At 46.4% G+C, this 144,179-nt stretch overlaps 2 protein-coding genes across 4 annotated transcripts in view; one reads left to right on the forward strand and one right to left on the reverse strand.

The window, feature by feature from the left end:
• Positions 1-479: 479 nt before the first annotated feature.
• Positions 480-71,198, forward strand: SCML4 (Scm polycomb group protein like 4). Of its 2 annotated transcripts, none has more exons than XM_033008466.2 (8): positions 480-604; positions 25,982-26,196; positions 34,001-34,130; positions 36,586-36,786; positions 39,726-39,920; positions 56,451-56,717; positions 65,526-65,671; positions 71,055-71,198. In XM_033008466.2, the coding sequence occupies exons 2-8, from the start codon at positions 25,996-25,998 to the stop codon at positions 71,178-71,180; spliced, it is 1,266 nt and encodes a 421-aa protein (XP_032864357.2). In that variant the 5' UTR covers positions 480-604; positions 25,982-25,995; the 3' UTR covers positions 71,181-71,198. The 2 variants fall into 2 exon arrangements, with proteins under 2 accessions (XP_032864357.2, XP_032864358.2); XM_033008467.2 differs by having other exon boundaries at positions 25,985-26,196.
• Positions 71,199-109,281: 38,083 nt separating this feature from the next.
• LOC104363607 (sine oculis binding protein homolog) overlaps positions 109,282-144,179 on the reverse strand; it is a 119,443-nt gene continuing 84,545 nt past the window's right edge. For both annotated transcript variants that reach the window (XM_033008451.2, XM_033008450.2), the window contains 2 exons: positions 125,909-127,863; positions 109,282-111,063 (listed from right to left, as the gene is read on the reverse strand). In XM_033008451.2, the coding sequence (XP_032864342.1) occupies positions 125,911-127,863 (1,953 nt within the window). In that variant the 3' untranslated portion in view covers positions 109,282-111,063; positions 125,909-125,910. The remainder of the gene's footprint in view (positions 111,064-125,908; positions 127,864-144,179) is intronic.

Genomic DNA, 144,179 nt, shown 5'->3' on the forward strand with positions numbered 1-144,179 from the left:
AAGGGCTGATGCTACAGTCCGGTTTCCATGGCAACAGAGGAGGGGTAGTGAAACCAGAAATGTTGCAAACACCCCTTCTGCTCATCTCAGCCCAATGCACAGTATTGCAAAAGATACCGCTGTTTGGGGGTGGGGGGGGGGAAAAACAAACAAAAAAATAACCCAAATGCCTTTACCTTTCAGCTTACGGAGTTTCTGAAATAAAAAGCAAATTTTTTTTTTTTTTTTTTTTCTCGGTGTAGCTGCGAAGAGAAAGGAGACCCGGCGCGCAGGCCTCGTTTTCTGCGTGTAAAATGTGTGTGTTCTTTAAAAGGCAGTGGTTGGCTGCTTTTCCGGACATGATGTGGTTGAAGCTGTCATCGTAATGGAAATTCATTGCTGTAGCTATGGTAAATCGAGTTTTCTGCCTGTGCTGAATGCATTAGTCTAATGAGATGTTTGCAGCTGGAGAGCCGAGCTGCCGGAGACTTACACTGTGCTAAGAGACAGGGAGAAGATGGCTTTTGCTGGGGTCTGTGTGACTGTGCTGAAAGTCCTCTGCCCTTTGGGTCCCAATGCCCGGGCTCTCTAAAGGCACTGCTCAGTGTTTTAACCTAAGCAATAGGTAAGGGGAAAGCATGCTTCTTCTTCTTCTCTGCCTGATGTTTGTCATCGAGCCTTGTCGGAGCAGTTCTCGTTCTGCTTGTCTGTTCGGTAACTTTACAGCTCCTCAGTTGGAGACTCTCTCCACCAAAGCACACCCTTCCTTCGTCCCGGGAGCAGCTCGTGGCGGGGGGAGAGGGGCAGCAGATCGGCGTGTGCCGCCGGCTCGGGCTGCGCGGCGGCGGGAGCCTGCGTTTGTGCTTCTGTGTGTGTGTGTGTGTGTGTGTGTGTGTGTGTGTGTGTGTGTACTAGTTGATGAAGACTTCGGACTACAGAGCACTCTGCATGCAGAGCAGCTTCGGGCTTTTCCAAACCTGAACCTAAGCGGGGGTTTTTTTGCTGCCAGGTAAAATGCCTCTTCCATTTTAAAAACAACTTATTTTGCAAAATACGTAGCAGGGCAGTATTTCTATCGCAGATTTTGAGTTCAGAGAGCAATGAGTTTAATTACAATCTCCTCATATCTTCAAACCAGATGCTAAGTTGAATTTTTATCCTTAACTGAAAACCAAAGGGAGCGATGCTGTTTGTCTGCCGGGTTTTTCCTTCGACACTGCCGGGCACCTAGCTTATGGGAGACGCCGAGGAGCGCACTTCAGCAGAGTTGTTTATGCTTGTCTTTCCAGGTGTTTTAAAGGTAACTTTGCGAGCGGGAGGGCAGAGCACGGGGGGTGAAAATGCATGTGTGCTCCCGGCTAGTCCCTGCCTAGCTCCCCAGGGCTCCACCACGGCCCCAGCCCCGGCCCCTGCCCACGGCTCGCTGCCAGCGGGTGAAGCCCGACGTGGTTCAGTGAGTAACTCAGCCTTTGAGACCCGGGCGCCGTTTCCCTTTCCGTAGCTGGTGAACGGCTGCGAGCGTTGGGTTCCTTTTCCTCGGGTTCATCTGACGGCAGCGGTCTGGCGGAAAGAAGTTTGCTTTGGGTTTTGGTGAGGGCGAGGCTTGTGGCAGGAGCATAAACTTAATGTGGTGAGCTGCAGAAGGAGAGTTGCTTGAATTCTGTGCTTGGAGGGGGATTTCTGTTTAATCTTGGGTTTATTTCAAGAGGCTTCTGAAGACGCTTTGCTCAAGGATAGACCAAGGGCTTTTCAAACTGAATAAAGGCAGAATGGGAAGCACGTAAAGGGGGGGTTAAGTAGCAAATACTTGGAAAGCGTGGGGATGTTGTTATTTGTGGGAGCAGGGCTGGAGTCTAAAAAGTGTCTTTGTGCTACAGGAGTACTTACAGCCTCCTCCACCCCACTGTGCTGCCAGTCCCCAGTCCAACTAAGTACACCGGGCTCAATCAGCCAGTGGTGTAAATTAGCACAGCTTCCTTGGCTCCAGCCTCATCTGACACCAGCTGAGGATATGCTTTAGAAATTTGCACGTTCAGGTTTTGTGATCTTATTTAGATGAGGTGTCTCCCAGCCTCTCCAGCTACAGGTGACTTTTTATTTTAATTCAGAGGTCACACTGATTTTCTTGTCAAGGCAGAGCCCACGTGCCCCATCATAAAAGTTATTTAGCTGATGCACATGTTCTTCAGATTAGAAAGACTGTCGGAAGCATGAGCTTTTTAATGATGGAGTGTGGAAGAGGGACAGAAAAAGAAATCTACCAACAGAAAATGTACATGTGCTGAATTAGATCAGAAACTCCGCAGAGGGTATACCTTGCTAAATGCTTTGTTGGTGTAGCACGGTAACTCCAATATTTCTGTTATTTTGTTTATTGGAAATGTTTGATGAGTAATTCCCTATGTTTTATGGAAAAGAGTGGGTAGAAAGGCAATTTTCTTTCTTGGGCAGTCAGCACCCTGTTCTGATGTTTCTCACCTGGTGGGAACACATGACTGTACAGGTGCTTGATGGTGGCTACGGTACCTAGAAAGAAGAAATCGCAGTAGGATGCTTTTCCCTCAGCCATTCCCTTAGCGCTGTGCTTGACACAAAAATTTGGCATTTTGAGACATATTAAAAAAAAAAAAAAAAAAGTTTGAGAGGGAAACAGCATAGAGCACCCCATCGTGGTATGTGGTTGAAACTCCAAGCTTCTGGAGGCTGAGATGTGACCTTACACAGATGTCTCCCTGACGCCTTCCCTCCCTCGAATTTAAGGTAACAACAACAACAGCAAAAAAAAAAAAAAAGCGAGAGAGGGCACAAGCCGCAGGATGAAGTGAGGGACCAGGGTGTGGGACGGCTGGCCGTTCTGAGCCTGGGAACGGGAGACAGCCGAGCCCTGCCAGCTGGGCTCCTGCCTGCTCCCTCAGCCAGCCCCCCCGGGACGAGGCGGGCGAACAGGGGGCTCGCTGTGGGACGTGGGCTGCCCGCGGTGGGGACGCGCCCGTCCCCCTCGTCCCTGGCCATGCCGGGACCTGGCGGCACCCTCGCAGCGTCCCCCAGCGCCCAGCGCTGCTGGGAGCCACCCCAAACTCCGCAGTAGAAAAGGGGGATGATTTAACCTATTGCCCAGCATCGCCCCTTCTTGCTGGGCTCTGCCCAGAGGGACCCAGGGGCTCCTTTCCTGCTGCCGACTGAACTCACGTCACCAAGGCTGGCCAACATTCCCAGCATCAGTTTGAGAACATCTGAGGTGCTTTAAACCAGAGACCGAGGCACGCTCTCCTCCTGCAAATGGTGGGGAACCCATGCAAGCCTGGCAAATAAATACAAGGCATAAAAGCACGCCTTGAGTAAGGAAGACCTTCAGGAAATAGTTGGTACGACAGCAATGATTTCTGTTAAAAATGTAATGAAACAAAATGTTTATCTCTGATAACACTGAAGTCAGCAAAGCCCTGTTAGTTTCAGGGGATTTTAGTTCACTTTCATGAAGTGTACTCAATGGCATCATGGTGTTTTTTGGAAGAAAAACATAACGATGAGAAAAAATACACCAATTCCCTAAAATCCTGCCCTACTTCTCTCCCTACAGCTTTAAAATGGTGCAAAGGAGGAGTCAGCTTTATTTACATAAAACACTCCCAGCTGAATTCTCCAGCTGACCATTAGGAGCAGCTACAGCATTTAACAGGTGACAGTCACCACTGGGCTCCCTGCAGTGAGAATGAACAATAATTGGTTTACTTATGCAAAGAAAAATATCCCAGGCTCACCTTAACGGGAAAAATTAATTATGTGTATTAATTCTGTTGTAACAAGTTGACTCATGAGGAATGGGTTTCTTGTGCAAAGGAATTTAAATTTTCTCTTTATTTTGCTGTATCTTAAAAAAAAAAACCTAATTCAAAATTGTGTATCAGGGGATTACACACTGCTCTGCCAGACAGAACCATGATATATGGGTGCACTATAGGTACAGGCTAAATTTGCTATTGACTAATAAAACTGAAAATAATTTATAATCTAAGCTAGCATCTTTGTATCAAGTTTTCCTATTGATGAGAATGAAGGAATTGACAAAAGAAAGGGTGATGTGCCGTGAAGGCGGGGTTAAAATTTACTAATTAAAGATTGAAACTTCTGATATTCTTTTTTTTTTTTAATAAAGCCTTATAAAGATGATGAAACTGTAAGTCGTTCGTTAAGATTGACTGCTCCCCTTAGGAGCTAGTGTAAATTTGGCCTGAATAAAGAATTGCCCAGAGAGAGTCTGGATGTGTAATTATGTTCCGCTGAAGGATGAATAATTCCTCTTGAACCGAACACTTTGCCGTTGCCCTGCAGTTTATCCTGACCCCATCTTTAAAGGTGATTCTCATCGTACGGGAGAAATGGCGCTATAAACGCCAGCCTTTTGCTCTCCACCTGTTTGAATTTGTTGCTGTGTTCAGTTTAGGGGGGGGGGGGGGTGGCAAAGGACGGGGTTTCCTTTCCATCCCCCGGCGGCAGCGGGGCCGGGAACACGCCTCTGGTTTGCTGCTCCTCTTACCTGGCACGCGCGCGGACGCCGGTGTGCTCGGCATGAGAAATGTCAGGCCAGCAGAAGCTTTCACAGGGGCCAGCTGTTGCTCTCGTTGCTTCAAATATTTATACATGCGGGGCTCCTGGGAGTATTCACCGGCGTTTATTTGATTTACGACAGGTGTGAGTGAAATGGAGCGTTCGGGGTGGTGCCCTAAATTGCTCTCGGTGCTTTGGTTACCTCGCAGAGGGGCTGCTTTCGTGGCGCCCAGGGACCCGGGGTGCCCAAGCAGCTCTGCTGTGGCTGGGGGCAGGAGGGAAGGGGGGCTGCCCTTGGCGCAGGGCAGGGGAAAGTCTCACTCCTCCATTAAACCTACTCCGAAAGCATGCCAGTAAAGACAGGCTTTTCTCCACATTCGGAACTGGGGCTGCACCCCAGGAGAGCTGCAGAGGGTTAATCCCACGGCGCGTGCAGCAGTGGGCGATTCCTCACAGCATCCTCCTCGCAACATCTTCTGTGGCTTCAAGCAACACGAGTAACTTGTAAAATATCAGCTATATTTCTCTTTGGCGTGCTTCTTGGACGCGAACAGCGCGTGTGCACGTGCCTTCTGCTGAGGGACCAGACTCCGAGAGCTGCCCTACCTCCCTGCTGGGTAAAACACCTTTTCCTGATGCTTGCCTCCATCTCCCCACACTTCTGTTTGCGTGTCAATGGTGTGAAGGAGGTACGACAAAATGTGGCACGTTTTACTTGGTGGGAGGTGCAGGGAAGCAATGAGCTCCTTTCTTCGTGCACCCCATCTTCCTGCTGGTGTCATGCACCCGAGGTTTCAATACAGAAGTGAATTGTGAGTGCTTTTACTTTCAAAACTGATTTGGATTTAATGGTAGGCGAGGACACTCTATCCCCACACCCCAAGCCTCGCAGGGCAGATTCCCAAGAGCCAGTTTCCCCAGAGCCAGCAAGACTACCTGCGGGCTGCGGTGACCACCTCCTACAAGGAAAATCTTCCCAAAACAGCTCCCTGGAGGAAGCGCCAGCCTGAGATGTCTCCGAGCTGAGCAGGCTGGCTTGCAGGCAGCTGTCTGTGTGAGGGGCTCTTGGTGGAGGTGTGTGTTATCCCCCTCCTGCTAGCAGAAAGAAGCTGCCACGTCCCCATAACTCAGGAGAAGTTCTTGGTGACCTGAAAGCCTCTAAGCAGCATTGGCTCCCCGTGATTTCTTCCTGCCCACCTGCCAGGGAGGACACCACAGACAGGCAAGTTTTTAACCCAACACCTTGTCTCGGGGCACAGGCAGTTTTGAGAATTATGGTCACTGTCATCCCAAGAGGCTCCAGTGACTGTTCAGTCACCCTATAAACTCACGGTCGGAGGGAAAGTGTCACTCAAACACTGCAGGTCTATCAAGGCAGGAGAGAGGAAAGGTGGGAGTGAGGGACCACCTCTGGTCCCATTTGCTGGATGTCTTGTTGTCACCTCTTGTTCCTTTGCCACAAAGTCAGTCTCTCGGGTACCCTCCTGCTCCCTGAGTGCCTCTCGCTGCTCCCTGGCCCCCAGCGCAGCCCGGATTTGGGGCAGAATGGGCACACCTGGGCCTTGAGCCCGGCACCGCACCCTGCAAGGGGTGGTGGAAGCTCTCCTGAGGAGACAGAGGAGGGGCACAACAGTGCTGGGATGGGCACAAGCAGGTTTGGGGTGGGGGGGCCTCCGTTTTATAGAGCCGCTGTGTAAAATGGTCTGATTTCTAAAGTACACATCGGGGGGTTGCAGCCATCTGCACCTGCAGGCACTGTGGGGAGAGAAACATGTCTTGGGGGGAGAGAGCAAAGATTTGGGAGGGGGCTTCAAACCTGGCCAGAGACGGTACTCGAACAGAAGAGATTTGGAAAGGAGAGGGAGTCACTGAACAGGGAAAAGGGGAGCTCTGGGGTCCTAGCTGAGGAAAACCCCAAAGCGCAATGTTAGGAGAGGGGATTTTAGTATATGTATCTGCATATTTCCATTAGCATGTATGTGCATAAGAACCATCCTATTGAACTGTGCAATAGAGACAGAGATTTCTTCCTCGTTTTCCATCTGCAAGAGTAAACAAGTGAATCAGTGTTAATTCATTACCACTAGGAAGAGAAGTCTTGTGGAGGACACATCCATTTGGCATGGCATCTTAAAAACCTTACACGGGGAACTGAAGGAGGACTTCAACAATACTGTATCTGATGCATTTTTAAGATCTGTTTTTCCACAGAAAATGTCTTTTGTCCGCCTCAGAAAAGCACAGACCTAGAGAGGGCTCTTGTTTTGCAGATGCCCAGTGCAGTACAAAAGGTGTCCCTCCCCTTACCTGCGCCAGGTGCTGTTAAAGGAAGGGCTCACATTTTGGTGCCAGGAAAAGAGGGAGCTGCAGGGGATGGCCCACTTTTTCAAGGTGAGCATGTTCCCTTCGAGCAGCTTAGGCAGCTGCACTGTCCCCAGGGGCCGGGGGGGACCCTGGTGCCACCAGCAGGGAACAGCAATGCCACGGATAGAGCTTCAGTGTGGATGTGTGGGAAACACATGCGCAGAGTAAAAATAAATAGAATAGAGGATGTCTTCAAGAAACTGTTTATGATCATTATTTATGTATGTGTGGAGACTCAGTATCCTTTCCCCTGCTGCCTTAAAAAATGTTTATAGCATTTATCTCCCGATTTCATCTGGCAGGCTCCATCTATTTTCCTATAAACGATGAATGAGAGATGTGCCTAGTAACTGTCTCTTATGGCTCAGTAAATACTTGAATTTATTTGCATATTAAGTTGGCCACGTTTATATTGCGCTCGCTAAATGTAGCAACACGAAATACTACACAGAGGAGACTAGCCGGCCATTAATGTGCCGAGGATTTATGTGAATGAATCCCTTTAACATTAATGGAAGTTATCTACACAAATCGCCTTCCAATGGGGGAATAGAACATAATGTATGTAAATACATATTACTCACTGTCGTTCAGTCATTCAAGAGGAAGCTTAGCAATCTAAAACACCGCTCTGGTGCGGATACTTGATCCGTTTTCCTTAAAATGCAGGAAGGGAGGATGCTGCTCGTGTAGGGTGTTGTGTCCCATCTGATCTGACACACACTTGGAGGTGGCTGCAGTCCCTCGGTCTTCGGTGAGACGTGGGGGGGACAACAGTTTGGCAGGGTCGAGTCTTTGCTGAACCAGTGTCCCATGTGGGAGTGGGGGCAGCTCTGCTGGGTGGGATGCAAGGGCTGGGAGAAGGTGGATTTCTCTGTCCTTCATAAGCTCCCGGTGTGGCTGGGTACGACGTTCCCTGTTTCCCACCCGAAGGCCCTGCTGTGCACCTTCATGCCGCTACCTTTCGGGAGGGGTTACATCTCCCTTCCCCAAAAAAGGCAGCGGTGTGCCTGGGGGGTGCAAGACCTGCCTCAACCTAGGCTCAGCTCAAAACCCTTGGCACAACCAGGGCAGGAAGGGGCTGCAGTGAGGGCTGCAGCCGGGTGCCCTCAGCCTGCCCCAGGGCGAGAGCCTTTTTGTTACCCACCAGCCACACAGCTCTGCCTGCTCCCCAGGGTGGCTGAGCCGAGGGGAGCAGCTATTTGCTTTACTTGTTTGCAGCTGGGTGCCTGGTTTTGGGCTGGGAACCGGGGCTTCTCTCTGGCTTCCCCGCAATGCCGAGGTGAAGCGCAGTGGCTTTGACTGAGTTTCACAGCGGATGTTAAAGGGAGCCCATGGTGCTAAAACTGAAAATCTTCAAGGCACGGTGAGGTGGAGCTGTGCTGTGTCTCAGAGATGTGTTTTAATCCGGACTTGCCCTTTCTACAGCTCCCTGTGCCCAGCTTGCCTCCTGTGCAACCTCTGCACTTTTAGCGTGGGTGCAGGTATTGCCCCAGGGCCAAAACGGGAAGCCCTGCTCTCGGCTTGCTGGCAAGGGCTGGGACTGGGACTGGAACTGAGTCTGGGACTGGGCAACCAAACTCCAGCTGCGGTTACCGTCCCCTTGGCTTGCTCTCTAGGGAGAGCAATGAGCTGAAAAAGATGCTCCTAGGTTTCTGGCCACGCTGTCCTCCTCGCCGGCCCTCCCTGCTCAGCCACAAAGCCCTGTGCAGGGCTGAGCATCTTATTTTCCCTATTGGCCAGAGGAGACAGAATGAAAACCTCGTGGTCACAGGACAAGCTCTGGGGGCATCTTGACCCTCGTATGGGTGCACGTGGCACTGCTGCCCGGCTGCTCAGGAGGTGCCTTGCAGGTCTAATAGTCCAGGGATATTTATCACTTGCTGCTTTTTCCTTGATTGTGCTTATTGGACACACATTAATGTGCTTTGTTCCTCATGGGATTGCTGTAGTTGTATTTGGCCACCGAAGCTAAGCCTGTGCAAATATTCTTCCCTTTCAGAACATGTGCTTTTTGGGTGATGCTAAAGAACAAAACAGAAAATGTAGCTCTTTTGTTCTTTACAGCTGACTAGATGAAGGTAAATTTGCTCTGAAACAAAAAAAATCAAGTGATTAGGCTAATGGGACCGATCAAAATGTGATTATTTCAGCCTGCTTCCCGTGCAGCCACAGCTACTGCTCCAAATGCCTGCCTGGCACTGGAGGTCAGCCCATTACCCGGCATTGCGTTAGGCAGCGTTACGTCCTCACCAGCCTCGTGGGGGTACCCAGCGCCCCTCACCCCGGGCTCAGGGCTGGGCAGCAAAATCGTTTCCCATTGCAGATCCAGCTGCGAAAACCGACACCATCAAAAACGCAGGCTCACTGCTGCAAGGCGCTTAAGCGCCGGGGTGTTTGCTCCTTGCAGCTCAGCTAAGTGGGTTGTCACGTCTCGCCCCATCCCCGCGTGGTCACAGCTTTGTGCGTTTGCTACACAAGTGCTCAGAAGCTGGGACGTGCCAGGGCACCCTGCAGCAGACACAAAGACATGCCAGTGGCCCGTGCTGGTCCTCTGGGATGGCTGGGTTTGAGCTGTGTGGTATGGGGGGAGACTCTTGGGAGAAACCTTCAACTTCAGAGACGTTTTTATTAGCAACAATATTAGAGATGGTGAAATGCTTGCAATCTCAGATGTTTCAGAACTTATATTAAATGTACCTGTCATGGTTGCTGTCTATGATTTCTAATTAGATGAGGTTGTTAAACTGGGAGACAATATTGCAAAAATTATGATTGATCTTTCATCCCTACCCATTATTTTTACACACTTAGCAGTGGCAGCCTCTGTTGACAACAGGGACCAATGCTGAGCTTGCAAAGAAACTCAATTACTTGTCATTGCTGAAAAGAAAAAACTGCTCAGGTGAGCTACCATTAACCTCATGCCAGGGCTTTTGTCTCTCCCCCAACTTAGATCGCGTGGAGCAACAGGGTCTGTCCAGTGAAGGACCGATGTTCCACGGAACGTCAGTGACATCAGTGGACTTGGCAGTATTAGGTTAATGGTTGGACTCGGTGACCTCAACGGTCTTTTCCAACCTAAACAGTTCTATGGTTCTATGCTTCTACAATGCAGGTATTTATTTACTTGGGTAGGGAGGAGGCTGCCTAACGAAGAAAACGAAGGGCAGTCAGGGTGTGAGGTATGGAGGGAGGCATGCAGGAACATCATCCTCTGCAAAATGGGGAGAGCAGGACTGACTGATGCTTTTGGTGGGTGATTTATTCTAATTAATTTGGAATCGGGGGAGTTTCCCCAAGCTCATTAATATTTAGCTCTGCAGATACAGACGTCTCATGCATAGGGAGGTAGGGGAGAGGGTGATGAGCAGAGAGGCGGCCAGCATCCTGCCTGGGTGAAAGCTTCGGAGCAGACAGGGAGCCGGGAGGGGGGAGATGTGAGGCTCCAACCCCTCCCGAGTGCCCTTGGGGACTCGGGGCACAGATCAGCGAGTGCAGGTGACAGCGAGCCCCACAGGAGGTTGTGCCAGGGGAAACGGTCCCCAGGGCCAAAGAGGGGGGAGGTCTTGCCAGAGCAGGCAAAAATCGCCATGTGTGCCCACCTGCGTGCTTTAGGATGTCACACGAGCTGGATTTCCCAAACATCATGAGAGATTATAGAAGTATGGGATCTATAGGTCCAACAGCAAATAGGGCCGTACTTGGCCCTGAGTTATTTCTACCATCAGTGCCAGCACGTGGATACATGTATAACTGTGGAGGCAGTCGTGTCTGGCACTTTAACAGCTGAGGGAAAGTTCAGAGGGACTGGAATGGAAATGATGGTCTTGCTGTGTGCTCAGCCTGTGTCCCAGGCTGCGGCTGCAGCCTTAATTACTGTTAGATTAAGAAGTCTTGTTAGTCAGAGATACTTTAATGATTATTGTGAGTAAGTCTGGGAGACAGTGCATTATTTTTTATGATTTTTTTTTTTTTGCAACAGAGAAATAAATGACGACAGAATAAATAAATAAAGTCAGCCTCTGAAAACGTCACATTTGCCTACAGTCACAGTCAATGTGCCACTTCCTTATGCTATTTTTGGGATAGTGAAAAGCTTGACACTATGGTCCTGCTGACTGGTGATTGCTAAAGAGGGCAGCTCAGGCTGGTCGGTGTAGGGGTATTAAAGCATTAGGAGAGAAATGATGCGCTGGGAAGGCCAGGAGAGCATGCTCCATAAGAGGACGCAAAATCAGAGGAAAGCAAAAAGAAAATTAAATAAATAAAGTCTGAAATCCCTCCAGGTACTTGGGAGGATCCATTCACCATGTGCTGTGGATGGCACTGTGCCACAGGCTCTCACAGGCTCTTTGCAAGTGTGGAAGATCTCTCTGAATGAAGTATGTTAAAATCATCCCTTCTCAGAGATGATAAAGGAGATAAGAAAGCTTGGGTGGAAAAACAGGATAAACTCCAAGTGGAGAAAATGGCTTCGGACAAAGAATTTGGGACATAATGATGATATTGATGGTGTTGGATCCCCTGTGAATTACAATGCAAGAGAGTAAATCTGACTTTGGGCTTTAAGGTGCAGAAGCTGGAGTTTGCATTGGGGCACTTTGCCTGTTCTACTGTGGGTATCTGAAACCCACCTGATGCACTGGCATTTAGAGACTGCCTTGGATTTTCAAGAGAGATACCAGGAGCATTTCAACCTGCCATTTTCTTTCCTTTGCAATTTCACAGAAATTTAATGAAGAGATATATACTAATTGACTCAAACACTGTACTGCCCCAAAGAACTTATAACACGTCCCTGAGTGATGTGCTCACACACACAAAGCAAAAAAAGGATGCCTTACCTCCATCCAGTGTCCCCATCCCCTACACAGGGGCAGGCAGAGTGAACTGTGACCTGCAGATATTTTATCTGTCTCATAATCACTTGTGCTTTCCCACTGGCAGAAGAAAGGGATTAAAACCCAAAACGTTTTATTGAAAAATTTTGAAGTTATTCTGCACCGGAGAGGCATGCCAGGAACCTGGAGGTGCTTTTGAAGGCTTCTAGTTTAGGGGGATTTGTGGCATGGGGGGAGAAGAGTGGACCACCCTCCCGATCGGGGCTCGCACAGGCGCCCTGAGCGCTTCTCACCCAGCACCCCCAGGTCTCAGGAGGTGGTGGAGCTCTCCCTGCCCGTAGGAAAGCTGGTGCCAGCAGTCATGACTGTGTGCTGCTTCCTTAGTGATTCACCTACCGGGACAGTCCCCAGACAGTGAGGGGCTCCCGGAGCCCCCGCTGCCACTGAACATGAAAACCTCTGTGCTAAATCACAATATGACGCAGAGGGTGGCTGTCGTCAGGCTCAGGCTGCCATGTGCCTCAGTCTGTGCACCGAGACATTTCTTCCTTGGCAGCCCCAGGTGTTTCCATAGAGCTGTGATGAGCTGTCTTTGCTGCTCAAATTGGTGTCCCGATTAATTGGAAGAAACGCAGTCAGGAATGGAAGACGTTGCCGTTCTCTGCCGGAAATCTCTTGCCAATTTTGTGATACAGGCATAGAAAATAAGAAAATAATGGCATCTCAAGAACCGGTGAACAATTCAATGTGTTGTGGGGGAAAAAAATCACCATGCGTGGGGAGTGAGTACGCCATACGAGCTCTTCTCTGGTCCCACAGAGTGCTGTTTTGGAGGCTTACGTTGGACTGCAAGAACACGCACGCCTTCTGCTAATGGTCTGTGTTCCTCTCACCAACTGGTGTAGGAATTACACGGGGGCCAAACTCCACGCTTAGTCTCCATTACATGCCTGAAAGCTTTCTGTTAGTTGACCTTGGAGCTGGTTTGGGAGTGTGCCTTCTACTGACAGGCACCTGCAAGCACAAACCAACTGAAAATTCATTCAACGGTACCTTTTATCTGGGGTGTATTTTCTTAAAGAGCAGTGAAAGTAGACATTTAATCAGTACAGTTGTGCATAATCTGTTGTCCAAGGTATGTGGACGATGACACACAAGCCAGCTGGAGTGGATTTGTTCTGAATATTGAGTTTCTAGGTGATGAAAAGAAGGTTGTTGCCAAACACAGTGTAAAAATCATCTAGAAAACAGGAAATGGCGGTTTGTTGGAGGGGGAAATGGATCAAAACAGCTCTGAAATTGAAGGTTATATGTTTATTTAGAAAATGAATTACAGACATCATCAAACAGGGGAAAACTTCACTCTTGGGTGCTGCGTGATTTAGTAACCAGCCCCAGGTAGCAAAGCTTTGCTCCCTAGTCACAGCGAGTCAAACCTCGCTAACTCGCCACATGGTGTTTACAGGTTTCAGTCTTAGGTCTGGGATATTTTGCAGTGTCCCAGCATGGTTCTATTCCACATGTGGCCACTCTGCATGTTGAGAGCCACCTGTGGCCTCCCCCCAAAGACAGATCCAGCATCCAGGCAGACAGCAAGCCTGCGAGCGGCCAGAGCTCCCTGTCCCAAAGAGAAACAAATCACAGCTGGTGGCCTGAAACACCAGCACCAACCTCTGCCAGCCTGCCCAGTGGCCACCGAGGCACCAGCGTTCCTGTTTCTGGAGTGGGAAGCAGTAGCAGTGGGTGACTGTCTAGTTCCCAAGCAGTCCTGGGTAACACAGCAGACTCTTGCAAGTGGTGCACACGCTTTTCTTGTTCCTGAACTTAATGATTAAACGAATATCCTTTTATTTATGCCGTCCAATTATAATGTTAAAATGTGGTTTGAATATCAACGTATCTCCCGTGCATAGAAGTGAAAGCTTTGGGCATCTTCAGAAGCTGTGGTCCCTGAAGTCTCTGAAGAAAGAAACATAAGAGCTACTCCAGTTTATGCCAGAAAAGGATGAATCTTTTATAAGTATTATTTCTCAAAATGTAATATAAAAGTGCAGCAGGTCCTTAAGGAATAAGGATAACTTTATGTGAGAAATGTGTGAAATTCCTGCCCTCTCTCTAAGAAAAGATATTTCCCTATTGACTTTTGTAATATCACTTCTTCAGATTTAGGGGGTTAATTTATTTCCTGGGACAGATATCTGTGGTAGGCGTATCAGCTGGTATGCATGATCCAGTCAAGTGTGTTGGTGCTGGAAAGAAATCATCCCAGAGTCAGTGGCTGGCTCTTACTGGTGACTAAAAGGGAGGCAGAGCACGAGGCAACATGGGACCAGGGGAGGGGACATGGCTGTCGACCCCCCCCCCAGAGGTCCCCAGCACACTGCTGGGGTATCACTTCTGTGGGATAGGAGCAGCAGTGGACTGCTTCTTCAGTGCTCAAACTGCCTCGAGAGCACACTTTAATGTAAAAAGGGGAGTGTCCTGCCCCTTTTTCCGAAACGAGTACAATAGCCCTGGTGATTTCACGCAGGAGACATAATTTGGCAAGGAAGGAAGCATGGAAGTTTTATTCCGTATTGTAGGCTCAGGAAAGGTAGGGAATAATGGCAGTTGTACGCAGGACAGGGGCTGTCTCTGTGTTAAAAACGTATTGGCTTAGCAAAGTAATTGAGGATGATAGTATATAAGCCATAACGAAACGCCTAGAGTAGCACAGGAGGCAATAAATGCCAGCAATAGGCATCCAGACCACCTCAAGCTGCTCATCACAACATTTTTCTCTTCTCCGCTATAAGGTTTGCTCATATTTCTTATTAAACTGCCGGAGGTCCACTGGATCTGGAGAACAGAGGCAGTTTTTCAACTTGACTCTAGTTTCTGTGCTAGTGACTTTTTCTGCTAATTACAGACGGTTTCAGGGATCGTGCCCAGGCCATGCAGCCCAGGCTGGTCCCAGCACAATAAGCCCTGGGGAAAGGCTGGGGCTGGGGGGGAAGCAGATTGTTGTCCTGACAGTGTTTTGGGGGTGAAAAGTTCTTTCTCATCCCACGCTGGGTTTAAATCACAGCCATTTCAATGTGTGTGGGAGAAAGTCACCAAGCCAGTGTCCTCGTATCCAGCACATGGTGTTGGGATCAAGTTGTTCTGTGATGAACACACACAACGTGGGAGAGCCGTGACCAGCAGACGGCGAGAGGCTAGGACCTCACACTGGGTAACAATCTGCCATCAAGGGGCCATCTCAGCGTACCAGAGCACCCCCTTTTACAAATAGAAAAGAAGGAGACCTCTCAACCTTCTCTGCTCTGGTTAAGATTAGCATCCTCCCTGGCTCTCATCCAGGCTGCTTGATCCAACTCTCCCAAGATAAATCTGCAGCTCTGGGGCCAACCTCAGCCCTGTGGATGCAAGCTTTGCTATGCCCCTGCGCCCTGGAGATGGACATTAGTCCTGCTCCTCTTTTTATTTAGTAGTATAGCTGTAGTTAGAGAGAATCCTGCTTGGTCCTGAGTGTGACAGGGACTGGAGTTTCATGCCTCTGTTTGCTGGGGAGTGCCTAGGCAGGGGGTGAGTGGGACTGGGGTGAGTCTACCTTTTTGGCTTCTTTCCAGCTCTTCCACCCTGACACAGCTTCTTTTGCTGCTTTCCAACAAAAGTGTTGTTGCACTTCGCTCTTTAGTGCAAAATGTTCACCTAAAAAAGAATTGTTATACATTGTGTTTTCCAAAAATTCCCAGCCAGGTCTCACTGCAGTGTGCACCTGGCAAGTGGGATATGCATCTCAAATTCTTGCACATCTGTTTGTTTGTATCACATTGGTGAGACTTTCTCTGTGCTATTTCTATTTGCTCTCCATCACCTTCATAGAAATGTGTACAAAATCCCTCTTCAGCTTGCCCTGTCCCAAGTGCCCCCCAGAGGGATTCTTTGTGATGAGAGGGCACATAGGATCTAGAAAAATGAGAAGTGTGGAGTTATTGCCTCGTCTCCCTGCCCATCTCCCATCATCTAACTTGAATACATTGACCTTCTCTAAGTTAGGTACCTGCTCCTTCTTCCTACTACATATAAATGTCCAACTTTTTTTTTTTCCTGCAGGAAGGACAATGCATACCTGGTTCAAGAAAACACTGGAAGCAGTTGAGGGAAATTTTCTAGATATTTGGATCCTTGGAATCATAGAATCATGGAATAGTTTGGGTTGGAAAAGACATTTAAAGGTCATCTAGTCCAACCCCCCTGCAATGAGCAGGGACATCTTAAACTACATCGGGTTGCTCAGAGCCCTGTCCAACCTGACGTTGAATCTTTCCAGGGATGGGCGTACTTTGAAGTGAGCTAGCAGCTTTGTGAGGCTTAGCCATTTATGGCAAACACCGGTTGAAGATGTCCCATAAATGTAAAAACTATAGAAAATGGGGTGGGGGTAGGGAGGGAAAAAGGCAAGCAGTTATAAAACAAGAGGCCAGAGTGCTGCCAGACAAGTGAGAGGGGAAAAAATATGAGTATCAGCCAATTACAGACTCAGCTGGAGAACTGAAATGGCCATAATATAAATGTTGCTCATTTCACATTCATTTGTTCCAAAGCTTTGCTCCTGAAAATTTAACAGAGAGCAGAAAGGATACGTGGCTTATGGGTGATGAAAACATCTTGCTGCTGCGTGAGGCACAGACGATGAGAAAGAAAGGAACTACATTCTAAAGAGAAGTTGGTGCTTTCTCTGCTGGTCTGAAGGTTGTAGATAAGTAAGATATTGCTTTGTGTGCCTGAAGTTCAAGGAGGGTTAGCTTGTTAGCTGCGCAAGTTCCTTGGTAACAAAGCTAATGGCAGGAGGGGACTTCTGGAAAGCGACCCGTAAATTACACTGGGCAAGTATGTGATCAGAAACCAGGGTGTCTCAACCAGGAATTGCTTGGCTGAATATGTGAAACAGGTTGTGTTAGAATACAAAGCCCAATTTAAATTTAATTGCTGGTTCAGAACCACAGCCTGAGTTTTACAGGCTGAAGCCCCATCGGTGCTACAAACATCCACGTATTTATGGAAAGATTTGTTCTAGCGTCATCTAATTAATTAATAATAGACATCCTGGGCATCTTTGCATCTCCTGGGCATCTCCAGCGCTTGGGGTTTAAACTGGGGAAATTGAAGCTGGAGGATCTTGGTGTTAGAAATCATGTCTGGTAGTTCAGGGAGAAAAGAACGATGTGCTCTGCATTACAGTCCTCCTGGCCGCCGGAAAAGTCACTCGGTCCTGGCCTGCAGGCGGCCAGAGGCAGGGCAATGGGGAAGGAAGTGAAGGGCCCATGGGACGTTATCTTCAGGTGGTTGCATCCTGGAAAGGTGGCAGCCCTCCGTTACACCCCCCCTACACCCAGGGGAATGCTGGTGCAGGAGGGGGCGCCCCATCTGCCTCCTGGCTGGGAGTACAACGTCCCGCAGGGGAGAGGACCTACCTCCTTCAGAGGCTCTGCAGCCTGTCAGCGCTCCGGGCAGGACTCTCGGATGTGGTGGGGCAGGTGAGGAGATGAAGTGGAGGTAGGCTGACGGGAAGGCTTGGCGAACAGGTTGCAAGTCTGCAGGAGTCGCCGCTTGTACAATAAATACCAGCTTACAAACACTCAGCCCTTCGCTTAAGCCCTCCATCCTGCCCCTCTGAGTTTGCAGAGGGAGTTTTGCACGGCTCCTGGTGTGCTCCACCAGCAGTTCACTACATGTTACCACCCTCGGGATTTCAGGCCCGGGGATTTTAAGAGGCTCTTTTTAGCAAACTGAAATGGCACCTCTGCATACCTAGATAGATGCTGAGGCAGGAGGCCTTGGGGTCGTGAGGGGAGGGACTCGGCTTGTTTTGCTGGCACCTTGTCTTGCAAATGGTAAACCACAGTCTGAGGCAAAGACCTGCAAGAGGAACTCCACCACTCCTCTCCAACATCTCGCTGAGGTGGGAGGCTGAGTCCAGGCACCCTTTTTCTTCTTGTTTCTCTGCAATATCAGAAGTGGTGCTACTAGCGCCGCGTAAGAGAGGGAGAAGGAAGGAATTGCCTTTATTTTCTCCCTTTTCTGTGCACATTTGGCTTGACCACCTCAGCAGAGCGACCCTTGCCACTCACGTGGCCTTGTCACATCCATTTCTCACATCTTTCCTTTGGTGCTCTGCCCGTGCTCGCTCGCTCTCCGTAACGTTTCATTTCCTCAACTCCCCACCACAGGCTACTCGTCTGCAACAAAAATGTCAGGCCAAATGAAGAAAGGTAAGATCAGGAGGCGAGGCTCGCCTCAGCTGCTCCTGGGGGTCCCATTCTTGCCAGGGTTTTCAAGTTCTTCTGGCTCATTAAGCAACCCTGAGTGAGAGGGGGCACGCAGCTACTTCTCTACCTGCTGTCACCAGGGTGCTATCCTTCAAAAGAACACCTCCTCAAGGACAGCAGTGTCACTGCTGCTGAATTTAACTTAAAAAAAAAAAAAAAAAAAAATCGGGCTGTAAGATGACACAGGGAACCATTTTTCCTTTCTTTTGCTCTTAGTAAGAAGGAAAGGAGCAGACACCATCAATACTTTTTGTCTGGATTTTGAAGAATCCTGTGCTATTTCCTACCAGCTCTCTGCCCGTTCATTAAGGCACCCAGATGGTGAGAGGGAGAAGAGGGCAGGGTACAGCACTGGGTGCTGCTTGCATGGTGCCTGGTCCTTTCCCACGCCAACGCAGCGACTGTGAAAATACCGATGGCAGCTCTGCAAGACTTGCTCTCAGCAGCTGAAGAACAAGTCTGCCCCAGGACCCTTCTGAAGGGGCTCTGCCACTGGCGAGCCTGGAGCACCCAGCAGAGCACCCATGGCAGGATTTTGGGGTTTCTGGGATGCTGGGTTTCTGCTGCATTGGGACACATTTGCAAGAGTAAATAGATGTTTTCTTGTTTGAATTACGCTTGATTTGGATCCTCTGGCAAATTATTTAATAATGTGCCATGCGATTGTTATTGCCGGGTAGCCTTTTGCAGCTGGAGACATGCGGGTCAGAATAGCTGAAATTAGGTGCAAAGAGAAAATGTGCTATTTCCCGAGATGTGAATAGCCCAACAGCGGTGTGCCAGCCATGTCCAGAGTGGCTGCTGCACCTCCTTTGGTACCCATGAAGCAGGGGACAAACTCAAACATGGAGCAATTAAAAGAACAGTCCCAGGTAGTTTCCTGAGCAGAGGAGAGAAGGACACTTGGTTTTCTATAGATTTGTGCCCTGTAACTGCCTGATTCTGGTGTCTGAGAGGGTGTTGGGTCTGATAAGAGTTTTTTCCAGCATGGAAGACTTTATATTCTGTCTTCTGCTCTCATTGTCTCATAAGACATGTGGCCAAAACTGGAGGAGCACAACTGGGGTCTCACATCTCTGTCTTTTAGCACCCCTTGTTTTTGTGTCCCATTAGGTCTGATTGAAATGAGTCAACAAGTTCAAAAGTCATCTGAGGAGTGAAGGAGAGCACACGTTTGTGAATACATGAACTCTTACTCTTCAGAAAAGTGGACTAAAAAAATGTACCACCTTTTTGCCATGCATATGTCAGACACAAAATGATGGCACTGAAGGAAAACTTGCCCATTTTTCCCTCTCTGGTGCTGTCATCTCCCATAGTCTCTCTGGCTGATACGATGGCTTCAGGGCAAGGTAGTCAGAGTCTAAGCAGTGACAGATGCTGGTATGTGTTGTTTTGGATGCTGCTACTACTTTCAGTTATATCAAGGAGAGTTAAATCTCTGCTGTGCTGTGGGGAGATAATGGTATATAGCTACCAGCTCTAACAGAATATTACAGCTCATTAGAAATCCATGTTTTTACAGCCCAGAACAAAAACGCATTCATTCCTCCTTGTACCTGCTTACAGGTTTTGCTGTAGCACTGCTCCGTGTGGGAAAATTCACAAATACCTCTTTTGAATACCTAAGGATCAGTATCATTGGGAGTGGCTTCAAGCAGAAGAAAAAGTGTTTGTATTTTCTCCAGTCTTTTGTATTTTCTCCAGTCTTTTCTAAACTGCTTGTGAGAACATTTAAAACACAGGACAGCTGGCAAAGTTCAAATACTCTATGAACTAAGAGGTGAAACACATTATTTTTTTTCCAAATGAGAGGTACTTAAATATTTTGTCCACTTTTCCTTGAGAATTGACATGTGGCAGTGGTTAGGGTATGGGGACCGTGAGAAGCCTGGACCCTGACATCAGTTGGCTTTGTCCCAGGCAAGTTGCTTTGCATGTTTGCTTGTCCTTCTGCCTCCTGGAGAGGATGCTGTGGGACATGTGGGAGAAGGGAGACACTGAAAGGGTAAGAAGTTCCTCACATGGATCCTCACAGGGAGGCTAGGACAAGCCCAGAAATCTCAAGTTTTTCTTACCTGTGAAGCTTGAGTTTCCAATTCCAAAAAGACAGTGCTTTCTTCTGCACTGCAAAGTACCATTAACCAGAAATATCCTGAACATATGGTAAGACAGAACTGGCCATTGAGGGTAAGCATGAGCAACCAAGGGTGGGATTCACCTAGGCATTGTAGGTATCTACATATGAGTTTATTTTCCTGGGCTTATTTTATAAACAGAAGAAACATGTATATGTAGGACATGATTAACCTCACCCTAATGTTGGGTATAAAATAAACAAGTCAAACCCAACTTTCAGAAATGGCTTAAGTTCTGAATTAAGACACCTAAATGCAGGTGTCCACAAGGAAGTGACAAAGCTCCCATGATCATTAAATTACACCTGGTGAGCGGACCCTAGAGCCACTGAGCCCACCACAAACCACATCGATACCTCACCAGCTGAATGACTGCACACCTTCAACCATGTTGGCCAGATCTCCACCAATACCATGGGAAGTCAGACATCCAGCACACACAGACACATCTCTGTATAAGGGTCTGAATGTAGGCATTTAGGTGTCTTAATCTGTTATGGAATATTCCCTATAGCTAAGTCTGGTTGCCTAAAGTAGTCATCTAGTACCACTTGAGATGATCTGAGGTGCCCAAGACATTTTGGCAGATGTGACACAAAGTGTAAGAGAGATCACATCTAAAAATGACCAGAGGCAGCTGTACTGAGGTGATGGACAAACTGAGGTTTGAAATTAGGTGGGGTGAATCACATTCTTGGCTCCCACACCTAGCACAGATATTTGTGCTGTTTGTTTCTTAACTGATTAGTTTGGGAAAACGGGCCTTTCTACTCAGATCCTGTTGGCAGGACAGTCTTAAGGGTTTTATATAGAAATTATCCCCCTGTGGTCAAAATGGGCAAGGAAGTCCCCCAGAGGAGCAGCTTCTTCTCTCTTCAATCCCCAAGGCAATAGGCAAGAAAAGAGAAGAGCTTTGCAGATTGCTGTAGAACTTCATGCCACAGCTGAAAATTATCCTGCCCTTTCTTTAAGTAACGGTGACATGGGTGTTTTCCGTGCAGTGCCAAGAGGCAAGCATATCCAGACATGCAGAGAATATTGGTTCAATGCTTTTATTAGCAAAAATTCCTACTGCCTTCTTCACTAAACACTTACCGTACTGTGCGGTGCTGCTTTGGTATTCATGATGAGGAGATGTGTAATGCTTCGTGTCCCTGAATACTATCCAAGAGGAGCACGCAGGTATAAAGCTTTGCTTCCAGATCAGGCAATGCCTCTCATCTTGCTCACCTGCTCCGCAGGTCATCGTCTCTGAGCGGTCACAGTCAAAGGGCTGCCCTGCTGTGCACAGAGGAGGGGAAAATAGTCCTGTAACTGGCTGAAAAGTATCCCTTCCCTCCCATTTAATAACGTGATATTCCCCTGCAGAAGGTGCTTTCCTGAACAACAGCTGAAGGAGAGACAGACAAGATTACAAGAAGTTTATATCTTTTCCACATACGGCTGTTCAATATGTAGATCTGGGAGATATGAAGCTCTTCAGGAGTCAGGAGTTGGAGGCAAGGGTGCAAGATCTGGCAGGGACTCCTGGGTCAGAGTCCTGCAGCTGGGACCAGTGGCTGTACTGGGAGTGAAGGGCATTCTCCTTCAGCTGCACTTTTGCACTTTCCTTTGGATTAATGCATGAGTAGCATGTTCCTTCCCTAAGCATCATCCCTGTGCCAGTCCAAGCACAGGTCTGTGTGAGACCTGGTGTAAACCAAGTTTAAATGATCATCCTCTGGAATTACTGATATAAAATTTAATGTGATATTTTTACCTTCAGCCCTTGCAGTTACTGGAGCGCAGGTTAAAAGCTGCATTTATTGCTGGCATTTATTTTTATTAAGAACGGATATTCGCAGTCCATCAAAACCACACATGGTGGGAGGAAATGCACTGTAGCTCCCTCCACTACCAGCTATAGCTGCCAGCACGGTAAGCTGTGCTGCTGATCATACACCGTATACACCAACACATGATGCTGGGCAAGCACAGTGCAAAGTACGGGCTGTTAGAAACATCCTACAGGTCACCAGTGCTGGACTAGGGCAAGTTTTTCCCTCCATCCCTGGCGTTTCATGGGGACAGACTGCTGTGCACAGGACCCTCTGAAGTCACGGCAGAACCTCTGCTGCCCGGAGGGGACAAGATTTTACCCTCCTTGCAGCAGTTGCCCAGGCGTCAGGGTGAGGAGAGGTGTTTCCCTGCTGCCTCCTCGCTGGGATCTGCTGGGGCAATCTGGAAGGCAGGGTTGGAAATTAAATTTCCAGATGGCAGTGTTTGAGAGACAAGTAAGGAAAGGTTGCCCTGTGTGTAGCCTTGCATTAAGTGATGAGAAGCCATAAATGTAAAGCGGTTTCCTGCTGTTATTTTTAAACTAAGAATAGGAAAGTGATAGACCCAGGTCAGACTGAAGTCGCATCATCCTAGGCTGTCCACAGCTAGTGCCTTAGGAAAAGTACAAGGACAGGGCAAACGCATACTAATTTCCCTCCCAAAATACTCTCCCGGGCTGTTTGTCCTATAGTGATTTCCTGAACTGAGGCGGTGCCTTTGTTAGTAGCCTGTAATTTGCTTCCTTGCGTTTGCCCTTAAATTGCATCAAGTTCTCTTAACTTGCCTTGAAGCCGCCCAGCTTTCCAGCCACCGAGCTGTGGGTCGAGCCCAGGCTGTGGCAGCAGTCGGAGCTGCCCCAGGAAAGTCCTTCTGAGGTAACACCCTGACTTTGTCGGGGCACAGTCAGACTAGCCCTTGCGTCCCTGTGGCCTCTCTGGCCAACCTGCAATTTGACTGCATGTTTTTCCAGGCTGCCCAAGAGCTTTCTCCCGGCTGTAAGAAGAGGTCATGCTGTCACCCCCCAGCATCAGACAGAGGCAATTTTTGCTTGTCTGCTGCCTTTCCCTGCTGCTGGGGCACACACTTGCCTTCCAGGATCTGCAGCAGCGTAGCACAGTACATGCCACCAAAGGTGCTCTCCATTTCCCTGAGCATACAAGAAAGGAGAATCAAGTCACGGTTGGGCTTGTAATTAAGTGTAATAGCAACAACGTGTATATTGCAGTTGACTTCTTGTCGTCGATGTATCAGTTCCAATATGTTACACAGAGATCGTTTTGTGCACAGCCCAGCTGGGTCTTGTGTGTCAGCACATGTGACAAGGAGTTTTATGAGGTTTTGCCAAAGCACAGTGTCACAAGTGTTGAGAGCAGAGAGGGAAGACCAAAAAATTGTGATTCCTAATATTTAGTGTGTTTCCTGACCGCCATGTGTTTAATACTTCACCAGCACAAAAGAAGACATTTCAGCCAAAGTAGTGCTCTAGGTCAGCAGCTCTTTTGCTTTGGGTGTTGTTAACTCTCAGAGTTTCTGAGGTGCCACCAGCTACCTTTACCATCAGATGAGAATATGATAAAGGCAGTGCAGTGTGATGTTCAGCGCAGGTCCATATCCTCTGTCTCCCAGCCTCATGACCACCAGTGGTCCCCACTGTGGGAACCACTGATCTTTCCCAGGCAGGGAAAAACCCTGGGCTGGGCTTGTCTTCCTTAGCCTCTGCCAAGCTCCTCTGTGAAAGTTTGTGTTGTCAGGCTTTGTTTAAAACAGACCAAAATGCAAAGCCTGAATCATTGGACTTTCACAGTGGGTTTTTGTGCCAAATCCAGTGTAATTCTTGCACTTCCCTTCCCTGTTGAACTCCCTGCCTGCAGCCAGCCCAGGAACATTTTGTTTTGGGACGTGGAAGAGACACTGAAGGTGTCCCTCAGAAAGCACTATGGGGTGGAAAATGCACACTGCTGAAGACAGAAGGAAAACAGTGATGCTCAGGATAGACAGAGCCTTTCCATTTGACTCCTGCTGTGGCAAGCCTGATGCTTTTAACCCTGAAAGTATACTCTCTGCAGTCACATGAGACTTGTGTTTGGTAAAAATCAGAGCCCTGTGGCGGTATTTCAGGTGGTTCCCAAGCTAGCTGAGCATGCCTGGAGAGGGCAACCACAGCGGCCCTGGATGATAGGGTAAATTAGGCACTGCAGGTTTGCTCTGATCTGATGTTAGACATTCACTGTTTGCATGAGAGTTTCAGACAACTGATGTTGAAGACTGGGGATTTTATAGTCAATCTGTAATTCCTGTCATATTAATGGATCTGTCTGAACTGAGCAGACACCCCTACTGTTATTTAAAAAACCCCAGTTTTTAATATATTGCAAAAAAAAATCATTTACTGGAAGGTAGGGCTGGGAGTGCTCTATTTTTCTTATCCTACAGGAGACTGTGTAAACTATGGACTGGGTAAGACCAGAGAAGTGAGTCACTTGTTAGTCAGTCATGCTTACAAAGTTTTAACTAGGCAAAATGTATTTGCCCTGGAAGCAGAGAAGCCCCCAGCTGCAGACACTCATTGCCAGAGGCCGCTCTCAAGTGGTACCCTTCCCACTCTGTGGGTGAGCAACCCCCATCTCATTCCCAGCTGTCAGCTCTGATCAATCCGATCAACACCGGGCTCTGAAATTGTGAGATTTGAAGTGTAGTGAGAACTTTGTAGATTTTTATATTCTGTAGATTTTGTAAAAATGTGAAGTTGTTTGTGGTAATAAACAAACCTATACCTGCTTTATGTTTTTTGAGCTTAGAGGATGCTCTCGGACCACATCTTTAGGCTTTTCTGTGTGGCTGAGAGGACTACGAGCCTGCTCTGTAAAAACTGATAGCAGGGAGTCTTCTGTTATCACTGGCCTGAGGGAGCATGAAATTGAAAACGTCAGCCATCACAAGGTTTATCATAAAAGCATAGAATTGCTTAGACCCTTATGTCTAGCAATGTATGCAGGCAGGACTGTGACTAGTATTCTGCCCACGCGCAGGAAAGCAGATGCCTGGACAAACCAATGTTTGAAAATGTATTTCTGCAGTCTTGGGTTTTTTTTATTGACCTTTGTTAGCATGAGACCCTTGCCAGAAGCTGTGAAGAATGCTACCTATTCCCTTGGTACTCTGTATCTTTGTATATTTGTTTTCTTTATTAAAACCTGGGCAGAGGAAAATGGACCAGATTCCACTCCATTACCCCTGCTCAACTTCATCAGCTGCATGGAGTTGTGGTGAAGTAACAGCTTTTGATGGAGTATGTCCAAAAGCCCACTACTAACATGCGTGGTAACAGATGCTATAAAATTGCAGAGAGTAAATATTTGGCAATTCTGCTCTAAGGCAGCTACCTCGTGCCGGCAGCCTCGTGGTCCAGTTCTGCCTCCCTGCTCAGGAGTGTGGCGTTTAAAGTGGAGGGAAGCCCGTTGTGGAATTGGTAGCACTTCTGAGGTGAGGGAGGATTTGCAGAACCACAGAATTTGAGAAAAAAAAATCGGGTTGAAAGGGACCTCAGGAGGTTGTCTACTCCAAACCCCCTCTGAAAGCACTGACTGATGGGTGCGTGCTCGTGCCTTCACCACGCTTATCTGCAGGATGCAGGGTTAAGGTGGATTCACCGTGTCTTGGGATTCACCTATTAGACATCTGCAATACAGCCCTGGCCACTGGAGCCAGCTCCCCGTACTGTATTCACAGTCAGTGGGGAGCAGCGGGGATGACAAGGGTTTTGTCCTGCTTTGAAGAAGATGAGCCAGCTGTGGTCAGGTGAATCCCACCTGCGAGTGCACACCGGTGGCGTAATTCTTGCTGCTTTATGGGCGATGGTAACAGGGGAAAATGACAGCACGAGAAAACCGCCTTGGATGAAAAACCTAAAATGAAAAAGAAATAAAAAGCTCTTTTTTTTTTTTTTTTTTTTTTCCTCTCCCTTCTGGTTGATCAGCAGCCCCGGGGCAGATGAGCTACCTGCCGTGCCTGCCCACCAGCCTGGCCCCCGGGGAGATGCAGTCCCCCCGAATGGCGGGGAGGAAGCGAGGGCGGCCCCCGCTCCAGCCCGCACCCATCAAAATGACTGTTCACAACCTCTACTCAGCGCCGGCCGGTGCTCTGCCTGTCGTGAAGATCCCAAAGAAGAGAGGGAGAAAACCCGGGTACAAGGTAGATACATGGTTTTCACACTCCTTCTCCACCTCCTGCTGGCTTTAATACATTGCCTCCTGGAATTTCAGGTGAAATGCAGGAATGGAAGCACAGTTGAACAAGGGTGGGGGCAGAGCAAGGCAAAAATAAGTAAGAGAAGCCAGGTTCTCTTCTACTGGAGCTGGTGAAAAATAGAGGGAAATTAATTTTTTTTTAAAGTTTACAGTTATTTTAATTTGCGTGGTTTGAAAATAACTTGCCTTCCACAGTGTTGTGTGAGATGGTTGTGCACCTTCTGGGAAGTGTTTCTCTCTCATTTGTCACTTCTTCTCTCTCACTAGCAGCGATTAGGAATGAAACAAAATGAAAGGAAAAGGAGAGGAATATGGGGGAGTGGGAATAAAAGGAGAAAATAAAGCTAATTTCCAAAGGAAAAAAAAGGGACATTTTAGAAAGTAATGAGTTTTTACTTACTGAGGGGAAGGCAGTGTTGGTTATTTGTCTTGCTCACTTTGGGGGAAAATCATGCCCAGCTCTCAGAGTAACCCTAGTGGGGAGGTAGGGATAAAGAAAGAAACCCTCTGTGCCTTAAACCCTAATTTGGCAGTGAGCTGGGGCTCTCCCACCCTACGTCACCCCCACTCCTCACTGGCCCCTGGTGGGCTCAGCACTGACAGGAGTGGGGCCACTGTGATGCCTTAGACCAGGCAAAAACGGGGCTGTGATGCTGAGGGGGGGGGGGAAATTTATTCTGGGGAGTGAAAATGAGCTACACTGTAGTGAGGGGTCTTGTCGTCAGTAGATTGCTCCGTTATTCTCTCCATCTCTGCCGGCACCCAGCTAGGGGCACCGTACTTGCTTCCTGTGCCCGTGCCTGGTTTTTAACGGGAACGGGTACAGACATGCGGTCTGCTACACAGGGAGGGCAAATTGCTGGCTCTTGGAAAATAACAGCTGCTTAAATTCCTGATGTCCAAACAAAAAAAGCGAGTAACAGGCGCGGTGCAGGCACAGGGTCTGCCCCGGCCTTCCCTGGAGAAAGTCTCAGCCCCGGGTGTTGCCCGGCGTTTCCCGGGGTCTCTCCCGGGTCACGGGAGGCAGCAAGGCCCCCCCCCCCGCGCAGTGCTGCCGACTGAGCGCCGGGCACAGGCACCAAACGTCTCAGGAACTGGGGTTTGGGCTTTATCTAGAGCAGGCTACCCTTATTGTTGCCCTTCCCCCCCTTTCCACCTCCTGCCAGACCTTCTTCTTCCTCCCGTCCACCGACCTCCCTCCTCCTTCCTCTCTCTTTTCCAGGCAAGCCACCCTCACCACCCCTCTGCATCCCATATCCAGAATCCCCCCACTCCTCTGCATCCCCCTGTGCAACACCTACTGCAGCAGGCATCAGTACTTCAGCCCTTAATGCTTCCTCCTCATCTTCTCCCTTCTCCCGCACCTCTTCATCCTCTCCCGACTTCATCCATACCCTTCTCTGCTATGGGGGCGCATTCTGAAGTGTGTTTCAGGCTGTGCTGAAAACAGACCTTGCACGGCTAAGAGACAGTTCCAGCTGCAGTTTCCCATTTCTTCTGAAAAGCCTTAACTTTGGTATCGTGAATGATGTAACAGCAGCAGCCAAACAGATACAACCTGACAGCAGGCTCAGGTGTCCCTCTTGGGATTACTGCAGAATTTTATAGCGGTAGGCCAAAATAGAACTGCATATCCAAGCTAAGACTGGAGCAAATACTCTAGTGTTTTGTAAAATGTCAGATATGGAAATACTTATTATTTTTCACTTCAGTATTAGGTTAAAATTCTTGAACACAAACATCTGAATTGTTTTACTCAAAGTACTTCTTATAAAAATTTTATTATATATTATATTTTTCTTTATTTATTACAAGTAATAATTTAAATTATTATCAGTCAAGCTGGGTCACTTGTAGGCTCTTTTGATCAAAACCATCCAAGGCTGGGATAATACTACTTTGGAGATATGGTGAAACTGAGTCCCTGAGATGATTGTATGCAGAGTTTCGGCAGACCCCATCCCTTCTGCCCCTGCTTTGTCTTGTTGACCACCATTTCTTACTCCTGCATTTACATTTAATTTGTAATTTGACAAAAAAAACCCCAAACCAATGCTGGGGAGTATGTTCTGTTCCACACCAAACGCACCCATCCATCTGTGACAAAGCCTTTCACTAACTACCACATATCCGTAAGCGGGAGAAGCGAAAAGGGAGACTCAGGTTTCCTAAAGTGCTGCAGTAACATTGTGGTTCGGACCTAGGTGGCCGAGAACTTGATTGCTGCTTCCCCCTCTTCTTCCAAGGGGGGAAGCTTTTCCCCCTGGCTGGGTACCACACACCTTCTCCTCATCCCCAGGAACTTAGTGGGGAGGCGGCAGCGTCCCTCCTTTGGCAGTGAATCTGGGATGATGTTACTTCTTGGTGAGGGACAGCGAGTAAAAAGGCATCCTTTTATAAATGATGGCTTAAGTTTCTGGAGCTGACACTTGTGAACTGTAGCATCCGTGGCATCTGGCCTGGAGCTGTTTATTTGTGCTATAGGATTTGTACACCAAAGCAACGTTTTCTGTGAGGCACCTTTGTGCGCTGTGTGCTCAGCTGAAGTGAACCCCTTTCCATCAAAAACGCTTCCCCAGCGCGAGTCAAAGATTACATTTTTTGATGGGGAACTCTAGCTTGATTTAATTAGCTCCCTAATTGTATGACTTTCAGATACCATGAGACTTAAACGCATTTTAAAAAATGACTCCCTGCCCAAATGGCAGACAACCAAATTCTTTATAGCAACCAGATAGCTGAATTATTACAGAACAGATGGAAAAATACTTCTGAATTTTTAGCAAACTAGGAATTTACAGCCTAGATTTAAATTTATTTTGACCGAGATGTGAATAACAGACATTTTTAATCACATGCTCTTTATAGCCAGATGACCCATTGCCTGTTTTCATTGATATTAAAGCAAATATCTATGTCTTCCTAAAATGACTTTTCATCACGCTTCAGCACCAAGCAAAGTCCTTTTCCTCGCTATCCTGTTTATTTTTTCACAGCTTTGGTTATAAAATTTCATCGGCTGTTTTTCCAAAAACTGCTTTGTACCTGATGTGGAGCTATTTGCCATAAAACTCTACATTTTCCCTAAATACAATATTCTTTCTGACTGTCTAAAGCTCTAGGAAAAAGACTGTTCTGGCAGCCGAGGGGGAGGTTAGTAGATGAATTGGGTTTAATTCCCTGGCTGTCGGTGAGGGGCAGCCCCAAAGAGCTGCCTAGAAAGCCTGTAGGACGGAAGGCTTTGTTAGCTTTGTGGAGGGGTCCGCAGTGTCAGAGGACATCGGAGCGCCATGCTCGCGGGGCAGTGCTGCAGCAAAGACCACCACATCCCTCCCAGAGTGCAACAAAGCGCTGGCCCCATCTGAGCAGCCCGAGAGGGCAGTTTGTCCCCTCCGTGCCACCTCCCGGGGAGGTGGCTGCAGCCCAGGGCGAGCGGTGAGCCAGGAGCTTGCAAGCTCCTGCCAGGCGTGGTGGGCGGCGAGAGACGCCCCCGCTGAGGACGGCATGTGGAGTGACAATTTCCATTACAGGGCAGAGGTTCCCCCGCTGCCCTGGAAGTCACTATTAATGATGACAGATCAGCAGTCAGGACTCGGGCACACCGGGACCGAGATTGCACAGAGAACCTTAAAGTGCCCTGATTATTCGCCTGTCCTGCGATACAGCTTTGGATTTTAAGGTTGCATACGCTCCTCTTGAGGTTGCCTGCCTCATTCACTGGAAACCACTTAGGGGGTGTAGGAGCCTGCGTGCAGACTCCCCTGCATCATTCGCTGTGCAGAAGAAAGGTATTGCACAGCACAGAAGAAAAGGCAGGAATGATCTTGGACTGTGTTTTGCCTTTGCCAGCCCAGGGCTGACCCCTCTCTGCCCCCGCGACTGAGCCGAGCCCTGACTTGCCTCGTGCTGAGCCTCCTCACCCCCAGCCAAATGCACAGAGAGGGCGAGGTGTAGCCAAGGACCCCAAAACACGCAGCTGGAAGCTCTGTGCTTCCCTGGTGCAGGTTTAATGGCACCTTTCTGCCCAGCCATCAGAAGCCCACGCAGCGGGACCAGGCTGGCCAAGGCACTCACCTTGGCGCACATCTGCAGGGGCTGGAGTTGGTTTCATCTCCAGCAGTAAAAATTCTTGTGGCCAGGAGGCGCCTCTGCCCTCCTGGCTGGAAGGACACAGGCCCACAGAAATGGGGTGAACCTCAGCCTTTTCTAGCAAATATTTTATCGGGACAAGGGACAACTGGTACAGGGGAACGAGGAGCCATAAAGATGAAGACTTGTGGTCCAAGTGGTTTAAGAAAAGTACAGAGAAAGTTTGCATCATAGTTCATCTTGTTTCTTTCCTGTGTATTTTATTATACAGTCTGGCAGAGAACTTCAGAAGAAAAAAAAAAAAAGCTATCTGGGAAATGTTCTTCCCTGTCTTTCACTTCTTTTGGTGTGGGATGACAGAAATACCAGCTAGATGAATCCTGACTGCTCCAAAGGAGTGTGCAGATTGTAACAGAAACGCCCGGACTCAGCAGGGTCCTCCTCGTCCACGGCCACTGCATACTCAGGCAAGCCTGTAGCTGGCATCAATGGCACAAAAGCCTGCTCTCTCTCTGCATCTCATGTACTGTGATTTTGGTCAAGCAGACACACTTATTTCCTACTCTAAATCCCTGATCAGCTTTCTGTGATCTCTTTCCCATGGTAGAAGGTCCATAAGAGTGGGGGGATTGGTTGTACATCTTGTTTTGAAGCAAGAATTGCCTTTTATATCTCATGCTTTGCATATTAAAACTTATGACATTTGATACTCAAAAGCTGATTCTAATGCCTTACTGCAGGATATCCCAAAGTGCTCTGACAGATTTTCTCTGTCTTCTTTTCTCTCTCTTTTTCTCTCTTCTTCACTGCTTTTTTTCACTTTCATGCATATGTACTCTCTACTGCCAAGCTTTCAGTCAGTCAGCTGGTTGGTTGGGTTGGTTTTTTGATAGAGAAGAATCCGTCCAAGAAAAGACATCTTTGAATGAAATACTTTGTGATTTACATTTAGTGATATTCAGGGGCTACTCAGGGTTTCAGTGGCCAGGAGGTATTTAAGCCGTGTTTGCTAGTGTACTGTCTCTTGTAATCAGGCATTGTTTTATTTTAATCTAATGAAAGCACATTCTCTGCTACCCCTAATAAAATGGCATTTATCTGTATCCAGAGGCTGTAGAGCACATATTGTTGCAATTAAGATTGCAGTAAACTGTTTGCTAAAACAACAAACTGCCAAGAAGGGGCTTCCAAGCTAGAGAATTTACACAAGTCTTGCCCTCTGTTTATTTACTCTTTAACATAAGCCCGCCTGGGCCTCCAGGAGCCAAGGAAAAGGCAGAGAAAGAGGCCTACCCAGCACTGTCCCACCTTCACCGAGCTGATGGTGTTGGTGGGTCAGTGTGAGCTGAGATGGTGCACGAGGTTCAAGGGTTGGAGAGGGGACTTGTGCGCCTGTGTCTGGGGCTGCAGGGCTGTGAGCCAGTAAGGACATTAAGGAGCCAACATGCAAGTGAAACAGAAGTTATTAGCTGTTCTGTCTCCAAAACAGTATCTATATAGATGTGTGCATGTGTGAGTGCACATATATATATTTATATATACATATATGTAAATATATATACACAAGTATATATGTACATCTCTATATAAATGTATATACCTTTCTATCTGTGTATATACCGTGTACAAAACATATGTATATATGTATTTATTATATATACATATATGGGTATGATCAAAAGCAAGCCAAGAAGCCTAGTATAGGGGCTACCCAAAGTTTCACAGTCCACTTCACCATAGAAAAGCTAGTTATCGACATGTTGCTACAGAAAATAGCAAATCATGCTGCTTCTCATCTTCTCACATGGGATAAACCCCAAACTGGATGGGGACATCGGTTTTTGAAACACCATTTTCTTCCCATTTATTTTAATCGCTTGGAAAATGAACTGACAGCACTTTGCTGCTGGTCTTTCCTGATCCTAACCTGAAGGCAAGACAACCCTATAAAAACAGGAGAACACAGGCAGGTGAGGACTGGCACCAGGCAGGGGCCAGCTCAGGGTCCCTAGTGTCCTACAACTGCCATACAGCAAGAGGTCAAATCCACAGTTTGTCTTAGATTCACTCATTGAAGAGTTTCTCCCTTGTTCAGCCTAAATCCCAGGGGCGGGGAGGCGATGGCATCATGTGGAGGTGGTGCCTGGTGCTTCTGGGGCAGGTGGGACAGTGCCCTGAAGGGGATGGTGCCTGGATGAGGAACCAGATTTTATGTCCATCTGGGCTTATCATGTCCATCTTTCTACAGAGGCTGCTCTGAGGGAAGCTCTGGGCTGTGTAAAGGAGCAAGTCCTGGAAGGGCATGCAAAGATTAAACCCATCTCGACCAAAATGACCTTTTTGTTTTGATGGTTACCATCTCAGCACAGGCTACTGTGCTCCTGAAAGCAAAAAAGACCCTGAATTCCCTCTTAGTGAAGCCCTTTCTGGCATAAGCCAGTAACTGGGGAATGACCCAAACTCCCAAAGATTTAATGATTAAAAACTCACTTGAATGGCACTAAGTCCAAGAGCCTTCCCCCTCCCTTCCCCAGCTTTCTGTTTTTACCGTTACCCTGAAACAGTGACCAATCATTTAGACAGCTATAATCATAATCACGGATAACATGAATCTTTATCCAAAATGACTTCTACTCTCCACCAGGACTTGCTCAAGGTTTGGTTTGTAGGTAGCGGTCTGGCTTCATTTCTACCTAAAATAAACTTTGAACGTTACCTCCAGCTCGGACATAAGCGCTGAGAGAAGCAATACTTTGCAAATTTAACAGGGCTAAAAATTCCTTCTCATTCTTACACTTGTCACTTATAGCATTTTTACCTTTGGCCACTGAAAGATAACAACAACAACAACAACAAATCAACTGTCAGGAGGCCAGCTTGGTGTAGTATATGTAAATTTATAAATCAACCAGCTGTGTGCTTGGCTGTCTGCTTTCACCCCACTTCCCTTTGTAGCAAAAGGAAAAGCAAGAGTGGTACCTTCAGGTCACATCCATCACATCAGCCTCATCACTTGACTGGTGAGACATTGCCAGGTACCAGAAGCATAAAGATGTAGTGATATTGCACCGTAAATTCCCATCGCATTTCACTTCTCCAAGCTGGGCTGCAGGTCATGAAGATTACTGGGTGCAACAGTGCAGCAGTTTGTATTTACTACCTGGTAATATCACACTATGGACCACGGTCAGAGCTTATTTACATGGGTATCTGCCCAAAGTAGCCTCTTGGTGCCACTGGATTTACACAAGATTTACACCCTGCAACCAAGAGCAGAATTTGGCCCTAAATTATGATGTAGTTAAAGACCCCGTGTTTCTGAGTTGTGGAGAATTGTTTACACCCACATGAAATGGGTCGTAAAATGCCATTGCACTGATTTGTTAGAGTGTTAGACCCAATTTGCTCAGGTGTAAATAACTACCCGGTGGGTGGCATAATATTTGCATCCTGTAACTTAAGGCGTTGCTGTCTGCTGCAAATCAGTCAGGCTTCAGGCTCCAGCATCCTCCTGGGAGCAGAACGGATGCTCCTGGCCTGGAGAAAGTGATGCAATAGCAGATTGCTAATGAGGGGGAGTTCATGGGGCGTGACATACACGGAATAAAATTGGAATATCTTGTGTATACTTTCATTACCCAACCGGTTATTTTTTGCAGCTGAAGTCTCGCGTCCTGATGACTCCCTTAGCAATCTCTCCGCCGAGAAGCACACCGGAGCCGGATATTAGTTCAATCCCGCAGGATGCAGCTACGATACCCAACTCAGCCACCCCACAGGCTCTCACAGGTACCCAGCCTCATGTGCTCCTTGGCCAAGGGGTGAGCAGGAGCCAAGGGTTGACAGCCAGATGCTGTGCTTTCTAGAACAGGCAGAGCTCATGAAAACGGGGTGTTCGCAGATTAGACTGGAGATCAATGACAAAGAACAGAGCCGCCCTGCAAGACTATATTTTGGTTGCCATGTGTCAAGTTTAGTGGAGATGTCAGATCCATTCCTCTTGAAATGCGGCCATCAACATCCCATGAATGCTACCATTTCATACCCAGCACTCACCCCATCAAATGCGTTGCAATGACCAGACTAAACCCCGGTGTGAACATGAAGCATCTGTTACAGCTGTGGGGAGAAGGAGGATGGAGAAGCCACAGTCTGACTGTAGTCAGGGTTACCAGCACATAAACCCCAATGCCTTATCACAACAGCAGACCTGGTCATTTTTGACTGTAGTCAGGGAAAACACAGCCTTACTATTTTTTTGCTTATATTACCAGAAGTAACATAGGTCAATGTTTTTCGACTGATGTAAATGAGAAGGAAATCAACAAGGCAGTTGATTTACCCTGAGATTTCAGCAGAGAAACGGATTAGATAGCATTAGAATCTAAACACAACACATAAATCCCATTATTTCTTAGCTGGGATGCACAGAGGAGAAGTTTTCCATCTGCTCTGGTAGCAGAATGATACTAAACGTAGTGATGATGACGATAATAATATATTTTATTCTCATTTATCCCTTCACATTCAAAGACTGCAAAGGACTTGGCAAACATCAGCCGAGCGGTGTTTCATAGTGCTGTCCCCAGAGGTGTGCCCGGTGCCGCTTTCGGAGGGGGACGGGGAGGCACAGTCCACCAGCCCCACCACATCGCCGGGGTGGCCGCAGAGGCTCCGTGGGTCATTTCAGGCTCTGCAGATGTAGCACCCGGTACCTCCATCTGCCTGGCACCTTTTCTCCCAGCACCTCCCCAACGGTGCGTGTAGGCTCCACCAGAGCAGGGTTTGCAGGAGGCGGAGGCAGGCTCAAGTCAAATTTTACCTCCCTATCTGCACTGAAAGGAGCACAGGGACCCCCGCTCCCCAGCGAAGTACCCAGCCAAGCCCCAGACAAAACCAGTGGGTTGTCACAGCAGAAGCCACATCCTGCAGATTTGGGAAGGTTTGGCACGGTGACACCCTGGAACACCCTGGCAGCCCCCTGCAATTCATGCATGCTGCTGCTGTCTTTCGGTGTGTTATCCCTTTGTTTGTTTGGCACTTAGAAGGTGTAAAGTGCTATGTAATGATAAGTATGATTGCTATTATCCTCCTGTTTACCCAGGATAAACTGCTTGAGCCCCTTCTGCCGTTCAGTGAGAGATGGGGTAGCCGAGTGCGCTGTGACAGTCACACTAGATTTTCATTACGGTGATAACTGTAAATTATTTCCAACTTTACACAGCTGTCATCATGTCCTCCACTCCGCTTGATGTTTTTTTTGTCACATATCTGATTTCTGTCAGAGGATAATGTTATATTGTCTGAAAGATGACAGCTCGAGAACACTCAGCCAGCTATTATAATATGTCTCACTTTAGACTGACTTTAGGCTGTGTCTTAGTCACCCTTAGTTACCACAGCGTTATCTCCGCTTCCTCCAAGATGCAGTTAGTCTCAGCCAAGCTTAAAATAAGTTCATGATAGTGAGAGGAGAACACTGATTCTTTGGCTATTGCTGGCAGGCCTGATGGCATGTAGAAAAACTGCCTTTGCAGGCAGTGGCATACGAGAGGAGGCATGCGGGGCTTGGCTGCAGAGAGGCTGAGGCACCCCTCGCAGACTCCCGGTGCGGCACAGTCGAGTGGCTGTGGATTTAGCACTGCACATGATGTACAGTTTCCCAATACAGGTTGCTGAGTGCTGGGTTGGACACGGAGGGTCAGAAAGCTCCCTGTCAGGGCACTGTGAAGCCCAGCACACAGCATGACCCTCCAGAAATTACAGCTGCGTTAAGGTCAGAAGCAGCGAGGAACCAAAGTCTTCCAAAACTCCTCTCAGAGCAGGGCTTCTCAGAGGGCCTCTCAATGAACCAGTCTGAAAACACGTGGAGAAAAAAAAGAAACCCAAACCACACCTCAGGCTGGAGTTTAGCCATTGCTGTAAGGTCACCCTTGCTAGTCATGGTTCTGCACTCCCTGGGCATTTTTTCTGGTCTCCAGCTTCAAGAGAGCAGACCCCAGGCACGTGCAGGAGCTTCTTCAGTTGCATGCAGCTTACCCTCACCTGTGACACCGAACAAGGGCTAAACTCAGCTCGCTGCACTTAGGCAATGGGGGATTAGTGTGAGGAAGCCTGGCTGTGCAGCAAATTCACTGGCGAATGGAAGAGCTTGTGACAGAAATAGAAATGTATAAAGCTAGCGTTTGCTAGGATGCTCTCAGGGCCATTTTGTAATAACCTTGTTGGGATTTTGTGCCTACAGTCTGCATTTATGTCAACAAACAAGCGAACCTGGGGCCATACCTTGACAGAAAAAAGGTGCAGCAGCTCCCAGAGCACTTTGGGCCCGAGAGACCGTCGGCGGCCCTGCAACAGGCTGTTCAGGCCTGCATCGACTGTGCCCTCCAGCAAAAGGCGGTCTTCTCGCTCATCAAGCAGGGCTACGGAGGCGAGACGGTGTCAGGTAAAGCGTTTTTGTCAGGGGTTTTCCAATTGGGAAGTGCTTGGAATCTTAACCTGGTCCCCGGTTCTGACTGTCCTAGCTGTCCTGTTCACATCAGCGGGCCGGCTACCAGCTTTGAACATCGCTTACACCTTGGTAAAATGAGCTGCTGCAGGACTTGCCTTGGTGTCAGACGAAAGTACATCGGTGAAGAGCAGTGGCAGTGATTCAGGGGAGGAATAGGGCTAGCTTCAGGGTCCTGCACTCACCACTCTTCGAAACAGTGCTAAGGCCAGGCCTGCGAGCTGAGTTTTTCGTGCAGCCGTACAAGGACGCGCGGCGCTGCAAGCCCACTTCATTCCACACGTTGCCACCACGTGTTGCTCTAAAGGACAACGCGCACAGAGTTCAGCTGCTGGTGCGTCCTCTGCCTGCAGTTCATGAGCCAAATCCACTCTCAGCTTAGGAACTGCAGAAGTCCCGAGGCAATTTGTCATACAACAGGACCATAGAGATATATCAGAGAATCAGAGATCTTAGGGAACTCCCAGGAGTTCCTCCCACAGTGACACTTCTCGCTGTGTCCTGATGAGTCTCCCATTTCCCATGCTGAGTCCCCTGGCCTGGCTCTCAGACTGAACACGAACTTTTCTTTTAATCACAGCAAGAGTTTTGTGTCACAACGTAGCCTTAGCCCATGGGGATGCAGTGTGAATGAAACAATGATGGGAATATGGGAACGATGCTCTCCAATGAGCTGCCACGGATGAGTCAGGCACGGACATGAAGCCAAGGACCGCAAGCCCAATCAGTTTTGCAGGGATCACAGCAGCTCAGCTCTGCCACTGGGACCCTCTTGCATGGGAGTGCAGGCTCTGGCCCTCTGTGCAGCATATAAATTCTGCTTCCTCCCTCTCCTTTGCTTCTCTCCAGCCACAGGTGTGCCTTCCCTAAGGGACATCAGAAGTACTCTAAGAATGATCCAGATTCATTCACAGAAACAAAAGACCGAAGCAATTTAGTACAAAACTTTGTTTTTGTCTGGTTCTGTATTGCATATATGATTTTCAGTACAAGCAGGAGAGTCATGTTTTGCACCAAGCTTACCAAACTCCTTGGTCTCAGTTTCTCTGAGCCAGCTTGGCTTCAGGTGCCTGAGCTAAAAGCACCTGGTCAACGTTGCTCCAGCTTCATACCTCTTCTAATCGTTGAGGAGTGGTGAATGCCCTCCTAGTCATGGCATGGCTCTGAGATTGCAGCTCACTCCCAGCCTAGCAGCAGCACAGACAAATTTTGTCATGGGCTTTCCAGTCTTCCCATGGTTTGGCTCACAGATGCTCAACCGGCTGTGGAGCATGATCCCTTACAGCAGCTCAGGCCAGCAGGAAATATCTGAAGTTATCCCAAAGATTATAAGCCTAGCATTGCAATTTATACTTGTTAGTAGTGACTGGAGGCCGTAGGGCTGGAAAAAACCTTCCAGGTGGTAGAGTTCAGGCAGCTATATCATGTATTCCCCCCTGCAAACCTGTTGACACCTGAATGTATCCTGCTACAATTGGTCCTGGTGGGTCTTTTGTGACCCCTCCACCTCTCTCATGGCTGGGACCTATGCCCTTTTGGATTCCTGGCTAAATATATTCTCTGACAGCTTTGTCCAGGAATTTTAATTGCTCTGCTCTCACCTTTGAGTTCAATCGTAGATGTATTTTTAGAGAGCAGTCCTCATCCCACTAGGCTGAAATACACATTCTTTCAGGTGCTCTCTGCATTGTGAGGAATATTGCTGGATTAGTGAAAGAAGTGCCAGTGTCTTCCCACAGCCCCACATAGCAGAGGTGGTGATGGCTGCTGTGCTACAGGGAAACTTCCTCTTCCCTGAATGTCACTGTGGCCTGCCGGTGCACCTCGTCAAGTGTGAATTCACCCTTCTTGAGTGGTGCCCATTAGTCCATCTCAGGTTTCACCAGGACTTTATATAGTGGAACTGACACACTCTTGTCTCTCCTATAAATTCTTTGTTCAATACCTCCTTCAAACATATCTGACTTTTTCATTCCTGTGTCACCTTGGTGGCTCATGGGCATCTGGTGAGCCTGTCCTATCATTTCTCCTCCCACCACATCATGTTGAGCCTCCTGAAAAAAATATGTATCGCCATGTATTTTCTAGTATTTTTTTCCACCCGTTTTTATTATTGCAGAACTCAAGACCAGCCAATCCTTTCTGTGCAATCTCCCAATCCTCCTCTCCATTGCTAATACCTCCTAGCTTACTGCATCAACAAAATCTTTTTGTGCCAGCATGGACCACTGCCGGTTCCTCTCCAGTGCTCGGGGTCTCCTGCCAGCAGAGCCTGTTGTCATCTCCTGACCCACCTTTCATATGCAATCATTTCCAGTGTAACGAGAGATTTCTCATACTTCACCGAATTCCAGATAGACAACAACTGCCAACCTTCCATTGCCTATAAATGCAATTAAATCAGTAAATAAAGGTCCATGATGAAGCTGGTAGCCCCCTCTTCGGTTCAGTTTTGGTACCTTTTATTCATTCACAGCCATGTCTTTAATTCTTGTCTCCCCATTATCTTTTAAAACATTGGGTATTGCTGAAGTCAGCCTAATATCCCATCACTTTCTTTCCCCTTCCTTAGACCTGGGAATCATAATGGCCTTTTTCAAATCATACAATACAGTTTTCAGTTGAATGCATATATTAGAAATCCTTGCACTGCTGGCCATGCCAGTCAACATCTTTCAGACCTCCAGAGGGAAGGTGAACTGGGTCACACAAACTCAGTTCCTTAAGCTCCTCCAGTTTGTTTTGTACTTCAGGTGGGGTAATTACATAAAATATTTTAAAACATACAAATACTTGCGTGAAACCTTTTCCCCTGCGCTCATTCTTCCTCCTGCCGTGCAACCCCAGGTATTGAATTGTTCCTGCTTGCTTTCCAGTTTCAGCCTCTTTTGAGGGGAAGCAGCATCTCCTGAACCTGCTGGTAGTGAACAGCATCGGGTACGTCCTGCGCTTCCTGAAGAAGCTCTGTCGCAGCCTCTTGTGTGACAATCTCTTCAGCAACCAGCCTTTCCAGCAGTACGGTGCCGTGTCAGAAAGCCCAGAGGTGTATGAAAACAGACGGATGGAGGCAGGTAGGCTGCTTGATCACAAGATTTAGCCTTGGACACAAGATTTAATAGGGCTGAAGAAATGACTGTCTTTTTTGGTCCTGTACTGTACATGCTAGAGAACTGCAGATTTCTGTGGGACCTTTCCAGAGGGAGGCAGTGGGCTGGTTTGCAGTATTTTTCCTAGTGGCTATAGAGGAGGCTTTTGGGTGAGAACCACTGTGTTAAGGAGTCCCAGCAGTGATAGGGGTAATTTTTTTATTATTTTATATCTCTTTGTTTATTTTATCTGTTTTTCTCAGGAAACAAAGCTTGTATGATCCCATTGTCCTTGTTTCCATCAATTCTCTCCCATAACTTTTGACCTCCTCAAACATACTTGGCCCTGGGGTAGAAGCCTCAAAGGGATTAAGTTGCTTCAAGTTTCAGGCCGGTGGAAAGGTAGAGGGGAAATTTCTCTCTCTATCCAACTCAACCTCCATATTAGACACTGCAGGATCCCCACTGACTACCAAGCCTTCCCTGCTGGCAGATCTGCTGCAGAGTGTTGCCTGTCCCTGCTCCCCGGACCCCTCTGCTCGGGCACTGCCTTGGCTCATTGCCTGCAGTGAGACGGGGGAGGCCGGGTGAGCGCACGGACCCCAGCCCAATCTTTGGTGTCACCGTGGCATGGATAGGAAATCACTGCCGTAAGGGGTGTGCTCTCACCTGGCACTGCCCTGGCACTTCATTACCTGTGTCATTACACTGCTCGTTTTAAGGATCACCTGCAAATCAGCGCGGTCTGCCCTCACTCGAGGGGTCCTCTGACTGGGCGAGGGGAGAGAGCCGCTCACAGCAATGCGTTTTTGGGTCAGTGCCATTAGCATAAATCTAAGGTAACAATATCAGCTGCGGCACACACACAGCCTGGATCCCGATCTGTCACCTCTACCCGTCAGCATAAACCTTAAATGCTAAGGGATTTGCTTTGCTACTTGCAGGAAAGTTTCTCCTAGCTTAAAATGCCCGTGGGCAACCAGCAAGGTCCCTGCCTTAGTGCTTGACCATGTGGGGTGAAGCCCGGAGGGGCTGTGGTGTGGAGCAGATGCACCCAAGGATGGTGGTGGTCCAGAGAGGCATCTGCCCGGAGCAGCACCAGGCTCCCAGGTGGGTGGCATGTCTGGGCTTCCTTCTTGCCCGTACCCCGGCGTGCTGGGACGGGCGGCTGGCCCCGTGCAGCCCCCACGGATCTGGGCCATGCCCGCAGCCCCCACCTGCAATCACTGGCTGGAAAGCTGCCCTGGGGCCCTACTACGGACATCGCAAAAGGAACTTTAGAAAAAAAAAAGAAAGATGCAAAGTTATGGCCCTGAACCTCCACTTCACCTGCAGGCTTCCTCCTGACTTAAATTATTTTTCCTTCTCTTTTATTAACAACACTGTGGGTGTTTGGGGAGCACACTGTCTCTCATGCATTCAGTTTAATGGCAGATACATGCTGGCAGCTGAAGAAGGTGCTTTAGTGTCCACAATTATGATCCATGAATCGCTTGTTTGCCAGGAGGACCCTAAGTGTGTGCTTTGCACACCAAAGCTGGGAGTGGGCTGTGCACGCAGTGCAGAAATTGCCTTCTTGTGCAAAGAAATCCATCTGCCACTCATACACATAGGGGAGGAAAGGCAGGAACCCAGGCTGAAAAGTAATATTTTTTTTTCCTCTGGACTAAAATATTTGCAGCAATCTGAATGCTTCTGAGAGGTCAAGGGATTTCTGTAGCACTGAGTGAGTGCAGCCCAGGAGGCCTGGTATTTGCATTTTCATTTGCATTTTCATTTGCATGTACATTTGCATTTACTTTTGCACAGCAAGGCTGTAGGTGATGGAAAGCAACTCCACAACCAGAGTTTTTACAGTGGCTATTATGCTCTGAGCATCTCTCTCCCTACATAATTTCAATGCAATGTCCCTGACACCGTTCCTACTGGCTCTGCCCAGTCACTGAGGAAGGGGCAAAAATAATATTTTGCCCCAGACCAGGCAGAAGATGTGGATGTAGGGAAGGATTCTCTTCCCTGGCTCTCCCACTGCTTGGGGGCAGCTATTAATTACTCCCCTCTGGAGGCAGCATGGGATGGGCAGCCTGGGCTAGTCTTTGGCTTCCACCAAAGATTAACAGATATATGGTGAGACAGGATTTGAGGACACTTTCAGCATTCTGCTGGCCACTGACCTGGTGTACCAAATTTGGTGAACGCAGGTTGCTCTGCTGAAGCCTGTCCATGGGCCTGGGGGTGGCTGGAAGGGAGGGGGGGGAACGGCAGCAGCTTCACCCTCTAACCTGCTGTCTGCATCGCTGCAGGCCTCAGGATGCAGGCTGGAGAGATGGGGGCTGCTTTCGGTGCAGCCAGGTGGCTGTTTGGAAAACCCATCTGCAAGATTACTGCTGGGTCCCGGAGCTAACACGAAGGCATGGAAGGAGAAATTAACTTTGCCACATAAAGCCATTGAAATAGGGAATTTTGGAGAGGGGTGTCCTGGTTTGGACTGGAACAGAGTTAATGTTTCTTCTTAGGAGCTAGAATAGTGCTGTGTTTTGGATTCAGTATGGGATTTGGTATGAGAATAATGCTAATAACACACTGATGTCTTCAGTTGTTGCTGAGATTTCAAGGACTCCCCAACTCCCCGTGCCCTGCCCATGTGCAGGCAAACAAGAAGCTGGAAGGGATCAGAGCCAGGGCACCAGACCCAAACTGGGCAATGAAATATTCCATATCATGTAACATCATGCTCGGTATATAAAGGAGGGGAGGCCGGGAAGGAGAGAGTTCTCCCTCGCTTCCAGGATTACGATCGTGGGATCTTGGTATTTTGGGATTACCAGCTGGGAACAGGCTGGGTATCAGTCAGCGGATGGTGAGCAGTCGCACTGTGCATTGCCTGTTTATGCTCTCTATTATTGTTATTGTTTTATTTTATTACCATTATTAAACTGTTCTTATCTCAACCTACGAGTCTCCCTTTGCTCCTCCAATTCCCTCCCCCATTCCCAGGCAGGTGAGGGTGGGCGAGTGGCTGCGTGGTGTTTGGCTGCCGGACGGGTTCAAACCATGACAGGGGAAAAGCTGCCTCTTCCCCAGGGCAGCTCGTGCCCGGCTCAGGAGCTGTGGATTGATGGCCTCGCACCCTTCACGCGGTGCTCAGCTGGAGTCGGGCAAATACATAATATTCCTGTTCATCATGTCAGGCTGTATTCAACAGCTCTGTGTGCATCAGTGGAACAACTCCAGTTTTAGGCACTGGAGCTTGAGCCGTTGAGTCTGTGTTTAATGCTGCATTGCTTAAATCTCCTTCCATCTCCCTAGGAGCCAGCATTTCTCTGCAGCAAGGTCAGCACAGGGGGGACCTCTGCTACACAGAACAGAGATGGGGTTTCCCTGTAGCAGCAATAATAAGGAGGACAGTAGGAGCTCTTCTCGCAGAAGGGTCTGTGAGGGTGCCTGGTGGGATAGAGCTCGCATGGAAAGAGCAGGGCCATAATAAAGCACCACAGGAAGCCATGCAAAGCAGCCACATTTTTCATTGTTTCTGTTCTACAGCTTGTAATCGAGATGTTCTTTCTTTTAAAACCATGTGCTTTTCAGCCCCTGTGTACCAATGAATTTAATACATGTATTGACTTTGGTGCAGTCACTCTTGATTTACACTGGCAGAAGTGAGAGGAGAAGCCGGCATCGTGTCCAGTCATATTAATCCACTTACACCATACAGGAGTCACCTTTTAACCTTGCCCCGAAGCACATGCCCCTAAGCCATTATTCACCTGTGCTCACGGCAGACTGCCAGATGCTAATGGCTGCCTACAGGCCAGGTGGGATTTGCTGATATATGCATATATCACTTACCATGATGTTTTACACGCCTAAGAAGCGTGCACTGGCTGGGCTGTGCCCAGCACCAGCCTCTGCAGTGAGCCTCGATGGCCGTGCGTTACCCTCCCTGCACCTGAGCCCCCCCCTGCCCTGCCCGTCCTGCCTCTCGCACCAGCACCCAGCAGCCCTGCACGGGGGGCGAGGGGCCCTCTCCAGCACTCTCCCAACGACAGTGGCTTCACTGCCTCGTCTTGGCACATTGTCTTAGTTTGGGCTGAAATAGAGTTAATATTCCTTTTCAGGGACTAGATGAGTGCTGTGTTTTGGATTTAGTTTTGGGTTTGGTATGGGAAGAATGTTGATAGCACACTGGTGTTTTCAGCTGCTGCCGAGACTTCAAGGACTCTCCGACTCCCCATGTCCTGCCCGTGCGCCAGGGCACAGGGAGCAGGGAGGGAGCACGGCCAGAGCACCAGACCCAAACTGGGCAGTGAAATATTCCATATCATGGCACGTCATGCTCACTGTACACAGGAGGGGTGGTTGGGAAGGAGCTCTCTCTCTCTCTCTCTCTCGCTTCCAGGATTGCGATTGTGGGATCTTGGTATCTCGGGGTCGCTGGCCGGGAACGGGCTGGGTGTTGGTCAGCGGGTGGTGAGCAATTACGCTGTACATCGCCTGTTTATATATCTCTTTTTGTTTTCCCCCATCATCGTTATTGTTCTCATTTTATTGCCATTATTAAACTGTTCTTATCTCAGCCTGCAAGTCTCCCTTCACCCCTCTAATCCCTCCCCCATTCCCAGGTGGGGAGGGGGAAGGGAGGGTGATTAGCTGCGGGGGTTGGTTGCCAATCAGGCCCAAACCACAACACACATCTAGGGACATACATATCCCCACGGTTCTTTCGCAGCTGTGAGGGGACCTTCTGGCTCCTGAGAGCAATTAGTGGGGAGCAGCTGTTGGGATGGCTCCCAGGACTTCATCGAGGAAGTGCCTGGCTTCAGGTCTGCGTTACAGCAAATCCTGAGATTGCCTGTCCCCTGGTTCAAAGCACCTTTGGACCTGCACCCCAGAATTTCCCATGAGAGCAGTAGTGCATTTTGAACTAGAATGATGGCAAGATCTGGGTGAACTCTGCAGAAAATGCCGTGAAGTGTGCCAGGGGCTACACTCCAGAAGTGGGAAGCAAACCCTGTTGGGAAGCCAACAGAGATCCTGTGAAGTGCCTTCATCCACACCCTCTGTGTTCATCTTTCATTAGTGCTCCCATGCTGAGCTAATGGAGGTTTGGATGCCAGCATGAGAAAGGGACTTTTTTGGAACACCTACATACTGTTGACATGCACTTATGCAATGTTAGACTGTTATTTATAGCATGTTTATAGATATACATATATAGCATGTTTGCTATAAAACTTCTTGCCAACCTGATGGTGGGCACAGAAACTGAAGTAATTTCTTGATAAGCATGTTCTTCTTTCCCCTTTCAGTCAATCCTTTCCTTGCTCTTTCTGTCCTGAACCTTGAGTTTTGGTTATTTTGTGCAGTTAGACAACTGCTGTGCTCCACAAAGAGCATGGCTGCATGTAGCTGCAGCAAATCTTTCTTTATGCAAGGAGTCCCGTGGCTACCCTGTATTCTTGTCCTCATCAGGGGGAAGACAGGAAGGTCTGTGAATAGGGTCCCCAGCCTTGCTCCTCTCCCCATGTCAAATTTGTATGCGTGGATACCATACGGTGTCCCCTACCACTGCCCACAGGAGAACAACACCTCTCCTCGTGGCAGTGGATGGAGGAAGGGCCCCATATGGAGCAGAAGCACAGTTAGGGGCAGGGGTACCCTATGCTACATCAGTGCCTCTCTATATAGGTAGGTGGGGTCTTCCTATCTACAAGCACTTGAAAAGCTGGTCCGAGAAGTGCTATAGCAATGCACTACAAGTGTGACTAGTAGGCAAGACAATAGGCTGGGAGCTGGATTTTGTCAGAGACATTGATTGTGTGGGCAAGTCACCCTTCCCTGCTGTGCCTTTAGTTGAGCATCTGTCCAAGGAGGGCAATAATTCTTGCCACCATGTGCAAAGCCCTTCTAAAACAGCTAGGAAAAAAACCCCAATATGATAGAAACCCACATATTATTACAATCAATATTTTCTGTTCCAAGCACCAAATAAACAGCAGCTCAGAAATTTCAAGCCCTGAGAGGGCAAGAAAAATGTTGTCTTTCCCCTTTCTAGTACAGCGGCTTGTTTAATCTTGTCTTGTTGCATGCTGTGAGGAACAGTGCTCCTGGTTTCTAAGCACACTCAGAATAAATGGCTTTTACGGCTATCAATAGCCTTGGCTCTCTTCAGCATTTAATTACCTGCAAAGGCCATTTATTGCCTCATATATTCCTCTACCATGAACGTTATCCTTTAAACAATAAATAAAATATTAAGGTCACTCTTAAAGAGGGATCAGAGAAACTGCACAAGCCGTCCAGCCACAGCAAAGTCTAATATAAAAAGTTTGTCTGGTCTTTGAGGCATTTGAATTGATGGCAGAGCCTGCAGTATAGCAGAGAAAGGGTGGGATGGCTTCCTTCCTTCCTTCCTTCCTTGACCTCTCCATCCGTTTTGAAAAGCTACCCCCCCGGGGGTAGGCCCTCTGGTCCCAGTAGGGGATGAGGAGAAACCCAAAGGTGTGCTCAGAGTCATGGCACAGGCAGTGCTGGAGACTGCCTGGGCTGCAGCCATGGAGGTTAAAAGAGAGAGCTAAATTATGAAATTGAGTTTGAAGAAGGGAAAGAAGATGATTTTTTTTTCCATATCAAAGGGTGGGCATAAGGAAAGTGAATGAAGTGATAGGTGTAAATGCACTAAGCATGATGGGTGAGATCATATCCACTACAGAAAAAAATACCCCCGGGTATAAGTATTTAATTCAAGCTTTGCATGCGCAGTCACGTGAAGGAAGCACAGACACTTTTAGAGCCGTGGTCAGGTAAACCATGAGATTGTAACTCTTTCAGCTTCAGTTTTAGCTTTAATTTTGTTTTATCTGGTTAAGACTTTTCCATAGAGCTATATGATTCCTTTAGGAGATGTCTGAAGTTAGGAGTCCAGGCTTTGATTTTAAATAGTTTAAATTAAAGTTGAAACAAGAACTTCTACTCCTGAACTTTTAAAATATTGATACAAATACCTGTGATCTAGTATACCCATATTTCAAGCAGTCAGATCAGCAGGCCACAGGCCAGAACTGATGATGAAAAACTTATCCCCCATCCAAGTGCCATACTCATTAGCATGACCCACCAGATTTTTCATAGATGCGAGGGGGTAGAAACATGATCCTGGGGTTCCTTACCTTGTGCCAGTTCAAGCCACGTTAGATACCATGGCTGGGGAGCCGCATGCGATGTGTCAGTGTATGCTCTGACAGCCCACGAACGTCGTGGGCAATTACATGTGCAGCTCCTTGCTGGTGGGCTGCTGGAGCAGCCAGGGTCATAGGCTGGTGATGGCAGCGGTGGGGCGGGGGAGGGGGCGGCTGTGAGAGATAGCAAAGCCAATGCTTACTAACTAAACGGCAAAACAAGAAATGTTTTGGAAGAGAGATGAATACTTGCACATGTTTTGTGACCATTGATCCAGGCCCTTGATCCTGGGACTGCCTGGTGTGTGGCACCTGCGGCAGGGCCTGGGCTTGCGCCTCCATGGGAGGAAGCAGAACCAGCCGAAAGTGGGGGAAAAGGGGTCTTGTGTTTAAACTATTTCCATTTGACAGGTTTCGAAGCAGATTCTGAGTTTTTTTCAGGGGATGTTACTGAGTTTTGCTTGGGTGCTCTTCAGTTTTTCAGCTCCGTTTTTCTCCTCCCCCATGCTGCTCTCTTTTTTAGCCTTCTAGATTAAAAGATTAAAAGGCTCTTCCTCCTTTATCAGTCTTTATCTACCTTCTGTTTCTCTCTATCCTTCTCCAGTTCACTCAAAAAAACCCCACACAATGGCATTTCCAGTTCCATGGAAATAAAATATCCATTTTTTTTTTCTAGAAAAGTCTTGGCCCTTGTTTAATCAACAGTGCTCCCCAGCTCCTTGGGGTGTATTTGTTTGCGGTAATTATACAAAGAACATCAAAGCATCTTTCCAAAAGGAGTAACGTACAGCATCCATCTGAAGAACATTCATCTGTTGGCAAAATGAGTGCAGAGCAGGAGACTAAAGCAATTAAGAGAGTAATGGAAGCAAACTGTTGGTGGTGTGCAGTGTGGTGTTTGTGCAGGGACGATGCTGGCCACGGGCAGCCGTGAGAAAGATAAGGGTGCAAGGCAAGGAGTTTAACCCCCAGCAGCTGGGCAAGAGAAATATGTCCCCAACTCTCACTGAAAATAAGATGCAGATGGAGGTTTGGGGAATAAAGTACTTTATGGTGGGTTTCTTCATGGAAGAGATAAAGTTACATAAGGGATTTAGACAAAAAGGCAGCAGTGGCTTGCTAGGCTTCAGCAGAGAAGCAAAAGTTAAGGAAGATGCAGTGAGGCGGGGGGTGAGCCCTAGGATGGGGTCCCGGGGCAAGCCCAGATTCCTGGTGGCACGGCACAGTGCTGCACACCGGTGTGAAGGGAAACCGACTCTGTGGGATCATGGGGAGAGAAGGGTTTAAAAAGACATGAGAAAGAGGAATTGGTGAGCTCCTAGTAGTGGGGACTGAGATTGGCCGGGGAGGTCAGAAGCGGCAGCGGAGAAGGCAGGAAAGGAAAGGATTTGTGAAGGGGAGCTGAGGAATTAGGGCCCAGCTATGCTGTATTTATATGGCAAAAGAAACCCCAGGAGAAATATCAGAAAGTCCAGCAGAGGCTGTGTCACTGGGCAGGAAGAAATGAAACAAAGACTTTATAAGAGATCTTATACCTATGTATAAGCACATGCACAGGCTCACGCTTTATATGTGCTCTACCTAATCTCTGGATTAGTTATTAATGGCGAAGAGCAGCTTATTTTGCAGTTACTGCAATTTGCTCTAGACATCTCACTTCTTGTGTCTCAAATTATTTGTTTTTCAAACAAAAAATTGCTGTTAAATATTTTAAGCCAGTACTAAACAATATAATTCAGGGAGATTTATCATGGTGGTAGCGGAACAGTAATGCACTAAGTACTTCAGCTGCAGAGAATCTCAGCATATAAGACCTTGAAATTTTCAAATAACACAGTCTTTTTCATCTAGTCTATTCTATATACATCTTTTTGTAACTTTTATCAATGCTGATTTATAAGCATACAGCGTACATTATAAAATACCTGGGTAGAAAAGCCCCTCTAGGTACTGCTAGAAGCTGGAGGCAGAAAAGATCGATCGCAGCCTCTCCCATCTCCCTCTGCTAGTGCAGAACTATTGCTGTGCTAAGACACGAAACTATACAACCTCGATAAATCTCCTTTTCATGATGTACACTTTGGAGTAACATAAAGGCAAGGAAGAGGGAAAGAGGATGGAGGAGCAGGTCTGGGCTTTTTCTAAAGGCTGGATCCCTATGTCACTGAAATCCTTTTGCCTTCACTTGTGGGTATGCAGTGTCTAAACAATTTGCCTATGCTGTAAGATATGACTAAAATCTCTCCATTGCAACACAAGACATTTACTCAATCTTCCCGAAGAACTTAAAAAAAAAAAAAAAATCCTCAATGCGTTATTTATTCACACGAGCACCTTTTATTATTGAATCTAATATATTTGTCAGCAGCTGGCTTGTGAATTTACTCTACCTTTTTACTCAGTTTGGACAATAAAACCATGCTGATCTGTTCCCAGCTGGTTTCATTCCCTGGTTCTACTGCATTAAACACAATGTGGCTGTTGCCTCGGCTGCAAACACTCAAGGGAAATTGTTTAAATAATGAAAAAAAAAATTGGCTATGCTGACGTCCTTGTAATCAGGACAACATTGGGTTTTGGAAAATTCTCTAAAAAATTTAGATTCTTGATGTTAACTGACTGGCAGTTTCTCCTTCAGGGATTTGGCATTTCAGCTGCTGCAAAGTATTTTTTAGTAGCTAGGACACAGTGAGATGATACATGGTGCAGTAAAGCCTCAGACTAAACCCTGGAGAATTCACTGCAGGTTTCATCTCCACAGTGTGACCATAGTTTCAGTGTTCATAATATCTACATTCACAAGTGGATGAGGCTTATTTACATTTTCCTGTTCTGACTGACTAGTACCCCCCGCTTTTTCTCCCCGTGGATGGATTGTGCATTCGTACAGCCCATGTAAAAGTTATCCTGCAGACCGAAAAACGCAGGCGTGACAGCCCTGAACCGCTGTCGGCCGATGCCCTGGGCAGCCTGCTCCCTCGCTGCCTCTCCGCAGCAGCCTCAGGGATGCTGCGGCTCCTCGGGGACGCGTCTCCGCGCCGCTCCGCCTCGGCGAGCCGCGAGCAGCTCGGCTCTGCTGCCACAAACCAGACGTCGCATCCCCCGGAACGCTTTCCGTGTCCGGCCAAGCCAGGGCAGCCACGGGCTGGTGTGGAAAAGGCCTGGTCCTCGCCCAGCCGTGCAGGTGCACGAACCAGAGAGCGGTGTTGACGCGGTGTAGAAACACCGGCTGAAGGGTGACATCCTATTTTCATGGTGCTGCATGTCTGGACGGGGATTGGAGCTAAATGGAATGGGCTGGTGCTGTAATCCCAGAGTAAACCACACCGGGCAGAGCTGGTAAATCTTCATCCATCCTAGGAAACCCTTGTTTTTGGATAGATGCATGCAGGCTCAAGTTACAAGAAAGATAAGGTCCATGGTCTGTTTCAGACTGGACAGAAATGTGTGAGGCTGTTTGGCAGACACAGAAAAAGTTATTTTTTCATCTTTTAAGAGCTGATGTTAAAAAAGAAGATAGTAGTTCAGAACCAAGGCATATATTTCACGCTCTTAAATACTGTTTAGCTCTCTCTGTTCTCTCCCTCTCTGGTTTACACTAGGTTGACCTGATAGTTAAACTCACCTGAAGTATTTCCTTCTTCATTTCTGCATTCGCTTTTTGTGTTTCCACACTTTCAGTTTTCCTTCCATAAAGGCTGAGATGCAGGGTTTCTAACCTCCACAGCTGCTTAAGGCTGTCCCCTCCCACTCCCTCCCCCTCCCTGCCTCCCAGACTGGACAAATGCCATCCCTGAGCAGGGAGATGGAGCCAAGCTCAGTACCTATAAAATACAGGCGAATCTAAAACTGTACAAGGATTCTCTTGATATGGTTTTGACACTGTGGATGGCTCCTCTCAAAATGGCTGAGAGATGAGAAAAAGGCTAGTCCTGGATGGGGGAGAGGAGAGGTCTGAGGAAGCCATGATATCATGCCACTTAAAATATAGAGTTCACATCTGGTCAACCCATTATAGAAAATATATGGTAGCACTTAAAAGGGTACAGGGAAGGGTCAGAGGGCAGAGCCCATCACTAAATGATATGAGGAATAGGAGACAACACAAAAAAGGGAGGGGGGGGCGGAGAAAAGAAAGAAAAAAAACATCTATATTGACTGTGAGGAAAAGAAGTTAACAGGGACTTTAATTAGAGCAAATGCAAATGATCGAGCATTGCAGGTGGTGGAGTAAAAAGTTATGATGTGACACAAAAGTATTGGCCTAGGAGGAGGGGCAGGTGTCCTGGGAAGCTGCTGGTGTGTAAAAGAGGACCTCCCTGGTTTAGGGATCGGTGCCTGGCATGCTCAGGTGTGTTGTGGGTTCAGGTTTGCACTGGTGCCCTGTGCAACCTTCACCTGGATGCAGCCACTGTGCAGGACATGGCCGATTAGCTGGGAATGGGGACCCTGGCCCCAGTTCACTGCCCTGACCTCAGGCTCTGCTGTCCAAGCGGCAATCTGGGGACGAACCCAGAGAGAGGCATTGGGGGGTATCACGGAAGGGAAAGCTGGATGAATGGAAGTGTGAGATGGATGGAAGGGGAACAGCCTGGGGAAGGAATGGCTATGCAGGTCAGCGGTGCAGGAGGAGGGAAATGAGAAAAGGAAGATAGGAAAATAGCTGGCAAAATGGGAAAAGGGTGACGCTGCCGGTGTGGGAAAGTAGCATTAGAGCAAGGTCGCGAGATGGTGGAAATATGACGGAAGAAGCAGTAGGGAGAGATGATGGGGAAGAATGGAGGGAGGAGCAGGTGGGGGCTATAAGTAAGGGAGACTGAGACAGGTAAAGGGAGAGAGGGATGTAACACAAGAAAGGATGTGGGAGCAGCAGCAGGTGAGGAAAGCTGCCCAAGACATGCCTGGCCTGGGAGGAGAAGCGAGAAGGCAGAGTAGAGAGTGTCTCTGGAGTGCAGAAAGAGCTTTTACCTATAGGAGAGATTTTAGCAGAATAAGTTCGTTTGATTTTCTTTTAAGAGAAAGAGAAAAAAGTGAGAGACTGGATCTGCTTGGGAAAACGTCAGCTAAGGATCATCTTTCCTGGGTATACACTCTTCATTTCCTGATTGACTTTAAATTGATTTTCATTTGCTTTCCTAATGCACAGTTGGAGGCATAATTTTTTTGTCTGTCTGGGGTGTCTCTATTCCCACATGCTGCCAAAGGTCCACTGTATGTGTTCTGCATTCACACATGCAGTATGCATCTATGTGGCATGCTGTAGTGGCTTACAGATACTGCTGAGGCAAAGGACTTAACATATTACAGATGTGAGAGACAAAACAAGTATTTTTCTTCATCTTAATAGAGAACTGGGGTCTCTATTAGAGAGAGACCCCCATCTCTGGGGTCAGAGATGACAGATAACCTGGCCAAGGTCACTTCAGAGGTCTGCAGCAGAGCTCGGATGTGAGCTGCTGGTTCTCATGCTGTTTTAACTCTCTGCTGCCCCATCTTCAGGAATTTGGCTAGGAACCATATAGTTTGCTACTTTAAAGAAACTCAGCTAAAGAAATGTGCATTTTTAAACTGGGAAAGCAGCTGTTTTGTTTTGTTTTGTTTTTTTCCTCTCCTACTTTGCTGCATTTTGACGTGTGCTGGTTGTAACAGTCTTGGGCTTTTCAATCCCGTTGCCTGTGAACCATTCATGGAAAAGAAGACTGTGTCAAAATCGCTCAGGCATCTCAGGGGGGTGAACAGTTGTAACAGAGACTACTGTGCTCAAAGCAAAGGCTCGAAGCAGCTTTCTCACAAGTCCTGCTTTAAAACATTGTGTACTAATTTCTCACTAATGTGTGTCCTTCTGCTGACTACCTAGAAAATAAAATACACAAGCACAACAGAATACAGAAGGGCTAAGCTACAGATTTATGAAACTGTTGCATTTTAAACCTCAGTAGAGAGGTATGTATTCTTCTGTTGTCTTAGGAAACATGTTTTTCCCTAATTGTCCAAAGTGGGATTAGTAGCTGTGAAAGCCATGCGCTTTACAAGGCCTTCTGGGAGCTTACAAAATGCAGATATTTTCAGACACATCATTGGTGGAGCCCGAACCCATGCAGCTTCTCTGTGGTACAAACTAACAAAGAGCTGGAAAAATATGACCAAAAGAGCTTCCACAGTCTTTTGTAGTTTTTGGGCAGTGGAGCCCATCCCTCCTGCTGCCTCCTGTGACATTTTAAGGGGCCTTGGACCCCTCATATGAGTCCTTGACACAGTTCCCCATCCCCCTCATGGCTGCTTCTTGGAGTGGAGAAGATGTCACTCATAAGATCAGAGGGCAATTCGCAGGGGAGAGGGACCCCAGGAGGTCTCTGGTCCAACCCCTTACCCAAAGCAGAGTCATCTATAGGGTCAGACCAGGTTGCTCAGGGCTTTGTCTAGTTGGGTCTGGAAAAATTCCAGTGCCAGAGCCTGCCCAGTCTCTCTGGGCAACCTCTGCCACTGACCCACTGTCCTCACGGGGAAAAGGTTTCTCCTTGCATCCAATCTGAAGTTTTCATTTCAATTTTTGCCTGTTGTCTCTTGTTCTCCTGCTGTGCACCACTATGAATAGCCTGGCTCCATCTTCTTGGTGACATCCCCATGGCTTCTGTGGGGCTACTGTTGGGTTTCTACCCAAGCCACCTCTCCCCCAGGCTGAATAAGCCCTGTTCCCCCAGCCTCTCCTTGCAGGGCAAGTGCTTCAGACCCCAGGAATATTGATGGCCCTCTGCTGAACTCACCCATCTGTCCATGTCTGGCTGGTATTGCAGAGTCCAAACCTGTATGTCTCGTTAGATCCCTGCGGTATCCCACCTTTTACTGACCTCCATACGATCCATTAACTGCTACCCACTAAGCCTGATCATCCAACCAGTTTCTCACTCATCCCAACCATAACGTTCTAACTTGGATGCAAGAATACTGTGGGAGAAGGTGTTAAAAGCCTTGCTAAAGACAAATGACATCCACTGCTCTCCCTTTGCCCACAAATCCAGTTGCTTTATGCTAGAAGGCAGTCAAGTTGGTCAGGTGTGACTGATCCTTAGTGAACCCACAGAGTCCCCCATCACCTTCACCTCCTTCTCTGCTGCTGGGACGGGGGAGTGTCACGAAACACAGATGTCTCCTCCTGCCCTGAAGTGTCACTGGGGACTGTGTCACCTCTCAGGGGCATAACGGATCTCTCTGTGCCCCGAAAGTCCCCCAGGCCTGCCTGAATCTTCCCTCCCACATATGGGTTTCTCCTGGGGGTGGGCAGACTGTTGCAGGGCATGAGCTCATGAAGACATGGTGGCTCAATGTGCATCAGCTCGTGCAGTTTTGCAAAGCAGCCTGCACTCAACAGCAAGCACAGAAGCTGCCCATCCCCTTTTAAAACTGTATCATTTAAAACCTGTAACCACACATACTTGAATGCACATTCTCCTTCTTCCTGTGTTCCTTCTAACCGTGACCTGCATTTCATCATGAGCTTCTTTTGGTCAGGAGGAGGTTACTCTTTGCTCTTGCAATCTACTGACTGCTCATGTCAACCTGAAGATCAGGAGCTCTGAAAAGGCTTGCTTAGAAACCTGGCTGCTTGAGATGATCCCTGCCTTCCCCTGTCCAATGGAGACGTAAATACGACTTTTCAAATTCCCAGAGCATCTTCCACTGGGGCATGTTTCAAACAGTAATGAATGGAGGCTCCTGCTTGGTCTGTGGCAATAGGCATCATTACTCCTATTTTGGAGCACAAAGCAGAGGCAGGTGGAATAAATTGATCTAGATCAGGAAAAAAGTCTTAGGCAAGGTGAGGAACAAAACTGGTGGCGTCTGGCTCCTTGACATTGTCTTGTACACAACTCACGGGCGTCCTTCCACGGGGAGATTTCACCCGCACATGTTTTGTTTCACACAGAGTACTGAGAGAGTCTGACATTAGTCAAAAAGTCCCTGGTGTCTGCTCACAAATTTTGGAGTAATTTATATCCATAGTTATAAAAGCTGTATGCTGTTTGTTTAGCAGGGCTCTTTTAATGTACTGTTTGCTGTTTTGATAGTCTGTGTCTTCTTCATATTGTAATCATATTAAAAGAGTGTTCTTTTCCTGGAATAAAGAGGTAATGATTCACAAGAGGCATAATTATTCCATGCGGTGCAGGCAGGATGCTGCAGAAAGAGCTGTCTTCTTTATGCGTAAAAGGCTTTTATTGCAAGTGTTCTACACAGTAATTAAATTCCTTTGAATGAGGAGGCTTGATTGGATTTTCTTTGGTTTATTGGGAGGAGTCTGAAAAGCCAGGTATTTAGCTCAATTACCATAGAATTTTGGCAGCTGTTGGAGGTTAGGGAGAAAGGTTCAGAGTGCCTGATTCCCATTTCTCTTATGCTAGTGTTAAGTTAGCTGAACTCAGTTGAATTCAGTTGAATTACACCCTATCTGTATTTGTGTGAGAATTGAGCTCAGAAATCCCTGGTAGAAAACAGCAGGATACCTGAGTGAATGCTGTAAGAATCCAACTTATCTAAGGGAAAAAAAGGAAAGTTACTTGCAGCTGCAAAAGCAAGGGTCCAAAAGCAAGGAGCTTTCACATTTACAACTGTCCTTCAGAGCTGATGTTTGCCTTATGGCAAGTCCAGCCTTGGCCCAGAGTGCGACAAAGTTTTAAAAGACGGCAGCAAGAAAATGAAAAGCCAGTCAATCATGTAACAAAAATCTGTGCTGTGGCTTGACACACAAGCCAGGATGCTGGCATGACACAACTCTTGAGTATCTGAGTTGTCAAACTGAATCATGTTTGTTTAACATCAACTACTGTACACAGCTGCCAAGTTGTTTCTTTGGTTTTGTTTTTGTTTTTTTTTTTTTTTTTCCAAGGGAAAAGAGTAAAAATTTAAATTAAAAGGAAAACTCTATTATATACAGCCTCAACATCTATTAGCAATGGGGCTTGAGTCTCGTAGCATAAATTACAGCATTAATTCTTCCTGTTGCTCAGTAAGGCTACACAATACATCAGAAGGAGAGTGTTGCTGAGGCCGGGAAGGAGATGTGCAACACCACGGAGGTAATTTCACCCTGCTCCGATGTCTCTGGAGGGACACTACGCATGATGAGGAAAGTGGTATTTTCAACAGCTCAGAGAAACATCATGGGGCAATGGGAGGTACTTTCCTAATCTAGGGGCTTCATGCCTGCCAGATATTAAACTTGTTGCCAGAAAAAAAGGGAATTTGGGCAATATTTTTTTTTTTTTTTTTCCCCCAAGGGCTTAATTAAAATTGGTTCTGTTTTACTGAGGTTTCTTCTGTGTCTTGGCTTCCTGAGCAGAAACAGTCATACCTGAGGACTACCTGGTTGATTCTGCGAGCATGAAGCGGTACAGCGTAGATCCTGTTGATTCTGCCTTCGGTTGCGTGGGCTCCATGTACACCACGAGGCAGAGTCCTGCAGACGGACGTCCTGCTGGAGGCTCCTCTTCCTCCTGTAGCCATCGGCCTGCCCAGATGTCTGCAGGGGGCTCCTCGTCTACTGGCCTGAGGCAACAGACCTCCAGCCCGACGAGGAACGGGACCTATCTTGAAGGAAACAGAAGTGGTAATATAATATCTTCAATTTAGCAGTGTGTGTTGCTATGCTGGTGCCATGTTGGAGTCTTAACTCACTCCCGAATTCCCAGGAAAATTAGTGTGGTGGGTCTGGGTTGACATCCACCCAGACTACTCACATTTCCATTTAGAAGGAGAAATAATAATCTATGTAAACACAAAATCAATCTGTTTGTCATTAAGTAAAAAGGTGAATGTTTTCTAATGCTGTTATTAATTATGTAAACATATGTATTATGTATAATTGTGTGGCAATCACAACTGTTATTATTGACTTACATATATAAATATTAATATATAAGGCATTCTTCCCAAGGATTGATACTGCCTACAGGCAGGTACCTGTTATTTGTGGGACACCAGCTGTGTGCAAGATACGATGCAGAGCAAACCCAAATATTAGTGCCTACCTCAAAGCATTTTAGCAAAAGGTTTTGATTTCTAGTTGTGTGGCCCATTTCTGCCCCTTTGATTACGAACCAAGCCAGATTTTGCTTGAAAAAGACTGCCCAGCAAAACATATATTTTTGGAAATCATCCAGCTCACTGCTCAAGGCTCTTTTATCCTTCAGGAAGCAAAGTGACAAGAAGTTTATCTGCAAATTCAAGGGATGCCATGGGAACCAGTGCATTCAATAACTCTTCTTCTCTCTCTTTGTATTTTTGTCCAGTTACCCTGCTAGGATTTACGTTTGCTGGGTCAATCACTCTACCCATTAGCTATATTTCCTATTAGCCATGATATTTTTTTCTCTAGAAATTACCTGGGTTCATCAAACAGGTTATCTAATTCCTTGAACTTCCGCTAACTTTGTTGGCATTTTCCAAGTTCTCCATTAACTGGTCTTTATCAGTAGTGATTCCAACAGTGTCTTCACCCCTTACTAATTATTCAAAATTCATTTATGCATTTTTCATCTTGAAGATAGATCTAACAAAGGAGTTGAGTGTCTCAGCCATTTTTAAGTAATTAATTTCTTTCCCTTTCTCATTTATTAATGGAATCTACTGTCACTCTAGTATTTTTTTTTTTTTAAATCTTGATATATTTGCAGAAGCCTAGCTGATTCCCCTGGCCCCTTTGTCTACCATTAGCTCATTACAATGTCTTTCTGCCCTTGCATTTCCCCTGGAAACTGCAAGTGATTCTGCATATTCTTGCTTGGTAGCCACTCCAGAGCCTCTTCCTTGCAGGTGCAGATCTTTGCATAATTCCTTCACATCCCTCCCCAATGCCTGTGCTATTTCTCGTCCCTGAACTTTCACTATTTAATATTTTAGAACATTATTCTTCCAAAATATGTATTACCAGTATTTTTATATATTTTTTTTTAATCTAAGTTTTCTTTCTGCAATGTTCAATACCTACCCAAAAGCATCACTCACTTTTTGCTATCATTTTCACACACTTGTTTCCCTGGTTTACCCCTGTGTTACTCTATTATACAGACTACAGATAAGCATTCAGTTCCCATCATTAATTTTTCTTTACTTACAGACTCAACTTTACTCAAAGCAAAGTGGATAGTATAGAAATGTACTACTGCAAACAACTTGTAAAAGGTTGTCACTAAGAACTGGGAGCCTCAGTTACAAAGAAAAGGAAATGAAAAGCCCTTTCTTTCAGATCTTGTTCAGTGTCTCTCGGGTCGGCATAATCAGGTGCGGGGAGGACAAGAGGCTTACTGTGCACAAGATTCATTTTCCCCTCTCCCACTGCTTCCCTAGAGCCTCCCAGCAGAACTGGGACCTTTTCGTCAAGCTTTTTAGTTGGCAGCTGTGAGGAGCCAAGATTTAACAATGTTGTTACTTGCTTGCTTTGAAAATCTTTATCATTCTGCTTGGGATCAGTCATTATCTCTTTGTATAGGGGTCAGAGCAGTTCAGAGCAAAGGTCTGCCTAGCCTCCATCTCCAGCATGAGACAGCAGCACACCCCCAGGAAAGAGATAAGTGTGGTGATGTTGGTGCTTCCCCACTACCCTCTCCGCCTTCAGAAATTTGTGGCTCAAGGGTTTCCTGAACCAGAAGTGGAAGATTCCTATTTAGTAACCCTCCATAGATTTTTTTTTTTTTTTCCCTGAATCACCCAATGGCTTATTGAACACTTTGTCCATTTTCAGCATCCACAAAATACCACGGTAGAGTTCCTGTGCTTAAAAATGTGTTGTATAGAGAAAAGCCTTGGCATCAGGGGTTTGAATCTGTTCAAGGGACTGAAGTGTAAAATCAGAGCTCCTTAGGCTTGCTCATCTGAATTACCTTCCCTTCTTGTTTCTGACTGTGAATGCCACTGTTTCCCTGTCTCCGAAAAGTCATAGAATGGTCATGAAATAGGCTTTGTAGGTTCCTATATTCCTCTACCTTGAAACATATCAAAGCACTTTGAGGAGCAAAGAGGAAGAGATTGCTTTTGGACCGGCACCTGTGGTACCTGGTTGTCTTTGAAGCACTTACAGGTGACATTAAGTTGCTACATACGACATTTCAGGGCAACAGGACTCATCCCCAAACTGCTTAGTATGTTCTATGTGACATGCATTTGACACTTGCAAATTCTAGCTCATTTGGGACCTCTGGAATGTTTGGCCAGCTAAACACTAAAGGCTCCCTAAAACTGACAGCTATGCAGTGAACATGATGAAAACAGTTATTAATTTGTTGATATTGAGCATTTGCAATTATTGTCAGTTTATTAGTCCAGTATCACCCATTGTAGCTTAGAGTCTGTCATAAAGGTACACACATTTGCAATTATTGTCAGTTTATTAGTCCAGTATCACCCATTGTAGCTTAGAGTCTGTCATAAAGGTACACACATTTGCAATTATTGTCAGTTTATTAGTCCAGTATCACCCATTGTAGCTTAGAGTCTGTCATAAAGGTACACACAAACCCATACGGAGATGAGTTTTCTGTCAGGGTCTCCAACGGGAGGAATAGCAATCCCCTGTGCTCTACCCATACGCACCACTGTACATATGGCCAGTGCACATTTGTGCCAGCACCATCCAGGACATTTACTCTGATCCACTCAGCTGCTTTCTGGAGCCTTCAGCAGAGAGTCCCCCACGGTCCACGGCAGAGCCCAGGCCCTCTGAGGCAGAAGGGAGCCGTTTGCTCTCAGGCAGAGCCTGGCACTTTTTCAGTGGCTGTGTGATGTGCAACACAGTGACATCCATGAAGTCAAGGTGCCCACAGATTCAGTACGATAGCTATTCTAGCGTTACAGAATCTCTGCTGTTCCCAGTCACAGCCTGGCTTCATCTCCTACTCCATTTGCGGTAGCATCAGCCCTGTAACACTGGAATTCCCACTGTAGAGTCCTACAAAGCGTGGCGTGCTCTTCCTTAAAGTTTGAGACTGTATTTCTTCACAGATATCATACTTTCACCCACCACGCTGCTTCCACTTCTGCTGGCAATCCCAGCCTTTTAAAATGCACATCTTTCTGCCATTGCCTTAGTGCAGCCACATTAGAGTTCGCTTACTGTCTTTGCAAAATCTCTCTTGCAAAGGTCTTTGGAATCTGTGCTCTCACTGTGGTGCTTCTGTGTGTGCTTCTCTTCTTTCTAGGGATAATTTATATGCTGCTGAATCATAAGCGAGCAAAGATGAGTAAGTGGTGCATGCCAGTCTCTGTTCTTATCCTCCTCAGTTTGCATACTTCCAAGGCAGGGGTGGGCAGGACTCATTAAAAAGAGGAAGAATTTCTCTCTGAAACCTCAAACCAATCCTCTTTATTTATGGATAGTTTTGAAAAATAGCTTGCCTTATTTGTCATGGTGGGCAAATATCATAGAAAAAACCATAACCATAAAACATATCACTGTGCATAGCAGAACATGTCTTTCAAGCGGAATGGATGAGATTAAACCTCAAAGCTCTCATTAATGCGATTGGGAGCTTGATGCCTAATTCTCCATGATTATGCTAAAAAATTCCAAACAAACAAAAAAAAAAAATCTCATTTCAGAAAGCCAATTGGGGCTGCTAACAGATAAACACACACTTTCCTGTCATCATTTGCCAAATTGAAGCTCTTAAATCAGGGAAGGAATAGTCAAGGACATCATAAACCTTTCCAAGCCTGCTTACATAACAAACAAAGCCTTTATTCCCAGTATGAAGAATTGTGTTCTCAACCACAATATAATAACCTTAACCTTGCCCTGTAGCTTGTTATTTTTATGTAGATTTTATTATCCAATATTAGCAGGTAATTATTATCACCTGAGGGCCTTCGTTAAAGAGGCAATCCTGCTTGCTAATACATTTATTTCCTGAAAACATTTGGGGGGTGCAGGGTTTGAAGTTTCTCTTTTTTCCAGAATAATGCTGCAAGCACCCTGTGGGGGGGCTGGATCCAGCACCTCCCCAAGGCAGTGGCAACGGATGTGCTGACGGCATCACGGGGCTCAGCGCTGGGTACCACTTCTTCAGCAAACACAGCCTGCCTGTTCATTTCTGAGGACATTAACAGCCTGACAGTTTTGATGCTTTCACTGAGCCGCGTGTTTTTTTTGTTTGTTTTTTTTTTTCCCCCCCCCCCCTCTCAAAAGAGAGGCAAAGCAAGAGAAGCCCAAACAAATATTTAGCGCCAGCCCAGGGCTGCATCTCGCACAGCTGGATTTTGGGCTGCTCTTGCAGCGGGCAGAGGAGCGCTGGAGATGCTGCATCCCCGGGCAGTGTGTGCCGTGCCGTGCCGTGCCGTGCCGGTGGGACAGGGGCTCTGCCCTGCCGCGCCGCAGGGCTGAGGCCACCAGCCAGGTGGTGCACAGCATCTCCTGCAAGTGCCTGCCAGTGCAAATCTATGCACTAAGCCCAATCTTACTTCCAGAGCTTTCTGCTGATTGTGCCTCCTCAAACCCCTCCACACCCATAAATATCCTGTAACTGTGTTCTCCCCCACGCATGCTTTTCTCATGCTTCTCCTCTTCTCCTGCTTGGTGTGCCCTAGACTTTTAGAAAAGTGTCTTCTACAAAGTCTTCCTCCTGTCCTTGTTTATAGTAGGAGGCAATATGCTTTTAAAAACAATTCCCATTTCTCTGTGCCTTTGAGGGTCTGCTACTTCTGCTTAGTTTCAATAGAACTGCTGCTCCTTATTATCTGCTCCAGTGCAATCAGAGAGAACCTTTTAAAATTTCATTCCCACCCCCTTCCCCTGAGGCAAAGAAATCATTTAGGCCTGCAGCAATATTAAAGTTCATCTGTCATTCACTTTCCACTCTTATCTATCAATGACCGTACTCCCTCTGGGCTTTGTTTGTTTGCCAAGAACATATTTAGGGAGTCTGTTATTTATCTTTCCTTCTTTCACAGGTTTAACTCCATTTTAGCATTGGATTTTCCTGTCATGCCTCTGCAGCCATTTGGCTGTTGGATTTCTCTCTCTCCATCCTCCTCCTCAGGAAGGTTCCGAGGCCAGAGGTGGAGGCAGAGAAAAGCCTGCATGGGGTGAGAGCTCAAACTAAGCCAGGCCATGTCTTTGCATCAGCTTTGACAGGCTTTGGCCACTGACCGGGTATCTCCAGCCATCTCTGCACAGGCAATGGTCTCAACTGGGATGCCCTGAGACCTTCCCCTGCAGAGGAACTTCACTCTCTTTCCCTGACACCGCTTCAGGCAGGAGGGGGAAGCATTTCCCTCTGATTACCTAAATTTCCATATCCCATTCCATTAATTTGACAAATTTTTGCCACCTGTCAAAAACAGGAAATTGGATTTGACCTAGATTACGATCTCTAAAAATAATTATTGGTCGCGAGCACTCCCATCTCTTTGTAATCTGAGTATTCATTATCATCTTGATTAATTCTGATGACAGGATGGCATAGGATACCCGGGGGACATGAAACTTCCTCATTTATCTAATTCTTAGGTTAAGTGTGAATACCTTCAGATAAGAAAAAATGCATAGTACTTGCCCTGCTGCCATCAAACACTTTTGTGCTTACTATAATATTTCAGCAAAGTGACGCTATTGAAATAAACCCCATGTCTTTGTGTAGACATGAAATGATTTATCTTCTTTTGTAAATAAAGAGATTACACTTAAATGTGTAAACTACGATGTTAAAAAGCCAGAATAAATCAAACAAAAAAGTACATTTTAAAAAATATGGAAAACCAGATTGTTTCCAGGCTCACCAGCTGCAAACTGTGTCCCTGGTATTTGTCTGCAAGGTGATGGTACCCCAGTTTTACTAACAACATTTAGAGGTAGCCCCTTACACGCAAGTAAAATAACACATCTTAATTCATTAAAAAGCAGCAGAGAATCCAGGACTTGATTATAGGTAGGTAAATAAAGTCAAAACAATCTTTGAAGAGTAAGTATCTGCAAATAATTCTTGTTTTTATATTATTGTATTATACCTCAGGTAGGGATTTGAAAGGGTTATCTTCAGCTGATAGGGCCTAGAAGAGTTCTTGACATGTGATCTCTTTAGAAAGGTCATTTATATATTTGTCTTTAAAAAATCAGATTTATGCTATTGATTGCTAGATTGCGAAGGAGTGAATATAATTCCCCTGTCATTTCAACCTTTTCTCCTCATCCCCCTTCCTTTCATTATAGATATTTCTGATACCTGTGAAGGCTCCCAACTGCTCTTGGGGCTGTCTGCTCCCCTTTGCCCTTTCCTGGCATTTCTAGAAGCAGCAGGTTACAGGCAGGAGTCACTGGGCCAGGGGCTGCTCTCTTTGTGCCCGGTGTGAATCCCAGGCTACGGCCCCTGGGCTTTCTTTACATTCATACAAATTTAAGGAAAAAAAATGTAATCCTCAGTAGTGGCACAACATCTCCCCCGACCACGTTATGACAGTAGCATAGAAACTTCTGCAATCCTTCGGGCATGGCCAAACCTTTCTGTCCTCCCTCCATTTTCCAGCTCATTTGTGAAAGCCTGGATTTCTCCCTAACCTTTGGTGTGAGGTGCTGAGGTGCCCAATAACTCCACACATCAGCTGGCATCCAGACCATCAGGCAGGGGAGAAATATTCGCCCCTCTGCCTCCAAGACAAGTGTCAGTTCTTCCACTTGTCCCTGACAAAGTTATTTGATGATACCGATGATCCAGGGGTTGGCCAAGATTACCCTGCTCATTTTGCACTCTTTGTCTTCATCGTTTCATGCCAAAGGCTCCAGATGGTCTCTGTACCATTGTGTATTTCATTTATTCTGTGAGCGGAGCCCAGGGTCGCCTGAGTCCACACGAACACCAATCCTCGCTGTCTAATTAAGAAGACCTGCGGCTATTCCTTGTCTTTTATATCCAGAACAGTGACTTAGCAAATGAGAGTGTAATTATCATGATATTTACATCACATCCCATTATGAAGCCCATTGACCAGATTTGCACATTCATAGCACTGCTGCTTTCTGGAGTTCATCCTTCATTACTGCAAAATATACCTCATTACATTATGCCATAAGATGAGCATGGTGGCAAGAAAAAAAAGGACCAATATGCACATAAAGCCATTATTGGGCATATATGGGCAGAGCCCCAGCTAATATAGATCAGCACAGCTCTATTGAAGTCAATGGAACGACAATCTACATAAGCCACAAACCCAGCCCACTATATTCGCTCACACGCATTAAGATTGTGTCTTGAGTCATGCGTGGGGATTCTCACACATTTAATCTGTCCCTATAAGATCAGTATTTCCCTGGAGAGCTCAGCCCTTCTCTTTTCAGCAGCTCTGACTGCCCTCTTGGCTACCTGGGGCTCCTCCAGACTCCAGTTTAGGTATGAGTGGTCTCACTCTACTCGTGCTCTTCTATTTCATTTTTCATCTTCTGCAGTGTCTGCTTGCTTACCATTTGCACCTCTCACAATAAAAACTGGGCCTTAACAGAAAGAGAGGAGCGGGTCTGGGCAAGTTAACATTTTATACATCTGTGTGCTGCTGCCTGCTAATGCAATGTTTGCTTGGTGTGGATATAAACAAATTTAAACAGATTTCCTGTAACCTAGCACAATATAGTTCTTGTAATAGTGAAGCAGCTTAAGTGGGAGTGCAAATTATATTCACATGGAGGCTGAGATTTATAATTCTGCAGAGACTAAGAATAAAAACATAAATGCACTTCCATTCCAATGTGCCTTTATTCACTTGATTTAAAGCTACAGCAAGCCAAAGTGACCTTAAATCATCCAGGGTTTATACCATTAAAAAGTCACACGTGCAATGTTCATCTTCGCATGTTTTAGTAGCTTTCCAAATAGGCATTCATTGGGGACCATCAGCTTCGTGAGAGCCTAAGATTAGGTGGATACGGACAAGAAACCTTCCTTTAAGCTCTAAGATGAGTCTGAATATCTGAATGTGAAGGAAAACCCCTGTTTGCTAAATCCTGATTTTATCCTTTAGCCTTCGCATTCAATGGCAAACTCCTTTGTCTAGTGCTGAAGCGTTTTCTCTCCAGGTGGGAGGGTGGTGTCTTCTTGAGCCAAGATCCCCGCTGCTTGCAGATCAGACAGCAGGGGCAGCTCAGTTGAAGAGCCTGGCAGCTGGCACATTTTTCCTTCCCCAGCAGGAACCTGAGGGTTTCATGCTTTTTAACGCAATTCACCAGCTGGGATCGTGTCTCCTGATAAGCAGTCAGATCGGAAACAGCTCCAAGTCCCCTTCCCTCCCCACCCCACCATCTCAGGCTGATACTTGCACACACAGATCCAACACCCAATGCTGCAGTGAGGCTGCCAATAGCCCTGCACACTCACAAACCAAGGAAACCGCTGCGTGCCATTGTAATGAGCTGTTGTGGGCTTTTTTGTACCGATAGCCTCAAGTCCTTCACCAGAACAACAAGACGCGGCTCGGCCATCAAGCAAGAATCCTTTGACCTGGACGGTGGATGATGTGGTTTGGTTTGTGAAGGATGCAGACCCTCACGCTTTAGGTCCCCACGTGGAGCTCTTCAGAAAACACGTATGTAGAAGGCTGCCCTTGTTGCTTCTGGGTAATTTAAGCCAAGTACATGGGCAGGCCCAAGAGATAGCCAGTACACGTCACACACCCCGCCTCAGCTGCCTTTGGCTGCTGTAGGCAGGGTTTGTGCTCAGCCAGCTTGAACACAGGGCCCTGCTAGGGGTTCAGCACTGCTGGGGGGTTTGGGGCTGAAGAACGTTCACCTGTCACTCGAGAACATCATCAAACACTACAACAGGCTTCCTGGGGAGGTGGACAATGACCCAAGCCTGTCAGTGTTTAAGAGGCATTTGGACAATGCCCTTAATAACGTGCTTCAGCTTTTGGTAAGCCCTGAAGTGGTCAGGCAGTTGGACTAGATGATCACTGTAAGTCCCTTCCAACTCAAGGTATTCTATTCTATTCTATTCTATTCTATTCTATTCTATTCTATTCTATTCTATTCTATTCTATTCTATTCTATTCTATTCTATTCTATTCTATTCTATTCTATTCTATTCTATTCTATTCTATTCTATTCTATTCTATTCTATTCTATTCTATTCTATTCTATTCTATCCTATCCTATCCTATCCTATCCTATCCTATCCTATCCTATCCTATCCTATCCTATCCTATCCTATCCTATTCTATTCTATTCTATTCTATTCTATTCTATTCTATTCTATTCTATTCTATTCTATTCTATTCTATTCTATTCTATTCTATTCTATTCTATTCTATTCTATTCTAAATTTTTCCTTCAGTGGGGAGACCCTAACAATGTCTTTAGCAAATGCTTACTATTTGTTCCCAACTACGCCAGTGTACATTGTTTCTATGCCAAGCCTAAGAGAAAGCACTGAGGATCTGGTGCTCATTTTTCATTGTCTGATTGATGCAAAACAGCCTCATCTCAGTGACAATTTTTTTTCCCAGGATACCTATGATTCTTCTCTGAAGAGCATTTTTTATGTGACTCTAGGTATTTAGCAGGAGAAATCCAAAACAGACAAACTTTTAATCTTTTTCCCCTCAGTATTATATAGCTACATAACCAAATGTAACAGACCTGCTGACTCACTGGAGAATATGATAGTTGCCTTTGCTAGGCAATCTCCAGTAGTGGAAATATTATCTTTAATTAGTAAAGGGGAAGACTGTAAACACACATCTGATCTACAGTTTCTTGTTCTGCGGCTGTATATGGAGTTGGCACAGACGCACCTAACAGAATCTTCAGCTTCCTCCTCCTCCATCTCTCCTTGATCAATTCAGTCTGGCTATGAAAATGCATTTCACCCTAAAAGTGACTCTCCTGTGTTCAGCTGCAGGTCATAGCTTTGGATGTAAGAGCCTGGACCTAGGTCTAAATGAGAAGAGCTCCCCAGCCCTTCTCCTGAGCAGCACCTCAGGTTACAAAGCAAGCGAAAGGGCTTGGTCAGCGGGTCCCCCTCCTTGCCCGTGTGCCAGCAGGGGCGAGTGGGAACGCGGGGTTGCAGGCAAGAGCTGAGGGACACAACTGATGGGCTTCTAGCTACACCCTGGATGCAGGGTTTCCAAATACTGAGGAGGTGACTGAGGAGCAGATGAAAATGAAGAGCAGAGGCCTTGGTGCCTGCTCACCCTCGGCAGGTACTGAGGCCATCTGCCATTCTGCAGACAGGCCAGTGGGATGAGAACAAGGGAGGCACAGTGGTGCTAGGACCAAATCTGCTATTACAGGACATGTGCTAGTCCACTTTCCCTGCCTTCTGCAGAGAGGTCAGATCTGCGTTGTAAAGTGATAATGAAAAATGGCCTATGTTGGCTAAGTGGGTAACCAGGCAGATAAACAAGCCACCTTCATATTGAAAGAAACTTGCTTTAGCATGAAACTTTGAGACTATCAGAAGGGGCTGTGCATCAAGGGAAAACTCTTCATGCAAAGGAGAGAGAATTGCCATGGTCTGAGGCATACAGGTACACCCCAAAGAAAAGCAACATTTAAAGTTCATCTTGTAAACACGGACAGTGCAAAAACACTGGTTGTATCTAGTTTCCACTTATAGCAAAGGATGGCACAGTCTGCTTTTATCTAGCAACAGGGCAGTGACACGCTCCAGGCAGTCACCGGCCGGCTGCACTGGAGCATCCCACGATACTACAGCTGCTCTGTGACCAAAGAGATCAAGCTAAATTGCCACTAAAGACTGTCCCTGTCATCCTTTGTTGAACACCCGGCATCCATGGGCTCTACTTATCATTGGTTTCCTTGTAAAATATGTCATAGTTGTGAGAACCTGGGTAAGATTGCCACACAACTCAATTCAATTATGCCTTTGAGTTATATATGTCCCTGTAATTTTTCAGCCTTCAAATCTCATCTGGATTAGGATGGAGACCCCAGGAGTGAGAGACAAGTGATTAGTCCATTAACCTTAGCCATATCTTCCAGTATGTTCAATCTTTCTATGAAGCAGGTGCATAATTTACTTAGAAGCACTTACTGTCATTGACAACACCCAGCTTTCACCTGAAATCATTGCACTGGCAATCAGCTCATCTGAGCTATGACACTGGGAGGAAGAGGGTGGTGGGATCACCAGGAAGAAAAGGCTGGGGGAGGTGTCCTGCATACAGGCAGTGCTCTTTCCCATTGCTATATTAAGCCATTTGAGTGCTGACCGTGGTTCCTGGAGCCGGCTCTCCCAGCGTACAGTAAGGAGGTGCAGCCACTGCTTCAACAGGCACTGCAGGATGAGCTGGCTCTGGCTCTGCTCTTCCCACTATGATCAGAAGCTTTTCCTTTTTCCAAGACACCCAAGGAGTTCTGTCGCAGGTAGCTCCTGAGAGTTCTCACAAAAGACCATGAAATTGCCTACTACCTCCTCTCTGCTCTTCCCTGCTCCCTTGGCAGGGCTGCGTGCCAAGGAGAGCCGAGCCCGGAGCTGATAGACAGCTGATAGATCTTCTGGCCTCGTGCAAAGGGGCTGCCGGCCTGGCAGGGACCTCAGAGCAGCACCGTGTGAGAGCCCCATGCAGTGCTCCCTCAGCAAGAAAGACTTGGTAGAAGGACTGGGGGAAGGGAAATGGAGGAGGGGAAAGAGTTACACAGGGAATTAGCAGGTAGAAAACCCAAGCTGGAAGGGATCGAAGCAATGTTATGGGCTGACAGTTTAATTATGGCCAGTGATTGGCAAATGCATTTATGAAAGAGACAAAAACCTCTGAGTTTAACATAATTAATCCAATTTATTCAAATAGCAACCTGTCTCTGCCAGTGCTTGACACCAGACTTGTGAGCACGCATCTTTCTCTAGACCTTCATCTCGAGTGTTTGAGCTTCCACTCACTGCACTCCTGTCACAGGTGCTGGCCTTACTGGGGTTGGCATCTGTTCACGAGACTGCAGAATACAAAAGAAGGGATATATATATCTCCCAAGCAGAATATAGATCCTAAAGTCTTTGATGTTACTCGGAATTAAGTGCTTAAACACCCATGAAGATGGGGAATCTCATCTTTCTCATTAAAAGCCTCATCCTAGGGGACATCCACCACCAGATGCAATTCTTGTTCGCATGGCAGAGGGCTTGTTTAGGGGCTACTGTGCTTTTTGAACAGTATCCTCAGAATAAGTGCCACAGGAAGCCAGCACAAACACAGTAATACTCATTCTTGCAGGTGGAAGCTGTACGGTTATACTGCCTGTATCGTGACCTCACAGCTCGTACATTTGCTGCTCCTATTCCCTTGCAAGAACACAGCAATGTTCTCCTGCAATATTCTAACTTGCAGTGGGCCAGATCTCGATTCTCAACAAGTGAATTGTGTTGATAGCACTGAATTTTAACAGCTCCAGATCTGGTTCAAAGTATTCTGGTGGGACTATTGCCTACTTGGAGACCATTCTATAGAATCCCGCTTTTTAAAATTATTTTTTAAAAGGGCTGACACAGTAGTACTGTAGAGAAGTCAAGCCGACAATCTGCACAGGGACATGGCTAATATGGGATATTTAATTGGATATGAATGCTCCCTCTGGCATACTCTTGTCATGGAGTTCAATTTTGACCCCTACCCAGTAATAATAAAGGAAATAATAAAATGCTGATCTCAACATTTAGAAACAGCTGCCTCCGCACCAAACCCTTGACAGTATTTTTACCCTATGGCATCACAGTTCCAGGAGTTTGTTTTTCTTTCTTATGCAAATGTTAATGTAATACTTATTCTTACTTTCCCTTAGCTTCCTTAAAATAATGGGAAAGAGAGGGGGAGGGTGAAGAGAGTTTCTATTATGGGTAGAGCAGGGGGGGTTGCAAAATGAAGAGCATTAATTGATTGAGTTAATCAGAAAGTGACCTTAACTGCTCATCGGCTAAATCACCTACTGAATGGAATAATAATGATCAGGGCAAATTAGGATCCATAGTATTGCTTAATTAGTAGGTGATGGATCACAGAGGAAAGGCCCGACCATCCAAATCATAGAATACAATATATACAGCATTAGTGTGTGTGTACATGTGTATATACATGCACACACACCATAGCACTAATTATGTTTTAACTTTGATGATCCAAGTATATGAATGTGGTGGAGACTGTGGGGAGGGGTAGTGTTTTTCAGCAGATCCACTAGTATAGTCAGGAAAAATCAGCCAAGCTCAGGATCCAAGGAAGGACGGTTGAAAGCTTCTATGTTTTCCAGTGCATAGTAAAACAGAGTCCCTGTGCACCCAGGCTACTCTGTGCTCAGTACAGCATTTTGTAATTTCAAAAGGTTTACAAGCCAACAGGTCTGGGATAAACAACTGAACTTGGTGGCGATTTCCTCCACTTACGTGATGGTTAAATTAAAAGTGAACAAGTTTTATTAATAAATGCAATGATATAAGCATGTTACTACTATCTTCAATTTAAGAAAAAGAAACAGAGATATATATCACTGCATATAAGCATAGTGGAGATATGTGAAAGATGCAGATAGGCAGGGACAAAGCTGAAGCTGAGATTCAGAGGTGCACTATTAGTAGTTCATGAGGCCACATCCCTCTGTCGCTCCATCACTCACTCCTTTCTCTCAAGGCTGACTAGCTTTTCTCAGAATTGAGCTTAGAGCAACGCTGATTTTTAAAATAATCCTCATGTTTTAATCGCAACGTAATTGAAAACCTAGACAAACCTTATAGTGCCTTGAAGAATAAAACATACTATTTAATTAACCCCTCCTTTAGAGCTTCACTCTATCCAACCTCAGATTTCAATTTTTTAAATGAAATTTCAGAATGCATGACATTTCTGCTAGCTCTACTCTGAAAGATATGCTATTTCTGATTTACCTTGCTTAATGTGTCAAGATGCAGCACTGGAAGGGGGGTTAACACATCTTGATTCTCTTTCTCTCTTTTGAAACCAGGAGATTGATGGCAATGCTTTGTTGCTGCTGAAAAGTGACATGATCATGAAATACCTGGGGCTGAAACTGGGACCTGCGCTGAAACTGTGTTACCACATTGATAAGCTCAAGCAAGCCAAGTCCTAAAAAATGCTTGAACAACAACAGAACCTGCCCTAAGTCTAGAATGGAAAACTAAAGGTAACATGTTGCCTTACAGAAATGCATTCATTTGCAGATTGTTTTTCCTTCTTTTTTGAAAAAGACTTTGTCTTTTTTAACATTTCTGCATCGTCACCTTTTTTTAATCCAATGGGGTCTTTTGGGCTGCTTTGTGTTAATGATTTGCCAAGAAGTATATAATTACAATAATTATTTTGTACCATTAATATTATTATTATTATTATTATTATTATAGTAAGTCCTATTTTTGTAATCAGAAGTGGGAAATCAAAAACAAACAGAGCTATGGTATATGCTGAGGACTGCTGGAAGACTAAGCAAGAGTCCCCCACTTGCCACGGGAGGAGTAACCGCTGACCTGCGTCGGCTGGGCTCCAGCTCCACCACCGATGCTCAAGGGCCAGAAATCACAGTGTTTGGTCACCTATTGTCTGATGGGGACTGCCCCATGTCTTGCACTATCTGGAAAACTTGAATTCTTCAGTTTAAAAGAAAAAAGAAAAAAAAAAAAAAAGAAAAAAAAGAAAGGTTTTAGGTTTGTTTTTTTTTTTTAAAGAAAATAGGGGAAAAAAAGGGTTTTTTTGCAGCTAAAGTACTTTTTCCCACTAGAGGGAGCAGCCCTAATATACTTGAGGCTGGAGCTCTGGTGCCATGGTGCTTTCTGTCTGATGAGCTTTGACCATCACGGCTCTCCTATCGAGCGTAACTATAAACACCGACAAGGAATCGCAGGCTCCCAGCAGGATAAACCCGTCATCGTTTACAGATAATTAATTCAAGAAAAGTCCAAATGCAGAGAGTGTTTCTGACAGGATGTTTCCTGTTACGCCGAAGAGGGGGTGGATGGCTCCCACGGTGTCTGGCATGCTCAGCTGTCGGCTCCCTTCCCTGAGCCGTTTCTGTCTGGTGTACAGTTTGTGGCACTCTAAGAAAAAGCAGAATTTCTGGTTTTGGTTTTGTTTTGCATTTTTAAAAAGCGAGGGAGCCGGGTGGGAGCCATTCCCCAGGTGGAGCTGGCAGTGCATCTCTGCACTTTGCAACGACAGTCAGGTCCCAGCGTGGATGCTGGAGGGTTGGTTCCTGTTTGTGCCGTGGCTTTCAGCACACAGGCAGGTGCGCCGGGCTTTACTTCTCAAGGGGATTAAAAATAATGCTCTTCTGCCTCTTACACAAATCTCATTGATATTCCATGTAGCCAGGCAGGAGAGGCCAGGTCTCAGGCTGAGGAGGTAATTTGTGTCAAGGCTAAGCCCTCATTTTCATCCTTCACAAAGGGGGATGATGAAGGGACACATCCATACAGTTTAAACCCTTAGTGCATGACAAGGAGTGGTAGCAAGCGTTTGTAAGTCATGCAGGTTAATTTAGAGCTATCCTCAACTGAATTGAGAAGCGGGGTCCTGGTAATATGCAAAGACGTCATACTGTCCAACCCTGTTTATGCAGAACAGAGTATTACCAAAAATACCTCATAGAATAAAATTCAGCTTGATGCATGTTGCTAGACTAGAACTCCTACAAAAAGATATCGGTTCAAGACCTAATCATGAAAATCCTTAACAATATGAGAAACCATATCCCGCAAGACTTTCACTAAACTCTTGGGGACTACTCCCCCAAATTAAAAAAGTTGTTTGCATATACTTCCAGGATTGGATCTTTTCAGGACTGACCAATTTTCAGCAAATCCTGTCAGCACGCTGAAACACCTGTAATAGGAATAGCTGAACAAGTGTGTTAAATGAAAAATTGTATATTATCCAGTGATGTAATATACTGCACCCTAAATGTGCCAGTGCTTGGAAAGTAACACCCACTTGCATCACTTTGTGTCCATGGTGTAGAGAATGGAAATCTGTTCAGCCAGCTGTCTGGTTGAGGCAGAGGTGACTTCCCATCAACATGACACCTGTACAGTTCATTTTTCACTCTTACATCTTTTATAAAATTAATCTTTTCCCCACAAAGATCCCCCAAATATGTAAAAATCTTGCTATGTTAGTAATGTAGTAATGTCACCTTCAGAGAGTCCTCAAATAAACATCCCCCCCCCCCTAATTTTGAACTTAATTAACCCGTCCTTTTTTTCAAAAGGTGATTTTAATTCCTTCACTTAGAAACCCACCTGGATGTAGTATATGATAAGTCAGAGCTCGTTAGAATTTATCAGATGGCTTCAATGCTAGAAAATCCCACTTTATCAAAATCAAAACTCCTCACAAAAGCATGTCACTTTCTAATGTAAAACTCTATTTAACTGAAACTACAGCTTTTGGTAATGTCAAAACATAATTTTGACATTTTGGAAATGGAACATTTTTGTTCCAAGAAGATTTTTGCATTTTATTGTATTTTTCTGGAGAATCCATAGCCTCACATTTTGTTCTGAGAGCGGGAATAAAAACCCCACAACTACAGACTTTCCTAAGCAAGAATCCTTCCCATTCAGCTTTATGTCTCACCCTTTCCCTCCACCTGTGCTGCTCCAGACATTACAGCTCTGAGGGCTGATAATACCAACAGAGTATTTATGGACTCCTTAGAGGCAATGATGTTTCTACATTTGATATGCTGAAATTGTTTTCATGTATATATTTGATGTATACAGTCAGTGGTGCTATCTCATTTGATATAACACTTGTAGGTATGACAGGATTGTCCAGGCCATGATATTTAACGTTCTGTTTTTCACAGGGGAGGCAGTTAGTGGATTCATTTTACATGTAAGTAACACTTATAACAAAAATTCCTCACCACATGTTTGTTTGGTTTGTATTTTTTTTTTTTTCCACTAAAAGGCAATTAGGAGGCAAACATTGCTGCAGTAAAAAACTGGTAACTAATTTTTCTCTTTCAAGTCTTGTTGGTGAGGGTAGTTAAGCAGATCTGCTGTGCTGAGGGTGTCAGGCCATTTCCTCAGAGCAAGCACTAAAGAGCCAGAACATGCATGTCAGCCGCTTCTCCATTAGCTGCTGTTTTAGGCATTGCTTGTACAAATTACTTTGCTTGCTATTCTGTTTGCCATTCTGGGTTCAGACTGCAGCCAGCCCAGTTGCATTTTTGAACTGTTCCCAACACGTGGGTGGATGTGCATATCCTTCAGAGCAATTCGTGTGCCTCTTTTCTACTTCTAAGCACTCATAGCCGGATCAAAATGCATGTTGGTTCCTTCAGGCAATTTCAATACTTTGTGAGTATTCGCTTTTTTTTAAAAAAAAAAAAAAAAAAAAAAAAAAAAAAAAGGCAAGCAGGCAAAGCCTTAGGAAGTGGGGAGAGCTCTCCCCTTGCCAAAGGGCCAGGGGTTAGGAGCACAGAGCCAGCGGTCCCAGTTAGAGCAGCTCAGCCTCCGCTGCGACGCGGGCCAGCCGCGCTGCCTTCCCACTCCCTGCCCGCTGTCGCCGCCTCTTCTCTCGCACCCACAAACGCTCCCTTCCCCAGCCAGACCTAACTGGGTGTCAAGGAAAGCCTGTGAGAATGCCTCCACCTCTCCGAGCCCACCGTCTTGCTTGGCAGGCTGAGGAGCACGGTGGCCTTTGCAGCATTAGCATCTTCGCTCAATGTGATTAAAGCAGGCAGGCTCCCTTGGGACTGGCAGGTAAAGCACCACTCTGGGCTGTTACTGCCCTTAAACTGATCACCAAATTTCTACAGGTTGTCAGCAGCCTTCACGAGCTGCACTCGTCTCCTCCTTAAAGAAAGGATGGCTGTGAGAGATTAAGTAGAACATTATTAGCAAACCCAGCAATAATCAGCAAAACAGTAAGAAAACGGTCAATGAAGTTTTGGTGTGAAAAGATGCCTCTGCTGGATTGGCAAGAGCACAAACCATCCTCTGGTTCAGCCAGTGTCACTTGGGCAAGGCAGGATGAAGGGACAGCGCGGGGGCAGCGGCCTGGTTTTAGCGAGGGAGCCGCTCCGAAGCCTGGCCCCGACTCCGGCAGCCACCGATGGCCTTTCCTCTCGCCCTGGCACAGCCATGCCACGGCTCCTTCCTGCTCACGGGGTGCAGCAGCCTCCCCTTTGAGGGCTGAGCAAGCTCAGGGCAGGACTTGTCAGCTCTTACCTCCCCGAAGCATACCGCCAAACCTTCAGTTAATTAGAGTCTTCATTTTTTCCTTCTTCATTTCTCTCCCTCTCCCTCTCTCCCTCTTTCTCTTTTCATTTGAATGGCATCTATTTGGAAAAAGACATCAGGAGGGGGGAGGGAGACGCTGGGTCTCTCCAGAAACCCCTGGATGATCCCCCTGGATCATCTTGTGGAGAGGCATCTCTGGGGTCAGACATCCACCAGGCTGCAACTGGTCCTGCCTTAGCACTGGGGAGAGAGGAGAGAATTAAATGCCCCCTTCTTATTACTTAAAATTAAATGTTTTTCCGACAGTCTCCCTCTCTGAACTGCAGCCTGCCTCCTCAGGGCTGGTTGCTCAGCTCTTCCCCGTGAGGCAAGGCGGGAGGCAGAGGAGGTGCCGGAACGGGCTGCCCGCTGCCGGCTGGCCCGGCAGGCATGGCAGGACCAAAACCAAACAGGTTTGGCTGGAGAGAGGTGTCGTGCCCAGGGTTTTGGTGAGGGGTGATTTTGCTGTCAGTTGTTCACAGGCTGCGCCCCCTGCATTTCAGCCTGCACGTTCAGTCTGTTGCTGTGAGGATTTCGTCTCCACATCCACGCTCTTGAGCTTGTGTTAGGGGGTTGCTCTGCTGGCACAGGCTGCTTCCACATCAACAGGCTTGGGGTTGCTAGGGAAATAATTCATAATAAGCACTTTTGGGGGGCAAAAATTCAGGGAAATGGCAGGTCAGCAAGAGCCTCCCTCTCTTTCCAAGCACTTCTGTGCACAGAACTTTACTGTGGCAGCTCCAGAATGGGGCCCACACACCACCGCTCCCCGTTGCTGGTAATTGGGTCACATGGAGCCATACAGATTTTCCTTCTCTCGCCAAGAAATACGGTCCCAAATTTGCACACCTTCGCCAGAGAAAGCAGGCAAGTCGCTGCACACATTGCCTCTGATGCCTTGCAATAGTTGCATGCCTCTCTCTAATCCATGCTCCCTTCATGGGCAATTGGAAACCGATTCCCTTAGAAATCTAAAATTTTGCTTGAAAAAGAATCACTTTTATTCACTGCCATGAGTTAAATATTATGGAAACATGTCTGCTAACAATTTGCCTTGTGTAATTTGTACTAATGCTAATAAGCAACAGCTGCAATGCTTCCTGTTGTAAATTCTTTTGTGGTTGCAGCGGTATTATCACATCTGTACTTCACAAATCTGATAGACTCTAGCACAACTCGCTCATTCTGGCCCCAGCTCCAGCAAATCCCCGTGCCTCAGAAGTACGGCTATGCAAACGTGAATTTACAGTCCCTGTCTCCCTTTGCTCCCGGAGCCTCCGCTCCCCAACCAGGTGCCTGGAGCTAGAAGGGGTGGTGGGGAAGTGATAGCTGGTGCACGCATGGTGTGGTTGGAGGGGAGTGCTTCCAGCAAAGACATCACTGACCAGCCAGGTTTACTGCAGTTCAAGCAGACACGTTTTGGTCAGGGGCTAAGTGCAGGAGAAATGTGATTTATTAAAGAAAAAGAAAGAAATATGAGTGTGCAATACACTGCCACCATAAGACTCAAGCTGAAACCCAAGAATCTTTCAACTGTAATCTAAAGAAAAATGTTTCCCTCACTCAAGACGCTAAATAAAGCATGTTAGGCCAAACCCAGGTCCCACTGAGGTCCACGTAAGTTTTTCTATTGAATTCATAATACCCGGGCTTGGCTCATAAACCAGGTCAAGCTTCAGCCGTGTCCCACAGTAACTAGAGACTAACAGGCTATTTCATCCTCCCTTACAAAGAGTGGAGACAGCCGCTGCTGGCCAGCCCCCTCTCCTCTGCTCCCGGGAGAGCTGCTGGCTTCCTGGTAGAGAGCTCTTCCAGCTGCACCTCTACCTGATCCCGACACCTTCTCCAGTTAGCTTTGTGTTTTAGCTATGAGTTTCATGGAGGGCGGTTTGGGTTTTCCACTTCACGGCAAACCAAAGCCCCTGCACCGAGGATTTCAGCCCTGCCGCTGGGCAGAAACTCGCCCCGACTTGAACATGACTTCACTGGGAGATTTCCACATGTTCCTGAAGCAAAGCCCTAGCTGGAATTTAAAAATGAATCTTTTCAAAATCAGTCCCAGTGACCCACAATTTTTGGCTCCTTCGGCATCCGTGGCACTTCATCATACTTCAAACGGTTCAGTCTCTTGGTAGTGCCATAATCGGACAGGAATAGCTCACAGGACTCCAGAAGAGGCTCCATCTCTGATTACAGGGTCTTTCTCCTCTTGGTGTTCCAAAAGGCACCATTTGAGGCTGGACAGGAGAGTGTGTGCGTGCGTGTGTTGCTCAGAGAGGCTTGCCTGGCTGCACAGACAGGCTGTGAGGCGAGTGACATAAGAGCAGGGCACCGCAGCTACTAAGGATGGGCTTCAAAAACGGACAAGTGCCAGGCTTCACTGGGGTTTCTGTGGCGTTTGTGCCCTTTCTCCAGGTTTGTGTTGAACTTTCCCTGCACAGAGCAATATCTCTTTATTACCCAGAGTTTTCCCTTGGTGTTATGTAAAACTGGCACCATGCTGCCCTTTTGGTTTTGAACGTGAAATTTGGGCAGCCAATTTCCTGTTGTCAGAGATGTCTAAAAGAGTGTGGAATGGGAAAAACCTGAAGTCCAAGCGGTAGAGGAATGAGGACATTTCAGAGTGGAGCAGCTTCACAGCTTTCGGTGTCTTTCAGCTGAAACATAGGAGAAGAGGAGAAAAAGGACTTCTGAATTGCAGAGAATTCAAGCCAGTGGAAGACTAGTGATTAATTTTATCCCTTACTTTGATGGTTTCCTGATCTGTAATGTGTTTTATGGCCCTGAGCATTTGCTGCAGTGGCAGTATTGTGAATTGATCCATGTATTCAGGTTCCACTGGAACCAAATGACTGTCTCTGAAACCTATCTGTCTTTTTCATGGCTTTTCTAATGTGCTTTAGCATCCAGAAGGCTTCTGATCAGCTTGGTAAGAGTCAGCATTTAAAGAAAAACATCTTTTTTTTTTTTTTCTTGTGGCACAAAAACTTCAGAAAGTATCTATTGCCATAGCTGTGTAGCAGGTCAATATACATCAGCTTTTCATTTTATGCTTCCCAACTCTAGTAGTAAAAGAAAGTCTCTTGCTTGCCCAGTCTATATGCTTACAAGATGCCAACCTAACTTCCAGTCTTCTATTGACCTTGCTGTAAATTTAGTAGTTATTCCACATTTTTCCCAGTGTAAATGAGATCAGTATCTGATCTACCCTCTGACAATACTAACAGCTCAAATAGAAGCATGTTTAGCTGCTGTTATCAAAACTCATTATCAGTATTTGTGTCACAACACGTAGAGATTGCGTCGGGTGCTGTTCAGGCATACTATGAGACACGTGGCCTGCCCAAGAGAGTTGAAAACTTCATGATGCAAAAGGGACAAGCCAAGGAGAAGGGTGTCCTAGAAGCAGTTTTCCTTCCCTGTTGCAGATAAATGCTGAAAAGTGAACGGGATGGTTTTCCCACAGCCATGCGAGGGGAAAGTAGGAGAACACTGAGAAAAATGAAGCAAAACTTCCATGAAGGTGAACTGTATTGCCACCTTTCCAACAATGTTAAACCTGACCTTTGGTGAAACCAGTAGTTTGAACCCAGACCTCCTGGTCTGAATCTAGTGCCTTACTCACAAGACCACCCGTTCTCACCGTTTTCCAGCCTGTCGCCCTGTGCTGGCCACATCTGACGTACTCCTCTCACAGCCCTTCACTACATCTCCCTTATGCACCTGAAAAATAGCACCCAAATGGACCTTTAAAGGCCAGTTAGTCCTTAACCCTGCCCTCATTCTTATCCATCTTAGTCCTCCTCTGTTCTCTCGTCGTTTCCCCTGGAACTTCCTACCTCTTTCCAATCCTATCCCCCCACTGTAGTTACTTCCATTTTTTCTCCTCTGTTCCTTTCTTGCAGCATTTCTTCTTTTCCTTCCTTTCCAACTATCAGTGACCATGTATGTGTCTCCTTCACCCCTACTGCAACTCTTTCTCTGCCTTTCAGCTTTTCCCTCCTCTTCCACTTCTCTCTGTCTTCCCTCTCTCTTTCTCTGTGGTTTTCTGCAACCCTTTCGTTCCTTTCAACCAAGTGCCCTTCATAGGACAGGCTAGTACCAGTTCTGCTGTGACTACCACGCGCTGACGAATTTGAATTAGGTTGCCTGATTTTTTTTTTTACGTACTCTTTATCTCACTCAAAAAACCTTCCACTGCTTTCATTCACCAGCATGAAAGGCACTTTTTGAGAATGTTTTTTTTTAACTAGTTGGCTGATGACTATTTGCAATAAATACCTCATTAAAGGCTCCGCACTTTTATGCAGGGTGAGTGCCATTTCCCCCTCTACCTTCCATCTTTCCCTGCGCTGCCTCTTGATATTCAAGCTGCTTGAATGCTTATTGGTCTGAACAGTCCCAGTTACACCGCTCACTGGGCCGAATACTTGGCTCCCGCCCTGGTGCTGGTGGCCCCATGGGCCAGGCTTGGCCCCGCGAATGGCACACCACCAGGCAGGTGCGAGCATTGGCGCCTGCTGAGCACAGAGCCACCAGCGTCACCCCCCCAGACCTGGAGAAGGTCCAGCTTGCCTTCACAGCCAGCATCAGAAAGTCGGTTGGAAAGAAGAGGTGCCCCTTGCCAATGATAAGGACAACAGGAGGTAGGAAAGAGTCACCCGGCTGGAGGAAGAAGAGAAGTGGTGCTGGCCGGCTGGGAGGCGGCTGTGGGACAGACAAAATCAACAGTGAGGGAAGGCCACGCTTGTAAGCCTACATCAAGAAAATCCGCGTGGCAACTGTCACTGCAATATTTACAGCATCGTCCTTCATGCTGAAATACGTGCAGTAACGCAGGGCAGATTCACACATGGATGCACAAGTGTGAGTTTAGAGTAATGACTGTAGCTTCTGTGGGGCTACTGCATACTTCTACTAGTGAGAATGAGATCAGGTTTTGGCTCTGGGTCTCTGTTTCCAAACAGTGTGAAGGATGAGAGCAGAACAGTTTCTATCCAGCTGGAAAGTGGCAGCCTTAAATCGGGCCACAAAATAGCGCAACTCCTGCTCATACTTTTTTTTTTTTTTCAAATGCTGCTCTGAGCTCTATTCTAACTCCTCAGCATTATCTCCCAAGGCTAGCGAAGCACGTGCAGGACTTTTTTGATGTATGTGCAGCTATCAGTTTTTGTATTGCTAATTGGGCTCAAAGTGTGCTAGCTTTGATTTTGAATGCTTTGTAATTTTCTAGATTAGCCTCAGTTTCTGCAGCAACTGTACAAGTAGGGCTGCTTTCATCACATCTTGCAGATATTTTACCATCTTGGACTTTTTTACATGTCTACTATATATTAATCTCACCCTCCTTGAAAGGTGAACAACATCTCTTTTCCAGTACTGTACAACCTTAGGAGTAGACATTTTGTAAGGGACATGAGATATCAAGTGACTATATAGTTATTTTAATTTTTTCAAGCATATACAAAATCTGCCAGAGAGAAAAAAACCTGAATGTACAAGCAATCTTGTTACAGTCGAGAGTTCAAACTCACACTGTCTTGCATTCAGTCACTCCCAAATTTATTACAGCCTGTAGCACTTACTACTGATAGACGCAACATCACCACATCTCACATCATTAGAAAAATTCATTTGTGATTGCTCTCATCCAAATCCCACAGGAGCTAACAGGAGCCTGTCCAGCACGTGACACAGACTTCTTCTCTGTGATTGCTCTCGAAACAGAGAAATCAGCTCGCGTACTCTAGCTCACCAGGCTTCCTTCACCTGCCAGAGTGTATATTAAAAGCAGAATGTAAATAATGAGATTTCATTTTTAATAAAAATGTGCTGCTGTGATGAGATTATGGGCTTGAATTATGCCGACTTCAGCCTTAGGTCTCGATATGAGGTGTATATAAGGCTGATGTATTTTGAAAGTCCTTGGCTCAGACTGTCCCACTTGTTTTCATCGTTCCGCCTGGTTTTACTCCAGCCAGCACTGCCATACTGGCGTCACCAGGCTCCTACTTCTCTTCTTGATGGCAAAAGGCAGCTGGGTTTATTTCACTGGCAGTATAATATTGTCACGGGCAGCCCCACGGGCTGTGACACAAGTGATGCTGCCTGGGTGCTCCCTTGGAAAGAAAAGACCGTGTCAGCTCCCCTCAGTGCACCCACCACTGCTCTCCCACAGTGCCTCCCGCCCCCTCCCCAACGCACCACACCACCCAGCTTTCCAGCGTGTTTTGACCACATCCTGCTGTGTAAACCTTCCTAGGCTGCTTCTTTTCTGATGCTGATATAAATCCAGACCATCCCTGCCAGCCTCAGTGAGAGGGTGCCAGCGTCACACTCGCTGGTGAGAGAACAGTCAGGATTTCTGTACTCATCTTTTACACATCATTGCCTTAGCACTGTTTTGCTTTGCTTTCCTTCAGTGAGAGAGGAACAAAAAAGGCATCTTACGCTGTGGCCACCCTGAGGTCCCAGTGCAGTTCTGCGCCATTTGATGCCAAGCCTGCACCTCTGCATCACTGCCTTGAGTCTTGAGCTTTGTTTCAAGTTGACTGCTCAATGTGCTTTTCTCAATCTAGGTAATTTCTAGTTCTGTGAAGCCTGAGTAATTCTTTCACTTAACATTCATTACGTTGTCCATTCATTTTACTTAGCACCACATTTTAGCATTACTTTATTTTTCTGTTATTGTCAGGAAGTGATAAAACAAATTGGGCTGCTTAGATGCCTACCTAGGCTTAGATGCCTACCACTTTTCTTAATGCAAGCCTTCTCCATTTTCAACCAAGAATTCTTACTAAGGATGACATATAGGATATATTATTAATTATACCAGGATCACCATATGATGGTAACAACAATCAGGAATAAGACATCTGCCCCTTAGTTCCGCTTACCAGAAAAGCAATGCAAACCCTTTAATACTTTGATGTTTCTCAGCTACCAAAACCTTCCCTAATAAATCATCTCCAGCAGTGAACATTGCATTATATTGAACAGTTTTGTATTCACTTTGCAAATATGCAAACAAGGGAGAGCTGAGGTAAAATGAATGCAGAACTTACAGGTGAGAATAACAGGCAGATAAAATGCCTGGAGTCCCAGGAGCAGCACGATTATGACAAACAGTGTATTAGCATTGCTCTCACCCTGCCTCAAAGGATTTTATTGAAGTGATTTGTCTTCAGCTGTGGAGGTGTGTGCCTTTCTATGTGTATGTACGCACAGGTCTGATGTATGTACACAGATTAGCACCTGCCCACCATATGTACACCTCATACATATTCACGCATCCAAGCAAAATAATAACTGTCGATTTAGCATGTTTTGTATGGGTGGGTCCAATATATTCATTCTTAATATGTACAGTGTTTCAATACATGTGCAACCACTTAGCAAATATAGTGTCAAACTGTGATTCCTTTTTTATTTCTTCAGACATTGTTTTTTATTATTTGTAACTTATTCTTTCCAGTGGATTCTCTGTCACTATTTAGAGGCATGTTTTAATGTATAGCTGTATATTGACTGTTCTGTGTGCCGTATGCTACTGTTTGCATCTTAATTAAGCCGAGTATTACTGGTCTAAATGTTCTTTATTTTGTACAGCAGACTTTTTCTTGGGTTTCACAATTTGATGCAGTATGTTTAAGAATGTAGTACGGAGGGAGACCACCTGTGATAAAGTAAAAGGTCCCAAACCTTCAGATTTATGTTTCATAGAAAAAGCCGGTACTTTCTTTTACTATTGCAAAATTATTTCTGTATTTTTAATAAAGAATCGGATTTACTTGGTTCTATGTATGTTTTATCTAATAAACTGTATTTTTTAAATAAGGGCCTGGTCTCAGTCTTCACACACCTGAAGCGTTCATGGACACACAAACCATTTTTACCTACCAAGTTCCCTGTGGCTGAGCCTGCAGCTCTGCTAGTGCCAGCATTACCTCCTATCCTGACCAGTGCAGAGCTAATCTCACATTTTTATTCACATTTCTCTGCTATGCAAATAAGAGATGGATACTGAGGTGTCAGCCTGTTGATAAATCCCCACTGCAATACATTAGCATCAATGCTTATTTGCAGGGCAAGCAGTTTCTTTGGTTCTCTGCTGAATTAAGGCTAGAGTGTCAATTTGAAGCAAGGGTACAACACACAGGCAGACTCCTAATCCGTCAGGCTGCATCTGCATGGGCAGACCCTGCTCTCATTTCTGCTGATGTAAATCTGAAATGGCTCAGCTGAAGTCATTACTGTTATTCGGGATTTACACTGGGGAGAAAACAAGAGCAAAATTTGTCCCAAGACCGTAATATTTCAAGGTTGATCTGCCCACTTTACACACTGGCAGCTAGTGGAATACTCTAGCAATGTCTCAATAAAAAGCGTCAAGAAGAGCCAAAAAAATCTCAGCTCAACTACCGTTAAAAAACTTCCCCTAGAAAATAAGAAATGCTTTCCTTGTTATGTAGAGTCAGCTCTAGCTATCCAAGAAATACATTGCATTGAATGATTCCCCTCTTTTTTGCCCTTTAATTACACTTTCTTCCATGATGCTATCAACACTACAGCACGATGAAGTTTCCCTTGAAGTCAATTTGCCATCCACGTCAGCGAAAGCGAGAATAGGCCCCTGGATAATAATAGTCTTTGGGTCCTATCTTCTCATTGCTCTTTGTAATCGGATAGAAATCAGCTGCAAAACCTAACCTTACAGAAAAGGTAGATGAATGCATCCAAGGGACTCTAGTAAAGAAAAGCGGGTTCGGGTCACCACTCGATTTCATTGATTCCGGCCCCTCTTTACGAATCCTGAATTTAAGGAAGACTTTACAAAAATGTTTTGAAGTTGTTTCTTATTATTCCTTCCCACACTAAGACCAAAAAGGAAGGCTTGTGAGCTATTTAGCAACCCACCTGCTGTTCATCCCCAGCTGCGGCTTGTCGCTTGCGCCTCAATTCGAGGGACAGAAGAAGGGGCAGAAAAGTACACATCCCGGTGCTGAGTGGCCAGGCCTCAGCAGAGTCAGCACGAGGCCCTGGGCCAACTCCTGCTGATGACGGCAGGGCCCTCTCCCCTGGCATGGGTGCTCTCATTCCCAGTGGGTCACTGCATTAGGATCCAGTTCGTACAACAAGCCTGACCTCAGCCCTATCACCCCCTTGTGCCCCCAAACAATCGACAGCAGCATGCTGGCTCTTCTGGATAGGAGAAATTTGCCTCTATTTCACCAGACGGTTCTTTTATCTCCAGACTTTAAAGCCACAAGGAAGTTTTCCTTCAGACTGAATATATTTAGAAGCTGTCTGAAGTCATTTAGAGTCTGGTTTCTGAGGTGAAGCAATTTAACTTCATTGTTGGTTTATGTGTCTGCAAAGTTCTCCGTCGCCTTGGTTTGAAGCTCAGACACTGTCTGTAATATATACTAGGGGGAGGGAGAAAGCTTCTTCCTTTGATTATAAGAAGTCTATAGAGTAGACTGGACTTCAGGAAACCAGCACTGATCTTGAAAATCACTGAATAACATGGGTCACGCAGCAGTTTCATTTACTACTCTGTCTAAAGATCCCAGTTGGGGCTCACGTCCCAGCTCCAGGAGGAATCACACAAGGAAATAAGACATCAGTATTCCTGCCTTGCACAGCTCACAGACCAGGATCTAGATCTCAAGCAACGAATGTATGTACACTTCTATATACATGTATATAGAAAATATATACATGCATAGAAATAGAGAGAAACGCTCTTTGCCAAAACTGGTAGTGCAAAGCAAAGAAAAGATCTGGATGCACTTTGTAATTGTTATGCAGACATAGCAGGCTCTTTTCTTCCCCTAATTACTTGCCGTGATGGCAAGAGTGGCCTGGCTGTCCTTCCCCATACAAGAACTCGCCCTGTCTAAGGCCAGTCAGTCACTTGCTCATACAGCTGTCTGCCTCTCGCACGTCTGGCAGGAACCTATGGTCCAAGAGCTGGGATATGGTAGGTGATGAAGTTTTATGCAGCCCCCTGTATAGACTGTTTATCTGGTATCACCAGACAAAAGGAGGGTGTGATGCAACAGGGGTGTTTCAGCCTTTTCAGATGTCTGGAAGGAAAGCCTGCCCACCTTTGCCATTGTCATTTACACTGAACATGGTAGGGAAGGATTTTAATTTGCCTGTATTTTGAGGAAAACTGGTTAAAAATGATGTCCAGGCAAGCTGAGTTATTAGGCTGGAAGAAGCTGTTGGGAGGTAGGAGTCACTTCCCATGCCCTTGACTCACCCTGCACATCCAGGAGGAGGATCAGAGAGCTGCAGTTTAGCAGAGATTTACTCTGGAGGCAACAATGCACACTTTTCCAACCCTGTAAATAATTCCAAGATCTGTCTGTGTGAGAGCTCTTAGGGAAAAAAAAAAACAACTCTCCATTCATGCCCTGGCAATGAGACTCATTGTAATGAACACATCTATCTGCCAATGCCATCTTGACTGCACACATGCTACTGATGGCTGAGCAGGAGTTTCCTTCCCAGCTGTGGGTAGACCACTGTGACATCTGCCACAGAAGCTAAGAGGAAGAGCATACATATCCCTTGTAGACTTGTGCAGTGCCCTGTTAGTGCCTAGAGAGCATGAAGGAGAAAGATGCGGTCCGAGCAGGGCTGGAGAGCTGGGTCTGAGGGCAAGGCTGGTAGGAGAACAGACAAAAGCCTGCAGATAACTGAGAGATTGGGAGCTGGTGGCAGGCTAACGGTATTGCTTGAGAAAATAGGAAAGATGAGAACTGTAAGCAAAAAGGGAAAATGCTGGAAAAAGGAAAAAACAAACAAACAAACAAACAAACAAAAAAAAAAAAAAAAAAAAAAAAAAAGAAGAGGAGAAAATGTGAGACAAACAGGTGAAGTAACTACAGACAAGGAGAGAGGATACCGTGACTGTCTGTGAGAGGACAAGATGCTGGAGCTAGGAGTTTGGGTAAAGCACACTCTCTGAACCTGCAGGGACGTGGAGCGTGGGTGAAGAGCCGTGGGCAGCAGCACCTGCAGCAGCATAGGCTCCCCCCGCCAGCACTTCAGGGGTAGCTGCAGCAGGGCACGAAGCCCTGCCACCCCGCAAAGACATGATGTGCTCCCCGTGCCACCGTGCGTGCCGGCCACCGCCTCGGAGCGCCGGTAGCCCCCGGGCACTGCGGTGTGCCTCTGGCCCCCCCTGCTCCCTCCAGCAGCCCCTCTCCCGGCCCCACTCAGACCTCAGGCCTTCCCTCTCCATTGCCGATTTTCCCATTTTTCTCTTGTGTTCATTTTTATCCCTTTGGCTTTTCAAACTGATGGGAGCTCTTTGTTCGAAAATAAGCCATCTTTTGAAATAGTGTTACTTCTCTCCTTGAACTTTTCCCGGTGAATGACTTGACATTAAGCTGATAGTTGCTCTTAACTAATTGTTAACCTATTAGTTGAGACCATAAAAATTATTGAAAGGCCAAGGCTAAAGCTGTTTAAATGAGAAATATTTCTACAGAACTCCCCCGAGATGAAATAAAAAAGCTCCTGCCGACAGAGCGGCTGCCAGTTTCAGACTAACGGGTTTGAAGATGATGTTTTGCTAACAGCAGTTAATCAGTAAATTCCCATTACTAATAAGGCCATCACTCTTGGCTGAAGCTGCAAATTACATGTTATGTTTCTCAGTGCTGAAGATAAAGTGTTCTTTAAATTTTGCATCTGCAAATGTAATGTTTAGCACAAAACACCATCAGGAAAAACAAGGGGAAAATTGAGAAAGTGTCACATACATTCAGGATCAATTTGCTTCTCTGTCACTAAAATTACATATCGTTTTTGTTCCAGTATTTATTACCACCTTAAAATTTGTATTTAAGTGGGGAATGGGAACCTAGAGGGCTGAGTTTTGATCTCAGGCATGCTGCTGCTGCCATGAGAGGCACCCTAAAGTCAGCCATAGCCTGATGTAAGTGAAATCAGAACGCAGCCCAGTCACTTAGGACAAAATTAAAAAAGAAACCACCCCAAAAGTTTCATTATGATGTTGCACCTTGATTGTGAGCCAGATCTTTTGCTCGCTTACAGCATTGCAAATCTGGCTTCCTTCCACTGATGCAGTCATCATCCCAGATTTTAATTCTCTTACTAGAGAGCAGGATTTTTGCCATCAGTGTCCAAAGAAGAGTACAAAAATGTGTTTTATTATGGTTAGAAAGCTGGAGGTGCTCCTTGATTACCAATCCCTTTTGTACTGCTTTCCTTGTCCCGGACACAGCCAAAGTCAGAATTCAGCCAGTTGCTTGGAAATGGAAGATAAAAAGTGCCAATAGCTAACTCAACAGCAGGGCTTTTTTTTCCAGTATGAAATGGTCTTCATCTACATTTCCAGAGATAGTTATACAAAAGTCAGCTGCTTCAGTCACAGCTCCTCCCTCCAGTGCCAAATAATCTTTGCAAGGATGCGGCAGCCTCACTTCTGCTGACCATTTCATATGAAAGCATCTACATGCCTGGCACCCCCCCCCCATGACCTTCAGCAGCATCTCCAGACTTACTTGGCTGTTGATGAGAGCAGGATTTTGCCCTGCACCCTTAATTCCACACAGAAATGGGTGCACACATCCGGGCAGACACATGCCAGCCCTGCAACAGTGACCACAGGTCCCACTTAATTTTGGTGGATGCTGGTTTGACTGTGGAGCACATTGTTCAGCCTCTATGCCAGGGTGGGTGCAGGCAGGCAGCCCTCGGTATTTGTGCTGATGGGGGTGTTTCCCTGCTCTCCTCTTGGTGCCACTAAGGTTGTGCTGGGGACCAAACCCACATTTTTTTCCAATGCTCAAGGGCAGCCCCTTTCTGGAGCATACACAGAGCCGTGGTCTCCTGGGGAAGAAGAGATGGTGTAATGGCGTACAGGCAGGAGACAGGAAATACTGTGCTTTGGTCCAAGGGAAGCTTATTCCCTCACAGGGAAAAAGCTGAAAGACAACAGTTGTTTTGAAGGAGAAGCAAATGTGGCCCAGGAGAATACAAAATATGTTGTGCGCTCCACGGTATCCTTGCTGTGGCGAGCAGTGCCTGTCAGAAGTTGGGAAGGGCTCAGGACCAGGGGGTCAGAGCCTGACACCAAAGTGCCTTTTAAATTCCCAGTGCTGTGTTTTCTTGGCATTGAAAAACGCGCCTGTGAATTTCTCCGTCAAGATGATGCCGGCTGGTGATGTCTGGTGTTTTCTTCTTCACTTTCCTTTCTGTTAACACATCTTCTGCTTTCTCTGGTATGTCTTAGAGCCACGTACAGTTTCCTGTTGGGTGGAACTCTGTATATTTTGGCCGTGCTCTACTTTCTACATTTTCTGCACATATTTTCCCACTTTTGCTTGCACCTCTGTATCCTTCCTTCACTTAGCCGCTAACCTTGTTCTAATCATTACTTCCCTCTCTCCACTCTCCCCAGTTAGAACAGCTTGGTTCCTCTCTTACAACTTTGTAGTTTCCACCATAAAAATTCACTTCCAGGTGGATCCTTCTTTCAGGATCTCTGTTGATAAGAAACAGGATGTCAGCTGGGAGATTTTTGCCTCAAACTGGGAAATGTTGACAGGCATGAAATTCAAGTTCCAGGGAGTGGGTCTAGAAAGCTGGGAACTAATTTTGTCACAGCTGTACAACATGAAAGGCTGTATGTGGCCTCAGAGCAGGCCAGTGTCTTCCACTGCAGTTCTTGATTTTTCTGTTCCTGTTGCCAGGGATGTTCTCTCAGTCACGCTACCTCAGCTTTACCTCAGTCCACCTACCTGCAAAGGGGAGTTAGTGACAATTCTTCCCTTGATGAGTAATTTTACACATTATTTCTCATGTGCTGGCATCCACTTGAAGTCTCAGCTGCTATAAGCTTAAACCAAGGCATAGTGAAGTAGTGCAAGTTGTCTTATATCTAGACCAGTGAAGTAGTGCAAGTTGTCTTATATCTAGACCCATATACACATATATATGAATGCTTATCTGTGCCCAGCCCCTGAGCATTTACCACCACGTACAGCAAACTATGCATCCCTGAGAGACAGGAGGTGAGCCTGGTTTGTATTTGAAGTCTCCCCCAAGCACCCTGGAGCTGATCCGTGAGGAGTTCAGCTTTCCAAAGCCTCTGCCTCCATGTGTTGCACTGACAGAGCTTCAGTCAGACGCATGCCAGTGAAATTCTTTCCAGCCTGGCTTCCTGAGGACGGGACAGTCTCTCCCTGTCTATCTCCTTTTGACCTTCTCCCTTAGACCAACTGACACAATTCAGTCAGTGGGAAGAGTCTCAGGGATGCTGCGATCCTTCAAGTTTTACCCATGGAGTGCCCACGATGACACAACACCCTTTCTCTGTGAGGGAGCCAGCCTTGCTGTCGTTATGACTGATGTGTCCATTGCCATGAACATCTACTTCACTTTAGGAACAAAGGTCCCAAACTATGATCCTCAGAGCTTTTTTTTTTAATGCTACCTCCACCAAAAGGTGACAAAAGGACCTCAGCTTTCTCTAGGAAAGTTCCCTGGAGACCCTAACAGCTTGGTTTTGAGCATGGGCAGCAGTTCCTAAGCCCTCACTAGGATAAGAATCTGCACCTTGTACTTGCAGGATGCACAGAATAAGCACCCTTTGGGCTTATCACCTGAAGGATCTCATCTGGCAGGGCTTTTTTTAAGCTTTCTCTTGGGAGATGCAGATTTTAAGTCCCTCACTGGGGCCGAAAATTTATTATGGCTTGTTCCACACCTCAGCAAGTCATCTAGCCACCAACCTGCCAAATAAAACACCTGCCACCATGTCACCAGGTTGTCTTTTGGAACGACTGAGCTCCTCTGAGCTTTTGAACAAATGGGCTTTGGCCTTTAGTTCCAGGAGGTTTAGAGCTGTGAATCCTGATTGAAATAAAGCACATCCTTCAGCATACAGAGCTCATCCACCTTGGGGGCAGGGCACAAAATTTAAAATGAGCTCTTGTCTGTGATGCTTCCTATCAGCAAGCTTCGTGTGATCTCTGCCTTTACACACCCACAGATGAAGGGGTGCTGGCATCTTGTGCAGCAACCAGGAACATAAAGTCAGATCTTACAGTTTTGAGTACCATTACGAAACGGATGGTTTACAGATGTCCTCCTGAGATCTTAGCCAGCTAAGCCTGGCTGAGTCGGGAGAAGGCCCTCATCAGAAAACAGCAAAGCGACAGTGGGCTCGAGGGAGGAACTGGATAGCTTTTCTCTAGTCTTTTTCTTTCCTAAATTTCCATATCTTGATTTTCCATTTCCACACATGAAGCTGTCTGTCTCCTGTGTTTTAATTATCCAGTTTGAAGTATTTCGACTTGGTCTTGATTTTATTGACTTGGGTATTTTTGTTGGCTCCACCATACATCATCAGCAGGGACTGAGAATGGGTCCTTCACAGCCAAAACCATGTCCTATTACTGCTTGTGTTCAAGAAGCATCACCAATAGTCATGAGCAACAGTGATCTTCTATCTTCTCCAGTGAAAAACTACCCAAAAGAGGATGCAAACCTCCAAGCCAGCGTGTTACATAAGAAGAAAAAAACTACCTCCATTAGAGCAAATGGATTACTCTGCGTTTCCTTTAGTGGTTACTGGAAATGTTAATGAGATGACTGGTTGTTTCTTTTGCAGAGAACTGTGAAGCGTGGGTTTTCAAATGTGAACTAGTGCATTTTAAGCCAACGGTATAGCTCCATACACCAGCTGCAGAGACCTAGAACTGCAACACTTATTTAGCTCAGAAACAATTTCAAATAAGCAATCTGGGGAAGAGACTCTCCAGTTTAAGAAGTAAACTGAATTAAAAAGCATGATTAATTGCTACAGCTTATTTAGCTTCAGATTTTTCTGCTTTGCACGCTTACCAGAGAAATCACAGCACCTACATTTGGTGCTAATAAAAACTCTATTAATGCTAATTTATTTTTACATTGTAAATTTATTACTTAGAGTTTCATGCTACGTGGCCACGTGGTTTAACAGTTTACAGCCTGCAGCCTACCGTTCAGAAGCGATACTTGTATTGAAGCTCCACACGGGAGAATATTGCAACTTCCAGACCCACCCCAACACAGAGTCCAGCACAGAGGTTTCCAAATTTCACCAGACCTCTGCTCAGGTGACGAAAACATTCACGAGGCTGGCAGCAAAGGTGAGCTGGGGGAAGAGCCCAGCTGGTCACAGGAACCATCCAGGCCCCAGCCCAGTGGGTTTGTGAGGAGTTTCAGGTGGCAGAGCCGGTGTCAAGCCTGGAGCCATGGACAGAGAGCAGAGGGAGCGGGAGGAGGGAGCTGGAGGCTGAGCGGCACAAGGCAGGCAGCACTGCCTGAAGACACCCTGAGCTGAAGGAAAGGATGCAGCAAAAAGGCCGAGTAAAAATTAGCTGGATCTCTTAACATAAAATAATTATTTGGAGATTCATCCAAAATTCAAAGTGTCCGTCATTTCTGAGGTTGCAATAACACTGTTTGCTTTTAGTAAATTTTGTTTTCTTAAATTATCACCTCTGCCTGGATGCTGCCATTTCATGCAGAGCAAAACCATTTTTCTTCTCTCTTCTTTTTTTCTTTCCCCCCCCCCCCCCCCCCAACTTTCCACAAAACGCTTCACCTCCAGTTAGAGAGGAGGCCTGGAAAATGTCAAGCCTTCTAGGTGAAACTTTTGGATAGTGACAAGCAAGTGAAAACACGGAGATATAACATAATGGAAACACTTTGGCAGCCTTAGTCGTAGCTGTCACCAGTGCTCCAGTCCTAATGAAAACTTTCCTGAAGTAAGGCTGGGATAGATGCATTAACCCCAAGAGGGCCTTTCCTGACCTCACTGTGGTGTGCAGGCAGGCTGGGCCCCCTGAGATGGAGAGGCCTGTTCGGGTGGCCATGCTCCCTATTGGAAGGGGCTTGTGTGTGTAAATCAGACGGTTATTTCTGCCCAGGGTTTAATCCCCTCCACCTCAGGGTGAGAGGCCACGATGACTTGCCCAGGACAAGCGCTTTCTGCATTCCTGGTTCACAGAAAATCCTGTCTGGTGTTCCCCAAGCTCTGGCAGCGCTGCTCTGGACAGCTTCCCTGGACCTGCCCTCCTGCTGCCCGCCAAGTTTCCACGGAAAGGACACTCAGCCTCGCCTGACAGGAGACAGAGCGGTTGTGTGTGCTAAACCGCCGGGCTCCCGGCAGGGCCGGAGACCCAGACAAACAGCCCTCAGCTCCTGGCTCGCCTTCCCTCACGGGGCAGCCCTGTGCCCTGCGAGGGCAAGAGCGTGAGCCGCGGTGCAGCCCCCCCAGCCAAGCAGCAAAGGGTGCACCAAGGCTTCCCCCACCACAGCTCTGGCCACAGCAGCCCCAGCCAAGGGGACAGAGCCGCACCATGTCTGGGGCAGCCCTCTCCAGGGCAGGGAGTGGGCCGCAAAGGCCTCTCGGGGCACCCTTAGCCCCCCAAAAGCTCTGCATTTGCTCTAGATGTCCAACTGGCATTTTTGAGAAAGGCCCATGGTGTATTATTTGCAACACTGGTTGCAACACGTAGAGGCAAAACGTGCTTTAGATTATACTCCACTGGCAATGCACACCAACTGTATGGTCTTGAAACTCCACAACACTATCCCAGTGGCTCCCAGTGACAGCAAAACCCGACCAGCGCTTTACTCACCATCACCCATGACTCTCTTACCTGAGAGTCTCATTCAGATAAAACCAAGACGCTGGATTATTATTTGTCATTTAAAATCGTTAATTTTGGGCCCAGACTTTTACTGCGTTTCACGGCTGCTCAACTTCAAGGTTTCAAATAAAAGGGCTTTCCTCATTACTTCACAAGGACCTGAACCTGAGTTGGGGCAACCCCTGCTATCAATGCAGGCTGGGGGACGAAGGGATCGAGAGCAGCCCTGACAAGAAGAACCTGGGGGTACTGGTGGGTGAAAAGCTAGATATGACACTGTAATGTGTGCTCATAGCCCAGAAAGGCAACCGTATCCGGGGATACATCGAGAGAAGTGTGGCCATCAGGTCCAAGGGAGGGGGATTTTCCCCCTCGACTCTGCTCTTGTGAGACCCCACCTGGAGTCCTGTGTCCAGCCCTGGGGACCTCGGTACAGGAAAGACGTGGACCTGTTGGAGTGAGTCTGGAGGAGGTCCATGAAAATGGTAAGAGGGATAGAACACCTCTCCTATAAGGAAAGGCTAAGAGAGTTGGGGTTGTTCAGCCTGGAGGAGAGAAGGCTCTGGGGAGACATTACTGTAGCCTTTCAGTATTTAAACGGGGCTTATAAGAAAGATGGGGACAAACTTTTTAGCAGGGCCTGTAGTGACAGGACAAGGGGTAATGATTTTAAGCTAAAGAGGGTAGATTTAGATTAAATATAAGGAATAAATTTTTTACAATGAGGGTGGTGAAACACTGGAGCAAGTTACCCTAAGAGATGGTAGATGCCCCATCCCTGGAAAAAATTCAAGGTCAGATTGGATGGGGCTCTGAGCAACCTGATCTAGCTAAAGATGTCCCTGCTCATTGCAGGGGGCTTGGACTAGATGACCTTTAAAGGTCCCTTCCAACCCAAACTGTTCTATGACTCTACGATTCTGTGATTACTTTCTTATTATGTATCTAATTGTCTTATAATGTGCCTAATTTCAAGAGAGGCCCGAGGGCTGATTCTGAAGAGAAATGGCACACTTCCCTGCTGCTGAAGTGCCTGAGAGGTGAAAGACCTCTGCTGCCAACACAGCCAAGTGATGGACTTAGGCAGCTGCTCCATGAATATGCCGAGTACCTTTCCCTCTTTTGGGGTCTCTTCTCTACTCACATATTGCATAGGGCCCCTCTACCAGTCTTCAAGGACCACTGCAGGAGACTCACAGTGTCACAGCTAGAGGGGATGCCATTACAAACCTGGGGTAGGTAGGCACAGTCCTGAGCTGAGCAAGGGCTGAGCAGCCACAACTGCTGATTTCTGGTCTCCCCGTCATCAGAACATGAAATTTTATTCCAGCTTTCCAGGACAAAATGGCTGCAGTGCAGGCACAGAGAAATCTGTACACACACCACAGCCTCGGGGCATATCAAGCCTGGTTTTTTTTTGAAACCAGGTAGTTGGCAAACTACCACCTTGTCACTGGACTGGTAACCATGTATGCAGTCCCAGAGCCTGTTAATGAAAGGCAGAGCAGAAGGAAATACTGTGTTTTTGGTCCTTGGGCCCCTGAGCATCACTGAGGTCTGAGACTGGGTATATTTTCATATGTGCTGTGCATGTACTGCATATTACCTGTATATCCATATAACTCTTGTATATAAGCAGATGACAATTGATCTATATTGATATAAATAGATTTTCTGGTATCTATCAATCAGGAGTGAGTCAGACTTGTGGTGACAGCTGCTAATTTTGCTCTGTAAATGTAACTTATCATTGATTTGGGGAAAGCATTAAAAAAAAAATGATGGTTTTTGTGTTGTTCCTCCTCTCCCCTTAAAAGAGGGAGGTTTCTGGCCCCACTGCTAGAGGATTGCCAGACAAACGGTTGATTTTGCATTCAACATAACTGAAGCATGGAGAACAGGTAAAGAATCCTCTAAGAGCAAATCTGCCACAGGCGGAGAAAGTTTCTGTTGTGTCAGAAGCTGCTTGACACAAGGGTGCTGCCTCTCCCGCTTCACTGCTCATTTCTGTCTCCCCTCCTCCATCAAATCCCTTCCTCCCTCCCCCAGGATGAACCAAACAGCAACAGCGATTTTTGCAGAGCTAGTCCAAGTCAGGGCTAAATGCTTCCGGGAGGAGTTAGGAACAAGCAGCTGGGGTTGCTGGCAGAAGTTAGAGGGAAATGTAAAATCATAATAAAAACCAGTTACCATTTGTAAGAGGCTGACTGGCTACCATTTAACAACCCTACCTGTGACCAAGATGATACTAATATTAAAACCAGGAATATCAGTGATGGCATGTGCCTGGAAAACACTATATTTAAGCACAAAGGCTCTTACAGGATCAGTTCACAACACCTCTCTTGACATACAGCTATCAGGACACTCAGAGCACCTAGATATATGAAGCAATTGAAAGGACACATACTGTAATTACAGGAATATACAGATATGCACGTTTCAACCTTAGCTTCAGAGCAATAAATCTTTGATAGGTAGATAAATCTTTGGTTGGTAAGAGAGGGCTCTTGCAGCTGGTTCCTGTAATGTAAACGTGCTCTCACATTAAGAAGCTTTAATAGTGAATAGTTCCATTGATTTTAGTGTGGTTCCTTGCAAAAGTGAAGATTGTAAGCTTTCTTTGAAAGAAATATGACCAGGACACATTTTTTTCAATGTATTTCAGGCACATTTTCAGTTAAACTTACTAACTTTTCCAAACTGAGGATTCAGTGTGTTTCTATTTCATTATTAAACCAGTGATTTATAGCAGACAGCATTTTTCTATGGAGTACTCCTTGATACATTTACTGCCAGTAGGTAAGATATGATGGTTTTTCTATCACACAAGGGAATAATTGCGCCCGTAACATTTTTTCTTGTGTCCTGCATTTACTGCACTGATGGGTTAAAAATAAGTGCAAAAGGCTCACAAAATTCCAAAAATTTAGTATCTTCAGGGTTTACTACTGTGTAGTCAAAGGATTGAACTGATCTGTTTTTTATTCATGCAAGTGGTTGCCTTACCCCTGGCAGAATTGCCTAGGAGCTCCAAGTCCACTTCAGACTGTAACGTCTCTCTGACTAGCACTCAATGGGAGCATCAGAAGCAGATGCAAAGACCACAGATATATCCAGATGTTTTGCCAGTCACTATCAGCTAACAGCTGGCTTGTGTTCCAGGAAATATAACTCTGAATGTTCGTCCCTCTGTAAACATGTCATCCTTTTAAAAATTCCTCTGCCTCTGAAGTCCTGTGGTAATGGTATCCTCAGGTTAATATGCAATGCTAAAAAATCCTCGTACCGATTTTTAAATGTCTTTCTGTATTGTGAAGGGTAAATAGCAATGTTTCACCTACCCCTCCAGTGCCATTATTCTGTGTTTCTTTCCTTGCGACAGATAGTCACATCTTTCTACCTCTCTCTTTGTATGGAAGCTTGCTTACACTTCCAACCGTTTTTGTTGTCCATCCTTGTTACCCGTTTATTTCTCCCACAGTTATGCTCAGGTAGGCAAGTCTAGCTCAACGACTGCATGCACTTACTATTTTCTAGTATTCCCTTGCCAGTCTCTAGGCAGGGGATGCCATTCATCTTAACGCCATGCCAACGAGCTCTTTGGTGCTGGGATTGTTTTCCAACTCTTTAGACAGTCTGTGACCCTAAGGGGCTCAGTCACTGGTAGGGGTTATTTAGGCAACATAAATTAACCATTGGCCAGATGAATCCTCCAAGTCTAACCGAACTCAGCAAGGCTTAAGTTAAGCGCAGTGAGATTTGGGAAGTTCAGGTGACTTGCAGGATCGACTCTTTTTTGCTCTCAAGTACTTTCCCAATTAAGCAGTAGTTCAGAAGAGGCAGTGGGATTTGGATCATTATAAGTGACAGTCCTTGGGAGCTCTGAGGAAAGGGCCGGAGGGAAAAGTCCCCTTTCTCACTTGAGGAATGAGGTGACTCCCTTGGAAACCACTCCTTTTAGTGCCCTATTAGTATTCTGACACACCGTTCATCCTATTAAAAATTACCTTGTCACCAGTGCCTTTACTAACTGTCATAAGCATGGATGGGGCATTAACAGGCAATTCATTAGCTCTGCTCTGTTCCAGCACTCTGAAGCTATTCACAGCTGCTGAGAAAGGGTTTCTTCTATATGGGATGGAGCCTGCTCTAGAAACGTCCATAAAGATGCACGCACCTTTATGTACGTGGCCTGTGGGTCATAGCATTATTTTCCCCAGTGTTGCCCCCAGAGCGAGACTGGATGCATTTCTCCCCTTAGTCAGAAAAAGGTGGGGAAAGCCACAAAGCTAACAGGACTGTCAAGGACACGGGCAGGACAGGAGATCAGGGTGAGATCTGGAAAAGCGAAACGTTTCACATCACTGGTCTTCACCCCAAATCCTTCTCACACTTTTTTGGAAAGGATTCCTGGAGAAAAAAGGGTGCTGAAAAGTGTTCCATTTGGCCTATTGGGAATCCCATTTCATGAATTAACTGTTTTTTTTTTTTTTTTTCTCTCAAAGATAATGGTTGTTGGTATTAATTAATTTTAATTAAGTGAATTAACAGTGAAATTAATTAGTTGTAATAAAGTCAATTTCATGTTGCAGATATTTAAAGCAGCAGTACAGTTAAAGATACAGAAACTTTATGGCAGTTTTTAAAGAGAAAGCCCCAAAGAAGTATGTAGGAACTACCGCTTAAAGATCTATACTCCCTTTGTGATTTTACTAGAGCTGTGGAAATAACTGTTTTTCCCTGTTCACATTTGAAATAATAACTGTTTGGGCATGAAGAAATACTTGTTCTGAGTTTATTTTTATCTTTCAAGTTGCTTTCTACATCCATTTTAGGTTAATACTGTTCCTAAAGTGAAATTTCTTCTATTCATTTCTCTCTCTAAGGCTGTGGTGTCTTGCACACCCCACCTGACTTGGGCCATGATACAAGAAGGCTTATTTATACATTTTCTTTGGGTTTGTTTTTTTGATGTGGAATAAAATCTGTAGGAAATCTGCATATGCCTTTTTATTTGAGAAAAGGAAACTTCTTCAGTGAGGCATTCTTTGTGCATAAATGCTTTAGAGAATAGAGTACAAAAGCAGTTACATAGAAGTGTGATCCAGAGTCAGTTGAAACTCCTGGAAACCTTACCGTTAACTGCAACGGGGCCCCCTCTGCCAAAAGCACCATCTCAGCTCTCAAGCTGTAACCGACCATACACGGGGGAAGCAGCCTTCACCCTCTGCTCTACAAGCACAACACAAAAGGAGAACAGTGGAGAGATCATAGATCATCTTGACATTATGTGGGATTAACAGAGCTAATCCAAGAAATCACCACATGCAAAGGATTCTTTGGATCAGATAAATTCTGATTGGAATCTTTTCCTTTAAAATGTGCTCTGCTTTCCTTTCCAGCATCTGCATTTCTAGGTGCAGACAAAGCATTTTCTGAGGAATCATTTGGCCATTCACAGTCCTGCAAAGGGGCAGCCACAGGTCTACTCACAGTAGAGGTAAATGTCAATCTACAATGAACTCCAGAGTTCATAATGAAGAACAGTTGAGAAATCAGTTTCCTGCTCTTTACCTAGGGAATGAGGAACACTGCTTTGGGACCTGGCTCCTCGCTAGACATCATAAATAACTACACACAGGGCAGAAGAAAAAAAAAAAAAAAAAAAAAGCTTCTTGATTTATTTCCATGAGTTAAGCACATACTTCAGGAATAAGTTAATCACTCTGTTGTTTCCTGTCTCCTACCAATAAAAGAGGACTTATTTTAAATATGATGCATGCTGGTCTACAACAGAGCCACTCAATTTTTACAAAGAACTGTTGGATCATGTTAGCAAAGTCCACCAGCAAAAGGATTCCAGGTTTGTTGGAGCTGTCAGGTCCCGTGTGCTGGCTTTCCAGTGAGGAATCACTGCCTGGAGAACAGAAGACTGCACGACTGCCCGCAGGAGCGAGAGGTATCGCTTGGCAGGGACCTTGGTGAGCTCATTCATTTGGAGACGAAGTGTGTCGTAGAGCAGACCCGCAAGAGATTCACCTGCTCACAGCCCGTGTAAAACCCCGTAGCCCCACAAAAGTTGGTGTAGCTACGCTGAGCAGGGTCACCGAACGCAGCGATCCCGTGGTGGGTTTTTCAGAACACGGCAGCACTGGTCTCAAGAGATTTGTGGTGGCATTTCTGCCCCTAAGCCGTACACATTCAGCCAACGCTTAGGTCCCCAATTCCTACCGAAGGGCTTAGCTCCCTTGGAACCTGTATTAAACACCTCAGCACAAGGAGGGAGCCTCAATGCCTTTGATGCGAGCAGGTTCTTTGGCAACTTTGACGGGTCTACCCCGCGTCCAGAGCTTGTAGCATCCACAGGCCCCAGGACATCACCCACGGCAAGGTCTGCGTGGGCTTACAAGCCCCAGGGGACAGGGGGCCGAGACAGGCGCGGCTCTCTGGCTCCACGGGGCGAGGCGGCCCGGGGGCCGGTGGATTCCGGCTCCCGCCCCGCCGCGGCTCCAGGGCGGCCATTTTCTCCCCGCCCCGGGCCCCGAGGGGGCGCGGCAAGGCCGCGGCCCGCCCGCCCCGCGGGTTTCGGCGACACCGAGGGGCGCCCGGAGCCTGTCCCCCCGGGGCGGCCGGCGGCCTCCGCGCCCCGCCACGGGAAGCCCTCGTCCAGCGCGGCCCGTGAGGGGCCCGGCTGCGCACCCCGCGGAGCCGCGCATCAGCGGCGGTCAGCGGCGCCCCACCTGCCCGGCCCACGGCTGACACCTTGTGGTTGCCAGACCGCATGTCCCGCCCCGGACGGCGAGCGGGGAAAGGCGGCGGCGGCGGCGGCGGCGGCGGCGGCTTTCCTTCGGCTGAGTGAGGGCGAGGGCGGCGGCGGGGCTGGCCGCCGCGCTCCCCCCGGCCCGCCGCGGGGCAGGCCTCCCGCCCGCAGCCGGCGGCGCTGCCGCCAGGTGGCCGCCAGGTGGCGCCGCAGCGCGGCGGGCGGGGGCGGGGGCCGCCGGGCGGGGCGGGGCGGGCGGTGAGGGGCCGCGGGCGGGCAGGCCGGGCCCCAACCCGGCCCGGGGCCGGGGCTCATCGCTCCCTGAGGGGAGCGAGCTCTGCAGTAATTCCTAAAAAAAGCATCCCTGCCGCTGCCCTTCCCCCTCAGTCCCAACGCCGTCACGCTGGAAGGCTCCATTTCGGCTTAAATTATTCAGCGTCAGGAATGTCACATGGGAAAACGCACGTTGTGTCAGGAACGACACGGGCACGGGTTTGAGGCCTCTCTCCCTGGTGCTGTGTTCAAAACGCTGGTTTTGGTTTTGGTTTGGTCTGGTTTGGTTTTCCCTAGGTTGTTGGGGGTTTTTTTGTTTTTGTTTTTTTGTTTTTTTTGAAACCACACCTTCCCGGTGCTCCAGGGGCAGTCCATACCACAAGGCATCCTGGAAGGTGTGGAGCTAACGTTAGCCACAAAGAATATCTGTGTCCGTCTTGCCAGGGTCAGAAAGCACAGAGTGTGGCTTTTTCAGCAGAGAAATAATATGTGCTTTGAACAAAAGAGCCTGGCTGAGGATTGGCTCTGCCATCCGTTGTCTTGCTGAGAGCTGCTGATCTTTCTTTTCCTCATTATTTAGCAGCAGCATCTGTAATTTAAAAAAAAAAAAAAAAAAAAGAAAAAAGAAAAAAGAAAAAGGTTTTTCTCCAGGATGTCACATTTATAGCTCCCTGTTTTGCATTCAGAGTGCGGGAGAGGTTCGGGCTGTGGTAATGAGGCCGGTTGGCCTCCCCCAGCCCAGCTGGGGTGAGTGGCAGAGCCTGGCGTAGCCGGCTGGCACGTTTCGGGGACATTATGAACTCAGGTGATTGCCAGACTCAGAGGTGAAGTTACAGAGGGGGCTCATCTGACTTCACTCACGCAGCGTTTCATTAAAGGCCTTTGCGCCCATCAAAATGATGGAGCATAGGCCAGCGTGTTGGCTCTGCAGGCTAATTAGTCTCTCAGACCTTCTGCTCCTCTGGAAGTCCCAGCCCGGCTGGGCAAGATGGGGCTTTGTGTTGCTCGCGTCAAGTGGCCAGGTTCCACATCTGTGGTGCTGGTATTTCGCTGGTCTGCAGGGCTCTCATTTGGCCTATAAACCGCAAACATCTGCTGGGGTTATGGTCGGCTTGTTGGCTGATTTCAGCAGGGGTGGTGACCTGCTGTACTAGTCGATAAGTTCTGGAAGAGCAAACTGGATGCAATGCGGAGGAGTTTGAGAGAGCAGGAAAAGCACTCAGCCAGTCGAAAATAAAACCTAGGTTAAAAAAAAAAAAAAGAAAAAAAGAGCCGTGGAAATGGTAAAATGCTGCAGCTTACTAGCCTAGGCAAAGCACACGTTTGTGCCCCAGTGCAGTGTCCTTGGCATTTCCCACACATTTCCCTCAACGGCTAGATATTATTTTTTAATGCGTGTTGACAATTGAGCATGTTACTTTATCAACCCAATAAGACAAACAAAAATCTAGTCACTTAAGAGCAAGTAAATTATGAGAAGAAAAGGTGCCTCACACCTACACTGATAAAGTACCTTTAATTTGATTTAGTAGGGGAATAGTTTATTTTAAAGTGATATAATAGCAATCAATTCGCCATAATAGCCCCGATCACAATGACATCTTCTGCTACTAATGTGGATGTCATGTGCATCTCAGAGAAATTTCACCGTAGCTCGGCAGGCTGAGGAACAACGTATAAAAGACTAACTCGGTTCTCCATCACAGCGGTGTCGGCTGGAAGAACTTCACCAACCCTTCCCTCTAGTTATTTTGGATTGACACAGATGGAAATGAAAGCAGGAATGGACTGTCGAAGGTCTCAGCGTTCATCCTCATTTCTTTAAAAAAGAAGTCCCCACTGCTGCTCTGATTCACCTCTCTCCTATGCCAGGGTAGATCAAGACTGCTTCTGGAGGAATCGGTGGATTTGCACTAGCTGACAAGAGATCTGGCCTTTCTTAAGTGAAACATGCATAGTTCTTCCCATGTAAACTCAGTTTAGATACAGGAGTTTGGGTGAAGAACTGTCAAAGTGCCTTATCCCGCCAGTTATTCTATAGTCTCACTGAGCATTTATTTCCAGGGCAAGCAGGGCAGTACATGCCGAGAAGGAGCGATGGAGCACAACTCAGTGTAAATAATACATTAGGCCTGATCTGGACCCATTTCTGTTGGCAAAACAGACTCTTTGTTCAAGAACTTAGTCCAGTTGGGAGTTCCAACAAATGAAAGTATTTTATGGTGCAACCTTGTAAACTACTTGGGGATTTTGAAAATAAACAAATACAAGAACAGATACTGTTGCTGTTCCTCAATGCCTGGTAATTTCCCATGAGTATGGATGGCCGAAGAAAGATCTTTTCGGAGATGTCACTCACTGGTCTGCATTATAAAAAAACATTTAATGAATCTCCCCTTGGGTTTGCTTTCCTGAAGAAAGCCACAGCAGCCCAGACTGCAACTCACAGCAACCTAACTGCCTGTTGAGTTCCTGCTCATCCCGTTGGGCGAGCTCCTCAAGTCTCCCTAAAATGCATACAAGTGCTTGATCCCCTTGGGAGCCCTTGGAAAGCCCAGCCGGGGTATCTGCTGGCACATGTGAGTCTCAGAAGAACCAGGGCTGGACAGAAGCAAGGTGAAGAGACTTCTGTAAAAAACAGTCTACAAATCTGTGAACTTAACAGAGGGTGAAAAACATGATGATAATACTTTTTAATCAACCATTGTATGTGTTAGAGTAGGGAATAAAATTTTCCATTAAATTCTAGATGGTGGGAAGGTTATCACTTTCTATTGAATTCTTCTGGATTTTCCTGTGAAAGCAAATGTGTCTGACTGATAGCGTGTGGCTATCAGACACAAGGAAAATTATCTAATTTATAGCCAGTATTGAGAAAGCTACCAGCAGCAGAATAAAATAGTTCTCCATATGGTACCGTAAAGCTTCCAAAAACTATAGTTAAAGAAAACAACGATGCTTGTAGAGAAATTCTCCTTTTGTGTATCACGTAAGGGGTTACAGCAACAAGGCTAGTAAAGTCTCACAAGAAGAAACGATGTCTTTGATTGTCTTATATGAATTTATAGCCTTTATGTACAGGATTACAAGTATTAGATGCATCTTTGTGCTAACAGGGCTCATGTTTTGAAGTACAAGAAAACTCTACAGTTACATTCTGTGGAGGCTTCCACAGTTTGCCAAATGGAAAAACATTTGGAGGTTTGGAAAAATCTTGCACATAAATTACTAAAGGCACGAAGCGCCTGAAAGATGGATGAAATCAGAAGCCAAGGAAAAGCAGCGTGTGTGCCAAGGAACAAAAAAAAACATGTAATGATTTCTTTTAATGACTCTCCTGCAAAATGGAGAGCAAGCTTCCAGGGCATGTCATATTCTCATAAAAGCAGCTTGCCTGGGTGATGAGAAATACCCTGTAAGTGGTCAGACTGAGACCCAATTTTTCATCCTTTCTGCACGTAGCTCTCCATTGATTATGTTAAGTGCTACCCACTGGTTAAAAACACAGCAAGCTCATTGTCTCTGCCTGTGGCAAAGGGCAGCTACACACTTGCTAATTTCCTGATTTATGACACCCTATAGAAGGAATTGAAAGTGGGCACATGGCAGGACACACACACACACACACACAATTAAAACACAGGGAGATCGGGAAGTCTGTGATAAAGAAAAGGCAGGCTCTCGTCTGACATGTAATCTTTCTTTTGGCTTGAAGTAAACCTGCTCCTTCAAGGCTATGCCATCAACAGGGCCTGGCTCAAATTTCACCACTAAATCTGAGTCAACAATCTCTAATCTGGACACCGGGCTCGGGATCCAGGCTCAAGTTGCAGTTGGAAGCAGACAACAGGGACACAGGGAGGTGGGGGCCGGGGGGGAGTGGGGAGAGGAAGAAAAAGACAATCTTTGTTTCTCATTTGATTGTCCGCACAAGGCTGAACTGAGGTCATGTGTCATTTTATTATTTTTTTTTTTTTTTTTGTCATCACTGAGATAAAACTTTGCACCTCTCTGGCCTTGAAATTGCCTTCCTGACACTTATATTAAGTACAGAAGATATATGTCCAAGAATAGGGGACATAAGTTTGTGGAGCAGCTCAGATTTGGAGTTCTTTTCATCTTTCTGACATGTGATACCGTGACATAAGCTGCCTGCAGTGGGGTTGCTATGCAGATATACAGTTTCTGAAAAGTTACACCAGGAAAACTAAAACCTACCGATGGATTTAGCATTTCACAAAGAAGCAGGATAAAATGTGTGGTAGTTAGACTCAAAAGCTAAAAAAGGTGAATTAAACTTTCATGAAAACAATCTCCCTAAAAAAAAGGATCAATAAGTATAAAAGTATCTTGTTGCATTCCTAGCCTTTGGGCCGCTGGCTTAATCCCGCTACTGTATATAATAAAGGAGACCCTGTGTGTTTAATGACAGGGACAGAAAGAAAGGGGAAATACTTGGGTACTGTTCCCCCTAATTTCACCCTCTTCCCCCCTCTTTGTTGCTGCCTCGCCATGATTTTATTTTGAAAAATAAAGACTAGAATAAAAAATATGTTGTCTGAGGCTTCCAGCCAAAAATGTGCCAGCACTTTCCCTTCCCACCCCTCCCTCCCCCAACCCACCCCCCCCCCCCCCCCCCCCCCCCCCAAATCCTTAGGCCAAAAGCCTTAACAAAAGCTGTTTTCTGTTTGGAAGATCTCCGGGTCCTTCGCTCCCTTTCCTAACCCCTAACACAGGAAATGATTTTATAATTCACATTATTAAGGAATTCGACTCAACGCTCCCCCCGCCGCCTTCCCGCCCTGTTCCCTGGATGTCGACCGACAATAAGCCTGTGGGCTGGCACCCGTCCTCCCTGACCCGTTCGTGTCAGCTCCTCTACCTGGCCCTGCCCGTAAACCATCCCGCCGGACCTCTCGGGCGGGCGGGCGGGCGGCAGCCAGCTTCCCCCAGCATCCCGCCGCGCTCCTCCGCCTGGGCGCCTGCTTAGGCTTTTGCGTAGCAAGTGTACCTGAGAGCGAACTAGCGGGCTGCTCCCGGGTCGTGCGTGTCCCCCCCGCCCCTGAAAATTACGTTTCCCCCGTGTGTGGTAACGCCTGTCATGGCAACGGCCGCGCTGGCGACTGGGAGGCGATAGATTGATCTCCCTTGGCCAGAACTGAAAACCCACGTCTCCTGAGGTACCCCAGGAGAGGGCAGGGAGTGTGGAGGCCCCGCGTCACACAGCAAGTGGGGGGGCCCCCCCCCGGCTCTGAAGTCGAGCGGGTGAGGGACCTCTTCGGCCGCCTGCCCTCCCCACCCTGCTCTGCTGGGGGCCCTGGCAGCGTGGAGGGCTGCGGGGCTGCCGCGCGCTGAGGGGGACGTCGAGAGCCGGCCGAGGGAAAGCCCCCTCTGCTTCAGAGATGGGCTCCGTGATGGGTCGGAATTTACTGCAGCAGCTCTGAAGCCATTTGGGGAGCGGAAACGGACCACCCTCGTTCCGGGAGAGAGCCTCAAGCGTTAACTCAAGGACTGTGCTCCCTCTTCTTGGCCCTGCGGATGTCGTAGTCGCGTCTCTTCCACGGGGAGCGAAGAGCATCTCTCCTGCCTTCCTTGGCATAGCTCGTGTCCTGGTGGGCAGGCTGGGAGACGTTTTATCTCATCGGTCCTGGCCTGGGGCACGGGGAGGGATGAGGAGCCTCTCTCAACACCTTGTTTTGCGTGGGGCTACGTGGGCTCAGTTCTTCCAGCTGAAGAAGGGGAGTGAAGCCGAGTCTCCCAGCCCCTCAGCAAGCCCCCTAACCACAACGCTTTTCTGGAAAAGAAAGCAGCATTCCTTCTCCCTCACGCCTTTTTCTTTTACTAAATAGTTACAGCAAGGTCCTTCAAAGAAAAAGCACACCTGCTGAGAGGTGGGAATCGGAACGCATCTCTGTCCTCAGCTATCTTATCGGCTCACTATAACCAAGCTTTCCTTCCCGGTTTGGGCAGCATCCCATCTGTAGCGTGGGCTGCCCCGGTGCCAATGAGCCCTACATAGGAGGTGCAGGTGAGGCTGCCCCTTCTCCCGTGACAGCCAGGCGCCTGGGCACTTGATGCAATGACACACAACTTTTAGATGCTTGCACCATTTGTAAGGAAAGTTCCCGGTCAGTGCACTCGGCCACCTCTCTGTGCCTTATATATCCTTGGAACACTATTTCAGTAGAGCAGCAGGTTAAGTGGCTGGGACAGTCACCTGCTGCAGTAGATAGGTGATGCTTTAGACATCAGGAAACATCTTGGAGAAAAGAGGCTGTCAGCAGCCTAAGTTACTCTTCCTTTTGCCTTGTGACTAGATCAGTTCCTCACAGTGTCACAGAAGTTCAAGTCCCAACAGGTCTTAACTGGCCAACGTGACAAGCTGAGGAGCACCCCTGCAGCAGAGACCCCGTCTCCCTTGGAAGTGCTGCAGCACCCTACGGCCAGCATCCACTGTACGTCCAAGGGGCCGTGCTCCCACCGTTGCTGGAAGGCAACAGCCAGGAGCTGCTGTTCAGCTGTATTTTTCACAGCTCTGTGTGTTTTGCTGGTGCATTTGTGGAAAATATCCTAGGGTTGCTCAAGGTAGCGTTGCATTTCTTTGCCCAATACCACATAAATAATAAGTAAAATGTGTGCAAGGCTATGTAAAGCTGTTCTACTCGTCTCAAGACATTGGAGCAGTTATGTTCAATACGAAGCAGGTTCAACTCAGTTCCTGACTCCCTCTTTCTCTCCCTCTGCTGCATGTGTGTGTGTGGCTACTGCCCAAGTACCACCTTCCCCAACGCACACATCCCAAACATCAAGTCAGCTTTGGGTGGCAGTGGAAAGCAAAGGGACTTAAGAGGCCATTTCTTTCCTGAGTTATACCTCTGTGAATCCAGAGTGCTTCCAGGGGAATCAACCTGTACCAACACCAGCAAATTTGTTCTTAGTTTGAGCATAGAGTGTTTGTCATAGTTGTTATTAAATGATGCCTTTACATATTCCAGGCCTATTTTTAAAACAAAGGCAATGGAGTTAGGGCATCCAGTTCTATATATGGACACTCCAAATGGCACTGAAATGCCTCATGCATGTGTTTGGCTGAGTGTTGATTTGGGTGTCCAAATATGGACCTCAGAATGGGATATCTCACTTGGATAAGCATTCTTGCAAATTTGGCGCGCAGCGCTTATTTGAACAAAGCAAATTTATTTCTATCATTTAACACAGAAAAAGCACGAAATGTTTTCATTTTAAGGGACCTTCTTATTCATGGAATTGGGCCACTCAAATACTGACATGTAGCAGTTTGAAAAAGAGAAAGTCCTCAAAATCATCTAAGACAACAGAGGAGGAAATTAAAGCAGAGTGCTTGCAGCACACAGAGCCCCTCTTACTGCAAGGGCAAAATTCTCACTGACAGCAAGAATTCAGTGCCGGCAGAAGGACCCGTGCAGCTCGATCACAGGAAGCTCCCCCTCTGCCCCAGCAGTGTGAAGGGATGCACGCAGGGCTGGCTGCTTAGCGACCCGAGGCAAAGCTCCCTCTCTCTGCTCATGAAGACAGCCTCTGCATCTCAAAACCGTACGCGTGCAAGAGCTGGAGTGATTGCTGTTGCATGCAGGAACCTTTCGCTGTATCTCCCAGCTCATCGGGGTTTTCTTTGTCTGGCTCCTTGACGGTGAGTTCTCCAGGAAAGGGCTTGGCTTGACTATTAGGTCTTAGTGCATAATAAATAATGTCAGCAGCAAGCGAGCACCGTTCTGCAAGCCTTTGCTGGGTTCCCGTTAATTACGAAGGACCTTCTTACATCCTTTGTGCAATTCCATTCATTTTGTTGGCATCGTACAAAGGATGGATTTGGCCTCAAAAATAAAGCAGGTTTCTTTTGCATAATGTATTGTACCATTTGGTCTACATTTTGCAGAAGGTTTATGTGTACTTGGATATTTCTCCCCAGATATGCAGCTGGAGATATTTTTAAAATAGCAAACAATGAACTGATTCAACTGTCCAAAGCAGTTGTTCAGATTCCGAATTTTGGGGTAGGTTGTTAAGAAAGTGTGAGGTGGGCAAATTTTCAGGAAGGCTAAGGTAAGTTTGTGATCATTGGAAATGCGCGAAGCCAGTTCCAGCCTAGACTGCTTTCTCTACCTCTGCTGTCCTGATGATTTTTGACAAGCTGATTCCATTTCTGGAAAAAGCAGCTCACGAGAGAGAAAGATTTCTCTAAAGAGTCTGTTGTTTTTCAGAAGAGTGAAAATGTGTGCTAACAATTCTGGACCACTGACAAAAGCAAAATCAATACACACGGCCTTCATTTTACAGCCAAGTTCAGATGAATAAATAGAGATGCAGCAAGCTGTTTACTAGGGAGACAAGCTTTGCTCTACGTGCCCTTCCAAGCAGGCATGCTTATGCTGTTGTTGTTTGCCTTACATGGCTGCTTAATGAAATCAGTCAAATAGTTACAGAGCTCACCGGACATTTCAAACCCCTCCATCAGCAGCACTGGCTGTGCTGGCCAAAAGCTGGGAACCAAACGCTCTCGCGTGAGATAGCTCAGGGCCTGCAAATCTGTTGCTGTTGCGGAGTTTTGGGGGCAGTTGGGAGGAGTTTGGTGCTTTGGAGAAGCGAGGCTTGATTTCAGGGGGAGTTCACGCATAGAAAATCCCCGTCCTTACACAAGGCAGGCAGAACACGCTCCATACACAGCCCCAAATGCAGCATGAGCAAACTGCACTTGCACGGATTCCTGTGAAATGAATGAAGCTGCAGCCAGTGCATCCATGCAGGGCTCTCCTCTACGATCAGGACCTAACTCTGCACTGTGCTAACTGCGGGGATTTCCCCCCCCCACGCCTGAAACACTGCAGCGACTGAGAAGTGGCGATGGAGGCACGAAAATGGAAGGGACATAGATACAGCCTTCAAGAACACTTATATTTTTCCAAGACTTCAGACCGAGTTTTGTTTGGTCTGTGACCAGGCAGGTAGAGGAATGAATAACCACATGCACAAAAAGGAAAAAAAATAATAAAACAACAGCACATTTAAGTGCATTTTTTTTTCTTGGAGATTTATTTTGTTTTAATAAATCTGACACCGGTCAGGGAGAGAGAAAAGCATTGCAAGCCCAAAAGGAAAGCAGAGCACACTGAAGGTACTTCAGATTCTTGCTGTCTTGAAGATGTCTCATCAGTGTTTCTTTGAGCTCTCTCCCTAGACTCAGGAGTTGTTGGATTTTCCCCCCACCCCTTTTTTTTTTTTTTTTTTTTTGTTGTTTTTTTTTTTTTAAAAAGCGAGCTTACTCGCCCGGTGTGTTTTCCAAGCTTTCACAGCTCTAATAAATAAGGAGCACCTGTAAAACAGTAGCTTGACTTAAGTGAATCTGTACAAAGGAAAATATAGAAATACAGTATATACATAGTGCTCATAGTGCACCATCACTACAAGGCTCTGGTTCAACGGACTCTGCTACCCTGCTCCCAACACTGCTGACACAGTTAGAGATGCCGCTCCTGCAAACTGCTCCTCACTTCCCTGCAGCAGCCTTATAGAAAAGGTGTACTCTGAACACTCGAGAGTGAACAATTGCTTTATTCGAGTTAGTAAACAGTTACACTGAATCACAAGGTGATCTGAAATTTTTTTAATTTTTTTTTGTTGTTTTTATTTTTTTGTGGGGTTTTTGAAGGGATTTTTGTGTTTTTTTTTTTTATTTTTTTTTTTTTGTTTTTTTTTTTTGTTTTTTTTTTTTTGTATTTGTCAGAATGGGATACTCCACGACTCTCTTACCAATTCAGTGCCAGTATAACATGCTCTAGTGTACTTTTGGACTCTTGGCTACAACTGTACAAGTGCACACAAGTAAATTCTACCCTGTTATCCTCCACCCACTGATTGAGGATCGAATTGCACATTTCTCTTAACCATGACAGGAGAAAGCAAACAGTGAAACAGAATCATGGGGGATCTTTCTCACTTTACCCTTGTTTTCATTGGTTTGTCCATACCATTCTAATTATCATGAAAGGGCTATGCATATGGAGAGATTGTCTCACTGCCTTCCTGGATCACTGAAAACCATCAGGGTTGAAATTTCATCCAAGTCTTTCGTGACGCCCAGCAAATATTCCCCTCAGATTATTTTACACCTTGAGGGAATTTTGGTCTTTAGTTCAACACTCTTGCTCTGTTCCCAAATGGGGCGCTATTTAGGGGAATTTAAAGAGAAAGCTGAGAAGAATAAACATTTACTGAGTTCTCTTGGCATTCAGTCTCTGAAAAACCACAGTATAAACTATTCATGCTGCTTCTTACATCTGTCAAATCAAAAATTAAAAGCCATAAAAGTGTAACACTGAAAATATGGCATTAGAAAGGATAAAGGTGGCCTTTGTAAAAATAACAAGGAAAGTATATTAGCCAATAAAATATTCTAACTCTTCATTTAAAAGTGCATCATGGGTAGGACAGAGATGACTCTGAAGCGTTGCTACTCCAGTATTACCCCTTTCCCCCATCAAAACTTGAACAGGTCCAAAACCATACAACGCAATTCACGATTCTTAGTGTAGCAGCAAAACCACAGCAGTTTTTCAAAGGAAAAAAACAAAAAATTAAAAAAAAAAAAAAATCTGTATCATTGTCCAGTCTCAAATATCTGAACTTCGAAGTCAGAGAGGGAAAAGTACCTACGTTGGTCCGTGTGGTTTTTGAAACCAGGGTGAAAAATCCCCCCCAGCAAGAAACCAAGAGGAAAAAGCGTTCCTTGGAGGAGAAGAGGGGTGGTTGCAGGAATGCTGAGCACACTGTGTGGGTCCATGATGTGCTGTCTTCTGGGTCAAAGGCACCCGTGGGACCGAGGCTTCCTCGGAGGGGCTTCGTGACGGGAAGCTGCTTTCTTTGCTGGACTTTTAGCCGGAGGGGGGTGGCGAGCGGACCAGCCGGTGTCATTCGGTGGAGCGACGTGGTTTGCTCTGCTCCCTTTCTCCATGCAAGGTACCCTGTCGGCGAGCGTCCCTGCAAAGCAGACAAGCAGAGGTGGTCAGGGCGAGCGGCGGGAGGCTCACCGCCGGCGGGCCGGGCACCGCCCGGGATCACATCGCACGCAGCCTCACGCGGGGCTGAGACACGAGCCCACGGCTTCGGCCTCGGCGGCCCCTCCTGCCGCAAGGGCCACGGGCACGGCGCACCCAGCCCGCGAGGTCGCTGGAGAGGAAGATGGAGGAATTTCTGTGATAAAAAGCTGGAAACCGATATAATAATAGTTCATTCTCTGGGTTTCATAGAGCGCCTTTCATCCTAGAAGAGCACGGGTGAATAATGATACTTTGCAATTATACAGTACCCTTCATCCCTTGATCTCGGTGTGCTTTACAGAGCTGGGATGTACTGCTCTCTGCATGGCACAGGCGGGAAAGCGGAGTCGGAGAAGGAGAAGCTTTTGGTCCAGGACCCCCCAAGTGCCAGGGCTCCCCAGGGACACCTCAGCGCACGGGCTGGTGTGCAGCTCCACGGGGCTGATCGGCCTCACGGAGAAACTGGGAGGGTACCCAGTGACAGCTCCACTCTCACGGAAACACGCACCTCCCACTGACAGAGCTAACTCTGTAGATACTATCCTTGCCATGCATGCAGACTGAAGACGGCCCTCTTGGCCTTTCCCCAAATCCACAGTCATACAACACCGAGCTGCAGCGAGGGAGGTCGGGCTGGAGTGCCTCACAGCCTCCTTGGTCATCTCTTGGGATGGTCTGTAACCGGTGTTGTGCCACCACCACAGCAGCTACAGCGCCGGCGTGTCACAACCAGCACAGCGTGGTGACTGACACTGCCTAGCATGACAAACAGAATTCAAATAAAGGCATTTTAGGACCCAAAGCAGAACCGGGCATTACTCTCACTGAGGTAAACTGCTACTAAGATCTCACGTTTTCAGTGCTGGATGCATATATTTGCATGGACCGTGTGTGAGATGAGAACAAAACTCTGCAGATCCTGCTAGAGCATATCCCAGAATTAGGCAAAGAGCTTAACTTTCCAGTTGTTCCCCTTCTTCCATCCTGGTCCTCATCTCCAGGTCCATTTTTCTCCTTTATCTGGCCAGGTGTTCTGACCAATTTTTTTTTCTTTCTTTTCTCATTTTTTAGGACACAATAGGGATGCATCCCACAGGACGTATTCAGATAAACCCCCTTCTGAAGCCCACCGGTGCTTTGACCAGGTGAACAATACTGGAGCAAACGTAGCTTTATTGATTTGAGGCATTCAGAAACTTGCATGATAGCTCCCCTAAAATAAGGTGAGCTATGCCAGTGGTGAAGGCCAAGGTCATGACAATTGTTAGAATCACATTTTTGAAAACAGAAATCACCTTCTCATCAATCTAATGCAACTAACGACACCCCAGTGGTTATAAGCCTTAGTTTATCTAGGGGCTACTGGATGATATGCCATGGCCTCACGTGCTTCTGCTTCCCTTGCCAGTTGACCATGTAGACTGCCTAGCAGGGACCGTCCTCTCTCTCGACACAGCATGCTTTGGACTCTGTCTCCTTGGATGGGATCTGCTGTCCCCTAAAGATTCAGACTGAAACTCTGAAGTACTTAGTGGTCCTTAATCTTGGTGCTGGGTCACATTTTCCCTCTCAGCCTGCTTCACAATTTCCTCTTCACAGTGGCTCCTCTGTGAACCCTCTCGTCACTGTGCTTGCGTCCCCCCTGCCAATGCTCCACCCTTCCCGAAGCACAGACTGGAAGACACATTGAATACGTTGACCAGCATAAACTCCCAGAGCACGGAGACTACTATATCTAGGTTAAGGAGTAACATTTGGGCTTTCAGGCAATGTGCCCAGAAGGATGAGCAGTTTTGTGTGTACAGAGAGCTGTGGACAAGAACTAGACCGAGAACTGGGATGCATCCACCTACTAACTACTCCCCATAAAGTACACGACTGCTTTCTGTCACTTTTTGGCTTGAAATCTTGCTCTGAGATTAACTAAAAAGGCGAGCAGAGAAAATAAACCCAGTAATGTCTGCATGAAACCTCACTCTGCACTTCAGGTATTTTGCCTCCTCCTCTCTTTCCATACATCAACGGAAATGAATTTCCATCCCTCACCAATCAGTCTCAAATGGCATGGCACAGCACAGACCGATAAGTGATTTGGGAGGGAGGGCATAAAGTTCACCAACTCTCGGTGCTTTCTGCCTGGAGCAGTCAGCTAGCTTTGTAAGTTCTGTCTATTTTCCTCCACTGCAGATAGACTCAGTGTAACAGAGTGTGCAGACTGGAGAGAAGGACCTTCCCTGTTGATTGGATCATATGGCAGTAATTGCGTTTGATGAATGCATCTTTGTAGCGATCAAGTGACAGAATAAAAATCCCTATCAGGCATAGCATGCAAAGTTTTATGAAGAATTGAGAACACCCTAGTCATCACCACTTCACAGTTAGACGTTATACACCTCGTGCCAACACCAGCGTGCATGACCAGCACAATAAAGTCAGCTATTTATATCTCCCACAAAAACCAAATTACTTTTTAGGAGAGCAACATATGCTCTTCACCTCAGCTGAACTTGCCCTCAACACACATCAAATATTGCTGATCAGATAGAAGAATTGCATCAGCTACAAAAGAAGAATTTTCGTAAGCGTAAAGCCATGGAATCGCGCCGAGGCAAGCACACTGGGTTTTGCCTGCTTTCCAAAGCTAAGCAGGGCTGGACTGATCCTGGGTTGAAAGACCACCAGAAGTCAGAGGTGGGCTGTAGTTCCTCCCCAAGGAGGCAGCATGGAAAAGATGACAGAAATAGAACAAGTAGGAAGGCTCATTTCTGTCCAGCTGTCAACGAAGGGGGGAAAAAGGAGAATAAATTGACTGCGTGATGACCCAGCAGCTCAAGCAGGTAACCTGGAGGTTCAGTCATCCACGCAGGCTCAGATAGCTCCCCTGGACAGCAAGTGAAAGCCACACCGACGCCCTCTGTTAGTCATAACCTGAGCAGTGAGCAGCTATGAAACAAGCTGCACCAACGTAGAGCTTCCTCTTTGGTTTATGCCCTGACATGTGATGATTTAAATCCTTGCTCAGAGCAACACAGAGTCAGAGCTTGGCAGGACAGTTTGGCAGCTAGGGCAAAGCCTCCCCGGCAAGCATCCCTCCTCCCTTTCTGCAGCTAGCCAGCTCTTTCCAGGTGCTGCTGTAGTCCTACGGCCCTTGGTCCCGCGCAGCCCCTGGGACCGGCGTGGTGGGAAGCTTGGCCTGGCTTGGCAGAGCCAACTGCTAGAAGCTCTCCTCACTCTGCTCCCCCTCCACGCCTCCACGCCGAGGAGCTGGGCAGCTCAGCTGCGGGGGGGGCGCTTCCTTCTCCTGCTCCCCCCAGACCCAAGCGTGGACCCCTGCGTGCCCGCTCCCAGCGCTGCCCCACGAGCCGAGTGCTGCCACGCCGGCAGCACGCTCCTGCCAGCAGCCAGAGCTGCCAGAAGGACCTGGTGCCCTCCCCAGACATGTCCTACCTCCCCAGAGGGGCCATGCCATTGACGTGGCTTTGGGCACATGCGCGCACGCAGAGACACACACAGCTTTTTCTAGGGTCGCCTCCCCCGCGTTCTGTGCTCCATTGAACATTTCTGTCTCCAGATCCACATCTTATTGTTCAGAAAAAAATTAGAGACTGGGTGGGGAAGGCTGAGGCAACTGTTGATGTGGGCTGGCATGGCAGAGTTTCCATCATTTAGCACAGCACTTAATTCACCCAGACAATGAATGCTGATGTGCTAAAAGAGGCCTAGTTCATCTGGGACATGCATGGCCCTAGAGTAAAGGCACTGCAATTATTTTCTCAGGGAAACTGCTCTGAAGATAAACCACAAGAGTGCAGCTAAATTCAGCATGGGAGCAAGCTCAGCCCTGGAAACACTCTGGAATCATCTGTTACTTGTAATAGTTCTGTAATTTATTTTATATATATATATATATATATATATATATTTAGCAATTCTTAAAGCAGTTCAAGCTTCTTCATTAAAACCTTCCCCTTTGAATACTTGATGATTTATCCTTCCACGAGCTAACTGAAGGGATGCCACATTGCAAGAGTCAGGGGAGGCCTTCAGCACGAATGGGATGACAAGCAGGGTCCTTAAGCACCAACCCTTGATTTTGAAGGTGGTGTTTTCCTTCTGCTCTCATTTTGTAAACTATGGATCCTTCTCAGCTTTGGGTCAGACACGCAATTCAGGCTCTCCTGCCTACTGAAACACGAGCTGTAATCTGAGCAGACATCGTAACTTCAAGGAAGGCATTGGGGAAGAGGCTTGGGATTTGCCCTCCTTTATGCCTAGGCAGAAGTGGTAAGGACAGCTTAGTCATCTCCAACTCTGTGACTGAACTGTTGAAGGGATGCATCGGAGGACACGCTTGCAATTGCATCCAGTCACCTTGTAGTCAGGGAAAGACCTTGAAGTAGAAACATGAACTGGAAAGCAGGAGGTCTGCTGTGTGCTGATTTCTGCTTCCTGCATCTATTCCTAGAAAAGACTTTCGGGAAATTTCATGGAATCACAGTCATAGAATACCATGTTGGAAGAGACCTCAAGGATCATCTGGTCCAACCTTTCTCAGCAAAAGTACAGCCTAGACAAGATGGCCCAGCACCATGTCCAGCTGAATCTTAAATGTGTCCACTGTTGGGGAATCCACCGCTTCCCTGGGGAGAATAGTCCAGAGGCTGATTGTTCTCATTGTGAAAAAGTTTCCTCTTGGGTCCAATTGGACTTTCCCCAGGAGTAACTTGTCCCCATTGCCCCTTGTATAAAGGCAGTCTCCATCTTCCTTGTAGCCACCCTTTAAACTTTCACCAGTTTACATCTATGTTTGGCCCCTTGCTGGTATATTTAGTCCTGTCCCTCACTAAACTCATCCAATGTATGTTAAATTGAACCCTGAAAGTAGCTAATGAAATGAGGAACAGGGACGTATGCCACCATGCCCTTGTTACGTAGCAAGGAAACGGTAGAAATAAAGTTCCAGGCTTGCCTTTGTGCTCCTGCACAGCCCAAGGGAAAATCACCTCTTAAAAAGAAGGAGCAAAGGAATCTTCGCTGTGGAAGAGACCTTGAGAGTCACCAAGAAGATGCGGGGTCTGTGTTCCTGGATTTACCAGGCAGCCAGTTCACTGAAGAGAAATGAGACAGAAATGAAGCCTCTTTCAGAACCAGTGACAATCATTCAAAACCCAGCTATCTAACAGCGGAGTCTGATCTTGACTGCTTTGTTCCAGCCCCAGGCTCCACAGCAGGGATACAGCATAAGATAAAGGGAAAAGGAGTCTCCTCCATCCATTACACATTTCCATAAAGATAGTGCTTCCCCCAAAATAGGAGTACAGTCTTGGCCTGGGTAAGCACGCAGGTCTTCTTCATAGCCAGTGGAAACAGGATTCCCTAAATTCAGCAGAGAGCAGCCGCATACCCTGGGGAGAACGTCCTGGGCTGCTGTAAATCTTCCCCTGTACCACAAAGCAGCAAGGCAGCTTCACCATGCAACCCGCCCTGCCCGGAGCCAGGGGACACGGCACCTCCTCGCCCCTTTCAGGTTTGGATTCTCCTGGGTAAAACAGCTGCCACGAGGAACCCATGCGGCAGCATTTTAAACTTCCATTTCCTCATGTTCCCATCACTGTCAGGCTTTTTGTGAAAGCAGCTCCCCACCGAATCGCACTGCTTTCTCCTTTCCTCTCCTTGTGATACTGGTAGAGGAGAGGCAGAGGCTCACAAACTTTAACCTGGGGGGACCGGTGTCCTCATTCTCCTTCCCATACCCAGGGGTGCTCCAGAACAGGCACTACGTTCAGTGCTCTGAAACACATCTGGGCAGAGCCTCTCCATTCACCAACTTTGGAGGAAGTCAGAGGAGACCAGTCTTGGAAGGCCGAGAAAAACATTTGGGCTCAGCTCCCAGATTCCAGCATCAGTGCTGCTGCCAGGCTTCTCTACCATTGTCATCCTTCCTTCCCCACCTATACCACTTTCTACTTTTCAAAGTAGCAATCTCCCCAGAACGTCTCTAAATATTCTCTTCATATAATTCTTTTTCACCATTTCGAATAAATTACTCCCGGTTTAACCTGTTATAGAACAATTTCTCAGCGAGTTCATGAAACTTGCTTTCAATCTGAACTCAAGACAAAACCAGTGTCAACCAGGGCCTCCTGCCCACCCCCACGGCACCATTTTTCTCCAGGTTTTTACTTACAGGGTTTATGTTCCGGTTTACATTTTGGAGCATTTCGAGATATGTATGAAAGTCATGCAGAGAGGAAAATGCCATCACAGTTCTGGACTTCTAATCTCAACCGTAGCACCTGCCGCCTCTGGCCATGTCCCCTGTGGCAGACCACAGAGCCTGCCTGGGCCAGATCCCGCTTTACACTGGGGTAACTGGGTCTATCTCCACGACAAAAAGGCAGCCCATTGCCCTCCAGTTACTGCAGCACCAGTTTATTTGGCAGACCTGTAAACAGTTTGCTGTGCCCCACTGATGCTTCGTGTGCAGATGTGGCAGAAGATATGATTTTCCTTTTAAAAATCCAGCCAAATTTTCAACTAATTCTCCCATTCTGTGTTGGGAATAAAGCTGAAACTTTACAAGGATCTTTTTGCAAAAAAATAACCAACAAAAAAACAAAACATAAAAACTAGAACAGAAGGAAAACCAAATCCAGACAGTTTCTACTCTCCTTTCCCGAGAACAGGCAACCACTGTGATGTGATAACCCTTCTTTAAGCCCCTGATTTTGTCTGAATCAGAATAGAAACTTCAACTTGAATTTCAGCAGCCTCCTGTGGGCCCAAACCACTAGGATTTTGGCTATTCTGAGGTGCTTCTCAATTTTCTTATCCAAGCTGATGTCTCCAGTAAAACCAGCTAAATAGCCAGAAAAAGGCAGATTAACTGTGGGTAGCGGTGTAGAGGAGGACGGATATGGGGGTCTTGCTGAGCAACAGCTCATACCTCCCTGTGAGAGTCCTTCTCCTCACCTGGGTTATGTCTGGGCCTGGCTTTTTCATCTGAAACGCCACTGTGGGCCACAAAAAACAAACCAACCAACCAACCCTCTAATAATAATAACACTGATTTTTTTTTTTTTTTTTGCAGAAGCAGCATTGAATCTTTTTAGTGAAAAGTTTCAGCATCCCACATCATGAATCAATCAACATCTTCCCATGAATGACCCTTCCATCCATCACCATCTTGGGATACATGCCTGGCACCATCCCCATGGGGTTCCTCTCTGGTTTTCACAGCCCCCATCCTGTTTCATTTCAGCCTAAGCTACAGCAGGTGCAGAGTCATCCAAAGGCAAGGGGACAGGCTCAAGTGGCCAAAATGTCAGGTAGATTATGCTGTGGGGGAAGGAAGAGGAAAAACCCATCAAGAAGACGTAAGGAACAAGAGGGTGAGACCTGACATAGACATCAGTGCAGCGCCAGGCACCTTAGGGCACCTCCCTTATGCCCAGCACTGCTAGACACCGAGCAACCTGCGTCGGACCCACCCCTTGGTTTAGATTTTCTCTATTTCCCACCTCCACTCCCACCTCAGGAAAACAGGAACAGTGTTTTTACCACCAAGGTAACTGCCTCAGCAATAATTGGTAAACTGCTTCACATAAAACTGAATTGGCATTTAACTGATCTTTGAAATTTAGGGTCAGAATTCAAGTTTGCAGTGACCTCATCATGTATTTTTTCTTATCTACTCATGTTCAAGCATCATTCAGCTGGAGAATTTTGATGGCAAAGGGTTTTTTTTCCCCTCCTTTTGAATAAACAACTTAGAAGTGGCAGCACAACTGGCCCATGAAAGCTTATAAATATTTGGAGTGTAAGCAGGCAACACCAAGTTTTACATTTAACCACGTGCACGCCAAATAAATAGCTGAAAATTGCTCTAACTATAGGTTTCAATATCAATCGGCAAATGATGGGATGCAGATCTTTCCAGAGAGGTCGGGAACTCGATAGTTATTTTACTCTGCACTACCCAGTCCCTAAACCCCCAATTTTTTTTTTTTTTATTTTTATTTTTTTTTTGTTCCTGGAAATGTGTGCTTCCATAGAAGATGATTACACTACACAGGCCGAAAGCCCGGAACCGGGACTGGAAGATGGAGTGAAGCAGAGAGTGGGGGCATCCTCTCGGCAAACACAGTTCAGCCTCTTTTGCCCCTAGATAATTTGTTTTTGTAGGTTGGCTCGAGTTTAAGACAATAATGTTTCAGAAACACTTGGAAAAGCAAGCCAGCTGCAGGGAGGATATCGTTACAAATTGAGACACATGTTGTACAGGAATACCATTCTTTTCAAATACCAAAATCGTGTCTGGGGAAGTAAAGCCGTGCAAATGAATCAGAGGCAGGACCTCGGTCTGTAACGCTCTGAGGGCCTTCAACTTTCATTAGAGGCACCAAGTGCTGAGTGCGCACAGTACTGCACAGGATCAACGCAGGTATTTAATTAGCTCTAATTTGCATGGCAGAAGCAAATGTTGAATAGTTGACGGTTCTGCAAAATGTCAGAGGTTACTTCGATTCATGGCTCTCACGAGATGATCCCACACGCTTCCAAACACAACCTCTGGTCCTGGGAGTGAAATGCAACTCATTATCAAAATAGTGTAAATAAGGTAGTGATTAGTAGGCCTCAGCCATGAGGCCTTGGCTGATGGAGGCACCCAGGAATGTGCTTAACTTGTCTGTTTTGTTCTGTGGGACCTAAAAATAGGCAGGGAGAGACTCAGCAGGTAGTCTGGAAACAGAACGTGCTTCAGAAAATCTTGCTTGTCACAGTCTGATTTCCTCCTGATTTCTTGCTCAAACAGCTTTTCTTCTGCTTTGCTTTAATCTCCCCTTTTTAAACAATAATTTAATTTTATCTTAAAATCTACTGCTCACTGCTTGATTACGTCCAACTTTTTTGCAACCACAGTCCTCAAAAGTGTTGTGCTCCTTCCTGACCCACTTTCAGATACTGCTCGGAATATTGAGAAATAGTTTATAAGCTCCTCACAGTTGTTCAGAGCTCACTGCTCCGCACTGAAGGTGGCTATGGTTGTTTCAGGGTCAAGCTTCACAAAGGCTATCAGGTGCTTAGCTCCTCATCGGGTTTCAGCTGCAATCAGACACATACTGTCCAGGATCTCAGCCTCTGAATGTAAAGGCAATTGTTGTCTCAGATGATGTTTTTACAAGGGTGCCTGCCTGTTATACTATGGTCTTTGTTGTTAGGGACTCTGCATTTAATCATGAGTTGTGCTTTTTTTTCCCCCCCGTAAACCTTCCCTGAGCCACTGACTTTGGTAGCTTGACAGCACAAGAACAGACTGATGGAGACCCAGAGTCTCCCCCGGTGCCCATTTTACACTTAACACTTTTGAATGCAGCTGAATCTACCCTGCACCGACTGAAATGAGAGCAGCGTTAGGCCTTATAGATATGAAAATGCTTGGACAGTCTTTAAAGCCTGACAGTTACAAGTAACTCGTCGTTTCGATATGAACGTGGGTTGTACCAGGTTAGGGAATGGCACGGATTAAGATGCTTATTTCAGTTCAAGTAATTTTAATTTCACAAGACAATTAAAACTAATAAGGGCATCAAAAATATCTCTGAAATCAGTGGTCCCAGATCCTGGGAGCTGTTAGGTAGGCTACAGCCTCCAGGAGCCACAGGCTCTGCAGATTTCTGTGGGTCTGTCAATCACATGATGATATTTTTTGCTGGCTGAAGTTCTAGCCGTGTGTTTTGTTTGCCAGCAGCCCTGGATACTCACTACCTTTGCAAATCAGACCAGGTATAGTTATTTTCTAAATTGGGCTCAAGAGTCAGATTTCATATTTGAAACATATGCCCTAGGAGGTTTTATGGAAAAGCAGGAGGAACCCATCAGGGAACAGCACTTGTTCCTTTGATTTCAAAGAGTGTGCAGTGATCTACGACAGCGTACCACGAGCCTGCTATTTACTGCCACTGAGACGGAAGTTAGTGCTCCCACACCCCGGCAGCAAGATGTGGGAGCTGAAAGCTACCCTGGAAGTATGTCATTTTATACTTCATCATTTTAAGAACTGGGTTTTTTCTTCTTCTTTTTTTTTTTTTTTTTTTTTTTTTTTTTTTTTTTTTTTTTTCTGGGAAATCCTTTTTTCTGATTTAATGTACCTGAGAAGCTACACAGGCAATTTTGAAATGTAAGATCACACTGCTAGAGCCAGGCAGCTCTCAAGGGCAAAGCTTCAGTTCCAAGAAAATGTGTTTAAGGCTTTGTGGTGTTAACGGTCTCTCCTCTTCCCCTTCGGATAAATGGAAAATTTCTGTAGGCTCATAAGAAGGCAGGTGAAGTAAAACTTCTGAACCAGAAGAGTAGGTGTTAAGTGTACGAGTCCAATTACTCTGCTGATTTAAATTAGTTTAGCACCAGTGCAACTACATCCAGTTAAAATTAGCCGAGGCTCTGGCCCATAGTACTGTGTCAACAAAGATGATTAGCATAAAAATGTGTTTAAATATATAAAATCTGGTTTTACGTATACCTTTAAACTCAGATTCTATCCTGATCAGAACAAGAGCAGGGTAAGATGCTGGTAGAGAGATGCTACAGTGACAGGGGAGTGATAAAAACTTTTCAGGCAGAAAGGGAGGTTAATAGCTATGCCCCTTGCCTCAGGAATCCTGACCAGAGCAGGAAATCTTGTGCTGGACCGTTATGGGCAGGGGAGCTCACAGTGGGATATATATTACTTCTGCTCTGAACTGGAGCATTCTGCGTGTTGTATATTTTTATGACTACAATGTATGGACTAGACAGCTGGGGGGCTGGGCCTATAACTCGGCAGATGCTGAGCCCAAGACATTGGGTTGGCTCTGTAGGTGGCCATACTCCTACTATTTCCATTACTTCTGGGAGAAATTCTGCCGACAAAAGCAGAAAAACTCCCTTCTGCCCCCAGCGTAGGACTGGTCGACACACACGCATACACACATACACAGAAGCTAGTTGTGAGTTTAGCACGTGCCACTTAATTTTCTAATTAAGTTTACCATAACTATCACGTTAAATTCAAGCAGACCTTAGTGCTTCCATTTATTTGCTTTAGGAAACCTTGACACCAAAACTGGAGGGTTAAAACTGATCCCGCCTGGACATAAAGCATGTAGGCAGGCAGGCAACACTAACACTGCTAATTTTAGAAACTCACATTGCTCAAAATTGAAAAAATAGCACTCAACAGAATATTCTTCCTAGCTTCATTCCTTTATCATAGTAGGACTTTGGCACCGAGACGTCTTTTGCTGGTTCTTCAAATTGCATCAAGCTAGAACAGCTTGACAGTCGACATCCTGATGGAGAGACTAAACTTTAACATCAAGGATTATGTTGCTGATTAGCACTTCCAATAATCAAGTAATTGGTACATTAAATAATCCAGAGTTTGGCAACTTGCCTGAAAAGGTCACGCTTGCATTGATTCCTTTTTAGAGTCCATGTTGCTATTACACGAATTCAATCTGTCTGTCCAGAACTCTAGCGTAAAAATATTTGGCTAATTTCCTTCTTTTCATACAATTTGACAGGAAATAAAATCCAGGAAAAGTTGTACATTAGGGCAGTATGTTCACATTTTCCAACTAGGGTAGGTGGGGAGAAAGAGAGAAAAAGACAGCTCTCCGGACTTTTTATTCTCCTGGGTTAGCATGGCCAGCTGCAATCAATACAAATCTCCAAAGGCCCAAGTCAACACAATTATTAGTGCAGCTCGTCCCCTCCGAACAGACACGGGCCGGTGCTGAGCCCTGTGCAGCCTCCACAGACAGACTGCTGGGAGGCCAGAAATCTGAGCAGCCCCCCCTTCTCCCCTGGACCGGCTACTACCAGCACTAGTGAAAGGAGGGCTCTGCACGAAACCAAAGAGTCCTCACCTCAAATCAATCATCAGAGCTGCGCAAATCACTTGTGCGTGCCTTGAGGGGCTCCAAACCCACCCGCATTTCACTGAGGTACCCACTGGAATGAGATGTTTATCACGCTGTTTATTTCTGCAGAGTGTTTTGGGTTTCCTCTTTCCCTTGAAGCACACAAGGAGCCGGGTCTCAGATCACTTCTGCATAAAGGCTAAGTCTTTTCTTTTTGTGGAGAAAGGAGGGAATGGGCACAGAGTGACTCATAACTACCACCATGCCATGCTACGTTACTGCACAGACCCTCGAGGCACGGCAGACACCTAGGCTGGGCTTTTTAACTTTCAGTGTCTATGGGGACATCTATGTCTGTGCCAGTCACCCTAAGTTTCCTTAACAGCACGGAGAAGTAGGCACTCCTAGGGCACAGCTCGCCTGAGCTGTGTTAGCTGTCGACTTCAGGATGAGCTCAGCTGCCTCTCTGAAGAGCCTGCTTCTCTAGGTTGATTTTAAAGAGAGTTTAGACAATTAGCTCAGCTGTGTCTTCGTTCCGGATGTCTATATTGGGTCAGATTAATCTTGCCTGGCAACCTGAACACTTTCATGTAAGATTACCCTTACACTGAGACAAAGGAATATGTAAAACTCTTGACGAATGGGAAAATGGCTACTCCTGAGGATAACCACAGTGGCAGTTATTGACATTTAGAGAATACAAAGAACTGAGGGCAATAACTGAGTGATAAAGCATCTTTCTTGTCTTTTCAATGCAGCTTGTTCAGTTTGCCCACTTTCTCTGTCAAATACAATCCATGTAGTGATGTCACGTACAATCGTGTCAACAGGCAAAAACACACGAGTCACTGAAGCCAGAACTCTCTCTTGAGTTTTATGGCTTTGGCTCTGGATGATGCAAAACCCTTTTAGGGATCGGGACCTTGCAGAGGTGGCAATACTGCAGCCTGGAGAGTCTGGGCAAACATAAATAGATGCTAAGAACCAGCCTGGTTTTGATTACAGTGTCAGCACACAAATGTGCAAGTCTCTTAGCACTGGCTTGAAACAAATGACAGCTATGGGGAGCTTGAGCAAGGTGGGAAAGGATGGGTTAACCACGGTTCTCCTAGAATTAAATAAAAGGGATACAGTCAAATAGTGGCCTTCTCACTAGATCAAATCACGACCCCTAGGTAAAAGCATGTGTACGTTTATGAAGAGACAATTTTTCAAATGCCAAAGGTGGCACACTGGGGTTTGCAATGAAGATCTCGCTGCTGAGAGGGGTGTGTAGTCCATCCACACCTCAGGAGTGGGTAGGGAGATCCCCATTACCAGGGCCTAGGAGTGTGTGAAGATTTTAAATATTCATTTGACTTCCTAGTTATCGTATATGTTGGTTATTAGTCCAAGAAAGTTATCGTTGTCCTCTGTTCTTACAAATGTATCTTTTAAATGTGCCAGCACATGCCAAGAGCAAAGAATAATGGTTCTGTTCCACAGAAGAAAGTAAATAAATACTGTTTGTGATCAAGGGAAGCAACATTTCCAGCACTGCAGCCAGCACAGGGAACACGGCGTTAACAAATAAAAAGGGAGTCCCGACTGTACTGCGGTATCTTTGATGGTGCAATTAGCCTGCACTGATGGAGCAGGGAGATGCTGCGACGGCCCAGATTCCACAGCCTGCGCTGCTTTCTCTGGATGTAGGTGCCAAACCCTCCAAGGCAATATATACGTATTGCACCGCTGCAGTCACTATTTGTGCTACCAGGGACAGGGGTTTACGGGAGGCTACAGAATATTCTACGGATTGTAATGAAATCTGGCATGTCATCAAGCCACATCCGGCAAACCGTCCGTATGTTACTGCTGAACAGATTTCTTTCAACACCCACCATTTTCCCTTTTTCTGAAAGAAGCTCTCCACGCTTGTGAATCTAAACAAACGCAATTACATTTGTTTCTTGCGCGCAGGTTTGAAGCACCAGACATATATTAAACGAACAGTTTTACAAAGGCGCTGTTTTATCAGGGGGATTCAGTAGGCTGGGAATAGGGAATGAAGGGCGGGGGATTTCTGCCTCTGGAGCACTGTCCTTGGACAAGCCGCAGTTGGTGGTGGACTTAACCACATCTCTGCCTCGCTTTGCAGCCCTGCCAGCAACCACGCACATAAAACAACCGCAGGGCTGGGGGAAACCTCAACTGTTTTTCTAAGGCGGGTGACTTGCACCAAAGGCAGATACCGCAGGCGAGAGAGTAAAGCCTCATGGCACGGGTCTTGCCGAGATAAACTACAGCGGGCGGTCCCTGGGCACCGACACCCAAGGAAGGAGAGACTCAGGGAGAGGGGGTTCGCTTCCCGGAGAACAGCCCAGCTGAAAGCCAGGGTGTGGTCTGGAGGCAGACCAAAGTAAGATGGTTGGAGATGGCCATTTGGTAAATCAGCTGGATGTGAGCTAGCGGGAAGCAGCTGGGTCATCCTGCTCTATGCTGTGCTGTAGGGACAATTTCAGTCATCATCACGAAGGCTTGAGTTGCTGCGTGACTCAGCTGGAATAAGCAAGAGGATTAATGGCCCAGACCTAAACCATATCCTAGGCAGAAAACCACTGACTTTGACATACACAGCACAATAACTTCACAGCCAGCACCATCACGAAACATTCTGTGAGCAAAAGTGTAATGAGGCTGCTGATGGATGGAGTACTGACAGGTACAGATGCAATACAACACAAAGAACAATATTAAAACACAAATACCAATAGTTTTCCGAAAGTGCTGATAAATCGGAATCTGCATCTTTCTGGTTCACAAAGGCCACATCCGCACGAGTTTGACCTCATACCTGAAAATACTCGTTCTATTCACACAGAAGGCAGTAGTGATTACACAAACCTTTACTTATTCTGATTTCGAATTCGGAGACACCTCCTTTTCAACGGTGGCTCCAGATCCTCTGGCCCTGTGCTGAGTATTGGCGTTGAGATAATGCACGGCGCGATAGCAGTCTTTTCTGCTGGTTTTGGCACAGGCTGGATCACGCAGCCTGTCTTGGGCAGCATCCGCAAAGCATACGCATGGTCCTCGTCTGCTGGATTGTTAAGGTTCGGGTCCTGTTTGTCTCCCCCAGCAAGGGGCTCCTCCCCGGTCTTCTTGCCAACGTCTCCCTCGAGGTGGCAGTTTGATGCGCAGTTGTTCTCCTTAACGGACTCCAGCTCGCTCACCGCCAGCTCCTCCGGGGGCTGGGGCTTTTTCGGCTCCTGGGGCGGCTCCGGGTTTTTGGAACCCTCCGTGCTCTTGGTGCCATTCACAATGACGTTGCACACCGCTGCACCAGCTTCCAGTCCCGGCGTGCCGGAGGCCAAGGAGACGGGACAGCAGTGAGATCCGTCACTGCACGGTAACGTTTTTGAGTCAACTGGGCTGCAGTTGTCCCTGCAGTCACTGCAGTTCCTTTTGTCTGAGCTACCAAAAGCCAAATTTACAACACTGTTAGGTTCACGTTCAACTTTCACTTGGGCGTGTAAAGCCCTGTGGATAACATTGTGCAGCCTAGACCGGTGGCCTACCGTTAGGTCTATCACACCGTCCTGTGGACCCTGTAGCACACTGGGGAAACCAAATTTACTGTTCACTGGACTACTAGGTCTGACAGTCAAGTCAACAACTTCATTTTTACTGTGCTCCTGAAGCACTTGAGCTTGATTTAGGGACTGGCCTGAGCAGCTCGGTGACGAGTCAGAGGATTTAGACGATCCTTGCTTTGACTCCCGAGGGGATGAAGAGCTATTGGTTGGCTTTGCCCCGGGCGTCTCGCTGGAGGTACTCGGAATGAAGCTTTCGCCGTTGCTGGAGAAGCCATTGGGGGGTTTGGAGTCGTTGATGTGAGGGATGGGGATGGGAATAGGGATGGGGACGGGCAAAGGGACAATGACAGGATATGGCACTAGTAGAGTCGGGGGTGGCACCAGCGGGGCAAGGGATGGCAAGCCAAAGTTCATCATCTGTGGCATAGGCATAGGACCATTTGGCATCATGCTGACAGGGGGAAAGGGAAGGCTGGGCAAAGGAGCTCCAGGAGGGGGAGGCGGCAACAAGCCAGAAGGATTCCCAGGCATGGTAGGCGTTGTGGGGGGATGGATATGAGGGGAAAGCATTGGTCTGTGCATGGGGCTTGAGGTGGGACCCATATTTCTGGGACCACCTGGTGGGGGACCGATTCCAGGAATCATTGGATTAGACAGAGGGCTGTTAGGATTTGAGGCATGGTGAGGCGGCCCACGAATAAACGGTGGTCGGATTTGCTGCATAATTTGCTGTTCCATGAATATGGGCAGAGGAACTGGCCCACGGTTTGTCATCACCATGGGAGGACTGCGAGGTGGGACACCAATTGGAGGCACAATGCTAGCAGGTGGCTGGACAGAAACCGGTGGAATATTTGGATTCTCACTGATGGGAATAGGTTTGGGAACTGGCGTGGGGATTTTAGTGACAGAGCAGTTGGCAGTGTCAGACGGAGAGGCAGTGGTAGATGCTGATGGTCCAGGACCTTGAATTTGGCCAGCTGCAGACGCTGGGGATGGGGCTTTTCTCCGAGCATCTGCTAGCGGTATATTCCAAGAATCTGGAGTCAGCAGCTGCACCCCAGTGCCTTCTGCTTTATTTTCGACTGGAGGATGTAATGTACTGCACAGTCCAGCTGGAAGATTGGCCTGTGTCTCTTTGTAGAAAATGTCCATTTTGTACTGATTGAGACATTTTGCACTGCAGAACTGAAGCCTTCTTTCCCCGTCCCCAAAATCCAGATACTCTTTTGTGTGTCTTATGTGCTTACACCAGTCACATACCTACAACACAGTAATAAAATCAAATCAGGTAAGAAAAGCAATCTTCTCTTCATAGTGTTATTTTAAAAGTCAATTTTCAGTTGCTTTCTAAATACTCACATTATTTTTCTAGCAGAAAAAAAAAAATAATAGTTAAGTTTGTGAAAACTATCTGCTTTTTTATCCAGAATACCGTTGAACTGAACGTCACTCCCTTTTCTGGCTCCCATGGTCTCAATTCTGCCTTATACAGTACATTATATATCTTAAACCCATACCACAGAGAAGAATCCTCAGCTGGCATAAACTGTTATAACACGCATATGTAAGTATACAAAATCCATATGAGTATGGCTGTGGTTATTCCTCAGTGGTAATCTAAGCACACCTGTACCATCTGAGTGGCCATACTATACAGAGATCATGATAACTGGAAAAGGACTCAGAAAGTTGCTGGAAATGAATGCAAACCATTTCTGCTAAACTGCAGCATGCTGTAACCTTTTGTATTCTATTAAGGGTATCAAACAGTAAGCTGGAAAGGGTGTGGTATTTTAAAATGGCATCACAAAGCAAAAAGCATCATTCATCCTTTGCCCTTCATTCCAAGGAGAAACTTGGAAATAGTTAGGACATTTGTGTAAGGTTCAAATAGTCCAAATTTGTGATGTTTCGGCAAGCTGGAATTATTTTCTGAGCTGTTTGCCCACTCTTGTGTACGAGTCACTTTGAGTAAAACTTCTTGGCAAGCAAGGGCCTATTTAGCAACTTTTCAAATACTACGGCAAAAAGTTTGCATAGCAGGCTCATTTTTGTTTTGTTTCTCTGCTTTCCATTTAATCCTTTTCTGTGTTACTATTGGTGTGGTGAAGGCATAGCCAATTTTTTTTTTTTAAAACTAAGGCTGCAGAACTAATTAAGCTGTGAAAGGTTTTCCCAGTTGTAAACCACTAGACACCAAAGTTCAAAAAATAGTCATTCTAGGCTTCAGAATCCATTACTTCAGAGAAATTATTGTGATTTCATTAACACATTAATTTTGCAACACCAACAGCTCTCACAGATGGTGAAGACATGATCTACAATTCAAATATGACTCTTGTTTGCACAAATGCCTTTCCTTCATATGGCATTTTAAACAAGAATTAATATGAGTAATCTTGCCATAGCTATAAACAGATAAACAGATGTCAGATTTTTCAGTGCCTTACTTTTTTGACAGAATTTTACACACACAAAAAACCCCATTTTTGCCATTTACATTAGTTCTCAAAATACGCCACTGTCAGAGATTTTTGGTGCTTTCTATCAGCATGTTGAGCCTATGACCATGTCAGAATACATCCTGGTATTGTTTGTTCTGCCTTTTCCAAATAGCCCATATTAGCTTATTTTGAAATGACCATATCTTTTGTACAAAAAAAAGACAAAAAAGAAAAAAAAAAAGAAGAAAATGATTGTGAAAAGACTGCATTAAAAGGATAATTAATTTTAATAACTATTGGCCATATAAACAATTCAAAACAACATATGTCGGGCATCTGATTACCCATCTCATTTAACTCTCAGCTTTCCTTCAATATAAACAGTGGTGACATTTTTGAGTTTTCAGCACTATATCATTAATATATATATATGTGTGTGTGTGTGTGTGTGCACATACACGCGCTATTTGCTATGGCTATTAGCCCATTCATTTTAACTCTGCATCCTTTCAGTTATCCAGTCATGTTGCTATTTGATTCCCTCTCCTGACTCCCCTCCCCATTCACACACTCACACACACACTCCCTCTCTCTACCACAAAGTTTTTATCTCAACATTTAAAGCAAACTCAATAATTACTTGAGAAGTAACAACTATTAAGTCACCCCTGAAGTTTGGGAATGCAGTGCTTGGATTTTTATCTTGGGCCCGCAGACGCGTGCGATAAAGCCGAGGGGGTGCTGGTGCTGCTCGACGCGTGCGGCATTAGGATGGGCATATTTCCAGCACAATGCCCCATGCAAGGAAGAAAATTTCCCAGGATGTTTCAGACAAGTCCAGCCCCGCATCGAACACTGACGACGCGGCACCCTAAAAAATGTGGGCGAAAAGGCTGTCAAACGCACAGAAGGGTCGGGATAAACGCCTGCACTGCCGCAGTGCATGCATCCATCCCCCCCCCCCCCCCCCCGGCACGGGGCAGGAGGGAAGCAGAAGTGCACCAAGAGGGGCAAAGCGGGGGTACCCCCCCTTCCAAGGGCTCCTGTGTTTCACCAGGCACCGGCTCAGGCTCCGTGGCCATGGCAGACAGCACCGGCGCCGGGCAAGCCCTCGCCACAAGCAGTGCAAGCGTGCAGCGGTGGGCACCGAACCATCCCGGGTATTTGGCACGGGTGTGGGTTTTGCCACCCACCTGGCAAGTCAGCACTGGATCATCTGACGGAGACATCTTATAACCGACCTCCTGAAATTTTCTGGCTTGCCACTGCTTTCCAAGCAGACAAAAGGGGGAATTCGTGAGTCTACGCTGCGAGTCAGTAAGGTACTATTTAACTCGGTAAAGCTGCTGAATTCGCCTTAAAGTCATTTCTGATCAAGAGCTCACTGCTGTAGCCACAGAACACTATCTATTCTGCATGTATGGAATCAGGTTGGACACCACCGCGCTCCCTCTGCCGCTTGCAGGGTATGCTCGTGCCCCAAGGGCTGTGCGAAGAGGCACAGGGGTCTTCACATGAACCCCAAGAGCTGCACAAAGAGGTACCAGGAGCTCCCAGACAGCTCCTGGGGCAGGCTGGTGCAGGATGAAGCCCACCCTGGCCCATCACCCACAAACCCAGTGTCTGCTGGCAGGGGAAAGATGAGGAGGAGACCAGCCCCAGAGAAGACTGCTGTAAGGGATGGGGCAGGACTTCAGGTGAAGCTGCTTCCCTGATTTAGTCCCTGGACAGTGCAGCTAAGACTTGCCCTTCCTTCGGGGCAAAGGAAGAAAACCAACTTGTAAGCCTGCTGCCGAAGAAGCACCTGAGAAATATAACAGAGTGAACCCAGACTCCTTATCTTTCTAGGAAGAGCCCCCTCAGTGACTTTAATTAAGCAGTCTGAAAGAAACATACAACCCCCAAAAAACTTGTGGCATCTTTTCTAATAATTTAATTTTATTAGTTAGTAGTTGAAAAATTCACTGAAATACTTTAGTGTTTTATTGCTGTATTGATTTGTTTATCTCAAGTGGGCTCCTATGTCACTCCTAGCTAAACAAATATTTTCTCTTCCTCGGTAAAATATTTAGAAACCCTGCTTAGAAATTCTCTACTGATTTCTCCTGTTTTCAATAATTCACTGAGGTGCAAGAAACTCTGAAGTCTGCCTGCCTCACTCACATATTGATCACAGACCGTTCTGTATATTTTATCACTAGATAAAATTAATTAAAGCCACAGTAATTCTGTTCCTCTGAACATCCTGGATGGACCAAATATCTAATAATTATCTCATTGATTTTATGCAACATCTCAAAGTGTTGAAGTTAACATAAGTGAGAAATGTCTATCTACTACATCCATGCATTTCATTATTTTTCTTTCTCTTTCTTTTCCTTCCTTCCTTCCTTCCTTCCTTCCTTCCTTCCTTCCTTCCTTCCTTCCTTCCTTCCTTCCTTCCTTCCTTCCTTCCTTCCTTCCTTCCTTCCTTCCTTCCTTCCTTCCTTCCTTCTTTCTTCCTCTTTCTTTTCTTTCTTTCTTTCTTTCTTTCTTTCTTTCTTTCTTTCTTTCTTTCTTTCTTTCTTTCTTTCTTTCTTTCTTTCTTTCTTTCTTTCTTTCTTTCTTTCTTTCTTTCTTTCTTTCTTTCTTTCTTTCTTTCTTTCTTTCTTTCTTTCTTTCTTTCTTTCTTTCTTTCTTTCTTTCTTTCTTTCTTTCTTTCTTTCTTTCTTTCTTTCTTTCTTTCTTTCTTTCTTTCTTTCTTTCTTTCTTTCTTTCTTTCTTTCTTTCTTTCTTTCTTTCTTTCTTTCTTTCTTTCTTTTCTTTTCTTTCTTTCTTTCTTTCTTTTCTTTCTCTCTTGTCTATGCTGCTTATTTAAGACGTAAGTATAATAAAATGTGCTTGTCATACACAGGTAATATGACACCTTACAATATCACACTAAAAGGCAGAACAGCAGTCCCTACAATAAGAAGGAAATTACTGGAGGACAAAAAATGTCACTTAAGAACTAATGAATCAAGCCTGTCTTACAGGATTGATCATTTAAGATGAGGTCAATGAATTTATGATACAAATGGCTATATCACTAGAGGTAATAAAACGGAGCAATATCATTCATTATACATCTAACTAATGACATGCTCAGAGTAATTACAGACTTCTTCTAAAAGCCTACACTGATTAGTTCAGATGTGATAGGTGAAACGTATATATCTTTCTGTTCAATAAAATAACATTTTCTTATCTGTAAAACACACAGCCAATGTATTATTTTTTTAAGTACTTGCATTCTGTACACAACATCGTTGTTCTTCACAACCAGCTCAAAATCTCTTTGTTCATTTATTCCTTCAGCTTCCCTTTTCCTGCCCCATCCTTTCCCTTCACCGTACACGCACGGGAAGAGCTAAACTGTTGCAGAGCGCTTGTTAATGCTGCACACTGGCTTTGGTAAGGCTCACGCACGGGAGTAGCTCCCTGGGTTTCAGCGGGATTAGTCACAAGAGTTAATGCTGCGGGATCATGTTCTGAGGGCCTGACCCAGCACCCGTGGAAAACAATGAGAGACTCCTCTTTAAAGCAATCAATCAGCTTTGGATCTGACACTTAACGCCGGCCTCCGCTCACCCTGCAGTCGGTGGGAGCCCTGCCCCTGACCTCAGCAGGAGCAGAGGCACGGCCAGGGATTTTAGAAGGAACAGCAGCAGAAAATCCCATAGCACAAGTTAACAAAAGGAATGCACTAGAAGAAAATACCGGCTGCGAGGCCGAGTTTCAGACACTTCCTAACAAACATAGGCAAAGCAACCATTTTGTACGTTTCTACCCAAAAGGAGGTGAGGCCAACCGGTAGTGGTGAGCCTGACAGGGAGTGTGAACATTCCAGAGATAAAGGGTCAGACCTTACAAGGTGCTAATAGATCCTCTACACATCTTCATCTCTCTTGGAAAATACTCACAGTACCGCTCCTGGGCAAGCACACTTCGCACTGTGAATGCCAGAACACAAACCCTGAATGACAGAAAGATCAGTAATAAGATAACTGCCTATCTCATTCAGCTGTAACGCAACAACCCTCAAGAAGATTAAATTTACCTAACTGGGGCATGTCCAACGCTAAACAACAGAATGAACATTTCCTTCAGTACATTTAATGTATTTATATTTTAGTGGCGTGTTGCCAGTGTGCTACTTATAAGCTCAATGACTTGATATCATTCATCCGCTTTCCTGTGAAACATGCAGCAATCTACACCAGGAGTCGACTCAGAAGACACTGCATCAGCAGAAACACTACTCACACCTGATACGGGAGCACCAAGGAAGCCAGGACCAAGGGATCCTATAACACTCAGATTTCTCTAATACAGAGAGGGGGAAAAAGCCATTCCTGTTGACATCTGTATCTTTATTTTGATAGAAACATCCAAAACGGTCTCCAGACATGGCCACGAGGTTGCCCCATGGGCACCACACAGGCATCCTGCGGCCCTCGGGCTTTAGGCACAGGGTGATTAATACTTTGATCGGCTGTCAAATGCAGGCACAGAGTTCATCCATTAGTGCAGTCCACCACTAACCTCTGTCTGATCTAGTATCAGACAATAAACACTTCATTAAGAAATAGGCTTGCTAAAATCTGCCTGCAGAGGTATTTACACCAGCCCAGGAGAAACCAGGAACAAGTACTGTGCAAACCCCACCGCTGCGATGCCTTATACACGGCACTTTGGACTAGTATCAGCTCCCCGGTAAAGCTTAGGGAGAGGCAGAAAGGGGTCACTAGGGCAAAGGCAGTCCCTTTTCAGCTTCTCCAGCACCACAGGGTGACTAACAAAGCCTTGACTAACAAGGCTGTCGTGGGACACCTTGCCCAAGGGAGGTCTGCATTGCCTCCTGAGGACCAAGGTCTTATCAAGGATGTTGACACAGGACTGAAGATTATGCCAGCATTGCTTCCTGGCATAAAATCCATGTATTCAACTTCGCTAGGTAGTTTCTACTCCCTTTCCCCACTGTGGTATCCAACTGCTGTCTCTTCATACATGCTCAGACGTAAGTTCTGGCTTCACAGATCCCACTGCACATTTCCTATAGCCCACTCTGGCCCCGGCTGCCTTTTCTTTTAGCCCAGACTGTGTCCCAGGCCCTTCCCTGCGGTTCCCAATGCTGCCACCCACCCAGGACACGCGAGGCGTGGAGGCAGAGACTTGCCCCCCATCCCAAAAGCTGCAAGGCGAGCACACAACCCCCCTCCCCCTGCACACGCTCCTATCTTGCAGCCAAGTGAGAACCCGACACACCAGCCATGTTTTTCAGCAAGGGCTCAAGTTTTTTGACGTCTTCCAGACATTGGACACAGCAGCAATCTAGAAATCAGGAATTGGCTTGAAACACACACACGCAGAGGTTTCTAGTAAACAGCCAAGTGAGTCACAACCCGTGCTCTTACACACAGCTCGGTCAGATCCTCCGCAGATCACACAGCAGCCGCCGCAGCAGGGCACCAAGGCACCTTGCCACCCGGGGCCGCCTCGCAAGGCTGTGAAGCACTCCCAGCAGGACACCAGGGGAAAATTCAGTCTATCAGAAGGAAAGAAAGGTAGATCTCTGTGTCCTGAACGACTATGTGCCTTAACTATCTTTAAAAGGCAAAGGAGTGTGAAACCTCTCTCGGCGGTCCTTGCCAGCTCCTCCAGCTTGTTCGACAACGGGGCTGCCTGCTCCCTCCCTTCTTTCCTCTATTTACCCACCAGCAAGTATCCACTTTGGAGCAGGTCACCTAAATGGTAACGGTAATTTCTAAACAAATCCCCCTGTAGATCCTGCCCACGGTGCTAAATCCTGCATACAGCCCCATCTCTGCAGTCTGCTGCATGATCAAGCATGGAGAAACTTTGGGGCAAGAGCTGTACCTTGAGCGTTCGTGTATTCGACACTTGCGAGCACAGAGAAGCCGCAGCCCCAGTGGGGCTCTGGGTCGGACTGACCTTCCCTGGAAACACCAACTCAGAGGTCTGTACCAACTCTGCACCCCCTGCCCCGCTCGACCTCTGAGGGTCCCCCCGTGGAGCTGCCCCTGGGGAAGCAAAGCCCCCACTGGGTTGGGAAGGCACCACTCAGCACACAAACACGCGGTGATTTGTTTGACAAAAAGATCCTTCCGAGGCACTGGAGTTCCCTTTTAGCATTTCCTGACTCAGAAGAAGGATGAATATTAAGGAGTGGAAGGCAGGTACCCTGCCGTGCCGATTGGGAAAGTGAGCAGGGGAGGATCTGCAGGAGGACGCAGCCATGCTCTGCTCAGATGCGCGGGGTCAGAGCAAGGAAGAAGAGGGGAACATGTTCCACCCAGAGACAACAGCAAATGACAAACTCCTTTGAGAGGTTAGTGACAATCAACATAATGGCATTGAAATTCATAATTTAAAGGCTTTTTTGCTTATCCTAATTCTGCTGTGCTTTTTTCCCAGCTGAGTTATCACAAAAGGTATTCAGCTGCCTGCACCCTGCACCAAGCAAGGGAGTGGGTGCAGCCCCACCAGAAGCTGCACAACCCGCTGCTGCTCACCAAGGTGTCCCCATGTTTCCCTACCCAATCCTCCTCCAAAACACCCACCCTGGACCTGCTCAGGCTTCCTCCTGAGACGGACCGGGTAGCCTGGGGCACGGCCAACGCCCAAGCAGGTTACGCAGGGGGCTGCATGTCCAGCACCGCATGCTAGCCCATGGGGCAGGGGGTCTGGGGGTCCCTGACAGGGATGCCGACTTTCCCCAAAGTGGGAGGGCAGTCCACAGCTTCTACTTTCAAGTCAAAAGTCCCTGCCTCCACTGTCATGACTGGGAATTGATGCTCTTTCACTATTAAGTGTCAAACAGTACTAGTAACAGGCACAATCCAAAGTGTGCCTCTAAGCAGTTATCCAGCCTCCATCACCATTTTCAATGTGCTTATTGAAAGACATTCAGCATGTTTATCGTGGCAGGATTTTTCTGTCCAAGATGGCTCGTGATAATTTTTTATAATGATTGTTCCATTTGAATGGAGTGATTATTATAAAAAATTTAAAAAAAACCTTTCCAGCTGAAACCTGCTGCGAGGGAACCCCGAGGCAGGCTCTAACACACTGTGAATGTGGCTACAATATAGCTCGTAGCGATGCTAGGTGTGAAGGAAAACAGATTTTTATAACGTTTGGAGTTTTGTGCAAAAACAGTTGACAAAACAGAACACTGCAGTTGCCTACAACTTAAAACTGTCCTGGACAAGTTTCTCTCTGTTTAAAAGAGACCAAAGCTTGCGTGCTTGCTCATTTTTCCTTTTCCTGACAGAACCCTCCTGAACTTCTCGTCCTCCTGAAAACCTTTACCACAGTTTTCTGAGAAGCAAATACTGACTTTATGTCATTTAAATGCAAGACCCACTCTGTCTCAATTTTTCATCCTAATTATGCAAAAGTCTAAGCTACATGAAGCATAAGGAGAAAATAGAGCTATTTGGTAATTAATGGCTAATGATAAATTGATTTAATTTTTTGAATCATTGCAGTTGTCATCTGTGGTATTTAAAACATAGTCCTTTCAAAGGCCTTGTGTTCCTTTGTGCTGGGGGGCTTTTTAATGTTCCCAGCCAAAAGCAATGAATGTAAGTTACACTAATGCTGGGTGGAAATCTAGGTTGGGTCTTGTTTCATCAGAGTGGCTACATATTTGATTTTGTATATAAACAGCTGAGCTCTGTGTTTTCAACTTCAGTCTGAGGCTTTGAAACCACAGGAGGAACTTTGGATCTGAAACTGCTGGTGAAGCCCACAACACGGTGGGTAAAACTTCAGGGAAAACGAATGTAGTGTGAAGTGGGGCTTGCCAAGAGGGAAGTTCTCCCCAGAAACCTTCCCGGCTGAAGTAACACAGGATGGGACAATAACAGCATTTAAATCTTAAAATCCTTAATGTGGGGTTTTTACACTTGTACCATGCAAGAGCTGATTACAGGGCACATCCGCACTGCTGTTTCAGTACTGGCTAAGGTGACCGCTCCAGCAGTGTCGTAAGTCCTAAATAAAATTAAGATGACACAGCAGATGAAAGGAGGGCAAAAGCGGGAGAGAGAGGCAGGGGGTTTATACGCCCTCAGCAGAACAGACAACCTGCCTCACCAAGACTCACTTTTCAGAAAAGCTCAAAGAACATCTAAGCCTCAACGCCCTTTGGTATGGTAATGCATGCCCTAAGAAACCTCATCCCACTGCAAGCTGATGAGCCTTCGAGCATAACTGTGTCATGCAAGAGACTGTGGGGCAGAGCAAACCCTGGCTCAAGCCATCGAGTCTTCCGTTCAACTCTCAAGCTCCCATCAAGCCTCAGGCTCGTCAGATGGCTGCCACAGATCGGCAAGCGGTAGCCCAGCATTTGCATGGCGTTGGGCCCACAAAAGAAGGCCAAGAGGTAGTTCCTCTTTCAAACTTAACCTGGTCTGACAAGCGACCGTTTCAGTGTGCCTGCAGACTCCCTCCTGGTGAGCCTAATTTGAGGGTAGGGATGTGTGGAGTCAGCTGAGGGTCTGTACCATGCTCCTCGTGGCCCTTAGCTAGCGGGCGGCAGTGGGAGAAGCCGGTTTGGCAGATCAGTGGCACAGACATATTTGCTGGTCAGGCAAGCAGCTTCAGGTTGTGTGGGCACCGGTCACCTTGAGCTCTGACACCTGATTTCCAGGCCAAGACTTCCCATAATGTGCATTCTCAAACTTCCTCTGGTCCCGAAATGATCTGGGGGAAAACTGAGCAGCCAGAAGCAAGAAGTACATCGAAAAAGTGAAGCTGGGAGTCATGGTGCACTACAGCATGTACCTTTCTACAACAGGAGCATTGTGGTTTGAACCCAGCCGGCAGTGACACACCACTTGCTTGCTCACCCTCCCCTGCCCAGGAGATGGGGGAGAGAATTGGAGGGGTGAGGGAGACTCGTAGGTTGACATAGAAACAGTTTAATAACTGAAATAAAATAAAGCAGTAACGATCATAGATAGTACAAACAGGCAATGCACAAGGTGATTGCTCACTACCCACTGACTGATACCCTGCCTGTTCCTGGCTAGCGATCCTGAAATACCAAGATCCCACAATTGCAATCCCAGAAGCAAAACAGAACCTCCTCCTTCCTGGCTGCCCCTCCTTTATATACCGAGCATGACGTTATATGACATGGAGTATTTCATTTCCCAGTTTGGGTCTGGTGCTCTGGCCATGCTCCCTCCCAGCTTCTTGTTCACCTGCGCACGGGCAGGACATGGGGAGTCGGAGCCCTTGAAATCTCAGCAACAACTGAAAACGTCAGTGTATTATCAGCATTCTTCTCATACCAAATCCCATACTGAATTCCAAACACATCACTGTTTTAGTTACTAAGATGAAAAATTAATGCTATCCCAGATGAAACCAGGCCAAGGAGGCTTTGCTTTATGATCCTTAAGCTGTTAGTGCCACAGTGAGAGTTTCTCTTCTTCCTAAAGATGACATGAATGTACCTCCTCAAACTGCTGCCACTAAGGCTGTGCAAGGTATCGGTAATGAGAAGCATCGTAAACACCTTGAGAATAGGATGAGAACTGTCAGCTTTGAATATTCAGGAAGGTAAAAGAAAGAAAACAAAGTCAGCGGCTAGAAAAGCAGTGCAGGGGCTTAGAAGTACTTCCTCTCAGTATCCAGGGCTTGCCATCTCTTTGGGGCAGCAGGGGAAGGTTGCACTAGGAAATCCCCCTCCTTCCTCTCCCTCAGAGAGTGGAAATGCACTTCTTTCCTCACGAGGATGTTTACCTCCATGTCTTTGGAGAATCCTCTGCACAGTTTACGTTTTCACAAGCGGCAGAGCAGCTCTCTCCCTCCCCGGGGTGCCTAAGCTGCAGGGACCTGGGCTGGGGAACCACTGCCAGCCCCTCTTCAGGGGTCAGCCGAGAGGGCCAGCACCACTGCCGTGCCAGGAGCTCCTCGCTCCTATGCCGGGGCTGCAGGGACAGGAGAGCAGGACCGGGCACCAGCTGCAGGAGGTTTCTTCTGCAGAGCAGCTGTGGACTGGTACACTGAGGGGAGAGAGCCAGTATACATGAGGCTTTGCAGCACTCCCTGCCTCCAGCCGCAGCAAACAGGAAAAGAAAGGGAAACTGAGAGCAATTAACACTGGAAATGTTTCTATCAGATTATTTTGACAATTATGGATGCTGTTAAGTACAGGAAAACTTAGAGGCAAAAGAGGAAAGGGGCACTTTACTAGCCTCAAATAGTACCTCACCGAGTGACCAAAATCTCCCCAGCTGAAAGATCTTCATCCTTGACAAACTCATGCTGCCACATCTGCAGATAACTTCAGAAGCAAGATGAAGATTTATATTCTCTAATTAATTCACTTTTTTTATTCAGTACCTGAATAAACATGTTCACCCTTTTTTTCTGAACAAAACTTTATTCTGGTCATATAGCAAAATAACATTGTGAGATGGAAAATAACCCATGTGGCTCATCTGTCTAGAATTTATATCTAGTAATATCTTATATGTACTTTTTCTCCAATATATTTTCTTTTTAATATTCAAGAGAATATAAAAATAACAATAAAACCCCCTCCATTATGTTTCCAGTGGCTCATAGGTTGGTTGACAGGACTATAAATGTAATAATGAGGAGGTTTGAGGGGCAGGTTAATGTTTTTTGCTAACACATGATGCTTTTAGCCTAAGGCATTGCTGGAGGCCAATACCACTTCACCTGGACCGAAATCACCACTGAACAGCCATTAAATCACTCAGACTTAAATGTAATATTACTGGGTCGAGAGAATATGACTGTCATCCAGATTTGAAATATCATTAGTCTATAGAATAGCAAGTAGGAATGCAGTCTGAAACCCTGAGAAATCTTTATTTACCTGTTACGAAGGGTTCTAAGTCCAATTCTTCCTCTCACCTATGTCATTCTACAGTGGTGTAACTTTCACAGATTTTTGTGTTGTTTCTTCTGATTTATGTTTGTACAAGCAAGACGCTTACAGAACGGAAGTCTGTAGGTGCTTTGGAATATACATATATATATGGTTTTCCACCTATCTATACAGGCCAGGGTTCTTCAGCCTTTATTATTACATATTAATCCTTATTATGCCATAATATTAACAGGCCAGGACTTATTACGCTATATGCACCACAGCATGGGCTGCAGCAGAACTGCCTAGGTCTCACAGTCTACCTGAGACAGACCCCTTGCACACATTTCCCCACCTTTCCCAAACATCTAAAATCCTTGAGGGACTGCATCAGCTGCTTACTTGAAAAAAAATGTTAGGGCAAGATTGACTTGATTAGGGAAAGATTGACTTGACGGTTAGTAAAAATGGATGACGAAAATCCAAACTTCCCAAGAGGAGTGTTGCTGGGTTTTAGTCTATAGAGCTTTGAAGGGAGTCAAAACTCTTCCAGATTTGACTGTGTGTGATTCACACTTTGAGAATTGCTTGTTTCACTGCTGGTAGTGGTATGCACCACCCCACGTCCCAGAATACGTTCAGTTTAAAGAGCAGCTCGCTCTCTCTGGAAACCACATTTGATTAGAACAACCCTGGGCCAGATCCAATATCTGCCTGGATCAAGGAACAGCGTGTCACATCGGTTTCAGCCCAGGACCGAGACATGTCACATCTCTTGCAGATTGGGCATGGAGAGTGGAATTCATTTTCCCATTTCCTCTGGAGTTCGGGGATGGAGAAGATGAAGCCAAGAGAGGGAAATTGCTCGGCTGTGCACAGAGGAAGCATTCTGCATCCCTCTGCTTTCTCTTGCTGCGAGGCACTGATCCTGGCTGAAACCCAGAACCCATTGGTACAGACCCAGCTCCCCTTCCCCCTTCTATTAGCACAAAATCACCAGTGGAGAGAGGCTTTTTCTGAGCAACTGTTAGGTGCACTCTTGGGCACTCCCATATGGAGCAGGTAAGACTGAAATCAGGGCCAGGGAAAAGAAGGCATGAGGAATCCAACAGTCTGCACATCCTCCGAATGGAGAGGAGAGGAGAGGAGAGGAGAGGAGAGGAGAGGAGAGGAGAGGAGAGGAGAGGAGAGGAGAGGAGAGGAGAGGAGAGGAGAGGAGAGGAGAGGAGAGGAGAGGAGAGGAGAGGAGAGGAGAGGAGAGGAGAGGAGAGGAGAGGAGAGGAGAGGAGAGGAGAGAGGAGAGAGGAGAAAAAAATTTGAAAAATAAAAAATAAAAAAAATTACTTTGTCTCTGCTAAGTAGTATCTACCATGACTATTATGGTCCCTACCTATCTTAAACCACAATTTTCCAGGATTTTAGCCTTAAAAATAATAAATGAGGAGTTACAAAGGTCTGAAACTGCAGCCTAGAGCCAAACATATGGTGAACTAATATGTGTGAAAACCTCCTTGTCTTCTTCTGCTAATGCCCCTCTTGTTTTACTAAGAAAATTCCTGCAGTGAAGCTGAGCTTCCTCTGACAGGACCCACTGGCTGTGAGGGTGGTAGGCAGCAACCAGATTTACTTGTCACTGTCGCCTGAGGGAGGGAGGACCACTGCCCATATGATGCTTTTGTCAGGCCCCAAACATTTGCTGGTTCTCAAGGAAGGGAAAATGCACCTTCTCCCTTGGTGATTTACACCTACTTCTTTCTAAGTAAGGTATAGATGTGGGGAAAAAAGAAGTTCCACTAGGTCTTTCTTATTCAAATGAAAAGGCCTTACTTATCCCTCTGTTTAGAAAGTGTTTAGCACTGGAGCGTACCTGACACCCAGCTATTTACATAAATCAAATCTATTCTTAGTAACCCCGGGATGAATCTGGGATAACTCCAATGAAGCCAGTGTTGTTTTTTCAATTTGAACCATGTAACTGAGAGTTGAATTTGGCACAAAGTATTAATTTCTCACCAAGGAGGGTACATTACAGGAGAAGGCATCAGATGTGCTATTCAGTAAAGAACACAATTACAGAGGACCCTTTAGTAATGCATTGTGTTACTGTAGATGGCACTCATTCCTTGCCTGTATGTATGATGCATGCTGTGACTGCATAGATTTTATTATGTAAATGCATCATGGCAAGCCCCTTCATACTTACAAGATCATGCAGATGATTTTCTCATTGCATGACATGCGCCACGAAGCAGCTATGCAGAAACCGCGCACCAGGACAAAAGAAATCAATGTATTTAAACCCTCACCCTGCAAGAGAATCACAAACAAGGCTCTCGAGAGCTATGCTCTTTAGACCTCTCCTCAAAGAGGACTAACTCTGTCTTGCTTTCTCCAGCCCTTTTCCTTCTCTAGGTCTTCCCACAAAACTCCTGACAACAATTTCTGAGGGTAGAGCACTGCTGGAATTACTCCTTATCGAACCAGCTGAGACCTGGCTGGCAAACAAAGACCAGTAACCATCATGTACGAAGACTCCTAACTGTGCATTTGTTTGATGCATCTGAAGTGTTTGCTTTTCTTTAGATTTAACACCACCCCGGGTCTAGTGCCCTTCGTCCAATGACTTAGAGCAGTAAGAGAAGGCAGATGATGTAGCCAGGGTGCTGAGATGGGACTTGCCAGATTGGCATTAGTCACTCCCTGCAAACACAAAACTCCTGAGTACCTTTGGACAAGGGGAAGGGTAGGCAGTGAAATAACCCAGACGGCCCAATTTTAGGTATTTACTTTGACCGCACAGCTCAGGTCTGTGGACAGAGGTAGGCATCTGAGAAAGGCAGATCATGGCAGGAACCTAACTAAGGCTTTGAACTGGTCCCAGCAGAACCCCCTCTCTCCATCCATTGCAGAGGGAGCAAAGAGAGGGTAAGTTCAGGCAGGTATCTAAAGCTGGGAGGCTTGTATGTTCTTTATTTTCAGTCTGTATCTTCGAACCTCCCTCTAAAATGGGGAGAAGGCTTCCCCTTATCTGACTAGCTTACTTAGAGCATGAGTGTTTTGAAATGGTAATCAGGTTGTCCTGGATGTGTGTACAACATCCAGTACAATCAGTCACATACAGCAGGTGCCTTGACCCACAACCACCAAACGAGCAAAGTGCAAGGTTACTATGGGGCTCTTTCCACTATGAGGGATCAAGAATCACGAGGGGCTTTGCCCAAGCCCTGACTTTAGGATTTGGTCCTCTATGGCTAGGTGCAGACATGCACACACTTGCACACATCTTGTTACATGAAATATTATATGGAATGGCTTATTGCAGGATGCAATACAGTAATGGGGAAAAGGAAGACAGAGTTAAGTGTAACGTGTTTACTAGTAGACACGACTGAGAATACTGACTGTTCTTCACATCTACCAGGCACATTTATCACCCCGTGATATAGAAGGGGAGATGACTGGGAGGTGGGGACATGCCAGTTAACCTCAGGCACTTGTCCAAGCACAACGAAAGATCGGAGGTATGCGCGAGGGTTGAAATTCCATTACAGGTTTTAAATAATTAAACACTACATGTTTGGAAGCTCATTCCTTCCTATTACTTTTTAAATAATTAATTTGTATTTACATCTATTGAACTTCATGGAGCTATACCCATAACAAATTTGAGTCGAGTTGCAGAAGAGAGATTTTTCCTGTCTGACAGCATTACAAATGTTTTTTGTTGTATACAGTAACTTCAGCTATTAGGGATCAGTCAAAAACCAAATCCAAGATAGATGCTGTACATCACAGGCACATGTGTAAGGGGTTTTCTATCAAGTTATTCACAAGTGATCAAAACACTAAGAGAAACTGTAAATCCCCAGAGGAAAAAAATGTGCTTCTAACATCTTAGAATAGTAAAAAGTGATTCAAGTTGGAAGAGTAAACCAAAAAGCTGCATGCATTGTTCCTATTGAACATATTCATTATGTTCAAGCTAGTGCTGTCAGTTCCATGTAACCTGTAGTACAGTTTGAGTAAAAGATCCCACAGATTCCTGCAATCAGAAACACTAATCTCAAAGCCTAGAATAACAGATATAACAGAGTAACCAAATCTAGAATAGAAAAAAAAAAAAAAATCAAATCTTTATCTAGAGTACTTCTCTTCCTACAACATATTATTTCCCTCTATTTGCTTTTGGTTCAAGCTGAACAAGCCATTAAATACCCAGCAGGTTTCACCTAACT

The sequence above is a fragment of the Tyto alba genome, unplaced genomic scaffold (assembly GCF_018691265.1).
Source record: "Tyto alba isolate M040663 unplaced genomic scaffold, T.alba_DEE_v4.0 Super-Scaffold_40, whole genome shotgun sequence".
Lineage (NCBI taxonomy): Eukaryota > Metazoa > Chordata > Aves > Strigiformes > Tytonidae > Tyto > Tyto alba.

What these genes read in the sequence shown, in the direction of transcription:
- SCML4 (XM_033008466.2), top strand. Translation starts at nt 25,996, where the DNA reads ATGAGCTACCTGCCGTGCCTGCCCACCAGCCTGGCCCCCGGGGAGATG. An exon ending in AAACAGACGGATGGAGGCAG is followed by an intron (nt 39,921 to 56,450) that starts GTAGGCTGCTTG and finishes CTTCCTGAGCAG; the next exon opens with AAACAGTCATACCTGAGGAC. An exon ending in TGGAGCTCTTCAGAAAACAC is followed by an intron (nt 65,672 to 71,054) that starts GTATGTAGAAGG and finishes TTTTGAAACCAG; the next exon opens with GAGATTGATGGCAATGCTTT.